This window comes from Carcharodon carcharias, chromosome 2 (assembly GCF_017639515.1).
Source record: "Carcharodon carcharias isolate sCarCar2 chromosome 2, sCarCar2.pri, whole genome shotgun sequence".
Taxonomy (NCBI): Eukaryota; Metazoa; Chordata; class Chondrichthyes; order Lamniformes; family Lamnidae; genus Carcharodon; species Carcharodon carcharias.
Window position 1 is genome coordinate 161,398,457 of NC_054468.1, and position 144,179 is coordinate 161,542,635.

Consider the following 144,179-nt stretch of genomic DNA (forward strand, 5'->3'; position numbering starts at 1 on the left):
TGTATCACTGCCAGGGCTCTGCTCCCTGCAGAGTTGCTGCATTATAATGTGCTGCCAACTATTTTTTAAAAGTGGCTCTAATATTAACAAGCCAGACAGTATATTTTTCACAAAAATATAATTTAACAAAAATTATGAAAAGAATAATGTGTTTCTTTTTCTTTCCTACATTCCAATTTTCAATGAACCTATCTAGTTTCTTTCTCTATCTGTCTCCTTCCATTTCTGTTACCTTGACTCTGCTCTCTCATCATCTCTGACTGTGCCAGACCTGAACTTTAACTTTTGCTACTAACTCCACTTAATGGTTGAGGCAGTGACATTGAATGAGTTGCCTTCATCATAGACCGTCTCTTTACTCTGCTGGTGGATTCTGTAATACCAGAAAACTTTCAGCTTCTTTGTGATTGTCATTTTCTTTCTGATTTTCTCTTGAGCTGTAGAAGGAATTTGGACCATAGGAGGTTTCTCATGCTCTCCCTTTATCAAATTTCCTCTTTCAAGCACATGATACTGACCAAGTTTCTGTCCAATCTTCACTAGATATGTGAATGTCTCTGTACAACAACTCTAATCACACACTTCTCCTTAATGCCTCGGCTGGTTTTCACCATGGCCTTTTGACCAGCCTTGAACTCTAAGTTTCATGCCTGGTGTATCATGACTCATCTTCACTTTGTCTTGTTTTTCTCTTAAATTGCTATTGACGTCAGTCTTAGGCAAAGTAAACCTTGTTCTAGGAGCGTGTTTAAACACTAACTTGTAAGGTGAGCGACCTGTTGTAGGCTGTAGGGTTATTCTGTAAGAGAACAGAAAATTGTCTAGTCTGTGTTGAAGAGAAACAGTGTTGTGAGTGATGGCCGAGTTGTTACAATTGATAGAGTTGATCAACAGACACTACTCAGGTGGAAACTTATAGCTTATTTACAAAGGTACTCAGCAACAACTACATGTGTGCTTTTGCTTCAAACTCTATCCCTACACTACTGCTGAGGTAGCCAATGCTACTTTCCTATTGATCACTACAGATCATGTGATCTTCCTTAACAAGTATTATTCTTAAAGGTACATTACACAAAATAAAACCATAATTACTATATTCCACCCCCCCCCCTTTAACTTAGCTTTACATATATTTATAAGTACACATTTTTCAAGACAACATAATATTTACACTGGGTAAGGAGTTTACAAGTTCAGTCTTTCAGGTGGTTTACTAGTACGTGTGGAACGTCACAGCTCCACAACTTCAGGTTCTTTGTCAGGACCTCCCTTTTCCGGAGTTGCCTGAACATCAGGTGCTTCGTGGGTACCTGCAGTTCTGTATCATTAACTTCTATAGGAACATCAGACATGTCAGTCCTGGGTTGAGTATCCGCAACAGGAAAAGCAGACCCGGTTTGGGAGGAACCAACTCTTGGTGATTTGTCTCTCTCTTCCTTAAATGGTCCACATGTTTACAAATGATCCGGCCTTCCACCTCCACATAGTAAGATAGGGGTCCAGTCACTGCACTTATTTCAAATAGTAACCACTTTGGTCCTTCTTCCAAATTCTTCACATATACCGGCTCTCCCACGGTAAGTTTTCTCTGATGACTATGCCAGTTGTGTCTAGTTGTCTGGCTTCCCTGACTCCTTTCCACTTTCCCCTCTAAATTCAGCATTATTGAGCTTAATCTTATCCTGAGATGGCATTTTAACAATAACTCCGCAGGTATGGCACCTGTTGTTGTATGAGGGGTGGTCCTGTAATGAAAAAGAAAACATGCTAGCTTGGTTGCCAAGGAATCGCCAGTTAGCTTTTTCTTGCCAGCCTTGAATGTTTGAACTGCCCTTTTGGCCAGTCCGTTTGAGGAAGGGTGGTACTGTGCAGTTTTTACAAGTGATGCCGTTGAGGGTGAAAAACCATTGAAATTCAGCACCCATAAATGCTGTGCTGTTATTGGAAACGACTACTTCTGGTAATCCATTAATAGTAAAACTTTGACGTAGCTTCTCAATTGTAGCAGCCGATGTTGGTGACTTCTCCTCATACACATCCAACATTTTGAATGGGCATTGACAATGAGCAGAAACATTCTTCCCAGGAAAGTTCCAAGGTAGTCAACATGTTATCGCACCCAGGGTCCACCTGGCCACTCCTGTGGGTGTAATGGAGCTGTCACTGGCAACTTTTGCAGTTGCTGACATTGCACACAGTGCTTTCCTAAACTCCCTATTTTGCCATCCATTCCAGGCCACCACAGCTGCAAGCTATGGCCTTCATTCGGGAAATTCCTGGATGGGCACTGTGTAGTTCAATTAAAAGTGGCTCACTTCCCTTTGGAGGTGGTATCGCTCGTGCTCCCCACAATAAGATGCCATCCTGGTGGGTTGTTTCATGTCTTCTGTTAAAGTACAGTTTCATTTCATCAGATACAGGATCTTGTGGCCAACCATGAAGTACTTGTTCTCGTACTTGAGATAGGACTGGGTCCTGACTTGTCCAGCCTCTGATCTGTCGAGCACATACCAGCGAGGAATCTAAGAAATTTAACAATAAAACAAGGTCTTGTGGAAATAGGATGTCCTCATCATTTTCTTGTAAAGGCAAATGGCTAAGGGCATCAGCATTCGTGATTTGATTTCCAGGTCTATGTATGAAAGTGTAAGCATGGGCTGCCAGAATTAAAGTCTTATTTGTGTTTCTGTGTCTTCTTTCTACATGCCTTCTTCTTTCTAGCACTGACTTTAATATTGGCCAGACTACTCTCAGATGCAAGCTCTACTTGAGTGAGCTCAGTGGTTGAGTCTCCCAAAATTTCTTTATCTGCCTGCTTCTTGGAAAGTTCTGTGACTTTTGCCTCCAAAGCCTCCTTGGCTTCATGCAGCTGATTTTTCATCTCTTCCATCTCGTCTTTGTATTTGTTTGCTGCCTCCTGGAAAATTGAGCATTGTGGTGTTTTCTCTGCCAACTCATCCTTCAGTTTATTCAGAGAGGTGCTGAATTCTTTCTGTTTCTCTTTGTACTTTTCCAAAGATACAAACTTTGACCTGAGGGAATCTTGCATTGTGTGAAGGTCTTTCAACAAGTTTTCTTTTTCCCTGCAAAGGTTGCTCGTCTTGAAATCTGTCATCAAGCAGGGTCTTTTTGAGTTTCTCCTGCTTTTCTTCCAGGTTTTGGCTTAAGACAGCCTGCATTTCCTCAGGTTGTTGAGTCCTTATACACTTTTTTCAAAACAGGAGTGCTTGTAGCTTCCTTTTGAAATCTCAGTGGCTACTCAAGGTTGATTTCCCTTAGCCAATGTTGCCGTAGGAGGCTGGGTCCTCTGCCTTTCAATACCAACACTGATAACTTTACTGATTGGCTTCCATAATGGACAGTTACCCTACTTATGCCTCTGACTTGAATGTCTTCATCCATATATGTTTTTAACTGGTCCATTGTTTCAACTGATGTTCCCCTAAATTCAGATATCTGTTCCCCAATTACTGTAGTGGAAGCTCCCATGTCCGCTTCTATTCTAACAGGCCTGCCATTTACTTTCACTGTTACAAATATTGGTTCTATCTTTCCAACTTTCATATTAAACAATGAGTAACTGTCTGAATTTGTTGTTTCAGGCTCTTCTACATTGTAGTTCTCACTGGGTTGTTTCTTTTGTTTAAAAACCTGCTTGAATCTTTCCTTGCATTGTCTCATTATATGTCCATTTCTGTGACAATAATAACATTCGATTTTTTAAAACTGCCAATCGTTAGACGACTGCTTCTCTTCACCTCTGTTGAAATTATTTTTTGTTTGCACTGCTAAATAATTTTAAAAAATTTTCCAGCTAGCTGCCAGCTAGCTGATTCCCACTTCTCGGTAGAATCTTGCATTTTTATGCCCTTTTTGGTTGGGGTTTCCTTCCTGATGTGGGGGACGGCACCATTTAGCGTGCTCTTTATGGCTTTTGAATTTCTTACTGTGCTTTCCACGGCCAGTGCTACCTCTAGTGCCTTCATGAAATCCAAATTCACTTCGGACAATAATCTCTTCTGAATCGTGTCTTCATTCACACCATACACTGAACGATCTCTGAGCATGTTGTTTAGAGATGTACCAAACTCGCAATGTTCCATTAACTGCTTCACACTTGCCACATGGATTACAACTGTCTCCCCTGGAGCTTTATTTCTCGAGATAAACTTGAACCTTTACATCGTTACTGAGGGCTTTGGTTGATAATGACCCTTTATGAAGTCCACCAATTCATCAAGGTTTTTTGAACCTGGGGCACTGGGTACTGTCAAACTTCAGATCAAGCCAGAGGTTCTATTCTCACATGTACTTAAGAGGATCGCTTGCCTCTTCTCTTCCCCTGTAATCTCGTTTGCTTGGAAAAAGAACACATGTAATGAGACCAATCGTCTGTGGCTGGATTGAAAGGATCAATTCTTCTGAATTGTGGCATTGTGAGAGGGAATTACTTCTTCAATTTGAATGGAGCTTCTACTTACAGTTACTTGGCAAGGTACAGTGCTGATTAGGTTTCACTTGATTTCTCCTGTTAAACTTGTTTTATCCTCACTGCCAGTTTGTTGTGAATGGTGGCCAAGTTGGTACAAGTGTTAGAGTTGATCAGCAGACATTTCTTAGGTAGAAACTTTTAGTTTATTTACAAAGGTACTCAGCAGCACCTACATGTGCTTTCATTCAAACTCTATCCCGACACTACTGCTGAGGTAGCCTGCACTACTATCCTATTGGCTACTACAGATCATGTGATCTTCTGGAACAAGTATTATTCTTAAAGGTAGTTTACATATGAAATAAAACGATAATTACTACACGTAGAAATTACTGCTAGCTTGTCACAAAGCAAATACTTCTGCAAAGACATCTTCACTAGTACACTTCTTTCTGCAGCACTATTCAATTATGGGTGATATGGTAGCATTAGAGTCTGTTTGATTGCATTCTTACTCAAATATTTCAAACCCTCCTGATGTAAACTGTGGAGAATCATTTGACACCAACAACTCTTAAATTACAAACCAACTTTTTTTTAATATATTCATTCATTCATGGGATCTCGGCTTCGCTGACTGAGCCAGCATTTATTGCCCTACCCTAATTGCCCTTGAGAAGGTAGTGGTGAGCTGCCTTTTTAAATTGCAGCAGTCCATGTGGTGTAGGTATACCCACAGTGCTGTTAGGGAGGGAGTTCCAGGATTTTGACACAGCGACAGTGAAGGAATGGCGATATATTTCCAAGTCAGGATGGTGAGTGACTTCGAGGGGAACTTCCAGGTGATGGCGTTTCCATATCTCTGTTGCCCTTGTCCTTCTAGATGGTAGTTGTTTTGGGCTTGGAAGGTGCTGTTGAAGGAGCCTTGGTGAATTCCCGCAGTGCATCTTTTAGATGGTACACACTGCTGCTACTGTACGTCAGTGGTGGAGGGAGTAAATTTTTGTGGATCTGGTGCCAATCAAGCAGGCTGCTTTGTTCTGGACGGTGTCCAGCTTCTTCAGTTTTGTGGGAGCTGCACTCAACTAGGTAAGTGGGGAGTATTCCATCACACTCCTGACTTGTGCCTTGTAGGTGCTGGACAGGCTTTGGGGAGTCGGGAGGTGAGTTACTTGTCACACTATTCCCAGCCTCTGACCTGCTTTTGTAGCCACAGTATTTATATGGCTAATCCAGTTCAGTTTCTGGTCAATGGTAACCCCCAGAATCTTGATAATGGGGGATTCAGTAATGGTAATGCCATTGAAGGGGTGATGGTTGGATTCTCTCTTGTTGGAGATGGCCATTGCCTGACACTTATGTGGCACCAAGCCTGGACATTGTCCAGGTCTTGCTGCATTTGGACATGGACTGCTTCAGTATCTAAGGAATTGTGAATGATGCTGAACATTGCGCAATCATCAGCAAACAGCCCCACTTCTGACCTTATGATGGAAGGAAGGTCATTGATGAAGCAGCTGAAGATGGTTGGGCCTAGGACACTACCCTGAGGAACTCCTGCAGTGATGTCCTGGAACTGGGATGACTGACCTTCATCAACCACAACCATCTTCCTTTGTGTTAGGTATGACTCCAACCAGCAGAAAGTTTTCCCCCTGTTTCCCATTGACTCCAGTTTGACTAGGGCTTCTTGATGCCACACTCGGTCAAATGCTGCCTTGATGTCAAGAGCAGTCACTATCACCTCACCTTGGGAGTTCAGCTCTTTTGTCCATGTTTGAACCAAGGCTGTAATGAGGTCAGGAGCTCAGTGGCCCTGGTGGAGCCCAAACTGAGTGTCAGTGAGCAGATTACTACTAAAGAAGTGCTTCTTGATCGCACTGTTGATGACCCCTTCCATCACTTTACTGGTGATCAAAAGTAGACTGATGGGGTGATAATTGGCTGCATTGGATTTGACCTGCTTTTTGTGTACAGGACATACCTGGGCAATTTCCCACATAGCCTGGTAGATGCCATTGTTGTAGCTGTACTGGAACAGCTTGGCGAGGGGTGGGGCATGTTCTGGAGCACAAGTCTTCAGTACTATTGCTGGAATATTGTCAGGCCGCATAGCCTTTGCAGTATCCAGTGCCTTCAGCTGTTTCTTGATAGCACGTGGAGTGAATCGAATTGGCTGAAGACTGGCATCTGTGATGCTGGGGATCTCTGGAGGGGACCGAGATAGATCATCCACTCAGCATTTCTGGCTGAAGATTGTAGCAAATGCTTCAGCCTTATCTTTTGCACTGATATGCTGGGCTCCTCCATTATTGAGGATGGGGATATTTGTGGAGCCTCCTCCTCCAGTGAGTTATTTAATTGTCCACCACCATCGACGATGTGGCAGGACTGCAGATCTTAGATCTGATCCGTTGGTTGTGGGATCGCTTAGCTCTGTCTATCACTTGCTGTTTAGCACGCAAATAGTCCTGTGCTGTAGGTTAACCAGGTTGACACCTCATTTTTAGGTATGCCTGCTGCTGTTCCTGGCATGCCTTCCTGCACTCTTCATTGAACCAGGGTTGATCCCTTGGCTCGATGGTAATGGTAGAGTGGGGGATATGCTAGGCCATGAGGTTACAGACTGTGTTGGAGAGATGCAAGCATTATAGAATAATTATAAAAGGGGGAGGGGTTTACTTATCTGGATATAGACTGAGATAGTAGTAGTCTAAAGGGCAGAGAGAGGCAAGAGTTCCTAGAGGTGCGTTCAGGACAATTTTCTTTTCTGGTCTACAGTCTACAGCTTCCCTCCTCATACTTAGTATTGCAAATCATTCACTGTCATAGATATACATGAACCAGTCCTTGACCCAAATATAGTTCATCAATGACCATCCCTCTGTGCCAAAGTGCCCTCAGAATCTTACATGTTTCAATAAGATCACCTCTCATTTTTCTAAGTTCCAATGAGTATAGGCCCAATCTTTCTTCATAAAACAACCCCTTCATCCCAGAATCAATCTAGTAAACATTCTCTGAGCAGCTTCCAATGTAAGTATATCCTTCCTTAATTAAGGTGACCAAACTGCACACGGTATTCTAGATGTGGTCTCACTAATGTCCTGTAGAATGTCAGCAAGACTTCCCAACTTTTATACTCCATCCTTCTTGCAAGAAGGCAAATATTCTGGCTGTATCTGCATGCTGAAATTTTATGACTGATATACGAGGACATCCAGATCTCTCTGCACCACAGCATTCTGGAGTCCCTCTCCATTTAAATAATATTCTGCTTTTCTGTTCTTACTGTCAAAGTGAACAACCTCACATTTTCCCACGTTACACTCCATCAGCCAAGTTTTTGCCCACTAACTTAACCTATCTATATCCTTTTGAAGACTCTTTGTATCCTGCTCACGACTTGTTTTCCTGCCTATGTATCATCAGCAAGTTGGCCACAATACAGTCAGTCCCTTCATCCAAGTCATTAATATAGATCATAAATTGTAACCCTAGTGCTGACCCCTGTGGCACTGCTCTAGTTACAGTTTGCCATCCTGAAAATGAACCATTTATTTTGTTTCCCTGTTTCCTGCTGATTTATCAGTCCTCTATGATAATGTATTTCCCACTCATAAAACCATGTTGACTCTGCCTGATTGTATGATGATTTTCTACATGTCCTGCTACCTCTTTAACAGACATTAGATAGGGCTTGCCCACTAGGCAGCCAACAGGCCAGAATTCCATCTATGTTGGCTGTGTACACAGCCCACCAAGCATTCTCCGAGATAGAGCGAAGAATGGTTAAGTAGATCTAAAGATGCTGTTGAGGTGATCACCCAATCACAGACTGTCTTCTCCCTGCATTTGCTGCTCTTAGGCTCAAGTGAGCCTATCAGCAGAAAATGCAAGGAGAAAGCAGTCTGTGATTGGATGAGCAGCAAGCAGCGGTGATCAGTTCTCAGTTTCCAGAGCGCTGAAGCATAGTGGTAGGTTTACAGGTGACTCAGGGGTGAAGGGTGGTGGCAGAGCAATGCCCAATGGAGAAATCTGTGGGTGGTGGGAGGAAGGGCAGAGAGACCCAGAGGCTAGAGGAACATGGGAGGGGGTGAAGGGGTTAGGGGGGGAGGGGCAGTGAGTGAGGGAAAAAATTGAGACATGGTCCGTCCTGTGAAAAAGCTGGACAAAATCAAGATCACTCCTGCCACACAGGTGATCTGTCCTGAATACTCCGCAGCACCACATCAAATATAAGGGCAGGCATTGACTTCTTTTGCAAGTAAAAAAAAAAATGCTCGACATGATGCAGAGAAGCTAAGGCACTAAGTTAGTCTTTACATTTGGGGCTTGTTCATAAAGATGCAGATTTTTGTTTTTTGAATTCATAATGAGATAAATTTCTATTCCTCTGATTTGGCTTCCTTTTCTTCCCAAAGTTTGCACAGCAGCTCCCAGAGTGAGAAAAAAATTGAAATGTGGACCTTCACGTGAAAATGTTGGATAAGCCTGTGTTAGACTGATTGGCCTATAGTTTCCTGCTTTCTGTCTCCACACTTTCATGAACAGAGAGTAAATGTATAAATATATGAATTAGGAGCAGGAGGAGGCCATTCAGCCTCTCAAGCCTGCTCCGCCATTCAATAATAGTTGATCTGATTGTAACCTCAACTCCATATTCCGTCTACCTCTGATAACCTTTGACCCTTGTTAGTCAAGATCTATCTCCCGCTGCCTTAAAAATATTCAATGGCCCTGCCTTCACCACTCTCGATGAAAATGAGTTCCAAAAATTGAACAGAGATGTTAGATTTGCCATTTTTCCAATCCACTAGGACCTTTCCAGGATCTAGGGAGTTCTGGAAGATTATAACCAATTCATCCATGGTCTCTGCAGCCACTTCTTTTAACAGCCTAGAATGCAGACCATCAGGCCCAGGGGACCTGTCAGCCTTTAGTCCCGTTATTTTTGCATTAGTTTTTCTTTAGTGATAGTGATCATTCTAAGTTCCTCCCTCCCCTTTGCCTTTTGATTTTTGCCTATTCTTGGGATACTTTTTGTGTCTTCTAATATGAAGACAGATATAAAATACTTGTTCAAAACCTCTATTTCCTCATTCCCATTATTAATCACCCTGTCTCAGGGTTGATAGAGCTGATATGTACAGGATTGATTCATAGGCTGTCCACAGAGAGATGCAGGGAGTGATTATCCCTGGAAACTTGAGACTAAAGAGCCTCCAAGGTGCTCAGGATGTTTTAAGATGCAATACTGGCTCAACTTATGTTTAGTGCAAGACACCATCTTGATACAGGAGTTGAAGAGCCAAGGACAACCCTTCATCCAAGGGGCTGACAACTGAATTGCTTGCAAGTTCACATTAAACTGGGCACAGGCATTTTGGTGGGCAGCGCTTCAATTAATGACCTCTCCTAAAAGTGACCAGCTGAAGAGGAGTAAACAAGTCCTTGTTCAGGAGTTTGAGTGCTATTTTAAACCATGCTCAACTTTTTTGTTCACTAGCTGATTGAGATCAACTGACTACACAACGTTTGAAAGGGATTTCTGAGACATGTCAGGAGGCTTTCTTGGGACGCTTTGTCTAGTCTTCACCAATACAGCGTCGGCATCATTCCTGAAAATCCTCTCATGTTTTCACCTTTTGAGAAGGGTTCTCATCAGGAAGATCTATCCACCCAGGCTATTCAGAAAGTATGACTCCTACATTCCCATGAGCCAAGGCCAGTTCACAAGAAGGCTGTGCTTTACCATGGAGATTGTCACAGAGATCTGTGGCCTTATGGAACAGAGCCTCAGACATCACAGCACAGCCAGGAGTGCAGTGCCTCTGGTGGTCAAGGTGAAAGCAGTACTTTTTTATGTCACTGAAACCGTCCAAATATGTGACCTTGCAAGCCCCTAAATGAGAGGTGTTCAAGAGTAGAAAGAATTCCATTACCTCAATGTGTAGCCCATATGTGAGTAGTAGCAACACATAATGCAGGTGAGTGCTTGCTATCCAGGGAGCTGCCAAGATACATTAATAATGAGACACTCATCCGACCCACAGATGTGTGAGCTCCCATGCACTGTGCATGACTGGCTACTAGATAAGAAGGGATGCTCACCGACATCATACAGCAAGAAATCCCCAGAGACAAGCTGAGCACTAACACACTGACAGAAACTCAGCTGGACCATTTATGTCTTCAACCAGATCAGTCAGTAGGTATCCTGTAGGAAACAAAAACAGAATTACCTGGAAAAACTCAGCAGGTCTGGCAGCATCGGCGGAGAAGAAAAGAGCTGACGTTTCGAGTCCTCATGACCCTTCGACAGAACTTGAGTTCGAGTCCAAGAAAGCTCTGGCCGAGAACATCTCTAGATTCGTGGTGATTTACTGCATTCCTTCTGTCCAGAAAATGCGATCATTTGATTGTGACTTCCTCAGGCTTGTATTGCACTGTTTTAACTATTTGATTCAAGCTCTTACTGGACTTATTGTTTTGACACTGCATTTGGTTGAATATATTAAGTGTCAAGTCAACAAATGCTGCATTGATCACTCTGACAAAGTTCTGACACAGGATCCTGAAGCAATAACCCTGTTTCTTGCTCTGTTGCCAAACTTGCTGAGTGCTTCCAGCAATTTTTGTGTTTTATATTTCCAGTGTCCAATTATTTTGCTCTTGCTCAATCAGTCCTGAACCTGGGGCCCTTTATCGAGTTCCATCCTTAGCTTTTACATTATTCATGGAGTATTTAAGAATATACAAATAAGCAAACACCTTTACAAGATAACACCAGCTGGTCCATCTAGCCTGCTCTGTATAATTGTGATGCCTTTTGCATCTGGCCAAGAGACTGCTTACCCAATAGATGCCTAATAGTTTCCTAGGGAAAGTGAAAAACCAGTCCAAAAGCCATTAGTTAATTAGGGAGGAAAGAAATCTGGAAAATCTTCTCCAATCCTTCTGAATGTTTAAAACTAGTCCAGGAGATTACATTGACTGTAATTTATCCTCTTTGGTACCTAGCTGTTGCATGATGCGATCTCCATCCCAATCAGGAGTCAATCTAACTTTCCCCTCATACAGCAAACATCTGCTCAATCTAACTCGCATTTCTGATGTTATGCTGCTCGATTCACTGTGCAGACATTATAATACACATATTCCTCCTGCTGCTGAAATTAACATTATCAGGGCTTAAACAACAGGTCTAAACTCACTCATAAACCCACCATCAACCCTTTAATAGCATACGGCTGATTGCTAGACCTTATTGTGTATATGCTTACGACAATACTGAGAATTGCTTCCTTATTAAAACCAATGAGAATTGCAAAGGGACAATCCTTACCAAAACCGATCCACCACATCTGACCAATAATAAATAATCAAATGGAAATGCTAAATTTAGCATAAGACCAGTTTATTAAGTAAGCAACGGTTTCACATACCAATGATTAGGTACCTTGAAGATGTGGTTAAACATTCACCCTGTCACATGTATGATGTAATTTTATGAATACAGTTATTAGTGTAAGCATCAGAGATTATCTACTTATAACAGAGGTCATTTTCACATTTGGAGCAGTAAGTATGGAACAGAAATTAAATCACAGTGGTCACCCGTTGTTAAAAAGTATTGTTTAGGCCAGGTTCACCCTTTGTTGAGCATTCCAATAAATTATGCACAAACTTAGTCCATTTTAAAATGTGTACCACAGATCGGTTAGCTATTCATTCAGTAAATTAATCCTAAAAGCAAAACCCACAAAAAGAGCATATATAAAATTAAATCCACTGTTTCTAAAATGCACTAATTGTCTCCAAAAATTCAATGGACATTAGTCCATTAGCGGAATATTAGAAAAGGTTAATCAGGAACATCTCATCATGGCAGGATTCTGTGTTTTTGTTTGGATCAGGAAATCTGTAAACTGGAGAGAATAAGAAATGGTTGATGCTTTAAAATTCTGCAGAGTGAGAAAGGAATGATCTGATACACGGGAGTTCTACATTTGAATCAGAATTCTGTGTACATGAAGCATGCTTGTCTTATAATGTGAAAAGTGCACAGACGAAACTTAACACAATTGCACTTTAAATGTAAATAAGTAACAGGTCACATTTGATAGATGATACATTTAATAAGTAACTTCATTATTTCATAAATTAACATTCATATTTGCATTAAACATTTTGCATCTTCAAGATTATTGTAAACAGAGACTAGAACAACTGATCATTTTGTGCAAAGGCATGGTTTGTGAATTCATGATCAATTGTAAAGTATCATAATTGCACATTAATAATTCCTTATGTTTAGCATGATGCATATAACGTGTGGGTCTTGTGCACATGCATTTGTATGCAAAATTATCTTCATCTTTCACGTTTATATTTTAGATGTATCAGTTGATGGTCATTGCACACGCAAGCGAGTATATAATCTCTTTCTATATCCAATGGTCATCTTTAGATCTTGGCTATTTGCAAATTTTGGCCATTTTAAGAACTTGGGTAAAGCTGATTAGCATATGGGAAAAATAAGGTCTATTGCAAGGTCCTGTCCTCACCACACATATCCAGTACGGAACAAGTGGGCCAGATGTTAACCAAAAGAGAATCAGTACAGGAGGAATGAAGGCTTACTGCTGCATCTCTGTATGACTCTTAGGGAAAAGATTTCCTTTGTGGTCAATGTGTAATAAAATTGGAAAAGTTTAATAAATAATATAGTTAAGAGTTTTGCAATATATGGCACATGGAGGAAATTATCTTCCTAATTCATCAATTTAGTGAGTGTCAAAAGTAGATTATGTCATAATTTGGCATGTGTAACAGTAATTACTTACAATCCCGAGGCTGATCAAAACTTATTTGTCCCTGAGTTATTCGGTCAATCTAATTTTTGGCGATGTTTATCTTATTACAGTTATTCTCTCCATATTGAGATTAGTTCAGATGTAGGGCGCATTAACCAGATGTCATAACATAGGCCCAACAATATTTCAGAAAAGTCTACTTATTTTTAAAAATGTTTATACTTATTTTATAGCCTAATAATTTGGTGGCTTCCAAATCGGGCTGTAATCCTAGTGCAGCACAAATTGTTCATGCCAGTTGTGGCTAATGGCAGAACTATGCAGAATAGGCCCAATGGCCTCATTCGTCTGAGTCGATGTCCAAGACATCCAATCATCATTCTTCCTGAAACCAGCGAGCTGTGAACACCAGTCACAGCATCAAGACAGCGCGTTGGTCCCAGGATATACAAGGAATGGCTGGTTTAGATGCCGTTTCAGGTGATGAGCAGAGGCCAGGATGAGAGGAGAGGCAAGAAGAGTTGTACCAAATGGAATGTACTTGCATTTGCCTCCAGCCATTATGGCACTTAGGTGCCTATTTACAAAGGGATGCAGCACCAACAAATCTCTCAGCCTATTTGCATAAGGTATTGTTAATATATTGAAAAATAACTCTCTCATTGTATATATTTCTGATTTGTAACATGAACCACAGAACTTTGCTGTAATATCCCTGAGAAGTTGTTAGTTGTGTTTCACACAGACGGTAATGGTAGCATTAGTGTGAAGCTGGTGAGATGCAGTTTGATTCTTCTCAAGCTCTGCTGGTTTTTCTCCGGTATAATATCAAACCTCATGATCTTTATACTAAAAAAAGGAGAAAGTTAAATAGCATTCAATTTTCATTCAGGGTTTTGTGCTTGAAAAGCAAAATTGTTTTCACTTATATTAGAAATAAAACTCAAATTACATTGAGGCAAAATTTGCTGTAGGAGTGAATCTAACAGTGTCTGCTTTAGTTAAACTTGTCCTTGCCATTTTAACTTTGACAAGTTGTTGAAAATGTGAGGCTATAACTGGGATCTGAGTGAACAGGACAAGCAACTATGTATTTCCTTGACTAATTAGATTAAAGAATTGTAAGATTATCAGTGCAAGGACTGGGAAGCAAATATAGAGTGGTTGCATTCAATGCCAAATCAGATACAGAAAGAGAAATGTAGATGATGGAGAGAAATAAAATTGGATTAAGAGAGAGGGAAAAGAAATACAAAGGAAAGGTTTAAATAAATTTAAAATTGTACTTTTTAAAAATGTTTAACGACAATTAAAACTGGAAGGAATGAGACTCCAGATTTGTAATAGCTACTTTTTAGTGTCAAAGAGTTCCTTGATGTTAATTAACAATTAGAATATCATGAAAGCAATCTCTGACAGTTAATCTAGATATAAGTAATTTTGCAGGGGCTTTAAATGACTTTAAACAGGTTCCTTGCATCTCTTCAGACGACTTCTAACTTTAGCATGCAAATTCAGGAACTTCACATCTCTCAATGTGTTTTAATGGTGAGGCACACAGAGGCAGGCAAAGAGACACATTTCAGAATGTACCTTTTGGATATTTGTGTTTAGCCATGCAACTGCTCTGACCTGAAGTTACTTTGCCATTTTCACATTAATAAGTGAGTACTATTAAACACACTTTTAATTTGACAGGAAATTATGGAAAAGTAACTCTCACTATGCCAGTGTCCTTGCAGAATAAATCTGCTGTGGTGTAAATAGTCAATAATGATTTACTCAGAACCACTGCTTCATCTCAGTCCTACAATATCATAAAGATCAAAGAGGGTTTTAAATCCTTTAGGTATAATGGGAGATTTTCTTACATCTGTATTTTCCATCTATTGGTAGTAGAACCAAGGAATCAGGCCTTAAATTATGTAAGTAAAACTTGCACCTGGCCAGCCACAGCATGTGTTAACTAAATCTACAATTAAATACTAACCAGTACATATTCCACGTGCCACTCATGGTGCATTTGAAGACATAAAGTTTAAGACAGTCCAGATTTCCCCAGAATAGGGCATTTAGAGGTGACCCCATTACTTAGGCATTTTTTCATCATCATTTAGCTCCAAAAGTTCTTGCCCTGTAAATTACTGAAAGTATGAGCTGAGAACAGAGCATCTGGGATCTTGGTAGATTATGGGACCAATTTTCTCTCTCCTTAACCAAGGCATTTTAAAGATTGAGAAGAAAACTGAGACATGTTGGAAATATGCTGAATTAAAGTCAAATCAGGAACAGAAAGAGAAATAAAAAGAGTGAAAGAATGATTGCAATAAGAGTGAAAAACAGAAAAGTGAGAAAAAAATCATTAGGCCAATTGAAATTAAACTCTACAGTTTTAATTTTTGTGTTTCAGGGCCAAAGAAGTTGCATATTTGGTATTCAGTCTCATCATTAAAAAGGTCCTTATGCTGTTAGGTACTACTCTGAATATTATGTGGCGAGTTTAATTGGCAATGAATGTGATGTAGCAATTTCTTGAAACTCAAAGGAATGTTGAAGGAGAATTGCTGACCCGAATTTCTGCTCAGACAAAAATGGTCTCTGTCTTTGCAAAAATGGTGCTGGAAGCCTAAATCTGAAAGTCCTGCCCCTGAACCCAGCCCCCAATATTTTTGCAAGGGGGAAAATGGGAGAGGTTAGAAGTTGTGGCATCTGTGAGTCAGGGAGTCAACTGCACATGTTAAAGTGAAACTGCCTTCAGTCTGATCTGACTGTCACAAAGAGGAAGTGGGAAGTACGACTTATGCACATTAGGCCTGGTCGTAGAAGGTCTAACTTACAGGAATTCTTTGGAAAGGTAGGGTACCCTTTTGGATTGGTCGAGGGACACCTTTGGGAGAGTTCAGGTGTCCTTTGGGGGAGGTGAAGTGTCCTTTGGAATTGTTGAAAGTAGACATGAATATGCAGAAAAAGTGGATAAACTCATTAAAACTCTCAAGCTTATCAGAACTGACAAGGGAACTGTTAAGCTGTTAAGCCATTAAATCTCCTGCCCTTTAAATATTTGAAAAACACTGTCAGCTGTGTAAAAAAAACAGCGCTTGCTACTTCACTCTGTCTGTTGACATAAACCGGGGGATTGCTATTACGGGATTAGTGCAGCATAACTGATTTCACAACCTACCATTGTCACATGGGATACCTGTGAGTTCACAGTTTGATTGACAGCCTCAAGTGTTTATAGAATCTTTGAAGTGGGACAATGAATACAAATGCTAGTCTTTGTAAGGGATTAAAAGAAGTTAACTGTAGTGAATGGTTATTATCAATGAGAGTATTTTTTAAATAATATATTCAACAATAAACACTTCAGAACTTTATTCAATCTTAGCATGGAGCCTGAGGTCTTCTCGTGGTATATATTGGGTGAGTCGACATGGGGGTTGTAAAGGAAAATGGTGATGGGTGGAGGGGCATGGGTAGGCATAAATTGGGTATAGGGACCATAAAAGACCATGAGGAGGGGAGTGTTTGCAGGAGCATAGGTTGGCATAGAGAGTATAAAGGGCCAAGGATGGTGAGTAGAGGGGCATACATTGGCATGGATGATATGCAGGGCCATTGGCGATGTGTGGCTAGCATTAGATAGCATGGGTTAGCATGGATGCATCATGGGGTGTATGTGATGGAGAGAGGGAATGCTGGAGGGCCATTCTTTTGTTTCATGCTTTTCTTCATAGCTGGGACAAAGTGCTGGAGCACCAAGGTGGACCCTTCTCACAGCCCACCTAAACATCCAAAAGCCCCTGTGGCTGCCTGCAAACTCTTCCTGGGGTAGACGCAGGATGAAAATCCAAACTTCCAGGGTGCTTTTTCAAGAGTTGGGCACGTGGAGCCAGGAATTCTCCCAACTCTGCACACCTGACGGGAGTGTGAAAATTTAGGTCACTCCATTTACAAGGCTGAGAGCAGGATATTTCTTAATTGTGACAAGCTGATGGACAATTTGCACATTAATAAATGTGTACGCAGTAAACTTACAATGATTTTGGCAGCTATTTCTGGGCTAACATTTGGGGTGTCATGCCATGTGAGGCATGATGGACCAAAAGGACTAATGGATCCTCTAGAAGCTTTCCTGCATCTTCAATTCTGATTTGCTGCTGGTTTACTTTGAGCCAAGTAAAAATATAAAATGTCTCAAGTACGACATGAGGGCAGTGTAACAGAAAGTGCAAAGATTACAGGAAGTTGGCATCAAATACAAGACTTTTAATTCATTATAGATAACTTGATTCCTTTCAATAAAACGCATGGTGAGATTTGTCGGTCTTACCATTTGGTGATACTTTCCAACACTCTGTTGCGGTTTCATTTCAGTTCCTTTGTATGCTATAAAGTGAATGAGTGTGTTAATCCTGAAAAAAAGTAAATAAAATTGTTATCACTTCCAATAACATTGTATTACTTCTTTGTAAATCAAAATACAGTTTCATTAATACCTGTGGTACAACATGGTGAGGAACTGAATTCCCAATAACCCAGCGAACGATACCAAGAACATGAAACTGAGTGGTTCGATGTTTAGAATTTCATCTTCTGAAAAGATACCATTTGGGAGGATTTTTGGGATCTTGATGTTTATCTCTGGACCAATTGCTTGTAGGAAAAATGTTGAAACGATCCACAAAGCATTAATAATGAAATACAGAAAAGTGGCCTGAAAAAAATGGAAGGGTTTATTCCTAAAATTAATATTCTCATTGAGTACAATGTGAGCGAACACGCATTTCCCAGCAATATGGTTTTCTTGTAACCCTTGCCATGCAAGAACACAAGTAAACTGAATTAATCATTACAGGTGTTCAATAGGAGCTCCTGATTTACTTTCATCACTGAGAAAACAGGAACTGTACCTATTGGGTGTGCTAACCCGCACCAACACTGAATCTCCAATTCTCAGTCTTACTGAGCCAGGTTGCACTCGGAGAATAAAGCCTCACAAAGTTTATCTTTTAGCCCATTATCACATGCATTTTGCTTTCTTTAAACTGGAAGGCATTTTGCACAATGGCCAAGCATTGGCAAGTTTATGCAGATGTAATGGCTGGTATGTTATGCTCGAAAAGCTGAACAGATCGCAAGAAAGTTTGGCAATCTATTTCTAATGCTGAATCCTGAAATCTGCTGACTTCTCTGTGCCTTCTGTACCTCCTTTGTTTCCTCCTTCCACACCCAAACTCGGTTCCCCCTTTAGCATTGAACAAGGTGACCAGATTCAGAACAGATAGCTGTACATAGTATTTTTTACCTTGTTTCTGAGAGACTTCAGTTGCTTTGCTATTTCTGCCTGTCTCTCTTTGTCTTCCTCAATTGGTTTAAGATACAGATTGATGAGGTCATTCCAGAATGGCTTTTCTGTCTGCAGATGAGAAATAAGGTGAATAAAAATGTTATATTCCAATCGTCTTTCTGAATGGCATATTTTGCTTTATAGTACAGGTGAATTGCTACATACAACAAACAGATTTCATACTAGACATTGAAATGAATACACAAGGAAATGAAAAATGTCATTAGCAACAACTTACTTCATTAAGCTCTTCTTCAACAAGCAGTATATGTAGTGACTGCACTTGCAAGTTACTTATCCAATCTACACAATGAAAGCATAAGTGAGATCATTCTCAAAAGCATTGCAATCGAGTCAGTTGAACAACAAAATATCTTTCATTTTGACCTTCAAACTGCAAATGACCCAAAGCTCCATTTGAATATACAGAAGAAAGCATGTTATCAGTCTCTGTGGTGGCATCTTTCTAACAGTTCAAAAAACATGGAGACAAGTTGCATCTTTCATGATCTCAGGGTGTTCTGATGTGGAGCAAAGTCAACAAAGAATTTTTTTTTTGTACAGTTGCAATGAAGGAGAAACAGCTGCCAATGTATGTGCACAGTAAAATCTCACAAACAGCTATGAGGTAAGTAGTGAAATAAACTGATTTTTGTGAAGATGGTGATAGGCTTGGATATCAGAGGGCACTCCCCAGTTTTTCTTAGAGCAGTAGCATGGGATCTTTTATATCAACCTGAAGTCACAGATGGAGCCGAAGTTTATCATCCAATCTGAACAATGGCACCTTCGAAAATGTAGCACACCGTCAGTACTGCAATGGAGTTTCATTCTGGATTAGATGACCACATGTTTAGATATGAGCTCAAAACCACAAGTCTTGATGCAGTGCTGCCGCTGAACCTTGTGTAACATCAATATTTTGCATTTGATCCCAGTATCTTTTGCACCCCACACCCCACCATCACTATGCAGCATTACAAACCCCAAATATAACTCGATAATTACACTGATAAACTAACAAGTTATGTGATCTTTTCAGCCTGCAGAAAGAAGATTCACTCGAATGATACCTCGGATGGGAGGGTTATGTTACAAGGAAAGGTTGGACAAGCTGGACCTGCATCCACTGGAGTTCAGAAGATTAAGAGGTGATCTTATTGAAACATATAAGATCCTGAAGGGACTTGACAGGGTGGATGCTGAAAGGATGTTTCTCCTTGTGTGAGACTAGAACGAGGGGACACAGTTTAAAAATAAGGGGTCTCCCATGTAAGACAGAGATGAGAAGAAATTCTTTTCTCTCAGCCTGCCCGACTTCCCGATCCCTCACCCCAGCCCACCCTACCCCCGCAGTCACTTACCTTACACACTTCACTTCTCTGCCTAGCTTTACAAAGTGGCTTTGGGACATTTAAAGTTTGTGGTAGCTAGTGTCTTAATAAGGGGGTATGGCTTGTCCTCCCACCCATCATCCTACACTCTGAGGGAGGGACTCCACAACTGGTACACTGCACATTTCTCACGAGGCCTGGCTCGGAGGTACAGCTGAGAAGTGTGGAGCTCCAGTGTAGGGTAGGTAAATACGAACGAGTAGTAATCCAATGGTAATTGCCACTCCATGGATGATTCTACCCATGGTCTCACCAATACCCCATATATCTATAGCAAAACATCCCTACTTTTATATTCTATTCCCCTTGAAATAAACAACAATATTCCATTTGTCTACGAACTTTTTGTGATTCATGTACCAAATTCATGTACCCAAATCCCTCTGTATTTCATAGTTCATCAATCTCTCTCCAGTTAAATAATGTTCAGCACCATGCATGGACTTTTTAGATGCTGAGGCACTCCATGTCTAAATACAGCAAGACCTGGACAGTATCCAGGCTTGGGCTGAGAACTGGCGAGTAACATTCGTGCCACACAAGTGTCAGGCAATGACCATCTCCAGCAAGAGAGAATCTAACCATTACCCCTTGGCAATCAATGGCATTACCATTGCTGAAATCCCCACGATTAACATCCTGGGGGTTACCATTGACCAGAATCTGAACAGCACTAGCCATATAATTACTGCAGCTACAAGAGCAGATCAGAAGCTTGGAATCCTGTGGCAAGTAACTCACCTCCTGACCCCCCAAAGCCTGTCCACCATCTACAAGGCACAAGTCAGGAGTGTGATGGAATATGCCCCACTTACCTGGATGAGTGCAGCTCCAACAACACTCAAGCAGCTCAATGCCATCCAGGACAAAGCAGCCCACTTGATTGGCACCCCATGCACAAACATTCACTCCCTCCACCACCGATGCACAGTGGCAGCAGTGTATGCCATCTACAAAATGCGCTGCAGGAATTCACTAAGGCTCCTTCAACAGCACCTTCCAAACATACGACTGCTACCATCTAGAAGGACAAGGGTAGCAGACACATGGAAATGCCACCACCTGGAAGTTTCTTTCCAAGCCACTCACTGTCCTGACTTGGAAAAATATCATCGTTCCATCACTGTCGCTGGGCTAAAATCCTGGAAGTCCCTCCCTAACGGCACTGTAGGTGTACCTACACCATATGGACGGCAAAAATTCTAGAAGGCAGCTCACCACCATCTTCTCAAGGATAATTAATGCTGGCCTTGCCAGCGACATCCACATGCCATGAGTGAATTTTTTTTAAAAAATTGATCCTTTTCTATTCTTCCCGACAAAGTGGAAATGTTCATATTTCCCACATTATATTCATCTGCCATATTTTGCCCATTCACTTCTTTTCTTATTTGCAGGATGTGGGCTTCACTGGCTAGGCCAGTATTCATGGCCCATCCCTAATTGGCCTTGAGAAGGTGGTGGTGAGCTGCCATCTCGAACCGCTGCAGTCCATGTGGTGTAGGTACACCGACAGCGCTGTTAGGGAGGAAGCTCCAAGATTTTGACCCAGCAACAGTGAAGGAATAGCGATATATTTCCAAGTCCAGATGGTGAGTGTCTTGGGAGGGGAACTTCCAGGTGGTGGTGTTCCCATGTGTCTGCTAGATGTGGGTTTGGAAGGAGCTGCCCAAGAAACCCTGGTGAGTTTCTGCAGTAGATCTTGTAGATGGTACACAATACTGCCATTGTACATCAGTGGTGGAGGGAGTGAATGCTTGTGGAAGGGGTGCCAATCAAGTGTGTTGCTTTGTCCTGGATGGTGTAAAGCTTCTTGAGTGTTGTTGGAGCTACACTCATCCAGGCAAGTGGGGAGTATTCCATCACACTCCTGAAATAACCTATCTATATCCCTTTGAGAACCCCTTACTTCCACTCCACAATTTACTTTCCTCCCTATCTTTATATCATCAGCAAATTAGCAGCTATATATTCAATCCCTTCATCCAAACCATTGATGTAGATTGCAAATCGTTAAGGCCCCGACACTGGTCCCTGTCGCACTCTACTCATTACATTTTGCAAACCCAAAAATGACCAATTCATGCCTACTACGTTCTGTTTCTTCTTCACTAACCAACCCTCTGTCCAAGCTAATATGTTACCCCCTACATCATGAACTTTTACTTTGTGTAGCAACCTTTGATGTGGCACCTTGTCAAATGCCTTCTGGAAATCTAAGTACACTACACCACAGGCTCCCCTTTATCAACTTTGATCAATACTTCCTCAAAGAACTATAATAGATTAGTCAAACACAATTTCCCTTTCACAAAACTATGTTCACTCTGCCTGATTGCACTAAGGTTTTCTAAGTGCCCAGCTATAACCTCCTTGATAATAGATTCCAGCATTTTCCCTATGAAAGATTTTAGGCTAACTGGCCTGTAGTTTCCTGCTTTCTGTCTCTCCCCTTTCTTGAATAGAGGAATTATATTGACTATTTTCCAATCTGATGGGACAGTTCCAGAATCTGTGGAATATTTTTGGAAAATTAAAACCAATGCAGTAGTCATTTCTTTTAAGACCCCAGGATGAAATCCATCATGACCTGGGGACTTTTCAACTTTTAGTTCTAATCATTTTCTCTGTACTCATTCCCCGGTGATTGTAATTGTTTTAAGTTCCTCCATCCCTTCCACCTCTCGATGCACATTTATTTCCGGGATTATATTTGTATCCTCTACAGTAAAGAAAGATGCAAAATATCTGTTCAATTCATCCGCCATTTACTTATTTTCCATTATTAAATCCCCATTCTCACTCTCTGGAGAGCCAACACTTACTTTATTTACTTTTTTCCAGTTTTAATGCATGTAGTAATTCAAAATATTTGTTTTTATATATCTAGCTAGCTTTCTCTTGTACTCTAATTTCTCCCTCCATATTATTCTTTTAGCCACCCTTTGCTGTATTTATATTCTGTCTAATCTTCTGACCTGCCACTAATCTTCACGGAATTGTATGCTTTTTCTTTCAATTTGATAACTTCTATAGATAGACACAGCTGGTGTGTCCTTCCCCTAGAGTCTTTCTTTTTCACTGGAATGTATCTTTGCTGAGTATTATGAAATATCGCCTTAAATGTCTGCCACTGCATCTCTGCTGACCTATCCCTTCATCTAATTTCCCAGTTCACTTTAGACTGCTCTATTTTCATGCCCTCATGATTGCCCTAATTAAAGTGTAAAACACTAATCTTAGACCCACTCTATTGTCCCTCAAACTGAATATAAAACTTAATCATAGTTTGATCACTGCTACCTAGGGATCCTTTACTGCAAGGTCATTTATAAATCCTGTCTCATTGTATACTATTAGATCTAGAATACCCTGCTCTCTACTTGGGTGTACAATGTGCTGCTGCAAGAAACTATCACGAAAACACTTTTACCTCATCTTCCAGGCTACCCCTGCCAAACTGATGCATCCAACCTACATGTAGATTAAAATTACCCATGATTATCACTGTACCTTTGTCACAAACTTCCAAAATTTATTCCTGTATACCCCACCCTACAGTGTGGTTACTGTTACGAGGCATATAAACTACTCCCCTATGTGATTTCTTACCTTTACTGTTTCTTATCTCTGCCAAAACTACATCTTGATCTTTAGGTCATCCCTCTCGAATGTGCTAATGCTATCCTCAATTAACAGAGCTACCTCTTCACCTTTTCCTAGTTTCATGTCCTTCCGAAATGTCTTGCACCCTTGAATATTCAGGTCCCAGACGTTGTCATTCTGGAGCCAACATTGTCATCCTGCAGCCATGTCTCTGTAATGCCTCTCAGATCATATATATTTATTTCTACTTGTGATCTTAATTCATCCATCTTGTTATGAATGCTGTGTGCATTTAGGTACAGAGGCCAGAATTTTCCAGCCCTTCACACCGGTGGGGATCTGCTGGTTCCCCCGAGGTGAACGGAGGTTTCAATGGCTCACTGGCATCACCATGGAGGAACCAACCATGGCGGGGAAAGGGGGGAGGTGGGAGGAACGTGGCTGGAAGTTTCTGGTTAGAGCCTTTGGTTATGTCCTTTTACTATTTTTGCAACCTCTGCAGGAAGAAAACCCTGCAATACCAACAACAGTTCTGCTTGTGTTGGAGGTTTTATCTATTTATTTCTGGAAGGCCCATCAATTAATCACAAGTCAGGATTTTCTATAACCTTATCAATACTCACTATCTTCAACTCTGGGCTTGATTTCTTCCTCTTCATCAGTTATACTGAAGGAAAAAATCAATGAATACCTGAATAATTTTTCAAAGATTTGAAATAGTTTGAATTTAGAGCATCAAGCAATATGATGATACTAGGAAATATAAAATATAAATAGGGAAAAAGTCACAAGTGAACACTGTCAATTTTTAGATTTCAAAGCAATGACCTAATTAAAAAGATAAAAAGGATGCCCTCCAGGGACAAAATATTTCAAAGATATACCCAGAACTCTCAAGAACATAGCACAGAATAGAATGGAGAAGTCAGGACAATGGAAAGAAGGGACTTGATTTTAACTCCCTGCAAGTGGATGGATTTAAATGGGTTAACATTGGGCTCTATATTTCTGAATGTGGTAAGAAGACTGATGTGAATGATTGGAAGAAATATTGGACAGAATTTTCTACCTGCCAAGCGGGTGGACCCGACCCAATCTCCGGTGGGTGGGGAGCCAATCCCCGCCAGAGAAGCGGGCCTCACTGCCATTTTACGTGGGCAGGCCAAGTGAGGCCCACCCAGCATGACGTCCGCCAGGAAGTGCTATGTGCTCCCTGTGCAGGCGGGGGGGATTCCCCATAAGCGAGAGTGTGCTCTTTCGCACATGTGCATGAAAGAGCACACATCTCCCTGAGGCTAAGTGCTGCCCCAGGGAGATCGCTGACACTTTTAATAATGTTAAAAATAGAAAAAAAAAATCCTTAACCTGTCCGCTTCATGACAATGTCACATGAGCTGGGACATGTTCATAAATTACACTAAAATATTATTAAACTTTTTAAATCCCTACATGAAACCTCATCCCGCCGGTGGATGAGGTTTCATGTATTTTCTAATTCACGCCGGGGCTCCTGGCCTCCCACCAGCCTTAAGGTTGGATGGGCAGGTCCTTTAATTGTTTCAATGATCCTGTCAATGGCCTCAATTGGCCATTGAGAGGTCGGCGGGTCCGCAGCTGATTTTGCTGTGCCCCCGCCTTCCTGAAAATTTAAATGGGGCGGGATGATGTCGGGGGTTCTCCCTGACATTATGCCGCGTCATTTTAGGTGTCGGCGAGCGGGCCCCGCCTCCTACCTGCCGACAGCAAAATTCAGCCCATTAAGTTTCCCAATATCAATATTAATTGGAACAACGTCAAGAAGAATCTGCCGCTTGAACCGTGAAACGTTTTATGAGTTTGCTTGGACACCTGTCATTTTAGTTCAGGGAAAATATGTAGCTAATCTTTCTCATGCTTAAAAATAGGAAACAGTCAGGATTTCCCTTTGAAAACAGAATTTTCTTTCTCTTTCTCACCTCCACCCCAGTCAAAAGAAATCCCATTGCCTCAAGCAGTGGGATGAGGGGCTTGTAAGGGGCTTGTGAGTTTGAAAAGGGCAATTTGAGAGGCCAATTTAATCCAAAGAGAATGTATCAATCAAAAATCAATAACTAAACCTTCAGAGCAAAGGGATCCCAAACACAGAGAACTGGGAGATTGGACTGTTAACTCTTTAAGAGTTTTCTATGAAGACTACAGCAACTTATACTGCCTTTTAACATTGTAATTACTTTGAAAGCAAGTTACCTGTCTGTATGTTGAGTTAGTTCCTTTTTATCCTCTTTGACTACAAATTCAATATCCCAACAGATGCATTTGCATTTCTTTTCATATCGCAGAACATGCTGAGGTTTCTTTTTGTCCTGTACCTTTGGACTGACTGTTTCACGTGTGCCCCATGAAACGTTATTCATGTTTACCATGGAGTAAATTGGCAACAGCAAGTATCCACTGGGGATACAAATTATGTATAGCAGCCCATAAAACACAAGGGGGAATTCCTGAGGATGGAGCATTGCAGTTGAAATGTAAAGGATCATCATGGAGATAAAGAACAAGCCTGTTGGAGTAATAAAGGTATTTTCTCTGACCATTTCACCTAAAAACACAGAACATGGTGTTAGCATTAAGGAACGAGCTTATGACTCATTTTTCCCACCTACACAGTCAAGTGAACGTGAATGTACAGGGCTTATGTTAGCATGAAGACCCTTGTCTGGTTTAAGAGTGGCTTCTGAAGTCATGCCCTACCCATTTGCACCAGAATTTTCCAATCAGACTCTGACAAACAATCTAGGATCCCAATTTGCATATTGGAAGGTTCTTGTGCCCTTTTAGGCAGACAGATTGCTCGCTCATTTACAGGTCTGCCTAAAGCAGGCAGGGTGTGAAAGGGGTATCCAAAGTATTCATCCTCTTTAAGCCTCCCACAACTTTTAACAGCTGACTGTACATTTTTCAAGCATCAGGTGGGCAATCGTGAGTTTAATTTCTCCCCTCACATATTCTTATCTTTGTAAGTCAATGCTTCTCTTGCTGAAATGCTACTTGTTTGGTCTCCTACATAAACATAGTGAGCACTTTGTTCGATTTAATTGAAAGCTCCCTTGACATATAGGGTAATAATTTTAAGACAGTCACACCCATCAGTTTGGTAATTAAATACTGATAAGGTTACACCCTCCAGTAAAGGCAAGCAAAGGTTGCAGAACATAAGTAACTGGCAACACATTTGAAACATGGCAGTGGCAAAAAAAATGTAATGCAGCTGGTCTGTATATTGGGAGGATATACAATGCTAACATATATCGGAAGATGTAAAAAAATCTATTTGATAAAACTCTCACCAAAGAGATAGCTTGAGTCCTCAATCCCAAGTTCATTCTATAACTCAAACCCCAAAAGATCCCTTTGATTCAGTCTACCTTTTTCATCCCCCTGGATGGGGGCAGGAGGAGGGAAGTGGATCTTGAAAGAGGAAATTGGGAACATAACTCCTCCCAGTTTCAGCCTTCTATTGGCTGCACCTGACCCTGTTTGAATAGTATGAAGCAATGTCAATTACATGTACATCAATATCTGAGGCTCTATATGGTAAACAGCCAGGTGTGTATGGGAGCAGTCTGCCACATTTAAACCTGACACTAACAGCGTTTCCTTTGCTGCCCTCTCTGACTTAAATGGATTGGCTGGTATTGTCAAAAAAAAAGAGGACTAATGAAATCATTGGGAAAGCTGGAATTGTATTTCACCTGTCTCAAAAATGCAGCAGCAGCTACAACATAATTCCTGGTTCCAGAATGGCACAAAACTCCAGATTTCCAGCAGCCATGGCTTCAATGCTGCTCCTTCTCCTGCAGCAGCCCTTTTAATGCTGCTGCTTCACATGATATCTGTGGTTTTTCACCAACAAAGCTAACAATTTAGTTGAGTAAAGCCTAATTCTCAAATTGTACACAAATGTTTCACTTACTACAGCAGGAAAGGTAACTTGTTAAGATTGCAGTGCCACCAACAGAACATTAGAGTAGGTTGTAACTGGGCTAATAAAATCTGTGTAAAAAGGTTCAAACCATTCAGTGAATCTCCGCTTTGTCTTGACACTGCCAAATAATTCTGTGCTTATTGTCTTATTTTCGCTTCCAAGCTTTTTAAAAAAATATATAAATGACAATCATAAAAATTGGTAAAGATGTGAGATTTATGAATGTAATAACAATGTGCAAGTGCCTAGATGGCCTTATGACAACAATTTGTTAAATACACTGGTCAGACCCCCATAGTTTTAACTCTTTGGGCAGAATTTTCGTGATCGGCGGGCCTGGGAGCAACCGGGGAATGGACCGGCGACCATGATCGGCCCCCGACTGTGATTTCATGCTGGCTTGCCAATTAATGTCCAGCCAGCGTGAAAGGTGCATTGAAAGGCTCAGCGCTGCCGGGGTGGGGGCGGGAGGAGGGCGAGCGCTGAAGTCAGCGCGGGCGTTGGTGAGCGTGGAAGGAAAGCTTCCTGAAGGCAGAGAGCTGCCTGTGGGAGCTGATGAATTTACAATCAAAAAAAACAGAATGTAAAATCGGGAAATTATGTCCACACGTCAGAATAAGACATCTTAACATACGGGTGATGAAAATTTTTTTGATATTTTAATTTTTTTTTAAATTAATCACAGAATCCTCATCCCACCCTTGGATAAGTTTTCCTCAAAAATTCAAAGGCCGCCTGGCCGATTCACTCACCTGCCAAGGGTAACATTAGACCGGCAGTGAATAATCGCAGTCAATTGCTAATTTAATGGCCTTAATAGATCAACATATCGCGCTATTTACGCTCAAGCATGTCAGGCACGTGCCTGCACACCGAGCAGAAAATTCTACCCCTTGTGTGAGATTCTAACTATCATCTTCCTGTGAATCAAGGAATAGGAATAGTTAGAGGGCAATGGTTAATTAGACTAAACCATACCGGAATAATTCAGCTCCCCAGTTTCATGTCACTTTCTGTAGTGCTTTCATTGGCTACAACTCTACATGGGCAGTTTCTACTAATACCTTGGAAACAGGAATTTATAATGATCAAGATACCAAAAGTGTGCAAAAAGGTTTGCAATATATTATTGATTTATTATTGTCCAAAAATGACTTCATGTTCAAAACAGGAAAGAGGGATATTTGGACCACTATTAAGTAAGCACAACAGTTTGGAACCAAGGCAGGTGAATGCAGTTAGGATACAAAATATTAAGAATTAAAATGTTAGCCGTGATCTAACTGAATGTCGAATGGAATTGAAGCTGAATGCCCTCTCCATGTTCCTATGTTCTTCAGCCCTATGTATTGCATTTTTTAATTACATTTCACTTTCTTATCTGACAACTTCAGATGGCAAAAGAGAGCTTTGATTGCCACTACACATCTTTAACATAGTGATTCATAATTAAATGCAGTATTAATGAATAAATTAATAAACATGAAAAGATAATCCATATTACAAAGTTTTAAGATGAATAGTTTCAAAGGTTTGGGTGATAAAGTTAATTCCTGTACAATATAAAATTTAATTTGAAATCTAGAAGTGTAGTCAATGAAACACTCACCAATAATGGACACTATCGTTGCAATCATGAGAAAGGCATAAAAGATGCTCAGAACAGCAGCAATATTGATCTGGGTATCTGATTTGACTTTGTAACAGATCAGTATGTAGATGGCAGGAGGCAAGATCCCAAGTGCCAGAGCAACATTTCCATTCCAGTTAAACACAAAGGTAAATGCTCCTGTAAAAGTTATTGTGTAGCATAAAGTCATCTACATTGTATTAGAAAGAACATTTATCCTATTAAGATTGGGTAAAACAAAGAACAAAGTTATCCTATAAGCTTTCCTGTACTAACGTTATGAATTCAATATTAATCAATATATAAGATATCCTATTAGACTTTTCTGTTTCTCATTCACTGATACCAAGCACAACCTCCTCAAGATTCACTTGTTAGACCACAGTCAGGAACATACTCAAAGTTACTCCTGCTGAACCACCATAATTTCAGAGTCAACAAGTTTTTCACTGCACTTCCAGTCAAGTTAAGATAGCAGAGTGGGAGCATTTCTAAGGAAGTTCCTGACCCATGTATTTGACTACCATTCTTGACTTTCCTACTATTGTTGCTTGGTGTCCATTTTTACATCCTCTCTTCAAAACTTCTTGAGGAGTTTTTCTATATTAAAGCTGTTGTATAAGTGAAACTTGTTAATATTGTTGTAGACCTGAATCGCATTGCTCTAGCAATGTGCATCGGCTGTTACCTTCTGAAGGCCCACTCCATACTGCATTGATGGCATGACATCATGATACATGACATTGGGTGTGAGCGGAATTGTTGAGCAAGTATTCGGTGGGCTTGACAGCTTGAAAAGGTATTTGGTAAACTTATTTTGTTTGGTTAGTGAGGATGAAAAGTTATGATGATGACAGGTGCAAATCATACCATTAGGTGTTTCAGTCTGATGTATGTCAACACACCACACAGTAAACCAGGTGATCTTACACTCCCGGCCGTGAACCTTGCTTAATGGGAATGGAGGGCTGAGGAATCAGTGCAACAGGTTTGTAGACAATCCACACTCCGAGCAAATAATATTTCATGTTGGGAGCACAGGATTGCTGAACTTACTCTCATGTGTTTGTAAGCAACTGTAACAAGGTTTTCCAAATAATTTTTTTTAATGAAAACTCTGACCTTTTGTGAGATTGCTGGACCATTTGGGGTGTACATCCCACTACAAGGCTGTGCAGTAATGTCAGAAACCTGTCATGGATTCATTTCTGTAGCTGAATCCTAAGGCCTGACTGGCGTCTAAGATACTTTATAATTATTTTGGCAGATCCTGATGAGACACATCAGTAGATGACTGTGTGTCAGCACACCCTTCATATTGATGCAGAAGCCTGTACTCCCACTCTTGGGGGCAAAAAAGCCTGTGTCCTTTCATCTGTATGTAGCTAAATACAATCACTCATGCATTTGTGGCACTGATACTATTTTATGATAATGCTGTAGAAATGAAATATTGCCAATAGTTGGGGTATTTTATCCCAAGTTACAGGCAAGAAAATATCACAATGTGGTAGAAAAGCTTGGTACCTGCTATCATCAAAACCACAGTGGCAGGACCCAGAATCGATGCTGCTGTTCCAATAATCTGGTACAGAATGTAGAGTTTTGAAATTGAGGGGTTTCTCCTGGAGGTTGGTGCTCCGCTGTTCAAAAGGTCAATTGTATTTGCCAAAGTCGATGGCACCCAACGGCGTCGTTGATTGTAGAATTCTCTGAACTCCTGTGGTGCTTTTGTGTAGGCATCTGAAGCTGCATTGTATTCTACACGCCAGCCCTGCTGTAGTAATAATGTACATAGCCAACGGTCTTCTCCTGTTAGAGTTGATGAATGCACATTACTGTTAAAAGTGCTTACTAGCCCATCATAGTATGACTGATCGTTTAAATCATCCAAAAATATGAGATTCTCTTGATTCAAGGAATATCCCTGCCTTCAGTAAAATATGCATCCTGAATGATTCATCACTAAATGATTAGTGCGTGGTTAAACCAATTGTACAAATTTACATATGGTTATAATTGGTCCCTTTGACTGACTGTTCTTGATTGTAGCCCATTATTACAATATGACATAATGGTAGTGAGGGAAATGTGTTGTAGTTGCCTCTCAGTTAATATCAGCTTTTCCTATTGAAAGGAGCTGACTGGTGTGACAGGAAGGGACAGAGTGTACAAACATAAGTGTGCACTAGCAAATAAGGTCAGAGTAGCAAAAAATGATAAGACAGAGTTAAACACTCTTTATCTGAATGCATGCAGAATTCGTAACAAGATGGAGAATTGATAGCAAAATTAGAAATAAATGAGTATGATATGAACACCATTATAGAGACATGGTTGCAAAATGACGGCAGCCGGGACCTGCATATTCAAAGGCCTTTGACATTTTGGAAAGGCAGGAGGAAAGGAAAAGGAGGTGGGGTGGCTCTGTTAATAAAGGATAAGATCAGTATTGTAGTGATAAATGATCTTGGTTCAGATGATCAAAATGGAGAATCAGTTTGGATCCACTAGCAAAGGAACGAAGTCATTGAAAGGAGTGGTTTAGAGGTTCCCGACAGTGGCTATGCTGTAAGGGCAGAGTTTAAAATCAAGAAATAAGGCTGGCTTGTAAAAAAGGTACTTCAATACTGTGGGGGATTTTAATATTCATATAGATTGGATGAATCATCTTGGCAAAAGTAGCCTGTAAGATGAGTTCAGGAGTGTATTTGGAACAGTTTCATAGAAATAAGCATTCTGGAACCAACCAAGGAACAGGATATTTTAGAGCTGGTAATGTGTAATGAGCCAGGATTAATTAATGACCTCTTACTAAAAGATCCTCTAGGTAAGAGCGATTATAACATGATAGAATTTCTCATTCAGTTTGAGGGTGAGAAATTTGGGCCTGAAACTACTGGGCCTTTACATAAAGGCAATTCCAGTATATGACAACAGAGTTGACTAAAGTGGGCTGGGAAAGGAGATTGAAAGGTAAGATGGTAGAAAAGCAGTGGTAGACAATTAAGGAGATATTTCATAACTCAGAACAAGGATAGATTCCATTGAGAAGGAAAGATGCAATAAGAAGGATGCACCATCCATGGCTAACTAATAAAGTTAAGGATGGTATCAAATTGAAATGCAAGATGTACAATGCTACAAATATTTGTGATAACCAAGAATGTTGGGAAAATTTTAGGAACCAGCAAAGGATGACTAAAAAAAATGAGAAATGGGAGCATGAGAGAAAACTAGCTAGAAATATAAAAACAGACAGTAAAATCTTCTATAAAAAGTAGAAGACACAGAAAGCGCCCATGAGGGGTCACAAGTTTAAAAATAAGGGCTCTTCCATTAAAGATGAAGATAAATTTCTTCTCTCAGAGGGTTGTTAGTGGGAATCTCTTCCACAGAAAACTGTAGAGACTGCTTTATTGAATATTTTCAAGACTCGGTTAGACAGATTTTTGGATCAACAAAGATAATAAGTTAAGTGTTATGGGGGTCAGGCAGGAAAGTGGAGTTAAGACAATAATCAGAACAGCCACGATCTTATTCAATGGTGGAGCAGACTTGATGAGCCGAATGGCCTACTGATGCTCGTGTTTCTAATGACCTTATGATCTGAATGTTCTTTCCAGCTAAAGCTTTCCCATTCACATTGAGATTAATCGTTTATGCACAGTGGGGTAGAATTACGACAGGAGTTTGCCCAATCTCCCAATGGCCCTTTGATGGAAGAATCTCAGAACGTTTTCCACACATCCTAAATAGTCATTTACACCATTCCCAGGGTTATGGAGGGAGATTTATGGAAATTCTAGCCAAATGTAAAAGTGAATGTTGGTTACATACCTTGATCGTACTGGACAAAATGCTGTCCTTCAGTGGCTTTGGTGGTATATTTTTTAACCACGTTATTATCCATTAGGGCTGCAGCCCTGTACAAACTGAAGCATCCTGGACTGCACAGTACGCAGCCTAACACGTGTTCAGCCGTCTTCTGTAACCAGTGACCAACAGCATATTCAAACTTCTGGTACCATACCATAGGACCTTTGAGAGGAAGGAGCGGGGGTGAAATGTACACTTTACTGGTCCGCACAGACTTACTGAGTATCAAAGTTTGATGACTTAACATGAGGAGATATGCAACTAGGTATGAACATTTGGTTGATCAAGCCTGCTTGTTCCATTATGTACAATTAACATTACCATGGACTGTACCCTGCCTGAGGAGAAACTCTGGGATGAAATTTACCAGCCCACTGGAGAAAGGTTGAGGAGCAGAAGGCTTCAAACTTGTAGCAGAAGGTGCTGAAAGAGGAGCCTGACATCCTGCTGTATATTCTCAGGGGCAGAGAAGGCAGTGGTGCATCACCCCACCAACCCTCTTTCCCCCGCCCGCCGACTGGAAGCAGGTGTTAAATTAAAACAATTAATCAATTTACAGTAAATTACCATCCCGCTTCCCCCCACTGGCATTTTACTGTATGTGGAGACCACCAGATAAACTTTGGCAGCTTCCAAGTGGGTTTGTGAGGGGGCTGTCCCTCAATGTCTGATCCATGGCCCATGGAGGGGCTCCCCCAAGGCAATGACTACGCTCATTACCCCAACACTGCCACTGGAGGGTTTACCCCTCCAATTGCTGGCCCCTACATGCCTCACATGAAACAAATTCCTATCTGGTCTTCAAGGGTGCCTTAACATGGAGACATCCTCTTCATCCCACAGTCACAGTGGCGGTCACCTCAATGTATGGCCCTACCAAAGCTGCTGGGCTGCCAATTCTCTGAATGAACCAGCAGCTGTCAGAGGATGGCTGCTGCTCTCAACTGGACAGCAGTCCTAGCGGTGGCCTCTTAATTGGGCACTGCCAGTGAGCTTATGCCCAGGTATTGCCATGCACCCATGCTTTTGCTCCCAGGTTGGGACTTCCCAACTTGTGGTGGAATTCTGGCCTCTATGTCATTCTCTGACTTTCAAAGTTAGTCTTGTGTCATTGCTTATCATCTGACCCTGTATTAGCACTATTCAACTTCAACTAAGCAGCTTCCACAGACAACATTATCATCCCTCAGAACTAATATTAGCAAGCCAGCAAATAATGGCATATTTTCATCAAGGCACTAATTTTCATTTATGGTTAAAAAAGAACATAAATTACAGGGGGGGTGGGGGGAAGGAGATTTTAATTATTATTAATCGCAATAAACCTGATGGCCTGGGTTTTGTGAGAGGAATAATGACGAGTTTATTAGAACTCATTTATTATGAGGTTCATTAGGCAGCAACTTGCAGTAAACACAATGCATAGTTATATGCACAGTGGAAACTGGGAAACTGTCATCTGATTTTCCCTACTCCTCTACAAGCTGCACTGCACCTGTACATCGTTGAATGACTCAGCATTAGAATGCGTGAAGGATGTGAAGTTGCAGTACTTAGCCATTAGATAACCACCATACACACCAGAAAAAATTAGGGCTGGTGAATTCAGCTGGAATGGCTGAATTTTCAACTGTTTAATAAGTATTAATTACTGCAAAAGAACTCTTAAAAATAATTTTAAAAGTGTGGAGTCTTGTTCATTCAGAAATTATTTTTTGTTTGAGATTTGTTAGATACATGAAATATGCATTTTCAAAATTTCGCTGTCTCTTTTTTCTCTCTCTCTCTTAATCCCATCTTTCCTTCTATCTTTTTATTTTGTTTTCTTTACACGATTTTACATTGAATTGAATATTCTAATTCATACTTCCTGGTTAAGACCCGTGGGTCAATTTTGATTCTGTAGAGGTGGATGGGTTTTGAATGGGTTGAAATAGCATCCTGCCTGTCTCAGTGAGGATTATTTAATTTAATTGGTTAAAGAGACACACTTGCTCTGCTCACACATGCTACAAATATCCTATAGAAGGTGCCACATTGAAAAGGGTTTAAAGACCATAACTTGGCACATAAAGCCCACACAAAGTTTTTGGCATCTATAAGTGTAATGAATGGCGAGTGCTGTTCTTTCAACACTGGCTGAAAAACCTGAGCCATTGGCCTGAATTTCATGCTTGGTGTGCAAGCCAGGTTAGCTGGAGCAGAAACGGAATATGGAATCCATTCCTGGCTGTGGCCACGTTGCAAACACAATTTCACGCTGGATAGCCAACTAAGGTCTGCCCAGTGTGAAACCCATCTTCTAGTAGGCAAAATTAAAGCACATGGGATTGGGGGTAATACACTGGCATGGAATGAGACCGGAAACAGAGTGGGAATAAATGGGTCTCTTTCCGGATGGCAGGCAGTGACTAGTGGTGTGCCGCAGGGATCAGTGCTTGGGCCTGAGCTATTCACAATATAAATATTTCCAAGTCTGCTGATGACATAAAACTGGGCATGGTTGTGAGTTGTGAGGAGGATGCAAGGAAGCTTCAAGGTGATTTAGACAAGTTGCATGTGTGGGCAAACACATGGCAGATACAGTCTAACGTGGATAAATGTGAAGTTATACACTTCGGTGTGAAAAACAGAAAGGCAGAGTATTATTTAAATGCTGATATTTTGGGAAATGTGGGTGTACAAAAGGATCTGGGTGTCCTTATACACCAGTCAATGAAAGTAAATAGGTAGATGCAGCAAGCAACTAGGAAGGCAAATGGTATGTTGGCCTTCATTGCTAGAGGATTTGAGATCAGAAGTAAGGATATCTTACTGCAGTTATACAGGGCCTGGGTGAGACCACACCTGGAATATTGCGTGCAGTTTTGGTCTCCCTACCTGAGAAAGGATATACTTGCCATAGACGGAGTGCAGCGAAGGTTCGCTAGGCTGATTCCGGGGATGGCAGGACTGTTGTATGAGGAGAGATTGTTTTAACTGGGCCTGTATTCACAAGAGTTTAGAAGAATGAGAGGGGATCTGATTGAAATATATAAAATTCCAACAGGGCTAGACAGAGAGCATGCAGGGAGGATGTTTCCCCTGGTTGGGGAGTCTGGAATCAGGGGCCACGTAATCTCAGGATATGGGGCAGGCCATTTAGGACTGAGATTAGGAAAAATGTCTTCACTCAAGAGGGTGGTTAACCTGTGGAATTCTCTATCACAGAAAGCTATTGAGGCCGGGTCACTGAGAATATTCAAGAAAGAAATTGATAATTTTTTGGAAATTAGGGGCATCAAGGGGTATGAAGAGAAAGCGGGAGTATGGCGTTGAGATAGAGGATCAGCCATGATCATATTGAATGGCGGAGCAGGCTCAAAGGGCCGAATGGCCTACTCCTGCTCCTAGTTTCTATGTTTATGTTTCTGAATGGTCAGGAAGAGCCAGGCAGACACGGGAGCTGTCGGGCGCCAGGTCCAATGGCGACCAGGCAGATGCTTTAAAACTAGCAAATGCAGCTCCCTGAAGGCTGCCAGGGAAGAATCTGGAAGTCTGTCCAGAAGACTGGAACAATAGCCTCACCAGCGGCTGGAGACATGAGGCAGGAGCACAAGTCGGGTGGGCATTCGGCCCCCCATTTCTTGGATGAGTGCCTTGTGGTCCTCGTGGAGAGGCTGGTGTCAGGCTCTTGTATGCAGGGATGGCAGGAGGAGGCCACCACAACTGACCAAAAAAGACTGGGAGCTGGTGGCAGCCGAGGTCATCAGCCATGGTGTTATTTGGCACACGTGGATTAGGTGTCACAAAAGGTCAATGACCTGCTGTGCTTGGCAAGGGTGAGTACCGAATTGGCATGAATCAGTGTGTTGAAGTGTTACGGTCTGGCTGTCCCCCTACCATGGAACTCAGGGGTGTTAGAGTCTGAGTGCCAACTGCCACTGACACCAGAAATGGCCAAGGGGTGAGCACTGGCTGCTTGGCCTGAGTGCCTTGCAGGTCAAGGGTCACAACTCAGGTGTGTCCTGTAAGTGCTTCTCACATGGGGTAGGCCGGGCTGCAATGGCACTGTAAGTAGGGAGTGGACTAACCAATGTTCCCCTTCCCTTTCAGAAGAGTAGTCATAACACCATCGAGTGGTCAAGGACAGGCTGAGGCCTCCCAAACCTAATTTTGACGAGGTACAAAACGGATGCCTTGAACTAGAGTCCCGCCACCCACCTTGGTCAGCCGGTTGTGGAGAGGCAGGGGTCTCTGAGGAAGGTAAGAGTGCAGTGAGAGTGTCAGATTGTGTAAACATTTTTGTGTAGTCTCTTCACTGATGGGAGCCTCAAAACTGGAGTCCCCATTGATCATTAAAAGATGATGGCATCATGATGCAGATCTCCACTGTCTCACCAGGGAGCCTGGCATGCACAGTGACAGTGTGATGACTTAAACTAATGATATGTCATTGTTCTCCCTTTGATTCGCCAGCTTGCACTCGAGCGCAGGACCCTGAAGAGCCACCCTTGATGCCAGAGGACCACGGGACTTAAAATGCACCTGCGTCACATCCACTCTCTGAACCAGGCGCCAGTGCAGATACCAGCACCTCAGTGAGCATTAGATCATTGGCTAGAATGTTGCTGCACCGCAGTGAGGCACATTTGCTTGAGGAGCAGTCGGAGGCAGAAAGTGCCCAGGGTGCCAGCAGTCAGTGGACTGCTGGAGACCAGGACAAAACCTGTCAAAGACAGGTGAGCCTCTGGAGTCGTCCATTAGGCGGCAGCTGCTGGATGTCCAGTGGGATGTGCGAGAGGATCTGGCGGAGATTCATGAGGGTATACATGCCATGGTCTCCATTGTGGAGGAGTCAATGCAGAGCATAAGTACTGTGTTGACCCTCATTGCAGAGCGCACTGCCTCCTTCTTTGAGAGAGGCAGCTCCATGGACAGAGCAGGGGTTTCTAGGGTTGCACTCGGACCTGCAAGCCTTCACAAAGGCAATGACCTCAGGTGGTGAGTGCCAGTGTGGGAGATGGATGAGGCACCCAGTGTCCCAGCTAGGTGCCCACATATCAATGGCAAGTAGGGAGGTCCAGAGCAACCTCATGTTGGTACACAATCTGTTGTACTCTCTGCGGGCTTCTCTCAGAGCACTCTGGGTGACGACAGTAGCTCCGTCTCCACTCTGCCAGTGACCATGGCATCTGATGAGGCTGTGATGACTGGGGAGATGCCAGCCGTGGCACTGGCCACTCCATCCCGGTCGGGGCCAGCACAGGCTCCACTGGCCAGAGGACGGGGGCCAAGGTCACCAAGGCCAACATGACAGCAGAGTCAGCAGGCTGTCTCTAATCCTGCTGCCAGCGAGCAGGGTAGGTTGGGGACAAAAAGATGCAGCACTCGCAAACATAAGTTTTAAGGCACTATGAGCACAAGAGGCCATGTTTTGTTTAGATGTTTACTGGTGTGACCACTAACACCATATATAGTTATGTTCATTTCATGTGAGTGTCAGCATGATATAAATTTTGCTTTTTGTCTTTATGGCCTGAGTAGGCTTCACTTGTTTTGCATGTGCAGGATATGCCAGTATGTAATGCTGGAGGTGAACGGCCCTAAACTTTATTGCCCAGGCACTGAGTGGACTTTGTGTTCAAATGAGAGGTTCATTTCAAACATCCTGGCTGGAGTCAGCAGCCCTGACATGAGGTGGAAGCAGATCTTTGGCAGTCTAGCTGAAGGAGCGTTGGATCAAGGTGTCCCTGCCTCCCTGAAGGATCCAGAGGTCTGCCTCCATGTGTTCAGCATTCTCCTCACCATGCTCCTCTTCTGACTCACCACTGGAGTCATCCTCTGTGTCCTGTGGAGCTGCCTCAAGATCCTCTTCCTCCAGTGGGTCCCCGCTTGCCAGAACCAGATTGTGGAGAGTGCAGCATGCAACCACTATCAGTGCCACCCACTCTGGAGGGTATTGCAGTGCTCCCCCCATATGGTCCAGGCATCAGAAGCGCATCTTCAGAATAACTATGGTCCTCTCTATCACCGCACTTGTGGAGGCATGGCTCTGCTTGGGTGGTGGAGAGACATCTTCAGCCACCTTTTCAAGGGATAGCCCTTGTCACCCAGCAGCCATCCACCCAGTCAGGCTGGAGCACTGAATAGCCTCGGCACCTAGGACTGTCTGAGGATACAAGTGTCATGGGAGGTGTCAGGGTACCTTGCATAGACTTGCAGAATCTGCACCTTGTGGTGACAAGCTATCTGCACGTTCATGGAGTTATAACCCTTCCTGTTGATGAAGGCACCTGGCTGACCTGCTGATGCCCTGATGGCCACATGTGTGCAGTCGATTATACCCTGGCCAAGAGGGAAGCCAGCAATCGCTGCGTACGGAAATGAATAAATGTCATTACCCGCCTGAATGGAGCATCAGTCACCAGCTTGACGCAACTGTGCTCAGCTGATTGGGAGACTCCACAAAGATCCCCCACTGGCTCCTGGAATGAGCCAGAGGCATGGAAGTTTAGGGCCACTGTGACCTTCACAGCAACTGGCATGGGGTGTCCACCCACACAGTTGGACCTGATCTCAGGGCCAATCATATGACAAATGGAGGTCACGGTCTCCCTGGAGAGGCGGAGCCTCCTTCAGCACTGCACTTCAGATGTTTTGAGGCAGCTGCATCGCTGCCTGTAAATCCTGGCAGCAGAATAGTGGTGGCATCTCCAACCCGTTCCACCTTGCACTACCTGCTGGCCCTGAGCTCGTTGTTCCTGCGCCTCTCCCCTGGAAGCTGCATTGGGATACCTGGCCTCCTCTCCTTTCTGCCCCCCTCTTTGACCTTAGAGGAGATGCCAACAGTGGAGACCACAATCCCCCTTGCCAGGGTAACAGAAGGCTGTCTGGTACCTGGAAGAGCCTACATGGTCAAAACCCTCTTTGGAGACACCAATGAGTCCTGAGATGAAGCCTAGAAATGCTAAAAGTGAAGTTCAAAATAGAGATGAAGCTATCAAGTTCAAATAACATTCAGCAGCAAACTTTTTCCTAAACTTCTCACTCCTCACGATGGCAATGCTATTGACCTCTTTTATCCCATCCTTGATGAAGTTTCCTTAAAGGTTGGCTGCCTGCCTGCCCATGCAACAATTGCAAAATTTCATGGGCAACGTAAAATTGTGAACAATTGCTTTTTTAATGGCCTTAAGTGGCTTTTTAATTGTTGGCAGGTGTGGCTCCAATGCCCGCATGTGCCCGCCAACCTGAAGATTGCTTGTGTGCAGGGATGATGTAAGCACGCTCGCCCGGCATCACCTCACGCTATTTTATGTCTGTTCGGGTCAGGTACGTGTCCGCCTGTGAGGCATAAAATTCTGCCCATTGTCTTTTTTTAAAATACTCAGGACAAATAAAATTCACCTGCTTTATTTTGAACAAACTGCATGCCCAATTATCACCATCATAATGTTAAAATATAAAGGAAAAGGGAGAGGACTTGCATTTATAGACAACATTTCACAACTTCAGCACTTCTGACACTGCAGCATTGGAGTGTCGGTCCAGATTTTGTGCCTCAGTCTCTGGAATACATCCCACAACCTGCTGACTCAGAAGTGAGAGTGCTACCACTGAGCGCATGCGTGAAAGAGTGTTGGACCCGACTCATCTTCCTCCCCCCACCCACACAGGTAGAGCTCAGTGCTACCGATCACGTATTACACTGGGTGGGACTTAATTGACCCGCCTGCCTAAAATGGCGATGCGGAGCCGACCACGGGCGGCGGGCGGCTCCACGACTGCCCCTGCCCGCTCCTGCCCAGCCTACCCAGCGCGGGAAAAATTCAGGCCCTAGAAAAGATTGTAAGGGGGAAATGAGGTCGAGGGTGTTAAAGAGATTGCATAGTGGTGGGGGGGGGGGGGTGAGATTAGAGGTGATGAGATTGCTGGGAGAGGATTTACAGAAGGGAAGTAATCACTGGTCAGCATTAAATTGCAGCAGGTGCTTTAAATCCTGCTGCACAATGACAGCGCTGTGTACCATCTATAAAATGCAATGCAACAGTCTGCCAAGGCATCTGCAATGGTCCATTCCAAATCTACGATTTCTATCACCTAGATGGCTCTGTTTGTGTGATTTAATTACTTTTGGAGTCAGGTAGACTGCAAGCTTGTAATCATCAATAGAAGCTATATGTAGAAATGTACTTGAAATGCTAATGAGTAAACATGAATGCTGTCTTAGCATATAAGATGCGAAGGGAATTTGCATCCTTTAGATAGGTGAAGGGATTGTTTGAATTTCAAAGGGGTGTTTGTCTGTTTACAACTAGTCAGATAAGCAAGGCTAGGGAGTGTGTTTATATTTTCCCCAAAGGTTACTGACAATATTAGCAGCATGAAAATTTTTATATTATAGGAACACTAGAATTCCAAAGATATATGGAGCAATAGAATTTACATATTAACGAGAGAGAAACATATATAAAGGAGGATGAAAGGCTATGTTGGAGGGCATGTAAGATTTAACAGAAGTAGGTAAAACAGCCTTGAAGAATCCTCCAGCCATTTGTGCATATGTCTGTTATGTCCAGTAAAATTCATTTGGAATTCCATTGTCAAGTGGGTTCTGTGTTAACTTTCTGGGTTTTTAAAAAAAAATCTAAAATCTGCTTTGGACTGTTGCCTTAAAGGGGGTGTGTAACAGGGAATCAGTTTAATTAGGAATTTTAGGAGTTGTTTTAGTATTAAATATTAGCACTCATATGTATGTGCTTGAAATTTATTTTGTTAATAAATGTTTTAATTTAATTTTTTAAAATCTCTAAAGCTCCTAGTGAACTCATTACTTCTGAATTCAGTGCACACATCTTCTTGTAATAAATACAAACTGCAAAACCATTGTGACAGGGTGACCAAGTTTCCCTTGTGGATTCGGCCTGCCTGGCACACATTGTCTGCCACATCATAACATCATCTATCCTATCAATTCCCCTTAATGTCATGATAAATTCAATAAAATCAGTCCTTAATTTTCTGAATTCCAGATTATACAACCCAAATCTGTGGCTTGCCTCATAACTTAACCCTTGGAGTCCAGGCATCATTCCAGTAAATCTATGCTGTACTCCCTCCAAGCCAATATATCCTCCCCAATTCCCCAAGGGGCTGGATGTCAGGGTGGCCAAATAAATTTCCTAGCCAATTCCTGCTGGCCGCCATCTTGACTGGCACAGATAATGTGGTGGGTTGTGACCCGGCACGCACTCAAAGTAACATTGGGTTTATCTTTTTAAATAAAGAGATAAAAACAAAAAACTGTGGATGCTGGAAATCCAAAACAAAAACAGAATTACCTGGAAAAACTCAGCAGGTCTGGCAGCATCGGCGGAGAAGAAAAGAGTTGACGTTTTGAGTCCTCATGACCCTTCAACAGAACTGGGTGAATCCAAGGAAAGGGGTGAAATATAAACTGGTTTAAGGTGGGGTGGGGGGGGTTTGGTTGGGGGGGGTGTTGGGTGGGGGGAGAGAAGTGGAGGCGGGTGGTGTGGTTGTAGGGACAAGCGAGCAGTGATAGGAGCAGATAATCAAAAGATGTCACAGACAAAAGAACAAAAGAACACAGGTGTTGAAGTTGGTGATATTATCTAAACAAATGTGCTCATTAAGAATGGATGGTAGGACACTCAAGGTATAGCTCTAGTGGGGGTGGGGGGGGGCATAAAAGATTTAAAAATAATGGAAATAGGTGGGAAAAGAAAAATCTATATAAATTATTGGAAAAAACAAAAGGAAGGGGGAAGAAACAGAAAGGGGGTGGGGATGGAGGAGGGAGCTCAAGATCTAAAGTTGTTAAATTCAATATTCAGTCCAGAAGGCTGTAAGGTGCCTAGTCGGAAGATGAGGTGCTGTTCCTCCAGTTTGCGTTGGGCTTCACTGGAACAATGCAGCAAGCCAAGGACAGACATGTGGACAAGAGAGCTGGGTGGAGTGTTAAAATGGCAAGCGACAGGGAGGTTTGGGTCATTATTGCGGACAGACCGCAGGTGTTCTGCAAAGCGGTCGCCCAGTTTACGTTTGGTCTCTCCAATGTAGAGGAGACCGCATTGGGAGCAACAAATGCAGTAGACTAGGTTGGGGGAAATACAAGTGAAATGCTGCTTCACTTGAAAGGAGTGTTTGGGCCCTTGGACGGTGAGGAGAGAGGAATTGAAGGGGCAGGTGTTGCATCTTTTTCGTGGACATGGGGAGGTGCCATAGGTGGGGGTTGAGGAGTAGGGGGTGATGGAGGAGTGGACCAGGGTGTCCCGGAGGGAACGATCCCTACAGAATCCCGCCGGGGGGTGAAGGGAAGATGTGTATGGTGGTGGCATCATGCTGGAGTTGGCGGAAATGGTGGAGGATGATCCTTTGAATGCGGAGGCTGGTGGGGTGATAAGTGAGGACAAGGGGGACCCTATCATGTTTCTGGGAGGGAGGAGACAGGGCCCTCAACTGTGTCCGGCCCATCTCCCGCGCATCCACCCTCACGCCTTCTCCTGGTCTGTCCTTGGCTTGCTGCATTGTTCCAGTGAAGCCCAACGCAAACTGGAGGAACAGCACCTCATCTTCCGACTAGGCACTTTACAGCCTTCCAGACTGAATATTGAATTCAACAACTTTAGATCTTGACCTCCCTCTTCCATCCCCACCCCCTTTCTGTTTCTTCCTCCTTCCTTTTGTTTTTACCAATAATTTATATAGATTTTTCTTTTCCCACCTATTTCCATTATTGTTAAATCTTTTATGCCCCCCCCACCCCCACTAGAGCTATATCTTGAGTGCCCTACCATCCATTCTTAATTAGCACATTTGTTTAGATAATATCACCAACTTCAACACCTCTGTGTTCTTTTGTCTGTGACATCTTTTGATTATCTGCTCCTATCACTGCTTGCTTGTCCCTACAACCACACCACCCCCCCTCCACTTCTCTCCCCCTACCCAACACCGCCCCCCCCCCCCTCCCCGCCACCCCACCTTAAACCAGTTTATATTTCACCCCTCTCCTTGGATTCACCCAGTTCTGCTGAACGGTCATGAGGATTCGAAACGTCAACTCTTTTCTTCTCCGCCGATGCTGCCAGACCTGCTGGGTTTTTCCAGGTAATTCTGTTTTTGTTTTTATCTTTTTAAATGCCTGCCTCAATTTGAGTTTCCCTGAGTTTGAGAGCTTCAGCGAGGTGGGTGGGTTCTTGAAGCCTGAGTGAAACAAGTCAGATCAGTCAATTCATGAACCTTGCTGTGGAGCCTGTTGTGCAGTCAACAACCTTTCGACAGAAATGTTTAAAAGGTGTTGTCAACTTCAAATGTCCTAGTTAGATTCCATATGACAAGTTAGGTATGCTTTAATTCAGTAACTGATCATAGGATTCTGTCCTTAAAAAGTAAGTGGCTATTAAATTGATCAGTATTGTCTAAGTGTTCGTATGCATTTGATAAATTTCTCCAGTAGCTAAAGGGTTCTTATGCATTTTCCCCTATTGAGAATCAGATATTAATGTGTCAACTAGATCCTGTGCTTTGATTTTTACATTGATTTAAAGTCCAGATATCTGTTAAGCCTTTGAGAAAACTGAACAGATGCCTGACTTCTTTGATTGAAAGCGCATGGTTAGACATCTGTTCAGTCAATTTCAAAGGCTCTATTGTATTTAGCTCTGGAAGCTTTATATATAAAACTGTGCAATGAAATCTCATTATAAATGCCTGGCTAAGTTCCAAATCTTACTCATGGATTTAGCTGAGCAGGGGCTGATTGCAAAGCTTTTAAGGGGACTATGAACTTTGTTTCAATGACAGTTTTAATACTTATTTAATGTTTCTTTGAAGCTGTTTTCCATAGCTATTTGTTTGTTTTGACAGACATATGAGTACTTAAGAGAAAGTTTATTTTACAAGTGGAGTTTGAATGAACAACTGTTCACTTTGATGGTTTCATGAGCATTCTATGGTGTTATTATAGGGCTCATGAGTTCTGTCCATATTGAGTGAGTGGGTACAGTGAATGATGAGCAGGCATGAAGGAGGAATGAGAGCATGGAGAGCTATGAGGAGGAATGGAGGGGGCATGGGATTGGATAATGGGGGTGATAGGTAAGGTGCCTAATAATCATGAATTGAAGTAGGCTGATGTCCCAGAAAATTGATGTGAGTCTTCTAACCTGCCAGCCTTGACACCTGCTCTCCTCCAATCCCACCTCCTCCACTCCCACCTTGGTCGTGCTTCGGGAAGCAGCATCCTTGACTCCAGCCCGACCATGAATCCCCAGGGGAAAATAATGTGTGCATGTGTGTTTATACAAGAGGCAGGAACATGATGTCAGGGAAATGACCCGACTTGAGATTCACACTCTGGCCCATGGTTACGGAACTGAATATGGTGCTCCAGGTATGGTCTAACCAGGGTTTTGTGTGAGTGGAATATAACTTAAACCCCCTTGAATTCTAATCCTCCAGATGAAAATGTCACTATTCCGTTTGCATTTTTTGAATATTTTCTGTACCTGTTCATGGCATTTTAATGACTATGTACCGGACCCCCAAGTCTCTTTGGGCCTCCACTGTTTCTAACTTTTCAATAGTTAGAAAGCAACTTGTTCTATTTTTTAAGGTCCAAAGTGGATTTTTTTTGTCGCAGTTTTCCCCATTCACTTACTCCAATAATGGCCCAGATCTTCCGGTCTTGGATTGTCAGTGACCAGACATGTCTCCAAAGATGCACTTCGGGACACTGCAGAGATCCCAATGCAACGACACTGTGAGAACTGCCCGGGAAACTTAAATTTCCAATAGGAAATTTCCCTACTCTCTGGGACCCTCTGAATTAGAGTCAGAGACTTTAGACAATTCTGACTTACTTACCTGGATAGTTACCCAGGAAACATCAGACAGAAAAGTCCAAGTCTAAGTACACAACTGACCACCCCCCCCCCCCCCGACACATGACTCTCCTCTCGACCCATCCCCCGACTACCTCCCTGACCCCCTCTCTGACCTGACCTGACTCGTCTCCACCACCTGACTCGCCCCCAGCCCAACCAGACTAGCCCCCACCATCTGATGCCCCAACCCCCTGACTCCCGCCCAACCTGAAACCCCTCCTGACCTGACTGACTACACCCATGGCTCAACTACCCGCTCACCCACCCACCATCCTACCCAGCTACCACCCTACCCACTTGCCACATACCCAGCTGACAGCCTACTCAGTTCCACACTTACACATTCACCCAGTCATTCACCCATTCGCTCACCCATTCGCTCATGCACTCATTCACTAACACACTGAGAAGCTGCTTAAGTACTGCAGCTAGTGCTGTAAAAAGGAGGCATGGCTTATCTTCCCAGCAATGATCCAGCGTTTCCCCCAATGGTTTAAATACCCAGGGTTTAAATACTGTGATATTAAACAAATTCTAATCTTTTTGCCAATGGAATTTTTTTTTGTAACTAAATGCAAAACTGGAATTTTTAAATGTAATAACTTGTGATGGAACTTAGAATTTCAGAAGCTCTTAATCAATGGGTTTGCTCATTTACTGTTCTTTGTTGTACAGATGGAAAGGTGAGTGATTGCTTTGGTTCACAACACAGTTTAAATATTTTACTTAAAATGCAAATAACTGTGGAAACACCATTTTTTTTTTATTCCTATAAACACATGTAGCAATCTATAAGTCATGACTTATATTTTTTCTTCTGTGTTATGTACTTTGCAAGTAAGTAAAGATATTGAATAAGGTTGCGTAGAAAGCTAAATATAACTTCATACCAGTTCCAGTTGGATGTATTCTACCACATGCAGCCCCGACATGGGGATATCGTCTCAGCCTGTCAACTAACAAGATTAAAGCTGAGGGTTGGAAGTCAGTGTCGCCATCCAAGGCCAGAATGTATGTGTTCTCCTTCTCAATCTTTTCAACAAAATGAATATAAAAAAACATGAGATTTATTATGCTTTTGAATAGAAAGGTCTGAAAATTACTGTATGATAGAAGCATGCAAATAGCTTGTTTACATAACATTTCTATTTACCAGAGACATAAAAATCCCAATACTGACACGGTGAGTTTGGCAAGCAGGGGACAGAGGATGCAGGGTTTTGGACAGGATAAACAGAATTCCTGTTCTCTTTGAGAGGATCACCTCCCGGAAGTCAGCTTGAATGCAAGGTGTGACTTCCAATTGGATGGAGAGCTCTCCAGCGTAGGTATGAAGCATGCAGCTGCTACTGAAAGGGCAGGATTTTACGGCCCCAGCGGATGTGGCGAGCCATTTAAATCTCCATTCAGTTCAGCAGGACTGTAATATCCAGCCAGGCGGGAGGGGCCGTAAAATCCTGGCCAGAGAGTTTAAGAGGGAGGTGGGGGATGCTCAGTCTGATCCCAACCCCAGCAAGGGATGAAATCCAAGGTAGGGTTCAATCTTTGGGACGAGGAGAGTCTCATTCCTGATCAAAGGAAGGGGTCTGGTCCCAGTTAAATTTGATCCCCAACACTGCATGGGGGAATTTGTCCAGCGGGGCCAGGTGCAGATGGTAGGGGCAACTGACCCAAGGGAAGTAAGCAAGCTTGAGAGCTAGGAGAAATATACCTGCTCCAAATGCAGGTATACTTCCACATTCTCTCCAAAGATGTCATCACCTAACCTTGAGCTATCAGGTTTCCTGAGGCCTGAGAAACCTGTCCGGCCAGGGTTTAACAACTGCCAGCCTCATTAAAATGTCTAAGTTATCAACCCATATTCTGGGAGCAAGCAGGCAGCCTGTTCCTTGTCTCATCTCTGTTCAACCCAAAATGGGAAGGGGATAGGAGTCAAGCTTGAGATTTTTTACATTTTATCATCACTTGACTCAAGCCCATCTGTTGTTTGGAGTTTACAATTCACCCCTTCCTGTTTAATACAAACAGATCAAGGCATCAGCTAAAATGCTAACTGGAGAGAGAAACACACCCTATAAATTGCTATTGCACATCATAATTTGAGGCATTAGAATGTGAATCTCATTTTTTTTTACCTTTAAGGCATTTGCAGTGGACATTTCATCTTCAAATTTTTCTGATAGGGTAATATACTTTCTATTTAACTTCCATCCCAGCAGATAATACATGTACATGATCTGAAAAGAAGCATACAAGATACAAGCAAAAAATGCTAGCATGCACAGAGGCATGCTTTGTTGCTTTGGAGGTGATTATTTTCCAGTTCTCGACCAAGTTACTAACAATGTTCAGGAGTCAAATATATCTGATTAGGCTTCAAATTTATATCTCCGTACCTTATGTGCCTCAGACCTTGAGAAGATTTCAAAAGAACTTTACTACTAACATCAACATTGACAGTCAAAGACAACTTTGATCTCACATGCCTTTGGGGAACCATTTGAAGGCTTCTAAGTCTATTTCTGCAACTCACTTGACAATTTTGGATCAAGCACAGACCATCTCATTTGAATGCAGCTGCCCTAAACACCTCAAACCTTCCAAATCACCAAACAGCATGTCCAATAAACCTCCTGGAAATCAGATCTGATACTAAGGCACCGTTAATTGAGCGCTGTCCCACAAAATGAGCAGAAGGTTAAAGGGATAATTGGTGAACAAACAGAGGAAAGATGGAAAACTTTTCTCTGCAGCAAGTTGTTGTGACCTGGTGGATAGAAGCAGATTCGAAACAGTAAGACCTTGTTTTAAGTTGCCCCAATTTAAGTTGATTCATTAGAATGCAGTATTTGTTTTAGGTCCTGTTTCCCTGATATAAGTCCTGATTTCCAGTATAAAGGTTCTTCTCACATCATCACACAATCAGCTGCCGTCATGCAACATCAGGTCCTGTCGGGTCAGCGTCATTGAGTAGTGTGGTATTCAAGGCAACATTGATCCCTTTTTGAAAAAAAGGCATCCAAAGGCAGAGTTTATTAAATTCTGGAGTTTTGCTGTGGGAGAGTCTTTTAAATCAGCAGTGAAATTTGATGTTTTAAAACATCTTGAGGCTGGGGAATAAGCAATCGATATTGCTAGAGTGCTTGGGCTATCCCTTACAGTGCAACAGCCAGGTTATCCCACTTGCCAACATGCCCAGCATCGAGGTTCTAAATCAGTCAAAGCCACCTCCACTGAAACGCTTCAGAGATGTCCTCAAAGCATCCATGAAGAAGTCAAACACCTGCCCAACCCATCAAGCCAGAGTGGAAGCACATCTTCCCCAAACCCAAGGGACTGCCTATAAGAGACAGAGACTGGGAAGTGTTACCTAATTTGATTTTTTTTACAGGATTTATTTTATATTTAGTGATTTATTTTATTTTGCAAGTTATTCCAGCTTAGAATGCACAGTGCTGCACATGTGGTACAGTATTTCAACTTGTACATTGTTTTTTTCAGATGAGAAATGTCTGACGGAAGCTAGCCTCAATTTAAACATTGATTCCTATGGGAAACCATAATTCACATAAACTTGATTCATTTAGAGTAGTGATTTTCAGGAATGCAACCATAAGTTATGGTGTGGATTTACTGTAGTAACTTTCAAGGTGGAATTGTATACGAGCAAAGGAAAATTTGTATGGCTATGGGGAAGGAGCAGGCAAGTACCAGTAGATCTAATGGATAGCTCTTTCAGAAGGTCAGCACAAGCGCAATGGGCTCCTTCTGTGCTGTGGGCTTCTACTACTTTATATAATGGCATCTATTGTTATAACTCTGTAGCCTGCTGGAAGATATTTTTCATGATTCATCACAGTATTGAAAGCAGCAGCATCCACAGACAAATGGACACTAAGAATGTACAACACAAATAAAGATAACATGCCAAATAAAGTCTAATGCTTTTTAAGTTGGCAAAATGTGAGTCTTATCATTTGAACCTTAAATGCTTTAGTTACTTGAGGTTATGATTTTGATTTAAACCATATCTAAAACTATTCTGATCTTACACATTTTTATTGTTTACTTCTCAGTGAGCCATGATACCTACTAAATGCATTAGCTGAACAGCTAAGTACTTAAACCGAACTGCTCGGAAAACACTGTCAGCAGTATTATATAGCAGAAGTCTTATTATTACCAGAGGGTATTTCCTTAGAAGTAGTAACACACTCCTGAATGAAAAGCTTAGTATGCTTTTTCTTTGCTTACAAAGTGACAGCCACACCCTGAAATTCAGAACTCCCTTAAAATTCGTTACAACACTGTCATGGTATTGTATTATTGTAATAAGATTGTATTAAAGAGGAAGTGGTTTGTCAATATAATTATAAACATTGAGAATTACAGATTCTGACCATCGTGTTATTGGGTCAGGTTACAGTGAAAAATATATTTTAGATTTTGTGTTATGTTTATTTTAGTGTTGGATATATTTCAGTGAAAAATTTTCTTTGACATATCTCTCCGTTACATTAAAAATGTCAGGCTTTATTTTCTGCAAAAAAGAATACCTCATCCTTTCCTAAAGTAGAATAACAGGTTCAATAATGTGAATAGGAGAGCAGAAAACACATGAGGGGAACCTGGTACACAGTCTCAGAGCAGCAGGTGAAATTCTGATTTAAAGCCCCAGACTATCATATATTTAACATCTTGCTGTATGAGTTTTCAGGTTTAGTAGGAATGATTTCTGCTCCACATTTCTAAATGTATGACTTGCTTTAATTTTATACTCTATTCATTATTTAAACGTACTTGAGACCATCTCTTCTTGTGCCGAATTTTCTGCTTGTCTTTCAGATGAACATATAGTGTGTTTCCATATGGAAGGGTGTAGGTGATTCTTCCACCATAAGGCGTCTCCATTATGGTTTGCTTTACCAATTCCTCATCTTCTTCATCCTTCAAAGTCTGCTTTTCACGTGAAAATATCCTGCATAATAAGGAGTTTAATTTCAAAAAATTAATTACAAGTTCCTCAGGAGTGTGACAGATACATGTTACATACAGCCATGGTGCTGCAGCAGTCTTACTGTTACAACTGTATGTTCGCATAGCTCCTTAAAACTAACACCCTCTGAAATGTTCCCCCTCCCATTGATGATATTACCTGCTTAAACAAAAACAGACTTCAAAATTAAATTGGCACAGTTGTGAGGAACAAACAAAAGGATAAATTACATTCTATTAATCCCATTCTTTTAGTTTTTAAAAGGTGTAATGATGATTATACTTTAAGTGGATACTTATGTAAGGTTAGACAAGGCTCACTGTTCTTATTTCTATCATGTCATATTTGTTTGTTCCAATATTTAGATAAGATATTGCTACAGTTAACAGCCATTATTAAAATACTGTCAGAAAGTAATGGATAATAAAGTTAGTCAAATATTTTTATGTGTTCTATTAACTGAACAATTACTAACTTAAATGCATTTGGATTAAATGTATCCATTTTGTAATTCTGGGCTATACTAACCTATAATTGCAATAAGTATTGTCCATGTTTTATGAATCTGTACATTTATAGAATAAACATTTTGCTTTGGTTCAGACATTTCACACCTTGAATCAATTTTTTAATTCTTTCATGGGATGTGGGCATCACTGGCAAGGCCCGTTCACATTTCCCCTTGACTGGCTTGGTAGGCCATTTGAAAGTCAACCACATTGCTGTGGTTCTGGAATCACATGTAGATTGGACTAAGAAAGGATGGTAGATTGCCTTTCCCTATAGGACATTAGCAAATCAGTTGGGCCTTTATAACAATCAGTGGTAACGGTCATGGTCAAAATTGCAGAGACCAGCTTTATATCCCAGATTTATTAATTGAATTTAAATTCCATCAGCTGTTATTGGGGAATAAGAACCCATATCCTCAAGGCATCAGCCTAGGCTTCTGGATTGCTAACTCAGTGACATTACCGCTACTCCCCAATCCTGGTGAATTATGGTATCAAGTAAATACAGGTACCAGACCATGTATCCGGGAAGCTTCGGACTGGACGTGTGCTGGATTTGGGGATTTTATGGATTTTGGATCCTAGGCCTAGCATGTACAAAAGTATGAAAAAAATAAAGAAAAATCTATTTAAATTGCTACTCGTGGTGCCAGCTATGAATGTAGCCGGTTTTCAGGCCATTTCGAATTTTGGGACGCCAAATAAGGGGTCTGATATCTATAGTTTTTTTCTCTTACTGAGTGGATTTGAGTTTGAGTTATTTTTAAATGTGTTTTCAAGCAAAGTAAATTTTAACAGATTTAAAAATGACTCAGGCTGCAAGCATTGAAGGTGTGTAATAAAGCTAAAGAAACCTGTCTGTGGAATGTCATGGCTCATTTTCTATTTGAAACAGATGCTTAAGCCCATTAGTCAGGATAGTCTCTTTCCCTTTTCTTTAACCTCATATCCTAATGGGAGAAGGGGTAAGTAACCAATGTTATTGGCAGGCTTACTGGTGAATTACTGAATGGGGAGGAACTTAGAATCACTGGCCAGGTCATAGAGGAAAAAGACAAAGGGACATGGAGACAGTTAGACTGCAAATGGCAATTTATATAGCTGGGGTTGGAAACTAAAATTCAGGTCAACTTTTGCAGTTCAAAGTTGTTCTGAAAGAAATGGATTCTAAAGACAGATAGTCAGCTTATGAAAGTGATTAGGGCTCACAGTTAAATTTTTCCTATTTTACAAAGAAAGAATTGAAATTGATTGAAATAAGTGGAATTTGCTGTTCTGTATGTTATTCTGTATGTTCACATAAGGTTAAGCAGATCAATGATTCTCAAAATCTTTCAGTCCACCTTCAGGAAATGCAGAAGTGTACATGTGAAAAACTCAGTATAGGCAGATTACTAGGGAGTCCTATTGGTTCACCCTGGGATAACCTCTCACATAGTTAGACATTAGGCAGCATGAGGACAAACATGAGCATAAAGCACTCGATCATGTACTTAGGGTCACTAGCGTCATTGTATCCAAAAGAATGCCGAAGGCAGTCCTGAAACTTGTCACAAATTGATATCTAGTTTCCAAGCTCATTTCCTAACATAAAATGCAGCTGGTGGTCAGGGGCTTGTCGACATTATTATGAGTTTTATTTATATAAACAGGAATTCATACTGAATGTAAGATAGTTCCAGTACTTGTAAATGTCCTCCATTATGCAAATGAGGTTCTTCACATATTGATTCACAACTCTTTCCTGCACATTGTTATCTGGACTGGTGAGATGAAAAGAATCATCAAAATAAACGTGTGCTTCAAAGTCAAAATTGTCTTTGTGGGATTTTGAAGAGTTTGGTTTGTATTTGTCCAATCTGCAAAATAAGATAACATTGGCTCAATGAGCTTTGGATATACCAAAGCAGGCACAGTAATAATTGTTAAAGTTGAATCTCTTATTTCATAATCTTATGACTAATAACGTTTATATCAAGCACTTTCTTCATGAACATTTAGTTACGACAATAAGACTGTCCAGAAGAAAGTCAGTACAAAGTCAAGCACTCAATTTCCAATTCGAAAGTCACTGGTTTTGACTTCAGTGCGGCATTCACTGTGATTCTAACTGATTAGGTTTTCTGAGATTTGTCTCTACTTTGCTAGGTCATCATATCGGGTACCATATAGAAATGAGAAGTCCTTTCTTCAGGAAATTAATGAAGAGGTTAGCAACAACTGGGCCCCTGCTTTGGAATATACCGCTTCTGCTTGCTAACCATAGGATAGAATGGTAACAGCAGGGGAGGCCATTCAGCCTGTAGTGTCCCTACTGTTCCTCTTTTAAGAGCAACTCAACCAGTCCCATTATCCTGTTCTTTCCCTATAGCTTTGCAAAATTTCTCACTTCACGTGCTTATCTAATTCTCTTTTGAAAGCCCCAATTGTACCGGTCTCCACCTCACCTGCAGGTAGTGCATTCCAGATCTGAACCACTCAAAAAGTATTTTTCTCATGTTGTCGTTAGTTCTTTTGCCAATGACCTTAAATCAGTGTTTTCTGGTTATTGAACCTTCCTCTAATGGGAAAAAGTTTCTCCCTATCTACTCTGCCTATGCACTTCATGATCGTGAACAGTTCTATCAAAGCTCATTTCAGCCTTCTCTTACCTGAGGAGAACAACCCCAGCCATCCATATTATTGAAGTCCCTCATCCCTGGAACCATTCCCTAAATCTTTTCTACACCCTCTCTAAGGCCTTCATGTCCTTCCTAAAGTGCTCATATTTTGACACAGAGGCCAAAATGTTTCACCATAACTTCCTTTTTTGTTCTTTATCCCTCCAAAGCCCAGAATTTTGTTTGCCTTTTTAACCACTTTCTTGGGTCGCTCTGTTTCTACACCCTTTTTAAAACTGTGTCCTTTATTTTACATTATCTCTTCTCATTCTTCCTACTAAAATATATTACATTACACTCTCTGCATTGAATTCAATTTGCTAAAGAAACATAGAAAATAGGAGCAGCAGTAGGCCATTCAGCCCTTCAAGCCTACTCCGCCATTCATTATGATCATGGCTCATCATCCAACTCGATAGCCTGCTCCCGCTTTCTCCCCATATCCTTTGATCCCTTTCGCCCCAAGATCTATATCTAACTCCTTCTTGAAAACATACAATGTTTTGGCCTCAACTACTTTCTGTGGTAGTGAATTCCACAGGCTCACCACTCTTTGGGTTAAGAAATTTCTCCTCATCTCAGTCCTAGATGGTCTACCCCGTATCCTCAGACTGTGACCCTTGGTTCTGGAATCCCCAACCATTGGGAACATCCTTCCTGCATCTACCCTGTCTAGTCCTGTTAGAACTTTATAGGTTTTTATGAGATCCCCCCTCATTCTTCAGAACTCTAGCGAATATAATCCTAACTGACTCAATCTCTTCTCATATGTCAGTCCCGCCATCCCAGGAATCAGTCTCGTAAATCTTCGCTGCACTCCCTCTAAAGCAAGAATATCCTTCCTCAGATTAGGAGACCAAAACTGCACACAATATTCCAGGTATGATCTTACCAAAACCCTGTATAATTGTAGCCAGACATCCCTGCTCCTGTACTCAAATCCTCTCTCTATGAAGGCTAACAAAACATTTGCCTTCTTTACCACCTGCTGCACCTGCATGCTTACCTTCAGTGACTGGTGTACAAGGACACCCAGGTCTCATTGCACATTCCCCTCAATTTATAACCACTCAGATAATAATCGGCCTTCCTGTATTTGCTACCCAAGTGGATAACCTCACATTTATCCACATTATACTGTATCTGCATTTGCCCATTCACTCAGCTAGTCCAAATCACACTGAAGCATCTCTGCATCCTCCTCACAGCTCACCCTCCTATCCAGCTTTATGTCATCTGCAAATTTGGAGATATTACATTTAGTTCCCTCATCTAAATCATTAATATATATTGCGAATAGCTGGGGTGCCAGCACCAATCTCTGCGGTACCCCACTAGTCACTGTCTGCCATTTGGAAAAAGACCCATTTATTCTTACTCTTTGTTTCCTGTCTGCCAACCAGTTTTCTGTCCATCTCAATACACTACCCCCAATTCCATGTGCTTCAGGTTTACACACTAATCTCTTATGTGGGACTTTGTCAAAAGCCTTCTGAAAGTCCAAATAAACCACATCTACTGGCTCCTCCTCATCAACTCTACTGGTTACATTTGCAAAAAGTTCCAGTAGATTTGTCAAGCATGATTTCCCTTTCATAAATCCATGCTGACTCTGTCTGATTCTGCAACTGTTTTCCAAGTGCTCAGCTTTTAATCTTTTATAATGGACTCTAGAATTTTCCCCACTACCGATGTCAGGCTGACTGGTCTATAATTCCCTGTTTTCTCTCTACCTTCCCTTTTAAATAGTGGGGTTACATTAGCTACCCTCCAATCTGTAGGAACTGTTCCAGAATCTATAGAATCTCGGAAGATGAACACCAATGCATCCACTATTTCTAGGGCCACTTCCTTAAGTACTCTGGGATGTAGATTAACAGGCTCTGGGGATTTATCAGCATTCAATCCCAGCAATTTCCCCAACACCATTTCCCTACTAATACTGATTTCTTTCAGTTCCTCCCCCTCACTAAATCCTGTGTTCCCCAACATTTCTGGTATGTTATTTGTGTCCTCCTTTGTGAAGACAGGACCAAAGTGTGTATTTAGCTGGTCCGCCATTTCTTTGTTCCCCATTATAAATTCCCCTCTTTCTGACTGTAAGGGACCTACATTTGTCTTCACCAATCTTTTTCTCTTCACATAACAATAGAAACTTTTACCGTCAGTTTTTATGTTCCCTGCAAGCTTACTCTTGTACTCTATTTTCCCCTTCTTAATCAATCCCTTGATCCTCCTTTGCTGAATTCAAAAATGCTCCCTATCCTCAGGTCTGATGTTTTCACTGGCCAATTTGTATTCCTCTTCTTTGGATCTAATATTATCTCTAATTTTCCTGGTAAACCATGGTTTGGCCACCTTCCCTATTTTACTTTTGCGCCAGACAGGAATAAACAATTGTTGCAGTTCACCCATGCGCTCCTTGAATGTTGGCCATTGCGTATCCACTGTCATCCCTTTAAGTAACGTTTCCCAATCCATCATAGCTAACTCGCACCTCGTACCATCGTAGTTTCCTTTATTAAGATTCAACACCATAGTCTCAGAATCAACTACGTCATTCTCCATCTTGATGAAGAATTCTATTGTATTATGGTCGCTCTTCCCCAATCTAGCACAACTAGATTGCCAATTATTCCTTTCTCATTACACAAAACCCAGTCTAGGATGGCCAGTTTTCTCGTTGGTTCCTCAACGTATTGATCCAGAAAACCATCCCATATACACTCCAGGAATTCCTCCTCTACAGTATTGTTACTAATTTGATTTGACCAATCTATATGCAGATTAAAGACACCCATAATTACCAACGTTTCTTTATTGCATGCATCTCTAATTTCCAGTTTAATGCCATTCCCAACATCACCACTACAGTTTGCGGGTCTATATACAATGCCCACTAATGTTTTTTGCCCCTTCGTGTTTTTCAGCTGTACCCATACAGATTCCACATCGTCGGAGCTAATATCTTTCCTCACTATTGCGTTAATTTTCTCTTTAACCAGCAATGCAACACCACCACCTTTGCCTTTTTGCCTGTTGTTCCTAAATACTGAATACCCCTGAATGTTCAGTTCCCATCCCTGATCACCCTGCAGCCATGTCTCTGTAATTCTGGCTATATCATACCTGTTTACATCTATTTGCGTGGTTAATTCATCCACTTTATTGCGAATGCTCCTCACATTAAGGCATAAAGCCTTAAGGCTTGTCTTTTTAACATTACTTGTCCCGTTCCCACTATTTTTCACTCAGGCCCTGTTTGATTCTTGCCCTCGATTTTTCTGCCTATCACTTTACTTATTCCCCTTTCTGTCTTTTGTTCTTGTCCTTGATTCCCCCTCCTCTGACTCCTTGCATAGGTTCCCTTCCCCCTGCCATTTTAGTTTAAACCCTCCCCAACCACTCTAGCAAATATTCCCCCTGGGACATCAGTCCCGGTCCTGCCCAGGTGTAACCCGTCCAGTTTGTACTGGTCCCACCTCCCCCGGAACCAGTCCCAATGTCCCTGCAATCTGAAACCCTCCCCCTCACACCGTCTCTTCAGCCACGTACTCATCCGATATACCCTGCGATTTCTACTCTGGCTAGTACGTGGCACTGGTAGTAATCCTAAGATCACTACCTTTGAGGTCCTACTTTTCAACTTACTCCCTAACTCCCTATATTCTGCTTTTAGGACCTCATCCCTTTTTTTACCTATGTTGTTTGTACCAATATGTACCACCACCACTGGCTGTTCACCCTCCCCTTTCAGAATGTCCTGTAGCCACTCTGAGACATCCTTGACCCTAGCACCAGGGAGGCAACATACCACCCTGGAGTCTTGTTTGTGGCTACAAAAACACCTATCTATTCCCCTTACAATTGAATCCCCGATAACTATTGCATTCCCACACTTTTTACTCCTCCCCTGTGCAGCAGAGCCAAGCATGGTGCATTGAATTTGGCTATTGCTGCCTTCCCCTAAGAGGCCCTTCCCCCCCACCAGTATCCAAAGCGGTATATCTGTTTTGCAGGGGAATAGCCACAGGAGATTCCTGCACTGCCTGCCTAGTCCTCTTACTCTGCCTGGTGGTCACCGGTTCCCTCCCTGCCTTTGGACTCTTAGCCACCTCTCTATATATGATATCCACGATACTCTCCACCTCACGGGTTCTCCACAGTGACCCCAGCCGCCGATCCAGCTCTGAAACCTGGGCTTCCAGGAGCTGTAGCTGGAGACACTTCCCACACACATGCTGGCCCCGGACACTGGAAATGTTCCCGGCTTCCCACATAGAGCAGGAGGAGCACACCATGGCTTTGAGCTCTCCTGCCATGACTTAACCCTTCAAAAGGTTTAATTTAATTTAAAGATACTTTATATTAAATAATATCAATAACTCTAGGGCCCTTCTTCCTTGCTCCTTGTTGTTACAGAATATAGCCCGTACAAACGATGAACCACGAAATAAGAACTTAAAAACTATAAGTGATAAAAGTAGTAAATACTTACCCGACCGTACTCACAGTACTCAAATGATCACCTCGTTCCCAGCTCACTGAACTCCCTCAGTCACCTCTGCTCTCCCAGCTCCTTTTGAACTCCCGGCTCCTCTCGCGCTCCTTTTCAACTCCCGGCTCCACTCAGGCTCCTTTTCAACTCCCGGTTCCTCTCGCACTTCTCTTCAACTCTCAGCTCCTCTCGTGCTTCACTTCAACTCCCAGCTCCTCTCACACTTCTCTTCAACTCCCGGCTCCTCTCGCTCTTCACTTCAACTCCCAGCTCCTCTCACGCTTCTCTTCAACTCCCAGCTCCTCTCGCTCTTCTTTTCAACTCCTGACTCCTCTCGTGCTTCTCTTGTTTGTCCATTCCACCAGCCTGTCCATTTCATCTTCAATTCTATCACTATCCTGACAGTTCACAATACTTCTAAACTTTGGGCAGAATCGTCCGTGCCCACTGGAGTCGGGCATGTTTGGCTGCGTGCGCGGACAATATGGCGAGAAGACCAAAAATTGGCTTCTCATTCGCTCAGCCCGTCAATGGCGGGCCGCGTTTCCCGCCATGGTACATTGGCAACCTCATTGTAATACATCTGCATATCATTATAAGGCCAGCCCACTGGAATCATCCCCCTGGCTGGATCATCCACCACATTGGCATGATTTCATGCCAACATGTTTCACAACAGCATATATAAGGTGTGCGCTTGGAAGGCTGCACTTTGAGGGGAACTTGGAAGTGAGTGCACAGTAACACTGCGCAGCGCTTGCCTGGGTCGCCAGTTGGACTTCAAGGTTGAGACGCATTGAAAGCATTGGAGCAAGAGCTGCCCTGAGGTTGAAGGTAGTGTAGCTGTGGGATGGGGGTGGGAGGAATAAAGTGGCCTCGCAGTAGGCAAACCTTGTAAAACATGACCATTCCTCTGCAGCTGAGACATTTCAGATGCAGTCACATTGACATGCTTGGAGTCGGGCCTCTAACTTATCAGCTCACGCAAGAAATGCAGAGGCCATTCAAGTGCCACCAAGTGCCTCAGAGCTTGTCATCCCTCAGGCACAGACTGTAAACTAATGAGCATTTTAGTGGACTGCAGAGCAGTTGGACGACCAGGCACATTGTCCAATCTCCTCACTAAAGCTGGCCATGGAGCAGTCACTGGTGGAGGTGCTCACAGCTCCTTGCAATGTCATCATCTTGGTCTGGACCAGTCTCCCCATGGATCAAGCTAACAGTGCAGCCTTGCAGTGCGGGTTAGGAGAATGGCTGCCCTGAACTGAGAATACAGCATGCAGTCCAATGGGCGAAGCTGCCGCCAACCAGTCAGGTGGAGGAGGATGGGGTTTTCGGTTGCCATGCAGCAGACTTAACTCTGGCCATCCAAGTGGTGACCAGCACTCTCCAGGATGTGTTAAGGGGCCTTCAGACTTAATCATCTTAGCATACCCAAGCTAACCCAGGTACCTCTCTCTTTCATCCTGCAGGAGGACTAACTGTATGCCTCACAATGTACAAAGAGCAAAGACGATGGAGGGGAAAGTGACAGAGGCACCTCTGGCTGTGCAGAGGCAGGAGCAGCGCCCTCAGGAAGAATGGGTGGCTGGTGCTCCCACACACATTGCTGAAGGGCCACAGTGAGCCATCATTGATCGGCACCCAGGCAGATCCAGCATCTATAGACACTGCCTTTCATTCCTGCAGATGGCCAAGAATCAGTGTTGCCGAAGACTGTACATGTCTAGGGAACTGGTCGGTCACATCCGCCAGCTGCTGCAGGATTTGGTGCCAGGGGGACATGGGGAGCATCCACTGCCTGTGGCCATGAAAGTGACCGCAGCACACAATTTTTACACCAATGGCTCCTGTGAGGGTTCCACAGGTGACCTCTGAGGGATATCACAAGCCTCTACCCACAAATGCGTCCATGAGGTCACAGATGCCATCTTCATGAGGGAACACAACTTTGTGCATTTCGCGTGGGATCAAGAGAGCCAGGATGCAAGAGCAATTGGATTTGCCCAGATCTCGGGTTTCTTACAGGTTCAGGGTGCAATCGAATGCACTCACATGGTGCTCAGATCTCCATCGCAACATACGGTCAACTATGTCAACCGCAAGGGCTTCCATTCACTGAATGTGCAGCTGGTGTGTGACCAGCAGAAGCTCATCCTGCAGGTCTGTGCACAGTTTCCAGGGAGTGTCCATAGCTCTTACATTCTCAGTCTCATGTCTTCCAGGGTCCACAGAGACTGCAGGGATGGCTATTTGGGGACAAGGGCTATGGGCAGAAGACTGATGGCACCCCATGCTGTGGCCTCAGACTGCAGCACAGCGAAGGTATAATGAGACTCATGCTGCAACTCACAACTTGGTGGAGCAGACCCGTGGGATGCTGAAAATAAGGTCCTGGTGCCTGGACCAGTCTGGTGCAGCCCTGCAATACAGGCCACAGAGAGTGTCATGCATCGTCATCGTCTGCCATGCCCTGGCACTGCAATGGTGAGAGCAGTTGGCTGAGGAGGAGATGGAGAAGCTGGACGTCTCCTCCGATGAAGAGGATGTCAACAGGGATGAGGGTGAGGAGGTCCTTGCTTGTAGGAGGGCAGCTTGTTGTGCTCTGTGATCAGGGTCATGTCATGGAGATGCAGCCATGAAACTTTAAAAGCATCTCATCCTTTGTCTGCCTTCTGCACCTGACCCCTTCAGGAGCACAGTGTCTCTGGTCACAGATGCTGAAGAGATAGGGGACAGATCCACCTTAAAAATGCTCAGAGCACACAGAGAGAATGATGTAACTCAGTGACGCCTGCCCATGACATTCTGGCAGCAATGACAAGCACAGTCAAGGTGCAGACATCAGTAATGTGTCCAGTGAGTGTGAGGCTGGACCATCACTTTGGTCTGAAGTCTGCACAAAGCACAGGGAAGAGGCCCTGGACTGAGGCATCTGCCTTTTATCTTGTGCAGAAAGGTTTCACATCTGAGTGACACAAACACTGCTCATCAGAACAAGGAGCCACAGGCAGGGAGACATCCTTGGTAGTTTATTTGTATTAGTGAACATTATGTACAAGTGATCAACGCCCATGCTTAGGCAGTACAGCTGCATCTTTTTAACTTTCCTAACCCTGCCACTACTTCTCGGTGTTTGCCGAACATACAGCGGATCTGGAGGCAGCTTGCTGACTGCTACGCCATGTCTGGGATGACCTTGGCGGGTGTTGTCTGGAGGGCCGAGACCTGGAGGGCCCCGGCCTGCTTTCAGAGCCCTGCTGTGTTGCAGTGGCACCCTCGGCCTGTGGAGCTGCGGAGGTCACAGAAAAAGGGGAGTCGGATGGGTCGGACACTCCCAGAGTCACCTGGGTGGATGGCCCCAGGGGGTGCACCTGCTGATCTTCCTCCCCATGGGAAGGGGTAGCTGGAGTGAGATCAGGCTGCACCACATCCTTCTCACATACGCACTGTTGAAGGCCAACTGTGGCATCAGCGATGGAGTTCAGCCCACAGAGCAACGCAGGAGCAACATCCTGGACCAAGGCCTCCATGGCGGCCACCATCCTACCAGTGTTGCCCTCAGTGCATTGCAATGCTGGCGCTATCACCTCAGCCTGAAGGTGGACAGACTCATCCATCATGCCTTGCAATCTGAGGAGTGCAGCAGACATCCTTTCCTAATGTTCCTGAGTTTGCCTTTGCAGCATCAGCAACTGTGACATAACTGAGTCCAGAGGCTTGTCATCTGACTCAGACTCAGGAAATGTCTAGCCTCTAGCAGCCATCCAAGTGCAGGACACCTGGGAAGTCTCTGCTGCGGCCTGCTGTGATCAGAAAGTAGGATATGCTCACCAGATTGTGATCCTGAGGCTACTCTAAAGCTAGGTCCCACTGAGGTGTGTGGCTCTGTGCTGTTGCAGGGTGTTGGTGAGCGCTGTGATGGGTCTTCAGGGAGGGTTTCAGTGGTTTCATCTTCTGAATTTCCCTCAGGGCTTGATTGGAGACCCTGGGTCATGGTCTCTGTTGGCTTTTTCCCAGGTGTGCCTGCGAAATCAAGGAGAGGTCATAGGTGCGAGGCAAGGGGCTGCGGAACAAGACACATCACTCACAACATAGTCGTCTGATGGATTTTGCACTCCTGTATCCTCACTTGGTGGAGCACCACTGACCTCACCATCAGCACAAGAATGGTCCAGATCCTCACTATCCAGCTGGGTTTGTCTGTTTTCAAAGTCCGTGAGGTCCTTGATTTCAGGCATTTATCCACTATTCTGCAACCTCTCCCTCTTGTTGTGTGCCAGCTTGTCCTGAATGAATAGAGATGGATGGAGTGTAAGCAGGATGCCTGCCAGGCCAGATGATAAGTATGCCTGGCATGTGTGGGTGGTGAGTGGTCCCATGGATGGGATGAGGACAATGATGGTGTGTGTGAGAGAGTGAATGGTGATTTCCCTTGAACTGGCAGTGAGTGAGGGCCCTGTGGATGTATGATGGGCTTATGAGTGTGAGAGCTGAGAGTGATGAGAAGAGTGACTTACCTTGGTGGAACAGAGATCATTCATCCTCTTGCAGCACTGGGTGGATGTCCCCTTTTGCAGGGCATTGATACTGACCACCCCTGCCCCCGCCTCCCAAGCCGGATAAGCGATATTGCTGCCCATCCTGTAGCCAGAGTAGGGTACAGGACACCACCGGGGATTTCCACTACATCCAAAAGGCGCTTGAGCCCCTATTGAACCTGGGGGCTGCAGTCCTCTTGCCTTTCGGAACCATGTCATCCATGCAGCAGTCCAGGACTGGAAGCATCTAGTGATATACGCGTGGCTGCACTTTAAATATGGCACCTGGCATGAAGAAGCCGCGAGGTGGTGGTATGGAGAGCGAATGAGAGCCCGCCCACCATCGAGATGGCGTATTTCCCAGGAACTTATAATTAATGTGGTGGGTTTGGGATGATACAGCGTAAAATGTCGCTTTACCAACCCCCCACCTCCTGCCCCCACGACCACACCTAATGAAAATCTGGGATGATTCTGCCCTTTGTGTTATCTGAAAACATTGAAATTGTGCCCTGTACACCCACGTCCAGGTCATTAGTAGAAATCAGGAAAGTTCTGATCTCTGGGGAACCCACTTTATCCCTTTCTCCAGTCTGAAAAACAACCATTCACCACTACTCTCTGGCCAGAATCTGCGGATCAGGGTGCGGGAGCGGGTCTCGCTCACCGATGCGTAAAATGATATCACCGCGTGTCATTCTAATTTTCAGTTCAGCATGCACGCACCGGTGTTGGCTGCGCTCCCACCAAATTGTCAAAGGTCTGTTAAGGCCAAAAACACTTAATGGAGCTGCCCGTCCAACCTTAAGGCCGAGGCAGCCTTCGCATTTATCATGAAACCTCACCCATGGGCGGGATAAGGTTTCATGAAGTGTTTATCAATGGAGTAAAAAATTTTATTAAAGTTCATTGACATGTCCCAGCTCATGTAACACTGTCACATGAGGGGACATGTCTTAAAAATGTTTTTTTTTGTTTATTAAAATTTTTGACCAAACTTATCTCCCTGGGGCAGCTCCGTGCCTTGGAGATTTCTGCACTCTTATGCGCACATGCGCCTACTCTCCCCGCCCACACAGGGAGAGCTCAGCACTTCCGGGTGTGCGTGACGCCTTAATTGACTCACCCATGTAAAATGGCGGCGCACAGCCAATTGCAGGCAGCGATTGGCTGCACACCCACCTGCGCCTGCTCCTGCTCACCCCCCTGACGGGAAGAAAATTCTCCCCTCTGTTTCCTGTCAGTCAGTGAACTTTGTATCCATGTTTCCCGTGTTTTCCATGGGCTTCAACAGAATCGGCACTTTATCAAAGTGGTGCTTTATTATTATTAAATGTCTTTTGGAAGTCCATAAACACAACATCAACCGAATTATCCTCACCAACAATCGCTATTATCTCTGAGAAATGGATTTTATTTTTAAAATATTTTTGTGGAATATTGTGTTATTCTGTAAAGAAGGCTGCATGCGTTCATATAAATTATTTAATTAAGCTGGGCAAAGGTCACTAGGAGATAGGTTGTCTGGGGGTTTTAAAACATGAAAAGGGATAGGGGTGTTAGGTCTGAGGTACAAGTGAATAGGTTAGATCTAACATTTGCATTTTTAGATAAGTTGAGAGTTTGTTTGAATATCAAAGCGAAGTCAGAGATATCAAGAAACATGTTTGCATCTTGCAGGAGTTCCATAGATAAATAGAAAAGGTATATTACATTTTATTGACCCGAAAGCAGAGGAAAAAAATAGAAACATGGAAGATTTTATATTTGAAAGGATTTGAGTTTCAAAGAGGTGTGAGGACAATGGAATCTGAGATGAAAGAGGGAAAAGGATATTTTAGAGTTACAATGGAAAGCTTAAGGTAGCTGTGAGGTGTAGCACTGGAGCTGGGTTGGGAGCTATTAGCTATAGATCTAGGCTGGGGAAAGAGGCAGTTTGCCTCAGCCATCCAGTCAAGCCAGAGAAGTCTTGGGATGCAACAAACAGTCCGGCTCTGAAGTCTTAGATTTCCACAGCAGAATGGGAGGCCATTAAGAGATCATGTGGTATGCCTTCATTATAGCTACAGCAGTTTGCCTTGGGTAATATTATTGGATTTTTATAGTTAAGTTATAAGGGAGTATGAAAAACAAAATACTGCGGATGCAGGAAATCTGAAACAAACACAGAAAATGCTGGAAAAACTCAGGAGATCTGACAGCATCTGTGAAGAGAGAATCAGAGTTGATGTTTTGAGTCCATATGACCCTTCTTCAGAGCTACAGAGAAGTAAAAATGCATTGAAATTTATACTGTTTTAGGGAGGAGGAGCAGGTGAAACTGGATAGAAGGCCAGCGATAGGTGGGGGCAAAGTAGAGATTGACATTGATGTCATGAACAAAAGGACAAAGGGAGTGTTAATGGTAGTGGTAAGGGCTAAAAAAAGGTGCTCATAGTGGCATTAAGGTAAGAAAGCAGAATATGATAATAGCAGAACAAGGGTAAGTACTCTGAAAAGAACAACATGAAAGTAACAGATAGCCCTTGTGGTGGTGGGGTGGAGGGAGGGGTGGTGATGGGGGAAAAATGATTTCCTTTGCCCCCACCTATTGCCCCCACCCTTCTATCCAGCTTCACCTGCTCCACCCACCTTAAATAGTATAAATTTCATCACATTTATACTTCTCTGTAGCTCTGAAGAAGGGTCATATGGCCTCAAAATGTCAACTCTGTTTCTTTCTCCACAGATGCTGTCAGACCTGCTGGGTTTTTCTCATTTTCAGAATACAAAGAAAAAATTATGGCCCATTAGCCAAGTTTCCCTCTAGGATTTGGTTTGTGCAGCAATTAACATAAGCTGTGGTCATAAAACCTCATCAAAAAACTCAACAAGTTACACAGACATATTTTGCATTTAACAAATCCCTGCTGACTTTTCATAATTAATCTGCACTTGTCCAAGTGACTGCTAATTTTGTCCCAGATTATTGTTTCTAAAAGCTTTCCCAGCACCATGTTCAAACTGACTAGACTGTAGTTGCTGGGCTTATCCTTACTCCATTTATTGGACATTTGCATTCTCCAGTCCACTGGCACCCCCACCATCTGAGAATTGGAAAATTATGGCCAGTACCTCCACACTTTCCTTCTCTCAGCATCCTTGGATGCATCACAGTTGATCCTGGTGACTTACCAACTTTAAGAATAGCCAGCCTTTCTAATATTTCCTGTATATCAATTTTTAATCACATCCAGAATTTCAACTACCTCCTCTTTCAAAATGAATTTGGCAGTACCTTCTTCCTTATGAACAGGTGCAAAGCTCTCATTTAGTACCTTAGCATGCCCTCTGCCTCCATATGTAAATCCACTTTTTAAGATCCTAATTGCCCTTACCCCTCCTTTTGTTAACTCAGAAGGCTTTTGGATTCACTTTTATGTTAGCTGCCGGTCTCTACTCATATTCTCCATTTGCTTCTCTTCCCCTCTGAACTTTCTATATTCATCGTCTACCTGAAGTTCCCAGCATCACTGATGCCAGTCTTTAGCCAATTCAATTCACTCCACATGATAGCAAGAAATGGCTGGAGGCACTGAATAGAGCAAAATCTATGAGCTCCGACAACACCCCATAAATGTACTGAAGACATGAGCTCCAGAATGAGTCGCATACCTAACCAAGCTGCAACTCTGGCATCTACCTGATAATTTGGAAAATTGCCTAGGTATGCCTTGCCTATAAAAAGCAGGACAAATCCAATCCAGCCAATTAGCACCCCATCAGTCCACTCTCGATTATCAGCAAAATGATGGAAGGTACCATCGACAATGCTATCAAGTGGCATTTACACAGACATAGCCTGCTCATTGAAGTTCAGTTTGGATTCCACCAGGGCCACTCAGCTATGGACCTCATTACAGCCTTGGTCCAATCATGGACAAAAGAGTTGAATTCCAGAGGAGAGTCAATACCTTTGGCATCAATGCAGGATTTGACCAAGTGTGGCATCAAAGCCTTGGCAAAATTGAAATCAATAGGAATAAGGGGTACAACTTTCCTCTGGCTGGAGTCATTCCTAGCACAAATGATGATGATTGTGGCTATTGAAAACCAATCATGTCACCCTCAGGATATCACTGCAGGTGTTACGCAGGGTAGTGCCCTAGGCCTAACCAGCTACAGTTGCTTCATTAATGGCCTTTCTTCCATCATAAGGTCAGAAGTGGGAATATTCGCTGATAATTGCACAGTTTTCAGTATCATTCTTGACCCCCCCCAAGTTACTGAAACAGTCTGTGCCCACATTCAAAAAGACCTGGAGCACACATTCAGGTGGCCTCATAACTAGCAAGTAACATTCAGGCCACGTAAGTGTCAGCCAATATAACAAGACAGAATCTAATCATCTCCCCTTGACATTCAAAACATTGCCATTACTAAATCCCACAACATCAACATCCTGTGGGGGTTTCCATTGACCAGAAACTTAACTACACCCACCATATAAATACTGTGGCTACAAGAACAAGTTAGAGTCAAGGATTTCTGCAGTAAGTCACCTGCTGACTCCCAAAGCTCATCACCACCTTCTCAATTAGGGATAGATAACAAATGCCGGCTTTGGCAGTGACACTCTCACCTCATTATTGAGCACAAAAAAATGGCCGCTTTGCATGTGTTCCCCGAAGCTCTGCACCTCGGCCTTGCTGAACACAATTGTGTCTGAGGTGTTTCTCCACTGGTGGAGGATGCACTTGATGGCTATGATGGTGCAGCCTTGGATGTACCTTCCTCCTCTGAAGCTGCAGGCACAGCATGCTTGAATGCTGGGGCACCCCCTCCACAACTGACCCAGGGGTAGACATAAGACTTTAGTTAGGAAAGTTCTTTTCTGCCAGTAACTGCTTCAGCAGAGCTACAGCAGCCCAGTTTATGCTTCACGTGCAGTAAACAAATGACGACATAGCTTCATCCCTTCACGTGCAAAAGATAAGATCCTTTCAACCTGTCTCAGATGGACACCCATCTTGCCCTCAACAACTCCCTGCTGAGCTCCACCCTGGCAATTTCAAGGGCTTCCGCCTTCATGGACACTAATGTAGCAAGCTGTGTCGCCCCAATAGCAGAGTGACCTCGTCTCTCACATTGCAGGGAAAAAAAGAGCAAACAAAAACTCAAAAGGGTGAGAATTCAAATCATGGTACCCTCCGTCACCAGAACCAATGACTTACTCTTCTATGTTCATATGACGGTGAATGAAAATTCAGCCCAGTCCCTAACTTCCACTGACTCCTCACTTTTACCTTTTTGTCTCTGGCACTGTTTCCCCTCAAGTTCACTTCCTCTGTCTCAAAGAATCACAGGGCAGAATTGATGTGGAACTCGGTGACATGGCTCCTTCCTCACAGAAGAAGGATAATGAACAACCCACAATAGAAATGTGCTCAAAAATGAGTAGAAATACTCAAAGTCACAGAATGAAGAACAGGTTTGAACGATGGTAAATGGGGTGAGAAAAATATCAAAGGAGTCATATCTGAGCACTCTCTAGCACTTTAGTTGGACAAGTACAGGGCACTGGAAGGAGCCTTCAAACTGGAAATTCATCTGACCAAAAGGCAGACCAGCAATCATGGTCAGGCAGACTGGAGGTGGGAAGAATTTCCCAGAGAGGAAAAAATAGCTCAGCCACTTGATTACTATTTTAGCTTTATTTTGTTTCCCCACTATAGAGCTTAGATATCTCCCCTCACTCTCAATATTCTGGCAGATGGCAAAGGTGCAAAACCTGTTCAAGTCAATGTTCAAGAATTCAATGTTCCCTTCCTTTTTTGCAGGATGTATTCCCCAAAAGCACAGCAAAATTGTAAGGAAAATATCAAAGGCTATGAACCCTCATTCTACTGTTAACTGACATTGTAAAGACAATCCATTCCACGTTATTTGAACAAGCAGGAAAAAAACAAAGGCTGGGGATTTACACTTGCAAGCAGAGTTGCCAATGTAGCAGTAGAGTGGAAGAAGGTCCAGTGAAATTGTTGGAAACCCTCACAATGTGATTGGATGTTGCATAAACATACACTATCCAAGATGAAAACATTCAGCTGTATAAACAACTTCAGTGATGACAACTAATTGTTATTATTGCTTTGTTATACAGAATGTACTATGTCATAACAATAATTTGTGGTTGGATGCCTTGAAGGTAAACTCCCATTTTGGCTTTGATGTCCAATTGATGTCCCCTGGATTTACCTGAATATTGAAGTAAGGATCTTTGCCATTTCATCCACTGTTTCATGCCACATTGTTGCACACAGATATATCATGACATGGTCCGATTTCCTGTTCAGAAAATTTGTTTCATTTGTTACTAATATCAAAAATTTGTTTTAAATAATGTACAATGCTCGGAATTCATAGTAACTGTGATTGCTAATTATACTTGGGTCAGTTAAACATTAAGGAAATTATTTTAAATCCCAATTACTTGGGAGACATTTTAGGGAGACAGATTTCCTAAACTTGGCCCAGGGGATGCCTGCTCTGCGGTTGCATAGGTAGGAAAAAAGCTGGGGAGACCTAATACAGCAATAATTCCCTACTCTTCTCCCCACTTTTACAAAATTGCCCCAAGATTTCTGGGCTTTGTGTTAGCTGGGTCTGTGTCTGCAGTAGGCACAGATTTATCACTCAGGTGTTAAAGCTAGTGCTTAAGTCAGGATGCTCCTCGTATCAGAAGGTAAGGAAGATATGGCAGTAAGCCAAAGAAGAATCCAGATCAGGAGCATTTTATTTTCAAGTACCTGCCACATCTTTCAGTGTCAGGGTTGTAAACTCTAGCTAAGTGTAGCCTGGTGGGTACATCACATGACCTCCTAGCTCCAACCACCTTAACCCTACCCTCCCTCCATTGGCAACCTGGCCTATTGATCTTCATGCCATCCTGCCTTCAATTGGAATGTGAACAGACCCCATTACCTGATTAGTTGTCAGTTAATCAAAGAGTCTTTTTACTATCACCAATATTGCTATAAAACTGTTCAAAGAAAACCAATTTTTTTAGTGCCCTTATGACTTTTCTCCTGGGTTTCTTGCAGAAGGGATTAAACTTTAATTTCTGGAGACTTGAGGACAGTCCTTGAGAAATGGCAACCCTATTTGGTATCAGGGCCTTTTGCTGCTAACAATAGCCAGAAGGCCTTCTGCCTAGCAACCAGGCCCACAGCCACAGACATCTGTATCTACCCACTTTTCTCCAGGTTGACCAACTCTTATGAAATAAGAGATATTTCAACCACGGGACTGGGACTAAGTGGGGAGGGGGGTAGGGGGAGAGGGAAGGTGTGTGGGGAGGGGGAAGGTATCCAGGGGTGGGTGGTGGGTAGTGGGTAGTGATGCTTGTGACCAATTGAGCAGGGCTGAGGAAGCCTGAGAGTGGGGGAAGGGCATCAGGGGTGGGTGGGGGGGGGTGGTGGGGATGGTGATGGTGATGGTTTCTGGGTTGTTTAAAGCAACCAAAGCTTACAACATATTTTGTGGAGTCACAACATTATCATATCCCTGCTTGCTGACTCACAGAAGTCCTGCTCAAATCACTCAACTGAGACTCCCACAGGCTGTCTGAGGGATATGGGACAAAAGGCATCCCATAAGGGACTCAGAACAGCCAAAATAAGGGGCGATCCCTTAAAATATGTGACAGTTGATCACCCTGCTTTCCTCCTTAGAAATGCAAGACCCTGCACTTGTCCTGCACAGAAGGCAGGCCTGTATCATGGCTATAACTGCACCTGTCCAGCACTGGAGCAGAAAGTGGCACCAGAAAGTCATGTCTTATATGTATGAATGAACGGGAACATTGAAATGTGGTTAGTCTTCTAATTCTCACTCGAAATCACCAAAAAAATACAGTGATTGGTGTTAATATAAATTAGTTATTAATAGCTGTCCACTGGAATTTGGTTAAATGTAATTAGTTATTGCTGAGTAGGGAGAGCTTCACCCAATATCAGAATGTTTTATTGAGCAATAGCAAAAGACTGGATTTTGGACATTGCTTGCATCCAACCAGCTCCATACGTATCATAAACCCCCCACCATCAGTTCCAATGGTGCTTTTGGAGAAATGTATAAAGGGAGGTCTGTCACAATCCCAACTAAAACAGACCATGTTGTGACAGTGACCTGCTGAGGAAGACAGACATAATTTCAAAAAACATGAAACTGATCATTCCCTGCACTGCACTTTAAGCACTGCGTTGCACAGAGATCTCTGCAGACTTAACTGTGAATTGTTCAAAAGGAATGTCCCTCAGGGTAACAGAGTCAGAGAATTAAGGCTGTTTTTTTCTGCTTGACACCTATTTTTGTCATTCAATAAGGCAACCAGCTGCTGAAATGATTTCCACAATAGAATGGTAACAGTGACGTCAAGTGCCTTGCATATTGGCTCCCTTGTACTAAACAAGTTTAGAGAAAAATATCTTTCCATTAAGATATCCGTAAGAAAGTATAACGTAGAGCTGTACCTTTTAATTTTTTCCTCTCTCTTTTGCTGGACTCGTGTATTGAGCAGCATTGACTGTTCCATGAAGACTGTTTCGTACAGCCATCGAACAAACAGCTGCGATGTCCTTTCAATCCGTTGAATGTGTTGGCCCCACACGTAGAATGTTGAGAAAAATAGCCCTAGCCAAAAGCAGATAGCCAAGGAGCCCAGCAGCGCCAAGCCAATTCTGTTGGAATCTAATATTGCAGGCGCTCTGCAAAGGCTGCGAGGAATTTCTAAAAGCAGGATTTGTACAGCGTCGCTATCATTGGAGGTTTTTAAACTGTGGCAGACGGCAGTCAAGTTAAAAGCAGCCGCTTCACCATATTTAGTCGAACTATCATACAACACAATCAAAAAAGCAAAAAACACAATTGGAGTGGCTAATATGGAAGGCACAATGAAGCTGCGTCTGACCGCATGCATTTTACACACCAGAACCCCAAACCAGTGGCAAAGGGCGGAAGAAATCGCCTGTATTCCAAAGAGGCTCAAGATCATTTTTAAATCGAATTGCGAGACTGTTTTCACATCTTTCCAGTTATATCCCTTCATTGGGATCCACGTTGCCACTACGGCACCAGTGACCAGAATTCGAACTGTACTGGTAAAAATATATGTGATGTTTCTGGTGTGGCGCAAGCTTTTCCTTATATTTTCCATCACTCCAATTTTGCAGTACAATGTAAAGTTTTCCCACCAGTTGAATGAAGTGAAGATTAAGGCAACAATTGCAAGGGCCACATACCGTTGAATGTGTTGAACTTCCTCTAAATGTTTTTGAGGGTTGTGAGCTAAAATAAAAAGTACGAGGCCCAGGGAAACAAAGCCAAAGCCGACCAGTGGGAGCAACATAGAAGGTTTAAGCGGTTTCAACTGAAACATTACTTGTAGAAGAGAGGGAAGAAGGCAAACGCCATTCAAAATGTACAGATTAGTTATAATGTCAAAGTGAGGCATGCAGACCAGCACCAGGACTGAAGTACCAAAAGCAACAACTGCTTCAATCATGCAAACCTGGTAATAAAATGGAAGAAACAAAAAGAAAGTCTAAAAAGTTATATTATAATGTTGCAAAACACAAGGTTAAACATGGAAATAAAGTGTTGCATCAATAAGATTCTTCATTAGTATTCAGTTAGCTTAATCTGTCTTGATAGGTAAGTTCTCAATGAAAACTCCTCCCGCACTGGGCTAACTCCTTCAGTACAATTTTCAGCTCTTTGCTTTCGATAAATTTAAATATCAGGTGGTGCCTATAACTGTGGCCAATCAGAAACTGCCCGAGCTGAATTTCTACCCCCTGGAGCGTATAAAGTTCCATCTAGCGGTAGAAAGGAACAACTGCAGGCTTGACCCCGTGTCATAGAATGTTAGTTTTAAATATAGAGTGTAACTAGTCATTTTTAATAGATCATTAATTAAATATTCAATTTATCATTTTCTTTCTGTCTCTTTGCTTCCAGTGTGCTTTGAGAAATAACTTTGGAACTGTTTTTAATTAACTTTTCAAAGTAACGAGTAAGTTACCCCCATGAAAGGATCACATGTGGATAAGTGAACTCAATGCACTGAGATTGAACCTTCTCAGGTTTTGCTGATTTACGCCCAGTTAAAGCAGATTTGTCAACATTGATTATTTCCTAAAATTTCCTGCTTTGTCTTAACACCTTGTCAACAGATATCAAAAATTACAATAATATTTGTAAAACTTGAAGAGACATTTAAATTAGATCTTTTTAAGCCACTGCAGAGGGTGCTGGAAGATTCCCTCAAAATTGTACTGTGGGATATGTGTCGAATTCACCTGTCTAAGATACTTCTCTCTGTCATTTAGTGGGGGTGTTAATCCCTTTAAAAAAATTTAAATTCTGTTTCTTATTCATTACTTTGTAATTCCAGGTTAAAAACTATGCAAAGTAATTGATGAGGTTCTGCCCCTAAACTTTCACCGGAAAATTAACATTGGCTTCTCGTCTAGTTTTTTTTAAGAAGACCCGAAAGTTTCTAACGATTTGTTAGCTAAAGGACAGGAGGTTCATCTTACCATTCCTAGAATACTCGGTGGGGGAGCGATGGATGATCCAAATGCTGTTTTCCATAAGGCCTTTGCAAATGCCAGAACATTAGGCACCAATAATACACAAGCTAAGACAAGGTGATTGAAAGGTTTGTTTTCAAAGGGTGAGTGAGTGTTTGAAGTGCTGATCAATAAGAGAAGACTGGTCTGCAAAATATAAAAGTGTACGTTCTTCAGTAATAACATCACTCACTCCAGCATGTCAAAAGGTACAACATGCTGACTAATCACAAGGTATTAACATACAGCATCAAAAATAATTGCTCCCTTAAAGGATTAATCAGGAAATGGTATTGGAACAATTTCTGGCATTTTCCATGCCTGGTCTCCAAGTGGTGGGCTCCACTGCTCCCCTTAGCTGACCTGTACACCAAGTTCATTCCAGCATCAGGTCTCTTAGTGGAAGAGAGACTGATGTTGAGGAAGTTCCTAGTCTGGAAACCCTTCCACTCAGCTCCGCATTATTCATTGCCATAAGTCAGGTTTGGATAGGACATGGTGCCGGTCCAGACTGAGGCCCGGCATGTCTGGGTCCTGCTCAAAATCCCTAGTTTGTGCTGTACCTGGGAACAACTTACACCAGGAACTGCTGGCCAGAAGGAATTTCGGGGCTAGGGTATTTCCATGGGTTACTTAATTGAATCACAGCACAGCCTATCCCTCTCTTCAACTAATATTCACTTTCAAACACAGATTACTGAATTACAAACAGTAACAAGAACTCCAACCTCCTGTTACTCTCCCAAGATAGCTCAGGAACTTTGAAAGCTATTGGAGCAATTGCATTATTAGTTCTTATTCCTTAGCATTTGAGATTAGCATGAAAATGGAAATGAACTTGAAGATCATAATGAACAAAAAGATTTTACCCATGGATGCTATCAGCTGGTTGTGGGGGAGTTCAATTCACTTTTCCTTGGATGTCAGTTCGTAGCAGACTCAGTTTCTAGCACTCTTACCTGTGATTCAGGCTGTGGATTCAAGCCAATCTCTGCAGTACAAAATCTAGGCTGACACTCCAATGCCATACTGGAAGAGCGCTGCACTGTTGGAGTTGCTGTCTTTCAGATGAGACTAAGATGTTTGTTTTCTCCAGGTGGATGTAAACAATCCTGCAGTTATATTCCCAGGAAGTTCAGAGTAGCTTTCTCTGGGATAATAAAACAAAGAAAACGCTGGAAACTCAGAGCGGTTCTGGCAGGAGGGGGAAATTAACATTTCAGGTCGTGACTTTTCATCAGAACAGTTCTGATGAAAGATCATGACCTGAAATGTTAACTCTGTTTTTCTCTCCACCAATCCTGCATTCCCTGCCATGTATTTTCAGAATTTGCTGTGTTGAGTGCAGATTTTCAGCATCCGCAGTATTTTACTTTCGTGCAAAGTTCCCTGGTGTCCTAGCCAGTCTTAATCCTTCAGCCAGTGTCACAAGAAACATGTTATGTGGTTAGTTTCACATTGCTATATCTGGGTCCTGGATCTGCACAATTAGACTGCTACATTTCCTACATTATAACAGCAACTACAACTCAAAGGTACGAAAGTGATGGGAAAGAGCTTTGGGGTGAATTGAAGTTGTGAAGTACATTATATGGATACAAATTCTTTTTTTATCTTTGAGATTTATTTTTATCTCAGTTCAGGCACATATGGTTTTGCTGCTCAGCTTCATTGAGATTTCATTATGTTATGGTCATTCCTTTAGAATATCATATTTAATTATGCAATGAAAATCTTCAAAAGAACATCAGAAAGTTCAATGGCAAACTTTGGACAATTGTTTGTAACACAATATGCTGGAATTCACTCTAACCGAAGAACTGATTGCCTTTGTCCATTTAATTGATTTTGTACAATAAATTGCTATTAGTGGGAGATGGTAACAGTGCAGTGTCCTCTACAGGCAAGCTGAGAACTATATGAACAGGCAAGCCACTATGCAAACCCTTAACCAATCAGATTAAAGAAATGGTAATGAACTGCGTGGATGGTGCACCAGGAAATGCAGGTTAGAATACTGAAAGCAATGTCAAATTAGATACAGAAAACAAAAGTGAGGCAAAGAAAGATAGGATAAAAAGATAGCAAGGAAAAATTTAAAAATCTAATTTTAAACTTGACATTTTAAATCTCAAGCAATAATTTAAAGCTGAGGAAATGAGCCTCCACATTTTGACAAGTTATTCTTCAGTGACAGAGAGGTTGTTTGGCAATAATTAAGGCCAGGATGTTTAGGTCGGTGAGTGGGGGAGTGGGGCCTGCTCACCGACGCGTAAAATGATGCGGGATGTCGGGCGGAACTCCCAACGTCACCCCTGTGTCATTTCAATTTTCAGGTCCGCGGCGGCGCAGTCGAATCAGTTATGCACCCACCAACCTGTCAACAGCCTAGTGAGGCCATTTAAAAAATAATTAAGTTCATTAATGGACCTGCCCGTCCAACCTTAAGGTTGGTGGGCAGGCCAGGAGCCCTGGCGGGCTTCAGAAAAAGCATGAAACCTCATTTACGGGCGGGATGACGTTTCATGAAGCTTTTTAAAAAGTTAATAAATATTTGATTAAAAGTGATGGACATGTCCCAACTCATGTGACAGTATCACATGAGAGGACATGTCAGGGAAATTTTATTTTTGCCCCTTCACCATTTTTAAATTTGGCGCTGATCTCCCTGAGGCAGCACTTAGCCTCAGAGAGATGAGTGCGCTCTTTCGTGCGCATGCGCAAAAGAGTGCACTCTTGGCTGAGGGATTCCCCCCCTCGCCCGCACAAGGAGCGCTTAGCTCTCCTTGGCTGATGTCAGGCTGAGCCAGCCTTAGTTGGCCTGCCAACATAAAATGGCAGCGTGCCCCCAATCAGGTCCACTGATCGGACGCACGTCTGCACGCGCCCACTCCTGCACTTCCCCCCTGACAGGGGGGATATTCTCTCCTAAGACTTGCCACATTTAAAATACTACTTAAGTTAAAATGGGCAAGTCATAACTTTCTGTGGTGAGTTTAGTTCATATCTATAATATCTGTAGAGGAACTCCATGTTGTTTAATACCTTGGAATGGAGAGTCAGATGCTGAGATTCTGTTTTCCTGCAACTTTTGGCAGAGCAGTACATTCCAAACAGCAACTTCTGGATTTTTGCATCTAAACTGTGCATCTACGTGCACCTAAAGCTTCAGTTCAATTTGTTTATAAATAATGGTGAGTCTAGTTAGCTTTATCATTATTTTTACAGTAAATTTTGGCCAATTGACACTTTTTGTTTCACAATACTGTTATTTGAGTGGAATAACATTTCATTACAAAAATATCATCCTGTTGCTGATGCAATTGCATTAAAAATGACATAGGCTGAGATTTTCCAGCCCCACCATGGCAGGGCCTGCCACGGGGGTTGTGACAGCACAGCCAAAATTTCATTGACTTTCAGTGAGACCGAACAATCTCGGTGGTGGGTGGGGCTAGAAAATCCTGCCCTCAGTCTTTCTGAGCTCAGAAAGTACCAGCTACCCTTCCCAAGGTCCACTAAAATTCACCGAGCACCAATTACTCTTCAGAAAGTACCTGCTACTCTTCAGAAAGTGCCAGCTACCCTTCAGAAAGTACCTGCTATTCTTCAGAAAGCACCAGCTACCCGTCCCAAAGTCCACTAAAATTCCCCGAGCACCAACTACTCTTCAGAAAGTACCAGCTACCCTTCCCATAGTCCACTGAATTTCCATGACCATCAACTACTCTTCAAAAATTACCAGCTACCCGTCCTAAAGTCCACTAAAATTCCCTGAGCACCACCTACTCTTCAAAAAGTACCAGCTGCCTGTCCCAAAGCCCACTACAATTCCCTGAGCACCAACTACCCTTCAGAAAGTACCACCTACTCTTCCTGAAGCTGACCTACTTTTATGCAAATCAAAATATTAGATTGATGAAGAAGGAAAACACTGGAAATATTTGGCAGGTCAGGCAGCGCCTGTGGAGATAGAGTTAGCATTTCAGCTTGAGGATCTTTCATCAAATTCATTCTGCTTCAACAATCTTATCCTTTGTATTCCATCAACCTGATGGATATGTGTCAGCTATGGCTCAGTGGTTGCACTCTTCTCACTGAGATTGGATGCTCTGAGTTCAAACCCCAATCGAGAGATCTGAGAACAAAATCTAGGTGGACATTGCAATGGTGTGCTACACTGTCACAGGTACATATCTTTAATCATTGAACTGAATCATTAAACTGAAGTCCCTGTCTGCACTCTCAGGTAGGTGTGAAATATTCAATGGTACTACTCAAAGAGAAGTTATCCGAAGTCCCTGGTCAACATTTATATCTCAATCAACATTCAAAACAAATCTAGCCATTTATTTCATTGCTATCTCCTTGGCTGTAAAAGTGCTTTGGGACATTCTAAGATCATAAAATGTGCTTATGTAATGTGATCCATAGGTCTTAAGTAAAAATTGCACTATAGTACTGTTGTTTAACAAACATTATAAAAGGCTTACAATATAACAAAAGATGTGAAGCAAATTTAAGTTTTTTTTTAAATTTCCAGCACTATTTCTTCAAGTAATTACTAACCTTGCTAAGAAAGATAAATCCCAGAACACAAACTCCAAAGATAAAGCAGATTATGTACTGCAAGAGCAACACAAATTTCCCAGTGATTTCTTCTTCATCGTTTACCGTTTTCAACATAAAGGGATCCCAGGTTTTCCTGAAACTAAATGAAAAAAAAATACAATAAAGCATCTGCTGTACAGTGGACTTAGTAGATTGTTCATTGTAAATTTAAAATGTAGTAATTTTTGCTTAAGGTAAAATTGCCCAAATGTTTACATAATATTTCAAGTATAGCACAGTTATGATGATTATTAACAGCTGAAGCAAAGGAGGTATGGAGATGAACAGCACATGTCAGAAGTTCTTTACACTGCAGCATCTATTACACATTCTCAAAAACTACGGTATTCAACTTGTCAAAATTCATTGCAATTAATTTGATTTGTAATGAAAACTAATCACCAGATGACCAAATATTAGAGTTTTTAGTTACTTTGCTATTGTAAATTAATATTGCTTTGCAGCATTTTAAATCCTTTGCTCTTTCAGAGGTTCCCCCCGCACCCCTCCCCCCACCCCCCCACCCACCCACACACACACAATGCATCCAAACCTTTCAACTGTATATGATTACAGAGTGTATTGCTTTAAATAAACATGGTGCTCTAAGTTTTACAATTACTCTTTTAATTTACCAAACCAGCTATAAAACCTGATACTTAATATTAGGTAGCTAGTGGCCAAATGCCAAATATTCATTTTTCAAATATTTTACAGAAATATTTATATGTCTATCTATGCATCGTTTTAGAAATAATAAATTCATATCACATTAAGAGAACTTTTAAAACGTTTTACCTGCTTCTGTACAGTCTTTTCACCTCATTGATATCTTGATCCTTACTCTCCATTTTTATTCAATAGTTAGCAAAGAAATGTTATTTACAAGAGCATTCGGCTACAGTAAGCCAAATACACTGAATACTATCTATATATATGCTTTCAAGTAGTCCTTATAGGTGTGGTGTTCATTTTACATATTCAGCCACACCTATCTTCTCAGCTATGTCAAAGATGGTTTTATTTTGAAAACCATTTTGAATAATCAGCCACAGACAGAGAATATATTTATTACCATTTCCTTAAATAATAGAATTTGTTTTAATTCTTAGAATAATTTTAATGGTTGTATGCAATTACTATAACTAAGCACTCAATGATTAGAATTAAAAAAATCAATCAGCATTTTACTGGCCATTATGCAACCTAAGATGAAAAGTATATATGCACTGGAACAGCACAGATCTTTATGGTAGCAGTTTCATTAAGTAGTCACCCAATTCTATCCATCTTACTGCTAATCTGAAATCCAGAGCTTGGGTTTTAGGGGTGCATGTTTGTTAAATTCACCTGTCATGGCTGAGTGGGTCAAAAAGCTTTAGCCAGGTTGCTATGCAATGCCTTTTTACCAGTTTCTTTGTATAAATTAAATAACTGATGTGTAACAGTTATTGGCTCAGCCACAAGAATACATTCATAGCACTGGCCTGTTTGTTAACCTGCAGATCCAAACTGTACACTTAAATAAAGGGCAATTACAGAATTGATTCTGAGCAAGAAAGATCAGACGTCTCATTCCTAATGGAAATAGATACTGTTTTACACAATCCTCCATTACGTATTGCTCTTAGACCACGAGTTTAAAATTACAATTAAAAATAATGTTTGCATTTTGTTTTAACTAGTCTTGTTAAATTCAGGGGGAACCATACGAACATGTCGAGAATGTAAAAGCAGCTCATACTCTTGAAATGCCTTTCATCTGTCTTTGCTTTGATTAGATTGCTAAAAATCCTTGAAGCATAGGTGAGGTTACACAACATGAGCTGCTGCACCCGCCTAGTGGAAGGAAACATCTCATTCTGCAATTAAATAATGCTTATACCATCTAAATATTTGTTCTAAAATTAGTTCATTTATTCTGTTCTTGATTTTAGAGCAAAATATGGACAATTAGGACATAAGCATAGATTTATATTCTCCTGAAATGTAAGAATTAGTTTTAAAGTTTTTATTTGTTTCATATGTTTTTGACTTCATGTGCTGCTCCATCTTTAACACATTGAAGCAAGCAAGGGACCTCCTCCAAAACCTGTGCCAAGGTAACTGTGACCAGAGAGTGCAGAGGAGTGCCTGAAACATAAGAACAGGAGTAGGCTGATTCAGCCCCTCGAGACTTTTTTGACATTCAGTGATACCATCTCCATTAACCCAACTTGGATCCATCTCATTTGATGCCCTTGCCTAACAACAATCTATTGATCTCAGTGCTGAGAATTTGATTTGATTCTGAATTGCATTACAGACTTCTATACTCTTTATGTGAAGATATACTTACTGATTCCAAAAAGATTTAGCTCTATATATGTAAGATTGTACCCCCTTATAAGACCATAAGAAATAGTAACAGGAGTAGTCCATTCAGCCCCTTGAGCCTGCTCCAGTATTCAGTAAGATCATGGCTGATCTTCTTGTGTTCCAATTTCCATGTTCCCATCTAACCCCGATTCCCTTGCCTAACAAGAATCCATCTACCTCTGTCTTAAAACTATTCAATGACCCCACCTCCACTACCTTCTGAGGCAGAAAATTCCAATGTTGCACAAGCATCGGAGTGAAATGATTTCTCCTCATCTCTGTCCTAAAAGGGTGGCCCCCATTTTTAAAACATTGCCCCCTAGTTCTGGACTCACCCACAAGAAAAGACATCCTTTCGACATCCACCTTGTCAAGGCCGTTTAGGATCTTGTATACTTCAATCAAATCATGCCTCATCTTCTAAACTCCAGTGGAAACAAGCCCAGCCTGTCCAACCTTCCCTCATAAGACAACCCACTCATTCCAGGTATCAATCTAGTAAACTTCCTTTGAACTGCCTCCAATGCATTTACATCCTTCCTTAAATAAGGAAACCAAAACTGCACATATATTCAAGTTGTGGGCTCACCAATGCCCTGTATAATGGAAGCATAACATCCTTATTTTTATGTTCAGTCCATCTCATAATAAAGGATAGTATCCATTAGCCTTCTTAACTCCTTGCTGTACCTGCATACTAACTTTTTGTGACTAGACTAGACATGTACTAGAACACCTAGATCCTCTGCACCTCAGAATTATGCAGCCGTTCTCCATTTAAGTAATACTCTGCTTTTTTGTTCTTCCTACCAAAGTGAACAACTTCACATTTTCCCACATTAAACTCCATTTGCCAGATCTTTGCCCACTCACTCATCTATCTATAACCTATCTATCTGTAACCTCCTCACGTCCTCTTCACAACATACTTTGTTACCTACCTTTGTGTCATCTTCAAATTTCACTACCGTGACTTCACTCCCCTCATCTAAGTCATTGTTGTAAATTGTAAAATGTTGAGGTCTGGATTTCTCCCAAAAAGGGAACGGTGTCTCTGTTCAAATCCCTTTATAGTTCTTAACTGACTTGGCTCCAACCCCCTACAGAAGTACCTTCCCACTGCTCAACATTCCCCAATCGGCCTGTCCTTGTGTCATCAAACTTTTTTGAAATCAATGCATTAGACAATACACAGTCAATACACATCAAGGAGAAGTCATGTCATGAGCAAATAGACCTGATTATGTGACAGAACACACAGGTAGCAAACTTTGGGCGAGTTGGAGTTTATGGAAATTGAAACTTGGGATGGTGACAATTTTGGCAATAAAGTAATCAAATTGGGAGTTGACAAAAGCTTGGATTACAGCTTGTGTTGTGGAGGAAGGTGCTGCAGAGGTAGAAGGAAGTTGTATTGAACATAACACAAGAACATTACACTATAAGAAATAGGAGCAGGAGTATACCACACTGACCGTCGAGCCAGGTCTGTTATTCAATAAGAACATGGCTGATCTTCTGCCTCAACTCCACTTTCCCACCCATTCCTCATGTTCCTAGATTCCATGAGAGGTCAAAAATCTCATGCCTTGAATGTGCTCAACTAGGGCGAATTCACAACCCTTTGGGGTAGAGACTTCCTAAGATTCACAACACTCTGTTCTCACGGGAAAAATTTTCCCCCTGTCGGGGGGATGTGCAGGAACAGGCACAGGCAGGCACGCCTCTGATCGGTGCCCCCAATTGGGAGCGGGCCGCCATTTTATGTGGGCGGGCCAATTAAGGCCCGCCCAGCATGACATCTGCCTGGAAGCGCTATGCACTCCCTGCGCGGGCAGTGGGGGATTCCCTCAGCCGGGAGTGCGCTCTTCCACGCATGTGCGCAAAAGGGTGCACTGATCTCCCTGCAGCTAAGTGCTGCCTCAGGGAGATCACGCCGGAATTAAAACTTTTAAGACAAATGTTAAAAAAATTTCCCTGACACATCCTCTCATGTAACACTGTCACATGAGTTGGGACATGTCCATCACTTTTACTCAAATCTTTATTAAATATTTAAAAACCCTCATGAAACCTCATCCCGCCTATGGATGAGGTTTCATGCTTTTTCTTAAGCCCGCCAGCTCCAGCCTGCACCGCCAACCCTAAGGTTGGACGGGCAGCCCTGTCAATTACCTAAATTGGTTTATTAATGGCCTCAATAGGCCGTTGACAGGTCGGCGGGCACACAGCTGACTTGGCTGCGCCCCTGCCAACCTGAAAATGGAAATGACATGGGGTGATGTCGAGAGTTTCACCCAACGTCATCCTGCATCATTTTAAGCATCGGTGAGCGGCTGCTCACCAACCGGAAGATCATCCCCATCTCAGTACAGACCAGTAACTTTTAAAAAGGAATTCAAACTACCCATCATTAATTGAAAGAACTATGCCACAAGATTTCACATTTTAACCAAAAAACATTTACTATACAAAAGTTAAACAAAACAAGTACTACTAACTTAATACCATTGTAAACATTTATACTTTAAACCCAACATTCTCAACAGACCTCTTCCTGTTCCATTTTAATTTCTACCCAAGAACTTCCTTGTACTTTTTAGCGTCTTAAGGGTTCCTTCACTTCTCCTAAAACCAAATTAAGGTGTGCCACATCTCTCAAGAATTCACTTACTTTTCCTGCATGTTCTCCCTATTCTCCAAGGTATGAGATTCATGGGGTTCTTCCACTAGTATCCAGCTAAGGAAACATTCCAACTCTCCTTCAATTCCACACAATTGTGGACTCCCCAGCTCAAGCATGGGCCTCCCTGCATTCTTGCTTAGCGACTGCTGATCAGAAACATTCCTGATAATCCTCTGCTCCTAATCCATAGCTGCTTTTCAGCTCCTGGCAGAATCTCTGTCTGCCTTTATAAATCTGCTTCAGGCTGACTGCCTGTTTCTGTGAGAGATCACACACCTAAACCCCCAAACCAAAAAAAAAACCTCGCTGCTATCCCATGGAAACATGGCACATTTGGGATGTCCCAGATAGAGATTTAAACTAATTAACATTATCTTCAAAACAACCCTTTAATTCTGGGACCCACATGAGTATTTTATCTCTAATGTGGACAACTGCAATCTTACCAGACTCACTAACTCCATCACGAAGCTAAGAGAGGACCACTTGTTTTTTTATTGTTTTCACACCCCCAGCTCCAACCCCTTTAATTAAACATGGACCATCCTTTGAATTGTAATTATCTTATGGGTATTTACCAGTTTCTCAAACCCAGGGTTTTTTTCATTTACATTTAAAAATTAAATTCCCACTAAAAGTTATACTCTTAAAGCATATACATCATAAAATTAGGCATTCGCAACACCTCTGAATGCCCAGAATGCCAAGACAGTAATCTTTCTGATGGAGCCTGAATAAACTGCTTGGGAGTGAGAGAAGGCCAGTAACAAGTGTGTGTAATTTGGGTGGGGACTGTATAAAATAGCTTTGGATTTCCCAATGTTTGACTCATAATTTTCTTCAATCTTTCATGACAGGTAGTATGACAAAAAAGAGAAGTAGGGAGGGTGTCATCAACCAACTGCCAAAAAGCAATGGAAGGGGAAATGCTCAATTATACTTTGTTAGAAATTGAGGAGTAAATGCACATAGCAGCCCCACAATAAATAGCACAAAGGCAGAAACAGTAAAGTATAAATTAAGCAGAAATATTCAAAAATAAATTAAATCACAAAATAAAAGAAGGGAATTATAACCTCCACAGGTTGGGCAGGAGAGGGACGAGGGGATGTCCAAAAATTCAAAACTAAGAAATCCAACACCAACAAACCTGCTTTTGTTAAAACTGGAATCAAATGGCAAACCTACTCACAAGAGGTGTGTCCTTGACTGCAACACTTTAATGAGGTTGCATCCCCTTGATTTTAGCTGTCTTTTAAATTTAATGGCTATGGGTCAGGTTTCCCACATCATGGTAAACCTGGCAGCTGAGGGAGGAGAGGAAAGCCAGATCCAGCAGATAAGTGCCATTTCAGCACTGTTTGGGCCAGGAAGAGTAAAATGCTTCCCCACAGCCCATCATGGTTTCTACAGCGTGGGATCAACCATCTGCAATTAGAATGCACCCGCCCTGCAAAAGGACACAACCCCACAATTAGATGCCTTTTCCTGCAACTGGACCACCTTGACCTGTTCACAGCATACCCCCAATCTTTCAGGCCCCAAACAAACTGCCCAACATGCAATCAATCTCTCTGCAACTCTCTTGATCTCTCTGGCCATTCCCAATCACTCCACACTCCTTACAAATGTTGTCATCCATGACCCACAATCCCTGTCTCCCTCCGCCATCTCCACTTCCCTGCTGAGGTCTGGAGTCTCTCAATCTGGTGTCACCTGAGAAATATAGCCCAAAAATTTAAATCAGTTCCTGCCATTAAATTTGGCTGGACCTCCAGGAAACCCATAGATCCTATTTCCTGTACTCTACTCTTACAACCAGGGTTGGGAGTACAAAAGACTCCTTGGGGAGGGTTGCTCCCACTGACACACATAGTAAATCTTTAGAATGGTTTAACAAAGAGACCAAACTTGGTCTCTTGTAGCTACTCAGTTGACAGCCATCAACTAAAACATCTTAATGTTGCAAATAATGTCATCAGGCCTTGTCTTTTGAATGTAGAGTATGCCTCTGTCAGCCTACCTGATTTGAGGTTAGTTAAGAGGTAGATAGTGCCAACACCCCACTTGCCATCTTAACAATCTACCCACCCAATTTGTGGCAGGCAGGCTGGGTTAAATTCATTCCTATATTTCAGCCCTAAGCTCACAAACACTTACACAGCAAACCAGGCCAATTGTTTAAACCAGGGGCAGAATTTACCCCCTATTGGGGGGGATGTTTAAGTGCGGGCATGCGGAGGCGCACCACCATTTTACATGGTGGGCCAATTAAGGCCCGCCCAGCGTGACATCCATGCGGAAGCGCTATGCGCTCCCTGTGTGGGCAGGGGGCGGGGGGATTCCCTGAGCCAAGAGTGCACTATTTTGCACATGCACACGAAAGACTGCACTCATCTCCCTGGGGCTAAGTGCTGCCTCAGGGAGATCGGCTGTACAATAATAAATGTGAAAAATAGAGAAAAAAATTTCCCTGACATGTCCCCTCATGTGACACTGTCACATTAGTTGGGAGATGTCCATCACTTTTAAATACACTTTAATAACATTTATTAAAACCTACATGAAACCCCATCCCGCCATGGATGAGGTTTCATGCTTTATCTAATTCCCGCCAGGGCTCCTGGCCTGCCTGCCAACCTTAAGGTTGAACGAGCAGGTCCATTAATTAGTTTAATGACTCCGTCAATGGCTTCAATTGGCCATTGACAGGTCGCCGGGCGCACAGCTGATTCTGCTGAGCACCCACCAACCTGAAAATTTAAATGCGGCGTGATGACGTCTGGAGTTCTACCCAACATCATCCCACATCATTTTACGTGTCAGTGAGTGGGCCCTGTCCCCCTCGCCAACCGGGAAATCCTGGCCCAGCAGTTTTCACTACTCTGGCTGGTAGCTGGGCAAGGTAGGGGTACCTCCTTTATGGGCCCCCTGTGCCCATCGTAGGCCCTGCCCCAAGGTTTTCCCACCCTACATTTTCCCTTCCCTGCTGCCCTGTTTATCCCAGCACCCCCACCACCTCCTCGCCCCATTTCCTGGGCCAATCAACCTGGCTTGGCAATGCCCTCCCCAAAACCTATCTTCATATCGGCTCCATTAACAATCACCACTGGGGACTGGATGCAGCCCCAGCTCCCCGTGGCGCTCCTGCGACAAAAGAACTTCTGGCCACCTAATTGGCTGGCAGCTCTCGGAAGCAGGATTTCCTTACCAATGAGGTACAAGTCCAGCCTACAGCTAATTAACCACCTGACCGGTCGAGCTGACAAAGCAGGGGTAAATTCATTCCTGACTTTCACTCTGGGGCAAGGTTACCACCCCCCACCCCCTGTACAATCCAGCCCTATGTGGCAATGGGATCAGTGGGAAGCAGGCATTAAGTCCCTTATGTGAAGGATCTTTATTATATCTGATTTAAGCATGGACAGGAGATGCCTCTTGTTTGTTATTAGTCAATGTGGTGGGTGGTGCACTCAATCTTCTACAACCTCTGAAGAATGCTTCCACTTGCTGCCAGCATTTTGAGGCCTTAGGAGGCCATGTAGCACCTGAGAAATGAACAACTTAAAACACAATTTCTTGGGCAAGACGCCCATGAAGGCTCCTTCAACCAATGGCATTGTGTTCTTGAACAGGAAAAGATTTCATTCAATATCTATGCAAGTTGTCTGTAACCACCATTGCTCCATCAAGCAGATAGATACTTGGTACCTGGAGGCTGATATGATTTATTCATCTGTCACACAATTTTGAGGAATAAGTTTAATAAGTAGAAAAGCTATGTTTAATAGCTTGGTCGCGTGCTCCATCGTGTTGTGTGGCATTATCACCGTGCTAAATGGGATAGATTTCGAACAGATCAAGCAACTCAAGACTGGGCATCCATGAGGCATGTGGGCCATCAGCAGCAGTGGAATTGTACTCGAACACAATCTGTAACCTCATGGCCCGGCATATCCCCCACTCTACCATTACCATCAAGCCAGGGGATCAATCCCGGTTCAATAAAGAGTCAGGAGGGCATGTCAGGAGCAGCACCAGGCAAACCTAAAAATTAGGTGTCAACCTGGTGAAGCTATAACACAGGACTACTTGCGTGCCAACCAGCATAAGCAGCTAGTGATAGACAGAGATAAGCGATTCCATAAGCAAAGGATCAGATCTAATCTCTGCAGTCCTTCCACATTTAGTCTTGAATGGACAATTAAACAACTCCCTGGAGGAGGAGGCTCAACAAATATCCCCATTCTCAATGCTGGAGGAGCCCTGCACATCAGTGCAAAAGATAAGGCTGAAGCATTTGCTACAAATTTCAGCCAGAAGTGCAGAGTGGCTGATCCATCTTGACCTCCTACGGAGGTCCCCAGCATCACAGATGCTAGTCTTCAGCTGATTCAATTCACCCCATGTGATATCAAGAAATGGCTGAAGGCACTGGATAGTGGAAAGACTGTGAGGCCTGACAATATTCCGGCAATAGTACTGAAGACTTGTGCTCCAGGATTTGCTGCACTCCTAGCCAAGCTGTTTCAGTAGAGCTACAACACTGGCATCTACCAGGCTATGTGGAAAATTGCCCAGGGAAGTCCTGTACACAAAAAGCAGGACTAATCCAACCCGGCCAATTACCGCCTCATCAGTCTACTCTCGATCATCACTAAAGTGATGGAAGGGGCCATCAACAGTGCTATCAAACATCACTTGCTTAGTAATAACCTGCTCACTGACGGCCAGTGTGGGTTCCGCCAGGGCCACTCAGCCCCTGACCTCACTACAGACGAGGTGAGGTGAGAGTGATTGCCCTTGACATCAAGGCCGCATTTGACTGAGTGTGGCATCAAGGAGCCCTAGCAAAACTGGAGTCATTGGGAATCTAGGGGAAAAGTCTCCACCGGTTGGAGTCACACCTGGCACAAAGGAAGCTGGTTGTGGTTTTTGGAGGTCAGTCATCTCAGCTCCAAGACATCACTGCAGGAGTTCCTTAGGGTAGTGTCCTCAGCCCAACTATCTTCAACTGCTTCATCAATGACCTTCCTTCCATCATAAGGTCACAAGTGGGGATGTTTGCTGATGATTGCGCAATGTTCAGCACCATTCATGACTCCTCAGATACTGAAGCAGTCCATGTCCAAATGCAGAAAGACCTGGAAAATATTGAGGCTTGGGCTGACAAACAGCAAGTAACATCTGCACCACAAAAGTGTCAGGCAATGACCATCTCCAACAAGGGACAATCTAACCATCGTCCCTTGATATTCAATGGCATTATCATCGCTGAATCCCCCACTATCAACATCCTGGGGGTTATCATTGACCAGGAACTGAACTAGACTAGCCATATAAATACTGCGACTACAAGAGCAGATCAGAGGCTAGAAATCCTGTGACGAGTAACTCACTTCCTGACTCCCCAAAGCCTGCCCATCATTTACAAGGCACAGGTCAGGAGTGTGATGGAATACTCCTCATTTGCCTGGATGAGTGCAGCTCCAACAACACTCAAGAAGCTTGGCACTGTCCAACACATGGCAGCCCACTTGATTGGTAGCACATCCACAAACATTCACTCCTTCCACCACTGATGCACAGTAGCAGCCGTGTGTACCATCTACAAGATGCAGGAATTCACCAAGACTTCTTAGACAGCACCTTCCAAATCCACGACCACTACCAACTTCAAGGACAAGAGCAGCTGATAGATGGGAACACCACCACCTGGAAGTTCCCTTCCAAGTCACTCTCATTGGAAATATATCACTGTTCCTTTACTATCGCTGCGTCAAAATCCTGGAACTTGCTTCCTAACAGCGTTGTGGGTGTACCTACACCACATTGGCTGCAGCAGTTCAAGAAAGCAGCTCACCACCACCTTCTGAAGGGCAACTAGGGATAGACAATAAATGCTGGCCCAGCCAGCAAAGTCCACATCCCAGAATGAATTTTAAAAAATGATCCTCATCAGGATGTAATTTAAAAAGCTGACCTCAAGTAGGATAATGAACAGGGGAGCTGGTAACCACCTTGACAGTTTAGATTCCTGTCCTGTGTCCATTGATCAGAGTAATTTGAATAGGTGATTGACACTAGGTAAGCTACCAGCCCCCAGAAAAAGGATATATTAACAAGTGCTCATTCACAGGGGCCAGGTCCTGCTGGGGTCATATATAAGCGGGGTCCTGGTGAGGTGTCTTGGCGAGGTTCCAGTGCCTGTCGGCAGTTGTCTTCCTCAGGTTGGGCAAGGAGGAGGAGGAAGATAAGATCAGTACACTTCATGCCAAACATTTGTCTGCCATCTGGGACCAGTAAACTGCAACTGTTAGAATTTGTACGCATCTTCTGACCAATTAGTTAATGTATCATATCTAAACTGCTGTTTCTTAATAAATTTAATAAACTGTTTAAAATGACTTATGACTAGTCAACTGCCTATTTAGGTATCTGTGGCCCCCGAATCCCAGAAAATCTTACTACACACACACTCAACTGCAGCGTATTGGCTCTCGCACCTATTCCTCTCAGTCAACCTCCACAAATGGCATCCTTCCCTCCTCCCCGCAAGCCACTACAAATAATCACTCATCTCTGCTTTCTCTCCTTGCAGAGAACACCCAACTTGGCAAGAGGCAGAGACCCAGAGGGATTGGCCTTCCAATGACAGGCACCTTGTTGGGAATGCATGCCCACTTGCTCTGCTGGTAAGGAGGCTACAGATGTCAGCAAGACCTGCCATGAAATCCTGAGCTTCCTGAAGGGACCTTGTGTTGGGGGTCTTTCACCCTTCCAATTGGATCTTGGGCCCGAACTTCCGAGCCCCTGACACCTGCATGACCTTCCGGAGATTTGAATGGCTCTCCAGCCCCACTGTGGGGGGAGTCACTGTGGGAATGCTAGCAAATTTCAGCCTTGATGTCCCCTCTGCCCTGTGGATCAGCTTGTAACTGAGGAGAAGACAGCAGGTACTGCTGCTGGTGTTGCTGCCGATGATGTTGGTGCTTAAGTTGCTACTCCTTTTGCCCCTCATCAGAGGTGCAAGGCTGAGTTGCATAGCATAAAAACATAAGAACATAAGAAATAGGGACAGGACAAGGACATTTAGCCTCTCAAGCCTGCTCCACCATTCAATAAGATCATAGGTGATCTGATTGTTCCCTTAACTTCACTCTCTTGCCAGACTCCCATAACCTTTGATTTTTGTTTCTTGCTTTTTGCATTTTGCTCCCATTCTGTGGTGAAGGCTTGCAACAGGGCCATGCAACTGAGGGTGAGTGAAGTCCAAGGCAGATGAACTGACTTCCAAAAAATTGGCAATCTACTATCAAGTGGTGAAAGTGCACTGTCAGAAGGAGTGCTATGAGCAGCAGTCCCTCAGCTGGCCATGGCTGTAGCTCTTCAGTTTCACTGTTTAAAGCCTTCCCAGTCTGACACTTTCACTGAAGAAACTCTTCCAGTTGTGCACCTGCCTCGGTGACCCTGGCAAATTGCTGCCAGCTCAAGAAATACATACACTGGCTTTTAAAACCAGAATTCTTGATTATAATCAAGAATTAATCAGCTGTTTGCATATTACAATTAATTACCCAACAGCTCCAAAGGAGTTCACACCTCCATGCCTGCACCTGCTTAATAAAACCCAGAAGTGGATCCCGATCTGACTTCACTTTTATAGGACTTGCCTTGCCTGCACCCAAACCTCTCTCGGCAGTTAAGATTCTGCACAATAATTTGGTTTTGATAATGCAGTCATTTTCTGCTGCTGCTTGTCTGCCTTGCGCCATTCTCACACATCCACTATCGCTTGTCCGCAGCCCTTATATGACATCTGTCATCCAAATCCACCTAGGTCGAAACCTCTTTTTGCCACCCTCCACCTTACCCTTTAGAAGAGATTTCTGTAGTTTTTCAGCTCTGATCAAATGGCCAAAGAACAGACATTTTTTTTTTGTACATCACTTTTTAAGAGTTCTTTTTGCTCTTACAAATTCAATAACCTCTTCGCTTGCCTTATGGTCTGTATGTGGAATTTTTAGCATAGATCTTTGGATCGACATTTCAAAGGCCTCTGTTTTCTTCCACGGATCTTTACTTATTGTCCAGGTTTCTGATGCAAACAGGAAATTGGATGGAATGTAGCATTTTATGAGTTTTTTCCTTGTTACAAGCTTGAGTTTTCTTGTTGTTACCACATTCTTCATCTTCACAAAATTACATCTGGCTCTCCCTATCCTTCCTCTAACTTCTGCATCACAGCTGCCATCTTCTGTTATCATTTACTGTAAGCAAACAAACTTATCTTCTTCTTCTAGTGTGACACCATCCACTGCAATCTTCACTCTAGTTTCTTCTAATTTTTCCTTCTAACTACCATTGTTTTCATCAGTTTGATGTTCATACTCAATCCATATTCTAAACTTCTACATTTTATTCCATCTGCGATATTTTCTGGGGCCTCTTATGATTCTGCAATTAGCTCTGTTTGGTCATCGTACCGCAAGTTTGTTATGTTCTTGCCTCCGATGTTTACCCTGCAAAAACATCTAGTTCTCTGAATATTCGTTCAATGTACAGATTGAATAATCTTGGCAATAATACACAGTCTTGTTGTACTCCTCTCTTCACTTGAAACATGTCCAATTGTCCACCTTCAAGCCTGATACTCGTTATGGGGTCCGGATAAATCTCACATCTTTACTGTCAATGTCACATTTCAGCAAATCATCAAATAGCCTTTGGCTACAGGTGCTGCTCTGCCCCTCTGCCAGTGACAGTATTGTCTGAAGAATCCATGACAACTGAGGAGTGTCCTACCACTGTGAAGGACTCTCCTGCCCAGGTGTGCACTCAGGGCCTCCGCCAACCACAGGACAACTGCTAAGGTCATTCAGACTAATGGGGCATCTGAGTCAGTAGCCTGCCTCCAGTGCAGCTACTAGTGGTGGGGAAGTACAAAGATGAAGCACTTGTAAACAGTAAACACAGAAGGGCAGTCATAGGTGAATATTCAGCTGTATGACTTGTGTTTTGTTGTTCCACATCAGTTTAATACATTAATAATTCATATCACATGTTCTTCTTGCACTATGAGTGGTATGAAGTTTGGAGCCTGCAATGCAATCCCAAAAGCAATTGAGGGTAATTGCTCTTTTTTGGAAGAGGCATAGTCCAAAGAGTCAGGAGGGATTCATGTGGTCTGAGCAATTATGTAACTGCTACTTTTCAAGGATATGGAATGAAGACTTTGGCAGACTATTGGAAGCTCCCTTGAATGAGAGCTTCCCTGGCTCCCAAAAGCTGCTGCCCTGCTGGCTCTTCAGCTTGGCCCTGTGGCTGCAAAAGTTCATCCTCAGAGTCAGTGCTGGATTCATCCTCAAATGTCTATTGTTATCCATCCCAGTCATCTTCCTCCATCTGATCTCCCAGAGAGAGAGTCAAATTGTGCAGAGCACAGTACAAAACAACAATTAATGACACACAGTCTCATGCATATTGAAGTGGTTCACCCAGACCAGTCCAGGCCATGGAACCTCATTCTGAACAGGCTGATTGTCCTCTTGATCATGACACTCATGTAGGCATGTCTTCTCTTGTACCCCTCTTCAGCAGGGATTTGAGGATGGCTTATTGATGTCATTAACCATCTTTTCAGAGGGTATCCTTTATCCCCCACCAGCCAGCCATCTAATCATGCAAGGGGACTGAAAAGCCTTGGAATCAGGGAGTGCTGGAGAGTTATGGCAACTCCCAGGATATCTTGCACATACCTGGAGGGTCTGCTGCTGCTGATTGCACAGTAGCTGGATGTTGAGCAAGTGGTAGCCGTTATGATTCACAAAGGATGCCGGTTCTCCTGCAGGTGTTTTGATCAGTATATGGGTGCAATTAATGTAGCCCTGAATCTTTGGGAACACATTAATAGCTGCAAATCCTCTTGCACACTCTGCCTTGCTATCTTGACCCCTTTTGAAAAGTATAAAAGTATGTACACTCCTGAAGAGTACATCCGTGATATGTTTTATGCAGTTGCATGCTGTGGACTGTGACACCCTGCAGAGATCACCTACAGCGCCCTGGAAGGAGCCTTAAGGTTAAATTTAATTTTATTTATTCATGGGATGTGGGAGTCGCTGGCTAGGCCAGCATTTATTGCCAATCACTAATTGCCCTTGTCCAGAGGGCATTTAAGAGCCAGCCAGATTGCTATGGTCTGGAGTTGCCTGTAGACCAAACCAGGTAAGGACAGCAGATTTCCTTCCCTAAAGGATATTAGTGAACCAGGTGGCTTTTTACTACAACTGGCAATGGTTTTGTGGTCATCATCAGAATTTCAATTCAAATTTCACCATCTGTCATGGTGGGATTCGAACCCAGGTTCCCAGAGCATTACCCTGGGTCTCTGGAATACCTCTATGTCATTGCCTCCCCCTACAACAGTCACTTTCAGTGCCACAAGCATAGGATGCACCCCCAGCAAAGTTGGATGCAACCTCAGGGCCAATCATTTCGCAGACAGAAGATACAGTCTCCCTTGAAAGGCAGATCCTTCTTCTGCACTGCACCTCCATTACAGTCAGATTGTTGGATCTTACTCGGTATACTCTGCCAGCAGGGTACTGGCGCCTCCATTGGCCCCTCCTCCTTAGCAAGCCTTGCTGGCCATCAACCCTTTAGGGTCTGCTGCTTGCTCTTGTGGGCGGACACGTTGATGCTGTCTCCAGCCAGCTGGCCTCCTCTACCTTCTTCTCCTCTCTTCATCTGAAGAAGAACCCTCACCTGATATAACAATCCCCATTTGTAAGCAATTTGATTGCTGAGGTGCTGATCACTGGTGTTATGGTCAGTCTGTTAGTGTTTCTTTAAGAACAGAAGGCTCCTTACCCCTGGAAAATTTTGAACAATATGGTTCAGAAAACAACCCAGACAGTCAAAGCTTAACCAATAAATATTAAATCCTTGCTCCACATTCTTTGCTCCATCTTCTGCCTTACATTCCATCTTGGATTGAGAAACTGCTCATTGTGAGTTCCCTGCCTGTCCGTGCAGCCCATACACCAGCTGTTAAAATGCATGGGCTGCTTAAAATTGCAGTACATTGCCTCTTTAATTACTTGAATTTCCCATTTAATTGATGTCGGGTGGACTGTCAACATTTGGATCTGCCTACCTCCTGAAATATCGCAATGCATCGTGATGATGTCAGAAATCCCCCTGATGTCATCACAATCTATTTTATGGCGTATCAGGAGTACCGTGCAACCGCCCTGTGCCATCAAATTCAGCCTCAGGTCTAAATCCAGACCGTGTTTTGCCAATTTCTTCTTCAAGTGTGTTATTATTTCTTTCTATTATGATTTGCAAGATCACTTCAATGGGATAATTCGTTAAACTTACAGTTCTAAAATGATTGCACTCCATTGCATTAGGTTTCACAGGTAACCTAACGAATAATGAATGTCTCAAGCCACTTGGAATGTATCCTTTGGTATATATTTGAACACAAATTTCTGTTAGCACTTCTAATTCTGTTTTGCTGATGTCTTTTAGATGTTCTGTTGAAACCATTGTTGATTGTTGTAAAAACCCATCTGGTTCACTATTGTCCGTTAGGGAAGAATGGTCTGTTAAAAGCCCTGTGAACAAGGACAATTAGAGATGAGCAATAAATGTCCACATCCTGTGAATGGATAAAAAAAAACCTCATCCATAGCTATTCCTTGTTCTTTACTCATCAATTTGAAAGTGCTCTTTACCTCTGATATCATAATGTTTGTTCATTCATTTGCCCCTATAACTTGAGGACTCCCTCAATTTGGATCATCATACAACTCACTTATATATTCTGTCCACCATTTTGTTAATTCAACACTTTCAAACAATGTTTTACCATCTTTGTCTTTTGTGCATCCAATATCTGTTGTTATCCCTTTCATACAAACATATGAATTAGGAACTGTAGTAGACCATTCGGCCCCACAAGCCTGCTCCGCCATTCAGTAAGATCATGCCGGATCTGATTGTGGCCTCAGCGCCATTTTCCTGCCTACCCTCGATACCCTTTGATCCTCTTGTTAGTCAAAAATCTATCTACCTCTGCCTTAAAAATATTCAATGACCCTGCCTCTACCACTCTCCTGGGAACAGACTTAGGAACATCTGAAAGAAAAATTTCTCCTCATCTCCTTAAATGAGAGATCCCTTATTTTAAACTGTGTTTCCTAGATCTAGTCTCCCCCAATAGGAGAAACATCCTTTCATCCTGTCAAGTCCCATCAGGATCTTATATGTTTCAATAAGATCACCTCTCATTCTCTAAACTCCAACCTGTCCAACCTTTCCTCATAACATAACCTACTCATCCCAGGGATTAGTCGAGACAACTTTCCCTGAACTGCTTCTAATGCAGGTATGTCCTTTCTTAAATAAAGAGACCAAACCTATACACAATACTCTACTTGTGATCTCACCAACACCGTGTACAACAGTAGCAAAACATCCCTACTTTTATATTCCATTCTCCTTGCAATAAATGACAACATTCCATTCACCTTCCTAATCACTTGCTGTACCTGCATATTAACATTTTGTGATTCATGTGCAAAGACACCCAGATCCTTCTGTACCTCAGTCACAATTTACAACAGAATCAGTTACATCTGCTGTATCTCCCATTCTTCGACAATAAATATAGATGGCTAACAATGGGGCTTCTACTGTGTGAGGTCCCAGACTCTTCATAGGTGCTGCCCAGATTGTCTTACAAAAGGCAGAATCATCCCAGATTTGCACTAAATTCAGCAGTGGGCAGGAAAAGGATTTTACCTGCCAGCCACAATAGCAGCTTCTCATGCTATGTCGTCCCAAACCTGCCTCATTAATCATGCATTCCTGAGAAACGCTCTCTTTTGATGGCAGGCAGGCTTTGATTTATCCACCATTACCATTACCATTACCTCGCTGCTTCCTTACGCCAGGCACCATATTTAAAGTGTAGCCATGCGCACACCTCTCAGTGCTTCAAGGCAAGGACTGCTGCATGGAAGACAGGGCCCAGAAAGGCAAGAAGACTGCAGCCCCCTGAGCCAGTGACACATCAGTGACGAATGCTTTTTGGATGCTGTGGTGGCCCGCTGTGATGTCCTCTGCCCCCGCTCAGGCTGCAGGAGGGGCAGCAACATCACCAATCCAGGTTGGGAGGCAGTGGCAGGGATAGGTAGTGCCAATGCCCTTCAAAAGAAGACAGACACACAGTGCCAAAAGAGGATGAATGATCTCCTCTGCTCTGCCAAGGTAAGTCACTCTTCTCATTACTCTCAACTCACACACTCACAAACCCATCACACATCCACAGGGATCTCACTCACACACATACACCTTCATTGGCCTCATCCACCCACACATGTCAGGCATACTTATCACCTGGCCTGGCAGGCGTCCTGCTTACACCCTCTCCATCTATCTCATGCAGGGCAAGCAGGTACACAACAAAAGGGAGAGGTCGCAGACTGTTGAAAGAATCAAGTCCTCATGGACTCTGAAAATAGAGCCATACAGCTGGCTGGTGAGAATTTGGACTGTTCCTGTGCTGATAGTGTGCTCAGGGGTGCTCTTCCAAGTGAGGATCCAGCAGTGCAACATCTATCAGACAACCATGCTGTGAGTGATGTGTCCTCTTTCACAGGCCACTGCCATGTACTGATTATCTCTCTTTGCTTTTGCAGGCACATTTGGGAAACAACCAAGGGAGTCCATGACCCAGGTCCTCAACTCAAGCCCCGAAGGCACCTCACAATAGGAATCTGATGAAACCTCAATTGAAGGCCCATCACAGCGCTCACCCACACCCTCCACAAGCACAGAGACACACACCTCGGTGGGAACTAGTTCTACAGTAGCCTTGAGATCACAATCTGGTGAGCAAATCGCACTGTCTGATCTGCAACAGGTGGAAACAGGGGTTCCCCAGGTGTCCAGCACTCAGTGGACTGCTGGAGATCAGAAATCTGCTGAGTCCAAGTCAGATGACGAGCCTCTGGACTCAGTCATACCTCAGTTGCTACAGTTGCAAAAGCAAGTCCAGGAACAAGAGGGAGGGATGCTCGCTGCACTCCTCAGATTGCAAGGCACGATGGAGGAATCTGTCTGCCTTCAAGCTGAGGTGATAGCATGCCAACACACCAAGGTCATCACAGGTAGCAGTCAGCAGGCTGCCCGCAACACCGGTGTGGATGTTGGAGTGCACCAAGAAGTAGTGGCAGGGCTAGGAAGGTTAAGACGATGTAGTTGCACAGCCTGGGACAGGTGTTAATCACTAGTACATAAAGTTCACTATTGTAAATAAACTCCCAAGAATGTCTCCTTGTATATGGCTCCTTGTTATGATGAGCAGTGTTCATGTCACTTAGATGTGAAATCTTGTTTCCTGCACAAGATAAAGGCAGGTGTCTCAGTCCAGGGCCTCTTCCCTGTGCTTTGTGTAACCTTAGGACCAAAGTGATTGTCTGGCTTCACACTCACTGGGCACATTACTGATGCCTGCACCTCAATGGTGCTTGTCATTGCTGCCAGAATGTCGTGGACAGGCATCACAGAGTTCCGTTATTCTTTCTGAGCGCTCTCAGCACATTTGAGGTAGGGCTGGCCCCCATCTCGTCAGCATCTGTGCTTCTGCAGAGGTCAGGTGCTGAAGGCTGACAAAGCAGCAGGTGTATTTAAAGTTTCATGGCTGTATCTCCATGAAGTGACCCTGATCACAGAGCACGAGCGATCTGCCCCCAGACAGACAGGAGTCAGACATTCACAGAGGCTATGTGAAGATCTATGGAGTGTCCTCACTACATGTCATTATCATCCTCCTGCAATCGAGCGACTAATAGGACCTCCACTGTGTCTCCATGACAGGAGCCTTATCACAGGGGGCATGTGGGCTGTCATCAGCCAGACTGGAGTCAAATGTTCACAGATGCAATGTGAGGATCTATGGTGTCTCCTCACTGCATGTCGTCATCATCCTCCACAAATTTAGCAGCTATGAGGGCCTTCTGAGAACACCTGCCTGATCTATCAGTGCAATGACTTCATCTCCAGCATTCTTACCTTCGAGGACCTCCTCACCCTCATCTCCATTGATGTCCTCCTCAGCGGAGGAGATGTACAGCTCCTCTCCCCATTGCATCTCCAGGTTGTAAAGGGCGCAGCAAGTGATGACAATGCATGACACCCTCTGTGGACTATACTGCAAGGCTCCACCAGACTATCTAAGCACCGGAACTTCATTTTCAGCATCCCGATGGTTTGCTCCAGTAAGGTGCGAGCTGCAGCATGAGCCTCATTTTACCTTTGCTCTGCTGCAGTCTGAAGCTGCCGCACATCAACCACCTCCTCTGCGAGTAACCCTTGTCCCTGAGGAGCTAACCCTGTGGTCTCTGTGAACCATGAAAGACACCAGGAACCTGAGACCTACGGAGAATGTAAAAGTCATGGACACTCCCTGGGAACCATGCGCAGGCCTGCAGGATGTATTTGTCATGGTCACACACCAGTTGCATGTTGAGCAAATGGTTGGCATAGTTGACCACTTGTTGCGATGGAGATCTGTGTGCTACATAAGTGCAGTTGATGGCACCTGTACCTGTGAGAAACATAAGATCTGGGTAAATCCCAGGGCTCTTGCATCCTGGCTTCCCTGGTCCCTGGCAAAATGCACAAAGTTGTGTTCCTTTGCAAAGATGGTGTCCATGATCTAATAGCTGCATTTGTGGGTAGAGGCTTGTGATATTCCACAAGGGTCACCTGTGGAGCCCTGAAAGAAGCCACAGTCATAGAAATTGAGCACTGTGGATGACCTCCATGTCCCCGTGGCACCAAATCCTGCAGTAAATGCCAGATGTGACCAACCAGTCCCCTAGAAATGCACAGTCTTCGGCAACACTGGTTCTTGATCACCGGCAGGAATGAAAGGTGGCTTCTATAGGCCCTGGGTCTAGCTAGGTGCCAACCAATGATGGCTCGCTGTGGCTCTTCAGTAGCGTGTGCGGGCACCCCAGCTGCCCCTTCTGCCTGAGGATGCAGCTCCTCCCTCTGCGCAGCAAGGCGCCTCCATCGCTCCCTTCTCCTTTATCTCTGCTCCCTGTAAGTCATGAGGCATACAGCAAGGTCACTAGGCTCCATGCTCCTGATGTACTCCTCCTGCAGAATGAAAGGGAGAGGCATGTGGGTTAGCTTGGATATGCTATGAACCTCTCTTGGTTAAGTCTGAAGGCCTCTTAACGCCTCCTGGAGACTGCTGGCCACCACTTGGATGGTCAGACTTTAGTGCTCTGCATGGCTGGCTGAAACCCCAACCACATCTGCCCCACTCCACCTGACCGATTGGCAGCAGCTTCAGCCATTGGACTGCATGCTGTGCTCTCAGCTCAGGCACAGGCATTCTCCTAACCCACACTGCAAGACTGCACTATTAGCTTGAACCATGGGGGAGACCGGTCTAAACCGAGTTGATGACATTGCAAGGGGCTGTGAGCGCCTCCACCAGTGACTGCTCCATGGCCAACTTTAGCAAGGAGATTGTACAAAGTGCCCAGTCGTCCAACTCTTCTGCAGTCCACAATAACATTCATTAGTTTGCAGTCTGTGCCCATGAGGTGAAGAGCTCTGGAGCACTTAGTGGCACTTTCAGGCCCCTGTGTTGCTTGAGTGGGCAGATAAGCTAGATGTTCAACTCCAAGCATGACAATGTTTGAATGTCTGAACTGTCTCAGCTGCTGAGGAATGGTGACTTTATATAAGGTTTCCCTAATGCATGGTTACTTCCCTATCCACCCCCACCCCACTGCATGTGCTTGTACACGGCCTGTAACCACAGTGCAACTGTTTCCCTCTTGCCCAACTCACCTCAACTGCAGGGCAGTCAGCCAGCTGGGAAAAAGTGACTTGCCTGTGCCCTCGCATGAATACCTGGCATCTCAACCTTGAGGTCCAACAAGCAACCTCGTAAGCACTGTGCAACATTACTGTGTACTCACCCCCTAGTTCCCCTCAAAGTGCAGCTCACCAGCTGCATTCTTGATAAATGCTGTTGTGAAACATGTCGATGTGCAACCGCAGCTCCGTGCTTGGATGATCCAGCATTGGGGGTTAATTCCAGTGAGCTGGGCTTATAATGATTTGCAGATGTATTACAATGAAGTTCCTGATCGGAAACGCATCCCCCCCCATTGACGGGTTGGTTGCAAATGTGTTTCATAACGGCCTGAAACCACTTTTTGGCCTTCCCGCCATATTGTCTGTTTACGCCAGCGGGCATGGAAAGTTACGCCCCCAAGTATCATTACTGTGCTCCCGGGCATATCCCACACCTGGCTGGTCTCTGCTTTTTGTGCCATTGTCCTACTAGCTGGTTAGCATATTCTGCCTGCTCCGCCATTCCCAAACATCGTGTACATTGGAAGGGCCACGCACATCACACCAGCTGGAATCTGATGGGCCCCTCACTTAGTTTTGCGCAACTGATGACTCAAGATCCTGGGATATGACTGCTTGCGTGCAAAACCAGCTACTTGGAGTCGTAACTGAGAGTTGGAGAGTTGTGGGACACTGTTCTCCCCTATTCATACCCTTTTTGACATGGGAGCACGGCTTGCTAGGGGATCAAAGGTATTGGGGTACTAGCCCTTACAAACATATCCCATGTTGAATCATAGAATCATAGGTTTTTTAAAATTAATTTGAGGGATGTCAGACCAGCATTTATTGCCCATCCCTAATTGCCCTTGAGAATGTGAAGGTGAGCTGCTTTCTTGAATCACTGCAGTTCCTGTGGTGTCAGTGCACCCACAGTGTTGTTAGGGAGGGAGTTTCAGGATTTTGACCCAGGCACAATGAAGGAACGGCGATATATTAACATGTCAGGAAGGTGAGTGGCTTGAAGGGGAACTTCCAGCTGACAGTGCTCTCATGTGTCTGCTGCCCTTGTCCTGGATGGTAGCGGTCATGGGTTTGAAAGGTGCTGTTTAAGGAGCCTTGGTGAGCTCCTGCTGTGCGTCTTGTAGACGGTACACACTGCTGCCACTGTTCATCCATAGTGGAGGGAGTGAGTGTTTGTGGATGGGATGCCAATGAAATGAGCTTCTTTGTCCTGGATGGTGCCAAGATTCTTGGAGCTGCACTCATCCAGACAAGTGGAGAGTATTCCATCACGCCCCTGAGTTGTGCCTTGTAGATGGTGGACAGGCTTTGGGGAGTCAGGGGATAGGTTACTCACCATAGCATTCCTAGCCTTTGACTTGCTCTTGTTGACACAGTATTTATATGGCTAGTCCAGTTCAGTCCTGGTTAATGGTAACCCCCAGGATTTTGATAGCGGGATTCAGAAATGGTGATGCTATCAAGGGGTGATGGTTGGATTCTCTCTTGTGGGAGATGATCATTGCCTGGCACTTGTGTAGCAGGAATGTTACTTTCCCACTTATCAGCCCAAACCTGAATATTGTCCAGTCTTGTTGCATTTGGACATGGACTGCTTCAGTATCTGAGGAGTCGCAAATGTTGCTGAACATTGTGCAATCATCAGCGAACATCCCCACATCTGACCTTATGATGGAATGAAGATCATTGATGAAGCAGCTGAAGATGGTAGGGCCTAGCACACTACCCTGAGGAACTCCTGCTGTGACGTTTTGGAACCGAGATGATTGACCTCCGACAACCACAACCATCTCCCTTTGTACTAGGTATGACTCCAACCAGCGGAGAGTTTCCCCATGATTCCCATTGGCTCCAGTTTTGCTAGGGCTCCTTGATGCTACACTCGGTCAAATGCTTCCTTGATGTCAAGGGCAGTCACTCTCACCTCACCTCTATATTTCAGCTCTTTTGTCCATGTTTGAACCAAGGCTGAAATGAGGTCAGGAACTGAGTGACCCTGGTGGAACCCAAACTGAGCATCAATGAGCATGTTATTGCTAAGCAAGTGATGCTTGATAGCACTATTGATTTTGCCTTCCATCTCTTTACTTAACAGCACAGAAGGAGGCCATTCAGCCCATCATGTCCACCCTGGTTAATAGTGAGCCATCCAATCTAATCTCACTTTCAGCTCTTGGCTTTTGGGCCTTGTAGGTTGTACCCCATACCCACTTTCAAAGGTAAGGATATCAGGACAAAGTGTTGAGTTTGGAATTCAGAGGTGATATTAGAATGAGGTTACAGTTAAAGTCTTTACTGTAGGCAAAACATTGGCATCAGAAAGGAGAAGGTAAGCGGGAACTGATAAAATGTTCAGTGAACAGAGGTCCAAACAGGTATGAGATTTTATAGACCATACAGTTAGGCTCTTTTCACCATCAGCTTTAAAAAATAAAACAAGCAAGCTTGCATTCCTATCGTGCCTTTCATGAGCACAGTACATTCCAAATTACTTTACAGCCAATTAAGTACTCTTGTCACATTGTTACTGCGGTAACACATGAGTAGATAGCATAGTAGCAATATCACTGGACTAGTAATCCAGAGACCCAGAGTCATGCTCAGGGGGATATGGGCTCAAATCTCACTACAGCAGCTGATGGAATTTACATTAAATTAAATAAATCTGTAATTGAAATCTTGTCTCAGTAATGGTGACCATGAAACTATCCTTAGCTGTCATAAAAACCCAGGGCTGATTATTTCAGGTGGTGGGGTTTCTGGGCTGGGTTCACAAATCTGACTGCCCCGCAGCCATTTCACACTGCAGGCACAGGCCTTCTGCCCTTCACTCAGGAGGAAAAGAGCTGCTGGTCTATCTGATTGGTTGGCAGCTCTCTAGTCCCTGCAGTGACAAGAGGAAGATGCCTGGGACCAAGCAGCAGGGTAAGTTTATGGGATCGCAGGGCCAGAGGGGAGGAAGGCTTGTGGCAGGGTGTCAGGGTGGAGGGGGAGGTAGAGAGGTCCACTAGCCACTGAACCCTAAGGGAAGGGTGCCCTAAGTCAACAGAAGGCTTCTGATGGAGGCACACTTGGTGCCCGAGGCCTACACTCACTCATTTTCAGGCTTCGCTCATGCCAGGTAAATCACCCTGCCAGCCTAAAAATTGAGGCTGGGTGGCAAATGACATTTAAGTGGCCAATAAGAGCCTCAACTGGGGTAAGGGCAGGCAACCCTTCTGAGGCCTTCCTGCCCCAGAGTAAAATCATTGCGAGTTTGGGGCTGGGGGGAACCCAGAGGGGATACCCCTTCCTTCAATTTCACCCTCCCCTCTCCTCCACTTTTTATTTCCACCTGAGAGGACTGACAGGGCTTTGGTTCATCGTCCCTGTTGTAATATGCCTTTAAGAGATTGTAACATGACATCACTAGAAAGGAAGTATGTCATGTGATCTAGTTTTCTTTTCACTTTTTCTTTTAAGCAGAGCACACACAGATGGCTCTGCTGCTGGTGTCTTTAAGATTTATACCCACATATATCTGTTATCAAGTACCTAGTCTCAATGATCGAACCCACAACATGTTTACCCAATCCCTTATGAATGATTGGTGCTTTTGATGTCATTATAAAAACACGACAATGTGTGCAGCATTAGTTCCTTCCAAACAACATGGTGCTCAGTCTGGCAGCAAGATTAAGTACAGGTACAATATGGTGAACCGTCTTAGATCATGCTACATGGCATGAGATGACCCTCAATATATTGGTGAGACCACAATGAAGCCACAGCATCGGACAGTGCTGAAAACGCAGCGTGCTGACTGTGCAGGAAAGCTTTAAAGAAACAGTGCCTAGATTGCTCAAACGAAGAACTGGTAAGCAGACGGATCCCTTGTGGTGAGATTGCAGTGCATACCCTGTCAGTTCTATGAGTGGGACAGTATGTTAAAAGGGCCAGCACCAGGTTTGCTCGGTTAGGAAAGGCAAGTGACCTGGGTATAGCTGGGATCAAAAACGAGCGAGGGAGAATCAAACAAAAAAAATTCAGAACAATCAGGCCAGAGAAGACTGTGATCATAACAGGCAGAGCTTCAGAAAAGTGTGCAAAAGCAGCTATAGCAACACTCATCCCATGTACAACAGGAGAAGGAAGGTCAAAGGGATATTTCAAAACATAGACAAAGTTTCGCACTTTGAATTGGGATGCAGCTGACCCACTATCTGAATTCAAATCATTTAAACAGACAAGCAAGTCATAAAAATTCACCTAGCAATTGGGAATGACGTTTTACACAGGCTGAACACATTAGGTTTAACAAAAGAGTTCAAGGATCCCCTAAAAATATGGACTACATTGGAAGACTGGTTTAGAATCAGGTTAAACTTCCGTATTCGTCGACTACAGTTCATGTCATTCGACAACGGCCAACAGACTCCACAGACCACTTCATCAGCAGATGCAAAGAAAAGGGTACGTACTGTGATTTTTCAAATGCAGAGCTAGCAGGTAGAATTGTTGAGTTGGTAAGCACATCCACTCCCATGGAAGCATTCCAGAAAGATCTAATAGACAAGCCCAAAACATATGGCATTGAAGAACTACTCAATGATGGATGTTAAGTACGAAACGATCCTTGCAGGCCAACAAGGTTTACAGATCCTAAGTACAATCCCGATTGTTGACACACTCACTGGAACACCCAAACCTAGCACAACATGTGGCCTTCTGCATGCACCAAGGAAATGCCCAGCTTTCCAGCAATTCTGCAAGGCATGTGCCAGAAAGTGCAATTAGTGGCAGCAGTGCACAAAAGTGAAGACTGATGCAGCTACAAAGGGCAATGCTCTGATCCAAATAGATTGTACACAATGGGTACCTTCGAGCAATAAGGATGACCATCTGGTATCCCATCAGAACCATATACATGAGGCGATTGACAAGCAAGAAAATGATGATGTTGTGCATGACAAGACGAAGAGCAGTGAACACATGTTTCAATCTCATGAACAATATAGGTGCCGTCACACCGTCCGAAGTGTGTGCCAAGATTCAAATTATTTGCCTGAAGAAAGTTGACAAATATTCATTATTGGTAAAGAATGACTAAAGGGCAAGTGCAAACACACTACTCCTATTTCTGAAAGACATATATCTACAGGCATGGACAACCGTGGCAAAACCTACTACCGTGAAACTTTCAGTGTACGACGGTTCACTAATTCCATGTGATGTGAAGGATCCATATTACTGGAGTATAAATACAATCAATCTGCCCAGCTGTCACAGAAGTTCTATATCGTGGAGACTAAAGGCCCAGCAATCATGGGTCTACCAGCATGCTATGAGCTCACACTAGTGACAATCCATGGAATTGGTCAGACCTCATACAGTAGATCAACCTCAGAAACTACTTCTATCACCTCAGTTCATGACCTAACATCGAAATACCCAGAATGTTTCAACAGCATTGGCAGTTCCAAGGGAACTGGAACATTGCACTTGCAGGGGAATGCAAGTCCTTCAAATGATCTGGTACTTTTTGCGCATATCAAATGCCAGCAACTACAAGAAGTGATGGCGAAAGATTCTACACTACAGAAACTTTGGAAAACCATCATCGAAGGATAGCCTGATTCAATTCAGCATGTCCAAGATCACGTGAGTCCATTTTGGCCTTATCAGGACGAGCAGGCATCTCCTGGGGAGCCATTTTTAAAGGTAGGCAGGTCATCATACCAGAATCTTTGCAACCTGATATTCTTCAACAACTTCATGATTCACTCATGAGTCCTGTTATGAACAGGATAGGGGTCAGTTCAAACAGCAGTTTTCCTCTTACTGCCTGTCTGTAAACAAGCGTTTTGAATTAGTTTGTTTTGAAGAGTAACAATGACATATTTTTTCCAACCTCTTGACTTTCATGCGATCCAATTTTATTAATAATCCACAGCAAACTCAAGTTAGGAGGATTAGCTCAGAATGTTAGATTATTCCTCACATTCAAAATCTGTGAAAGGAGTGTCTGCAACATCCCACTCTGCATTCACACAGTAAAGGGAGGGATAGACAAAAGGAGGTTTACAGTACAAGGACCACAGCAAAAACTGAATATTGGCTCATTCGAGCTCCAGAGTCCCAAAGTCAGAGTCCAATGAGGAATTCTTTCACATAGGCATTTCAAGTCGATTGGCTGGAGACCAGTGTTATAAGATTTACTTTTCAAGTGACGTTGATGTCACAAGATGAAGTGGGCATGCAGAGATTGAGTCAGTTTTGTAGGCGATGGTACAAAATAGAGTCATAGGGCTGCATCTTACCTATGTCGGGCGGGCTGTGTGGGTGGGAGCGGGTGGGGGCGGCTGCGGAGCTGGTCGACGCCTGCAATCGGCTGCGCGCTGCCACTTTACATGGATGGGCCAATTAAGGCTAGTCCTCCCAAAATGCATCACCCCACACTTCTCAGTATTAAGTTCCTTTTGCCATGCTCTGCCCATCTTACCAGCCCATCTATATCGTCCTGTAATCTATGGCTTTCCACCTCACTATTTACAACACCACCAATTTCCATGTCTTCTGCGAAGTTATTGACCATACCTCCTTTATTCATGTCAAAACCATTAATGTACACTACAAACAGCAAGGGTCCCAGCACCAATTCCTGTGGTACACCACTCATCACAGGCTTCCAATCACAAAAACAACCTTCGACCATAACACTCTACCTCCTGCTACTAAGCCAGTTTTGGATCCAATTTGCTAGATTGCCCTGGATCCCATGGGCTCTTATCTTCTTAACCATTCTTCCAAGAGGGACCTTGTCAAAAGCCTTACTGAAGTCCATGTGGACTACATCAATTGCACTAACCTCATCTACACAACTAGTCACCTCCTCGAAAAATTCAGTCAAATTTGTCAGACATGATCTCCCCCTGACAAAGCCATGCTGAATATCCCTGATTAATCCCTGCCTCTCCAAGTGGAGATTAATCTAGTCCCTCAGAATTTTTCCAATAATTTCCCTACCACTGATGTTAGACTTATGGGCCTGTAATTATTTGGTTTATCCCTACTACCCTTCTTGAATAATGGTATCAAATTTGCTGTCCTCCAGTCTCTGGCACCTCTTCTGTGGCCAGAGAGGATTTGAAAATTAGTGTCAGAGCCCCTGCAATCTCCTCCCTTGCCTCACACAGCAGCCTGGGATACATCTCATCTGGGCCTGGGGATTTATCCATTTTTAAGCCTGCTAAAACCACTAACACCTCCTCCCTTTCAATGCTAATTTGTTCAAGTATATTACAGTTCCCCATGCTTGATGTCTACACCACCATCATCCTTCTCCATAGTGAACACAGATGAAAATTAATCATTTAAAACCTCAACTACATCCTCTGGCTCCACGCACAGATTACCACTTTGGCCCCTATTGGGCCACACTCTTTCCCTGGTTATCCTCTTGCCCTTAATATATTCATAAAATGCCTTGGGATTTTACTTTATCCTACCGGCAGTGTTTTTCATGCCCCCTCTTCTCTCTCCAAATTATTTTTTAAAGTACCCCCCTACACTTTCTATATTCCTCTAGGGCTTCCACTGGTTTCAGCCCTCTGTATCTTCCATAAGCTTCCTTTCTTTTTTCCTTTTCCATTCCTATATATCCCTTAACATCCAGAGTTCCCTGGACTTGTTGGTCCTACCCTTCATCTTTATAGGAACATGTTGGACCTGAACTCTTACTATTTCCTTTTTGAATGACTCCCACTAGTCTGATGTAGACTTTCCTACAGGTAGCTGCTCCCAGTCCACTTTGGCCAGGTCCTGTCTTATTATGTTGAAATTGGCCTTACCCCAACTTAGGACCTTTATTTCTGGCCCATCTTTGTCCCTTTCCATAACTACTTTAAATCTTACAGAGTTATGGTCACTATACCGGAAATGCTCCCCCACTGACACTTCTACCACTTGCCCGGCTTCATTCCCTAAGATTAGATCCAGTACCGCCCCTTCTCTAGTAGGACTTTCTACATGCTGGTTCAAAAAGCTCTCTTGGATGCACTTTAAGAATTCTGCCCCTCTAAGCTTTTCACACTAAGACTATCCCAGTTAATATTGGGGACGTTGAAAGCCCTTATTATCCTATTATTTTTACACTTCTCTGAGATTTGCCTACATACCTACTCCTCTACCTCCCCCTGACTGTTTAGACTGCCAGCAAAGTGATTACCCACTTTTTGTTTTGAAGTTCTGCCCATATGGCCTCATTTGAGGATCCTTCCCTCCTTGAGAATACCAACCCTCCTTACTGTGGTAATTGACTCATTGATCAATAGTGCAATGCCACCTCCTCTTTTATACCACCCAGCCCCCCCGCCCCATCACACCTGAAGAATCTATACCCTGGAATATGGAGCTGCCAGTCCTGCCCTTCCCTTAACCATGTCTCTGTGATAGAACAATATCATATTCCCATGTGTTAATCAATGCCCTCAATTCATCTGCCTTACTTGTAAGACTCCTTATGTTAAAATAGATGCAACCAGCTTTGCATTATTCCCTTGTGCCTTAGAAGGCTTATATTTGCTCTGCCTTCCAGACTGACTTAGCTTCTCTTCCATATTTAGCTGTGCATCACCCCCTACTGTACCTCCACTCTATATCCCATACCCTGCCAAATTAGTTTAAACCCCCCAACAAAAGCACTAACAAACCTCCCCACAAGGATGTTGGTCCTGTTCCAGTTCAGGTGCAACCCGTCCAACTCATACACCTTCACCAGAAACAAACCCATTGATCCAGGAAACTAAAGCCCTCACTCCTGAACCATCTTTTCAGCCACGCATTTATCCTCTCTATCCTCCTATTCCTGTACTCACTAGCACATGGCACAGGGAGTAATCCAGAGATTGCAATCTTTGCTGTCCTGCTTTTTAATCTGCTGCCTAGCTCCCTAAATTCTTGTTGCAGAACCACATCCCTCTTTCTACCCATGCCATTGGTACCAATATGAACCACGGCCTCTGACTGTTCGCCCTCCCCCTTCAGAATGCCTTGTAGCCCTTCAGTGACATCTTTGACCCTGGCAGAGGGAGGCAACACATCATCCTGGAGTCACGTTTACAGCCTCAGAAGCGCCTGTCTGCACCCATCATTATTGAGTTTCCTACCACTATTATTCTTGCACTCTTACTCCTCCCCACTTGTGCAGCTGAGTCACTCACAGTGCCGTGAACTTGGCTCTGGCTACATAGGTAGAAAGAAGGATGAGGTCCTGCAATAACGATTTAGGGAGCTAGGTAGCAGATTAGCAGATGAGGCTTCATCCTCACCGTTTTGCAACACAGAAGAATGGTTCTTGAGTGAGATGCACTCTGGGGCTTTCCTGGCTACCTGCCTCCCTCCCTTCTTCTGACTGGTGGTCACCCATTCCCTCTCTGATTGCACTTCCTTAAGCTCCGGAGTGACCACATCTAAAAACGTGCTATCCACGTAACCCTCAGCCTCGCGGATGCACCGCTGTGTCTCCAGCTGATGCTCAAGCTCCGAAACCCATTGCTCAAGCTGGTCAAGCCAGTGACCCTGTTCTTCCAGCAGAGTCAGAATAGATGGCCCAATTGTCCTGCCTGGTCAGAGCCGGCTTCTTTGTGGCTTGCCAGGAGGATGGTAAAACAGCAAACTGCCTTTGCAGCCCAGGAATGTGATATTGAAATGTTCCAAGGGCCAGAGTCTTGGGTTATGTGACCTTCCTTCTCCACAATAACTTTAAAAGTGATATTTATCCATGTCTGGAATTAGTTTTGTTTTCAGGACTGATGATGTCTCAGTCATTATGAGTTGAAAGGGGTCCCATTTATGTTGAGGGTCTAGCATTTGGGAAGCCATTGTCTCGGCAGGCCCACTGATTCCACTAGCAAGATTGGCTTATCAAATGTAAATGGAATTCCTGTAGCTTCCTTTGAAATTGGCCTGAACAGTCCTAGGTTGTCTGTTAGTAGCTCCCTAGGCATAATAAGTTGTGACATTCCAGAAACTTAGAAGTGAATATTTTTTGTTCTTGAGAAAAAGCCCAGTTTAAAAATAAAAAATAGCAATAAGGATAAAGTTTTTTAATATATACAGTGTTGGGTTTATTTTCGGTGTTGGAGGAACCCAACAGATTGAGCGAGGAGACTCCCAAGAGAGACAATCTATTGGCCAGGTACGAACAATGGCATTTAAGTCATTGTCAAGAAGTGTGAGGCATGTCGAGAGCATATGACAAGTCAGCACAAAGAACCATAAAGTCCACATGAAGTTGCTACTCATCCTTGGTCCAAAATTGTGTCCGACCTCTTTCATGTCCATGGCACTGACTTCATCCTCATCATTGACTACTTTATCAAATACCCCATTATTTAACAATTGCACAATAAGTCAAGTACAACTGTCGGCACACTCTAAGCGCTATTTTAAGTTTATTTGATGTGCCTAGAGAGATCATTATAGAAAATGGTCCGCAATTTATTCATAAGCCTTTTCAGGACGTGTAAAAAGTGAAATATTGATCACGCTACTTTTTCTCCTCATTACTCTGGATCTAATGGCCTAGCTGAATGAATGATTCAAACTGTGAAATCCTTAATTCTCAAATGTAGACAGACCAAACAAGATCTACACATTGCAATGTTACATCTGAGAGACACACCTTTAAGGGCAGCGATACCTTCACTGGCAGAGCTCATGTTGGGCAGACCAGTGCGTACCTACTTACCTACTCTTACCCATTCTACTCTCTCAAAAACTAGAGAGCAACTTCTGAAACCACAAAAGAAGATGACCAATGTGCATGTTAAAAATGCAGGTACAGAATTGCCAAGTTTATCATTGGGACTACAAGTTCACACCCAGGATCCCACAGAAGGCAGGAGCCAACCAGCTGAGGTGACCAAGATTTGTTAGGAACCAAGGTCCTATGAAGTCATTACACATGAACGCACAATGGTGAGGCATAACCAAGGACAAATCAGATCCATTCCAGCTCTTCAACCACAATGCAGTCCTATTGCAACTGGGACAAGATCACAAGTGCAATCAGAACAACATCCAAGAATGACAATCCCACTGATCACTGTGAGCAACTAAAGATACCTCCAGACAAGGTTTCTATCACAAGATCCAGGCACATCAACAGATGGTCTTTAAGCTTTAGTGACACATAGATTCACTAGTCAGGCTGCTGCCACTCACTTTGTTGACTGACATGAAAGATGAAATGAGATTGGGATGCCACTGGGATACATATAGGCTGAAGCTGGCAACATCTCTAACATCTTCAGTTCATTGCTGTATCAGAGACGTCACAGTGCCAGGAGAGTGGAATTCATTCTTACTGGAGAAAAGCAAGTGGACTGAACAAAGAACAAAGAAAAGAAAAGGAACCTGCGCTGATCATATTGCCCATCAACTAAAATATTTTGCACTTCTGGGGTCCGTATCCTTCTATTCCCATCCTATTCATGTATTTGTCAAGCTGCCTCTTAAACACCACTATCGTACCTGCTTCCACCACCTCCTCTGGCAACAAATTCCAGACACTCACTACCCTCTGCGTAAAAAACTTGCCCTGCACATCTCCTCTATAGTTTTCTCCTCTCATCTTAAATCTATGTCCCCTAGTAATTGACTCTTCCACCCTAGGAAAAAGCTTCTGACTATCTACTCTGTCCATGCCACTCATAATTTTGTAAACTTCTATCAAGTTGCCCCTCAATCTCTGTCACTCTAGTGAGAACAATCTGAGTTTCTCCAACCTCTCCTCATAGCTAATAACCTCCAGACCAGGCAGCATCCTGGTAAACCTCCTCTGCACCCTCTCCAATGCCTCCATATCCTTCTGGTAATGTGGCAACCAGAATTGCATGCAATATTCCAAGTGTGGCCTAACCAAGGTTTTATACAGCTGCAGCATGACTTCCCAGCTTTTATATTCAATACCCCTGCCAATGAAGGCTGCATATGGTTTTGTCAGGATAGCAGGCTTACACTTGTTGCAGAGTACCGTCGACTGCACACAGACGGCTTTGTAGGCTTACATTTCAATGCTGAGATGTGGAGGCAGCTGAAGCAGTCAGAAGGGAATTAGACTGTTATCTGAAAAGAAAGAATGTGCAGGGTTCCAGGGTGAAGGCAGGAGAATGGCACTGAGGGAACTGCTCCATCGGGCCCCACGACAGCAGTTTCTCAACTCGTTGCCCATCCATCCATGGTGAGCAGGGAGGTCTGAAGTGACCTCACGTCAGTGCAGCAGCTTCCTGTTGTATCTGCGGTCTCCTCTCAGGGCACTCCGGATGAGGGCGGTAGCTCCTCTGCCAGTGACCGTTGCATCTGATGAGGCTGCAATGACTGGGGAGATGCCAGCTATAGAACTGGTAATTCCCTCCCAGGCGGGGCCAGCACAGACTCCAAGGGCCAGAGGACGACCGCCAAGGTCATCGAGGACACCAGGATAGTAGCGTCAGCAGGCTGTCTCAGATGCCACTCCCAGCAAGGGGCAGCACCAAGACGTAGCACCCAGAAATGTAAATGTAAGGCACCTTAGGTATAATAGGCTTTTGTGTTGGCCTGCAATGAGGTCTTCATGAGTTGGTGTTATTTTTAACACCTTTGTCATTTTGTTTTCTTAAGTTCCTTTGGTTGTAATATTAAATTCAGACATGTCACCATGTCTGAGGTTGCCTCTTTTCTTCTGCAGGTGGATGGTTTCCAATAATGTTATGAGTGATTTGTGGAACAGTCAGCTTTATTAACAAGGCCCTTAGTTAATGTTCCTTTCAAGGCAGGTTTTGCACTTAGGTATCGAGTATGGAGCCTGCAGCCCAGGCTTGTCCTGGAGGTCCATATGTGGTGTGCTAGCTGAAGGTTAGTTGCATTAAAGCCTCCCGGGTGTCCCTGCCTCCCTGGAGTACGCCCGGGTCAGCGTCTACCCCCTCAGCATTTCCCTGTGCGTGCTCATCCTCGGACTCACTGCTGGACTCATCGTGTACAGCCGCAGCCACTGCGTCGACATCTTCATCATCCACTGTATTCCTTTGCAGCGCAAGATTGTGGGGAGCGCAGCACACAACCACTATCACCGAGACATGATCTGGGGGGTACCGGAGTGCGCCCCCTGAGCGGTCCAGGCATCGGAAGCGCATCTTGAGAAGACCAACAGCTCTCTCCACCACAGGCCTTGTGGAGGCGTGGCTCCTAATGTACCGCTGCTCAGCTTCTGTTCTTGGATGGCAGAGAGGCATCATGAGCCACCTTCTGAGGGGATAGCCCTTGTCTCCCAGCAGCCATCCATCCAGCCGGGCTGGAGCACTGAAGAGCCCCGGCACCTGGGAGTGTCTGAGGATGTAGGGGCCGTGGGAGCTGCCTGGGTACCTTGAACAGACTTGTAGAAACAGCATCCTGTGATCACACACTATCTGCACGTTCATGGAGTGGAAGCCCTTCCTGTTGACGAAGGCACCGGGCTCACCCGCTGGCACCTTGATGGCCACATGTGTACAGTCTATTGCATCCTGGGCACAGGGGAAGCCAACAATGACCGTGAAGCCTCTGGCTCATTCTGTCTGGCTGGCCTGATCCCAATGGTGAATGAAACTCAATGCACGCCTGAACAGAGCATCTGTAACCTGCTTGACACATATGTTGACAGCTGTTTGGGAGACACCACAAAGATCACCCTCTGACCCGTGGAAGGAGCCAGAAGCATGGAACTTGAGGGCAGCTGTGACCTTTAGAGCCACTGGCATGGGGTGTCCACTCACACAGTTCACAGAGATCTCAGGGCCAATCATCTGATAGATATAGTTAACTGCCTCCCTTGAGACACAGAGCCTCCTTCGGCACTGCATCTCAGAAGTATTGAGGTAGCTACTTTGCCACCTGTATACACTGGCAGCAGAGTAGTGGTGTCTTCTGCAGCCCCTTCCACCTTGGACTACCTCTTGGCCATGAGCCTCTTGTGCCTGTGCCTGTCCTCCCAAAGTTGGCTCCCCTGGAGGCTGAGTGTGCACTCCTGGCCTCCTCCCCCTTCTAGCCCTCCCTTCCTCGTCAGAGGAGGTGCCTCCAGTGGAGAATTCAGCTCCCATTCCCAGGCTAAGGGAAGGCTTCCTGAAACCTGCAGGTCCCAAAAAAGATTCCTCACTGCAGAGTGCTGACCTGAAGGTTGTGAGTCCAGTCCAAGCAGCTGGTTTGAGTTTTGAAGTATTGCAGATCACACGGGAAAGCATCAGTAACTTTGAAACATCATGTACAGTTCATACCATTAAAAATGTAGTCTTTGAGGAGATTTTCGGATTCAGGTAGAGTGACATAGCTCAACAACTTCCATTGGATCGCCCTGAAGAGGAAATGCAGCTTCAGGGAAATCCCGAGGCAATGGTATTTCAGAATTATTTACTTCAATGGAGACATCCAGTATGTCTGTTCTTTATCAATCTAGCACCTCAGGGAAGATGGTTCCACTTTGATTTCAGGTGGATTGACTGGCTGTTGGAGGATTTCTCAACTTCTGAGATAATCCACGTGTTTCCTAACAATCCTGTTTTCCACTTTTACCTGATAAGATAAAGGTCCTGTTTCTGAGACGATTGTACCAGGAACCCATCTCGGTCCAGTTGCAAAATTTCATACAAAAACTGTCTCTCCCACAGTAAACTCTTGACCTTTACATGATTCACTTTCCGACTACCCTGGTTTCTCTCCACAGTCCCCTCTAAATTAGGGAATACTAGATCTTGTCTGAAGTCAGCGCTTCATTAACAATTCTGAAGGTGTTAAGCCAGTGGCCTCATGAGGAGTTGTACGATAGCTGAACAGGAATCTTGAAATTCATGTTTCTAATGCCCTCTGATAGTTTCTTCATGCCTGTTTTAAAGGTTTGTACTGCTCTTTCTGCTAACTTATTCGAAGAGGGATGATACAGTACTATTCAGATGTGTTTAGTCCCATTTAGGTTCACGAATATTTGAAATTCAGTGCTAGTGAAAGCAGTACCATTATCTGACACAATGACTTCAGGTAAACCATGAACACTGAAACTCCAGTGCAGCTTTTCAGTGGTTGTAGACAATGTAGGCAATCTCACTTCAAGCAAGTCCATCCATTTGGAATCCTGCATCGATAGCCACCAGGAACATGGTACCTAGAAATGGACCTACATAGTCTATATGTAGTCTAACCCAGGGTCAACCAGGCCACTCCCATAGATGCAGTGTAGCTGAAACCGGTAACTTCTACTGTTGCTGACATTGGAGATAGTGTTTCACCATTTTTTCTATTTCATTGTCTATATCTGGCCATCAGATATAACTTAGTGTGAGCATCTTCATTTTTGAAACACCAGGATGTGAACTATGAAGTTCTTCCAATAATGGTTCTTTTCCTTGCAAAGGGATAATGACTCTTGCTCCCCATAACAAAATACCATCTTGACAACTCAATTCGGATCTACGTACAAAGAATGATTTAATTCTTCAGGGACTTATGCATTTGACCATCCTTGTAATACTTGCTCACAGACTCTTGCTAAAATTGGATCCCGATTTGTCCAATTCTTTATCTGTCTTGCGCAGACTGGTGAGGACTCCAGGAAATTCAACACAAATACTACCTCTTGAGTTAGTGGAACATGTGTAACACTATTGGGCAAAGGGAGACGACTGAGGGCATCCGCATTTGCAATATGAACACCCGGATGGTGCATAAAAGTGTACTCGTATGCCGACAAAATTAAAGCCCATCTTTGAATTCGAGCAGAGGCTATCGGTGGGATTGCCTTATCTTCACCAAACAACCCTGTTTTGTGATCTGACACTATGGTGAAGTGTCGATCATGCAAATATTGATGGAACTTCTTTACTCCAAATACGATAGATAAGCCCTCTCTTTCAATTTGACAGTAACCTTTCTCGGCTGCAGAAAGGGTTCTGGATACATTATCCTATCAGTCTTTCAGATCCATCCTCCATCTTGTGTGACAATACTGCTCCTAATCCGTAGGGAGAGGCATCACAAATGAGTATCAATTCCTTAGGTCATAGTGCACCAGCAGACACGATGAGTGTAAAAGCTTCTTGACTCTTGTGAAGGCTTCCTCTTGCTGTGCCTTCCAGGCCCATCTGTGGTCCTTTTTCAATAATAAGTGTAAAGGGGTAATTAGATTAGACAAGAATTGACCATAATAGTTTACCCTGCCCAAAAGAGACGAGCTCTGTGGTGTTAGTAGGAGAGGGTGCTTCCTTGATTGCCCTGAGTTTCTCTTTTAATGGATGCAACCCTTGGGTATCCACTCAATGACCCAGATACGTAACTTCCTTAGCTTGGAAGATGCACTTTTCCTTTTTTAAATGAATGCCAGCCTCCAAAAATCTCTTCAGGACCTCTTCCAGGTTTGCCACATGTCCTGTTTTTTGGACCCTGTGATTAGGACAACGTCCAGGTACACTATAACTCAGGGAAGTCCTTGTAGCAAGTTTTCCATGGTCCTTTGGAAAATCATGCAGGCAGAAGGCACATCGAAGGGTAGGTGTGTAAATTGGTACAGGTCCTTGTGCATGTTTATGGCGACATAACTTCTTGATGTGTTGTCCAGCTCAGGCTGTTGATACGCATGACTCATGTCCAGTTTAGTATAGGATCTTCCTCCTGCAAGTTTAGCGTACAGATCTTCAATCCTTGAGATTGACCATTTGTCTAATTTTACAGCCTTGTTCACTGTTAATTTATAATCCCCACAGATGTGAATGGTTTAGCCTAGTTTCAACACAAGGATTATGGGTGCTGCCCATTCTGAAAATTAGACTGGCTATATTATTCCTAACTTCTTCAAATGTCATAATTCCACATCTACCTTTTTTTTTAAGCGTAAGACACAGGTCTTGCCTTAAAAAACGGGTGTTGCTTCAGGCTCCACATATGTTTTAGCTTGTAGACCTTTGATTTTCCCCAACTCATCTCGGAATGTTCTGTCATACTTTTTCAGCAACTCTGGAATTCCTCCTGTCCTGAAAAATTTCTGACCAGTTTAGTTTGATTTCCTTCAACCACTCACAGCCCAGAATGCTAAGTCCATCTCCTGTAACAACAATTATTGGCAGCTGATCTGTTGTTGCCTGTAGGATACGGGTACAGAGGTGATGTCTTTCAGCTGTATTTCTTCTCCTGTATATATTTTTAACTGAGAAGTGGTTTTCTCCAAACTCAATGGCTGGATCCCTTACCTGAGGTACTTAAAGGTGGGTTCTCCCACCATTGTGGTCGATGCTCCTGTGTCAGCCTCCATGAGCAGAGGTTTTCCATTTACTTGAAGGGTAACAGAGATTGGTTCAGTTTTCCTGGCCTTCAGATTGTCTAGGGAATAAATGTCAGCCTCAGTAATTTCTGGCTCACCTTGTGCACTTGATTTAACTTGACTTGCTGTCTGAATGCTGCCTTGATTGAGTTCTGCACTGTTTAACAACATGCCCTTTTTTGTGGCATTCTGCCTCTTCAAATCTACAGACTTTGCTGCATAATTTCCCCCACAACTGTTACACTTTAACTTCTGGGTTACTGCTGAGCTGCTTCCAGTATTTCTTTTTATTTTTCTAGCTGTAGAGACCGTGTCCCGCTTCGCGGTCGCCTCCCTGGTCTTCTCACCACGCCCGGCGGCAGGTTCCCGCCCTAGCTGCAGAACGGCTCCATGTTGCACACTCTGCAAAGCCTGTATGTCCCTTTCAGCACTCTCCATTGCTAGTGCTATCTCCATGGCGTGCTTCAGGTCTATCTCAACTTCTGCAAGCAAACAGCGCTGAATAGCATTGTCATTTATGCTGCAACCCAAACGATCTCACAACATGTCACTTAAAATATCACCGACGTCACAGTGCTCCATTAATTGTTTTAACTCCACAATGTACGTTGCGATCGACTCATCGGGAGCCCTTACTCCAGAATTAAACTTGAATCTTTGGATGATCACTGAGGGTTTAGACTGAAAATGTCCTTTCACAAGGTCGACTAGGTGAAGGACCTGGAATTTGGCATGATCAGAGCTATAAAGCTATAGATTAGGTTTATCTTTTGTTCCCGCAGACACTTAGAAGAATTGCCTTCTGCTTTCCCTCTGCTGTTATTTCATTAGCCACAAAGTAGAAACCTAATCGCTCAACGTATCGACTCCAGTCCTCAACGGGTGTGTCATACTGGTCAATTCTGCCGAAGAGAGGCATTGCTGGAGAGTATGCTTCTTTTCTTCCTTCCCTTAAAACGTTGGAATTCTCATGGTCGCGAGGCGAGGTGTGTTGGTGCTATTTATCCTCATTGCCAGTTGTAATAAACTCGGAGTGCAGGACTAGTTTCCTATTAGAAACAGGAAACTTTATTTACAGACTCCAGATGAGACTATATGCTTGATCCAAGACCAAGGCTAAAAAACTCCTCCCCTAAGATTCCCCCTGCTTAGGACTGATTTGTCTATACAGTCACATGATTCCCCAGAACAGTAAGAAATGGGTTAATTTACAATCATTACAATGACGGAGAACGATTTTAAAAGGCAAACAGCTACCATGTTGTGGCTTTTCATTACCTGAGGGAACAGAACAGCAAGGTGTGCAATGGGCCAGCACTGGCCTGGACAGGCATGCCTAGAGGGCCTGTATTTTTCTGAAGCTGCCCTTGACACGTTGACAGATGCTATGTCCAAGAGGAGAGTTGTGCTCTTCCCTCCTTTCAGAGGAAGAAATCCTTCCAGAGCAAGAAGGCATGGTTAGAGGTGGCTGCAGAGGTCAGCATTCAGGGATCCAAGCAGAGTGAGTGTCCATAGTTCTCCTAACGTCATCAGATCAAGTGGTCAGTTGCAGTTATGAGAGTTCAGCAATCTTCAAAAAGAAAAGAAGAAAAGGAAAAGAGTAAGTAAAGTGAGCATTGGCCCTCTAGAGAGTGAGAATGGGGAATTAATAATGGAAAATAAGGAATAGGCAGATGAACTGAATAGATATTTTGCATCTGTCTTCACTGTAGAGAATATAAATAACATCCCAGGCATAATTGTGAAACAGGAGGTGAAAGGGAGGGAGGAACTTAAAACAGTTACAATCACCAGGGAAAGGATACAGAGAAAATTGTTAGAACTAAAAGCTGACAAGTCCCCAGGACCTGATGGATTTTATCTTCGTGCATTAAAAGAAATGGCTACTGAAATAGTAAGGCATTGGTTTTAATTTTGCAAAATTTCTGAGATTCTGGAAAGGTCTCATCAGATTGGATAATAGCAAATAACTCCTCTATTCAAGGAAGGAAAGAGACAGAAAACAGGAAACTAAAGGCCAGTTGGCTTAACATCTGTTGTAGAGAAATTGCTGGATTTTATTATTAAGGAGGTTATAGCAGGGCACTTAGAAAATCTCAAACCAACCAAGCAGAGTCAGCATGGTTTTGTGAAAGGGAAATCATATTTGACTTTATTTCAGGAAGCAATGAGCAACACGGATAAAGGGAAACCTGTGGATGTGCTGTACTTAGATTACCCGAAGGCATTTAACAAGGCGCCACATCAAAAGTTACTACGCAAAGTAAGAGCTCAGTGTAGGGGGTAACATATAAGCATGGACAGAGGATTGGTTAGCTAACAGGAAACATTGAATACGGATAAATCGGCCTTTTTTTGGATTGGCAAGACGAGGCAAGCTGGGGCCTCAACTATTTACAATTTATATCAATGCCTTGCATGAAGGGGCCAAATGTATGATTGCGAAATTTGCCGATGACACAATGATAGGTAGGAAAGTGAGTTGTGAAGAGGAAATAAGGAGTCTGCAAAGAGACATAGATAGGTTGTGAGTGGGCAAAAGTTTGACAGATGGAGTATAATGTGGGAAAATGTGGACTTGTCCACTTTAGTTGGAACAATAGAAAAACAGCTTATTATTTAAATGGAGTGAGATTGCAGATGTCTGAGGCACAGAGGGTACTGGGTGTCCTGATACATGAATCAGGAAAAGTTAAAATTCAGTTACAGCAATTCATTAGGAGGGCAAATGGAATGTTGTTATTTATTGCAAGGAAAATTGAATATAAAAGAAGCGATGTTTTGCTACAGAAATGTTGTACAGGGTGTTAGTGAGACCACATCTGGAGTGCTGTGTACAGTTTTGGTCTTCTTATTTAAGAAAGGCTGTAAATGTGTTAGAAGCAGTTCAGAGAAGGTTCACTCGACTGATACCCAGATTGAAGGGTTTATTTTATGATGAAAGGTGAAGAGGTTGGGCCTGTATCCATTGGAGTTTAGAAAATTGAGAGGTGATCTTATGAAACATATAAGATCCTGAGGGGACTTGACAGGGTGGAAAGGTTGTTTCCCCTAGAGGGAGAGACTAGAATTAGGGGACACAGTTTAAAAATAAGGGATCTCTCATTTAAGACGGAGACGAGGAGAAGGTTTTTCCCTCAGAGCCTCAGAGGGTTGTAAATCTTTGGGATTCTCTTCCTTGGAGGGTGATGGAGACAGGGTCAATGAATATTTTTAAGGCAGAAGTAGATAGATTCTTGACTAACAAGGGAGTCAAAGGTTATCGGGGGTAGGCGGAAGGTGGAGTTGAGGTCACAATCAGATCAGCCATGATCTTACTGAATAGTGGAGCAGGCTGAATGACCTATTCCTGCTCTTAATTCAATGTTTGTATGTTCACATATGGTTTACAGTTGTGCACAGAGTGCCACTGAGATTTGCAACATCTCATGTGCATGCAAAACTTGAATTGATGAGAGAGGGCAGCTTACTCAAAAAGCTGTTTCTCTTCTTCCTGTAGGAGAAGAAGAATGCATAATTAACAAGTGATATCTTGGATTGGTGGTGGTTTGCTGCAGCTCCACACACTGATCCCCTCTGGACGCAGCCCTGAAGATAGCAAGAGTGCCATCGTGCCAAGTCAATGGCAATGGTTAGATGGCAGGTCGTCAAGAAGAGGGTCATTTGATAGTTCAATCTACAGGTGAAGGAAATGGAGGTCAGTCCTGCCCATTGGCCACTGTGGCTAGATAACCACTTCATCTATTGGATTAGTTGTGCTGAGGTATCTACTCAGTTGCCTGAGTTCTTACTACCATCTCCTTGCTTTCCACTACTTTCCTGCTTTCCACAGGACCAGTTATAGAAATTAAGGAAGAAGCAGAAGCTCAGTCGTCGCCAGCTTCCTTGGCAGGGAGCAAAGTATCTGAGGCCGTACTATCACATCATTCCTCTACACCCTCCGCTAACACACGCGTTCACTTCAGTTGGGCCTCAGCCTTTCTTAGAACAAGGTGCATTGGGTAAACCGCACATTATGAGTTATCAACAACAGGAGGGTGCAGCAGAGTTAGCTGTGGACAGTCATCTTTAGAGGATGGAGGACAGACACAGGCAGCACTGTCTGTATCAGAGTGCCTCAGTTGGAGATTGGTGAGAGAGAAAGTTTGCTGGAGAAGGGAAGAGGTGACCCTTCCATTTTCTATCATTCCTCAGTAAGAAGTGCCATGGCCTTGGTAAGTAGGACCTGGTAAGTATTTATTTTGTCCTTAATATTCTTTAAACTAGAGGAAGTAAAGGTAAAGGGTGTAATTTAAGGGTGAACATGTGTGCTGGAAATGTCTTCAGCTGCAGTTACTCGAAGTCTATGTTTCTGAGCTGGAGCTGCGCCTGGAGTCACTGCGGAGCATCCACAAGGATGAGATCTTTGTGAATAGCATGTATAGTGAGGTGGTCACACCACAGATAAAGAGTGCACAGGCAGAAAGGGAATGGTGACCACCAGACAGAGTAAAAGCAGCAGGCAGGTAGTGCAGGAGTCCCCTGGATCCATCTCCCTCTCCAACAGATTTTCCATTTAGGATACTGCTGGGGGAGATGGTTTTTCAGGGGGATGCAGCAAGAACCAAGTTTGTAGCACCACAAGTGGCTCAGTTGCACAGAGTGGGGGAAGAAAGAGTGGGAGAGCAATAGTAATAGAGGATTCTATTGTAACAGATAGATATTTCTGCAGCTGCAGATGTGACACCAGGATGGTATGTTGCCTCCCTGGTGCTATGGTTGAGGATATCACTGAGCGGCTACAGGACATTCTGAAGTGAACAGCCAGAGGTTGTGGTTCATATCGATACCAATAACATAGTTAAAAAGAGGGATGAGGTACTGAAAGCAGAATATAGGGTGCTAGGAAATAAATTAAAAAGCAGGACATCAAAGGTAATAATCTCAGGATTGCTCCCAGTGCCATTGAGATCAGGAATAGGAGAATAGATCAGATGAATGTGTGGCTGGAGAGATGATGTAGGAGGGAGGGATTTAGAATCCTGAGATATTGGGACCCATTCTGGGGAAGATCAGGCCTGTTCAAGATGGATGAGTTGTACCCCAGCAGGACCGGGACCAATATCCTCACAGGGGTATTTACTAATACTGTTTTGGTGAGGGGGGTAGGTTAAACCAGATTGGCAGGGGGATAAGAACCTGAGCAGGGACACAAGAGAGGGAAACAAAGATAGGGATGAATGACAGAAAAGTGGAAAGCAAAAGTGGAAGACAGAGAAAACAAGGTCTGGAAGCAAATAGGCCATAGTACAAAAAAAGTGTAAAAATGGTAAAAAGACAAGTCTAAAGGCACTGTATCTGAATTCAAGGAGCATTCACAATAAGGTAGATGAAATAACAGTGCAAATGGATGTAAACGGATATGATATGATTATGAATACAGAGACATGGCTGCAGGGTGACCAAGGTTGGGAACTGAATATCCAAGGGTATTCAATATTTAGGACGGGTAGGCAAAAAGGAAAAGGAGGTGGCATTGCATGGTTAGTTAAGGATGACTTCAGTGCAATAGGGAGAGAGGATATTGGCTCAGAAAATCTAGAGATATAATCAGTGTGGATGGAGCTAAGTAGCCACAAGTGGTGGAAAACATTAGTGGGAGTTGTCCATATGCCTCCAAATAGTAGCGATAAGGTAGGGGATGGCATTAAAGAGGAAATTAGAGCTAAATGTAACAAGGGTGCTACGGTAATCATGGGTGACTTTAATCTACATATAGACTGAGCAAACCAAATTAGTAATAATACTGTGGCGGACGAATTTCTGGAGTATGTACGAAATGGCTTTTTTAGACCAATATGTCGAGGAACCGATTAGGGAACAGTCTATCCTAGATTTGATATTAGACCGTAAGACATAGGAGCAAAAAGTAGGCCATTTGGCCCATCGAGTCTACTCCGCCATTCAATCATGGTCGATAAGTTTCTCAACCCCATTCTCCCGCCTTCTCCCCATAACCGTTGAACCCCTTATCAATCAAGAATATTGTGCAAAGGGAAGGGTTTAATTAATAATCTTGTTGAGTGGGGTCCTTTAGGGAACAGTGACCATTAGGTGATCGAATTCTTCATTAGGATGGAAAGTGATGGATCTGAAAGTAGGATCTTAAATCTTAACAAAGGAAACTACGAAGGTATGAGGCGTGAGTTGGCAAAGATAGATTGGGGAACTTACAATGGATAAACAATGGCTAATATTTAAGGAATGAATGTATGCATTGCAACAGTTATACATTCCTTTCCGGCGCAAAAACACAACAGGAAAAGCAGCCCAACCATGACTAACAAAAGAAATTAGGGATAGTATTAGATCCAAAGAGGAGACATATAAAGTTACTAGAAAAAGTAGCAAGCCTGAGGATCGGAAGAAGTTTAAATTCAGCAAAGGAGGACCAAGAGATTGATTAAGAGGGGAAAAATAGAGAATGAGAGTAAACTTGCAAGGAGTATAAAAGCGGACTGTAAAAGCTTTTATAAGTATGTAAAAAGAAAAAGATTAGTGAAGACAAATGTAGGTTCCTTCCAGTCTGAAATGGGAGAATTTGTAATAAAGAACAAGGAAATGGCAGAGCAACTAAGCAACTGCTTTAGTTCTGTCCTCACAGAGGAAGACGCAAATAATTTCTCAGAAATACTAAGGAACCAAGGGTAGAGGGAGAAGGAGGGATTTAAGGAAATTAGCATTACTAAAACAATAGTGCTGGAGAAATTAATGGGACTGAAAGCCTATAAATCCCCAGGGCTCGATAATCGACATCCCAGTGTACTAAAGGAGGTGGCCTTGGATGTGCTGGTTGTCATCTTTCAAAATTCCATAAATTTTGGAATAGTCCCAGCAGATTGGAGGGTGGCAAATGTAACCCCACTGTTTAAAAAAAGAGGGAGGGAGAAAACAATGAATTACAGACCAGTTAGCCTAACATCAGTAGTAGAGAAAATGGTAGGATTTGATAACAGGATATTTAGAAAATATCAACAGGATTAGACAAAGTCAACATGGATTTATGAAAGGGAAATCATGTTTAACAAACCTACTGGAGTTTTTTAAGGATGTAACTAGCAGAATAGATAAGGGGGGTGGGCAATGGATGTAGTGTCTTTGGATTTTCAGAAAGCTTTTGATAAAGTCCCACAGAAGAGATTAGTGTGTAAAATTAAAGCACATGGGATTGGGAGTAATACATTGGCATGGATTGAGAATTGTTTAGATGACAGGAAACAGAGATAGGAATAAATGGGTCTTTTGCGGAACGGCAGGTAGTGACTAGTGGGGTACCGCAGGGATCAGTGCTTGGGCCCCAGCTATTCACAATATATATCAATGATTTGGAACCAACTGTAATATTTCCAAGTTTGCAGATGACATGAAACTTTGTGGGAATGTAAGCAATGAAGAGGGTGTTAAAAGGTTTCAAGGCGATTTAGACAGGTTGAGTGCGTGGGCAAATAAATGGCAGATGCAGTATAACGTGGATAAGAGTGAAGTTATCCACTTTGGTAGGAAAAATAGAATGGCAGAGTATTGTTTAAATGGTGATAGACTGGGAAATGTTGATGCACAAAGGGACCTGGGTGTCCTTGTACACCAATCACTGAAAATAATCATGCAGATGCAGCAAGCAGCTAAGAAAGCAAATGGTATGTTGGCCTTCATTGCGAGAGAACTTGAGTACAGGAGCAAATATATCTTACTGCAGCTGTACAGGGCCTTGGGGCAGGATTTTCTCTTCGTTAGGCGGGCGTGGCAGTGGGCCCAGGAGCAGCCGCGACACAGACCACTGCCCTCGATCGGGCGCTGACCACAATTGCATGCTGGCTGGTCGATTAACAACCAGCCAATGTGAAAGGTGCGCTGAAAGGCTCAGCTCTGCGGGGGTGGGGCAGGAGGGGGGCAAGCGCTGACAGCTCCCTGAGGGCACAGCGCTGCCTCAGGGAGCTGAACATTTGGACAAAGACAAATAAAGATTTAATAAATGACATAACCATGTCCCCACATGTGACTCAGTCACATGAAGAAGGACATGTTTAAAGTGAAGTGGAAAATTATTTTGTGTTTTTTACTTACCGCTGGAAACCTCATCCCTTTCAAAAATGCAAAAAATTGCAAAGGCCGCCTGGCCTATTCACCCACCGTAAGTTTGGGCAGCAAAAAATACAAATTAATTAATTGCTTCAGGGCCTTAATAGACCTGTTAATTGTCAGCAGGCGGGCTGCCCACACTCGTGCGCAACCGCCAACAAAAGATCACGAGTGTGCGATAACGTCAGGCACTTGCCCAACATCATCATGTGTGATTTTATGCTTGAGCGGTTCAGGAACAGGCCCACCCTACAAAGGTAAAACACTTCCCCTGAAGCATTATGTGCAGCTTTGGTCTCCTTAACTGAGAAAGGATGTACTTACTATAGAGGGAGTGCAGCAAAGTTTCACCAGTCTGATTCCTGAGATGGCAGGATTGTGGTATGAGGAGAGGTTGGACCGATTCACTAAAATTTAGAAGAGTCAGAGGAGATCTCATTGAAACATATAAAATTCTGACAGGGCCGGGCAGACTAGATGCAGGGATGATATTTCCTCTGGCTGGGGATCTAGAACAAGGAGTCACAGTCTCAGGATATGGGGTAGACCATTTAGGGCTGAGATGAAGAGAAACTGCTCCACTCAGAGGATGATGAACCTACAGAATTCTCTACCACAGATGTGGAGGCCAAGTCACTGAATACCTTCAAGCAGGAAATAAATAGATTACTGGACTTTAAAGACGCCAAGGGGAGAGTGCAGGAGCACAGCATTGAGATAGAGGATCAGCCATGAGCAGGCTCAAAGGGCTGAATGAACTACTCCTGCTCCTATTTTCTATATTTCTATGCTCCACTGGTGGAGCACACAAGGCGGGAATTCCTGGCACATCAGAGGCAGATGAGTTTCTGAATGTCGGAGATTCCTGAGGCATTGTGGAACAATGGGTAGTCAATGGAAGAGTTCATGCAGCACAATGTGCATCATTATGACTAAGGAATTTAAGCACATGAACTCTTTGATTGAGACGATGGCCAATCTCATGGAGGGCCATATGCAGCACCACTCAGAGTGGAAGAAGCAGGATGACATGCACATATAGAGTGAGAGTCTCTGTAGCATTGACACTCGGTGTTGCCGATGGCACAGCATGTGAGGAGTGGATGCCAGCTGTATCCCAACTAATAGCCTAAGCCAGCATACCGTCCCTGCTGCAAGATTCCGTGACACAGGCTGCCCCTGCAATGATGAAGGCGCAGCAGCCACTGGAGGAGCTCCCATGGGCACCTCCATGACTAGGACAGAAATCACCAGCGTATCAGCTGCGAGTTTTATAAGGTGCCAAGGCCTTTTGAGGGAGAATGGTGGCGATGGAGAGCCGAGTTTTAGTCAGTGTGAATGACAATGCAGTTTATTCAGACTTATGTGCTTACTGGATAATTTCTCTCTCTGACGAAAGGTCAGTGCCAGAGTCATCTGGCAGCTGCTCAAGTGAAACATTGTTGAATTGACATGGCCTTTGCAGCCATGCTAGCCGGCTGATCATCGTGAGACCTGGGACAGCCTCGGCAGACTTCGAACAATGCCTGCACACCGGGCTCCTTGGCAGCACCCTTTCATCCTTCTCTTTCTCCTCCTCTCCATCCTCCTTTGTGGAAGCATGGTGCTCCTCTTCTCTATCCAGCTCCAGACCTCTTTGCATAGTCACGTTACGCAGCACGCAGCATATGACCAGAAAACAAAATCCCCTGGCTAGCTCATACTGGAGGACACCACCTTGTTTGGGGAACGTGCTAGGCCTGAGCTCTAGTGAAGAGGTATTTACATAAACCTAGTTTATTTACACTATTTACAATATGTACATGGTGGGTTACTGAAATGGCACATCTCCTTCAAGAACTGCCTGTCTGCTGTAAAGATAAGCTAGCACAAGACTGACTGACTGATGTCTGTGCTACATCATCATCTGCATCATTTTAAAATTCATTTTTGGGATGTGGGCTTCACTTGCTAGGCCAGTATTTATTGCCCATCGCTACTTGAGAAGCTGGTAATGAGTTGCCTTCTTGAACTGCTGCAGTCCATATGGTGTAGGTACACCCACAGCGCTGTTGGAGTGGGAGTTTCGGGATTTGACCCAACAGTAAAGGAACGGCAATATATTTCCAAATCAGGATAGTGAGTGGTCTGGAGAGGAACTCCGAGGTGGTGGTGTTCCCATGTATCTGTTGCCCTTGCCCTTTTAAATGATAGTGGTCATCTGGTGCTATCTAAGGAGCCTTGTTAAGTTTCTGCAGTGCATCTTGTAGATGGTACACACTGCTGCTACTATGGACTAGTTTGTGAGACAGCTCACGCAATTTTGGCACAAGTCCTCAGATGTTAATAAGGACTTTGCAGGGTCAACAGGGCTGAGTTTGTCATTGTCATTTCCGGTGCCTAAGTCGATGCTGGGTGGTCCATTCAGTTTCATTCCTTTTAGGCTTTTTAGCTCATTGATATGACTTGAGTGCCTTGCTAGACCATTTCAGAATCAACCACATTGCTGTGGGTCAGGAGTCACATGTAGGCCAGACCAGGTAAGGATGGCAGATTTCCTTCCCTAAAGGGCATTAGTGAACCAGGTAGGTTTTTCTTAACAATTGCCAATGGTTTCATGGTCATCATCAGACTTTTACTTCCAGGTTTATATTGAATTCAAATTCCACTATCTGCCATGGTAGGATTTGAACCCATGTCCCCAGAGCATTACCCTGGGTATCTGGATTACTAAACTGGTGACAATACCATGACACCACTACACCACTGCTTCCCCTAGATTAGCATATATATGGGCAGCTGCTGGGAATAACCTTTTATCTCCAGCAGTCACCCACGGAGTCTGGGTGTTAGCCTGAAAAGGTGTGGCAACTGGGGCTCTCACAAGATGAAGGAAACATGGCAATTGCCTGGGAACAAAATGCAGACCTGCAGGATGTGCTACCTTTGGTCACAGACCAGCTGTAGTCCAAATGCCAAAAGTCACATCTTAACAGCTTGTCCATGTCCAATTTTTAAAAGTATTAAAGTTATTACCGGAGTCAGAGTCATTTAACTGTGATATGTAAATGTCTCCACCATTTACAGTGCAACTAGAACCAGGAGGGAGGGACTTCACTTAAATGCCTTATAAATACACAGAGCAGGCTCACAGGGCTCTGAGCAGTAAATATTTTTTTTTAAATACAGTTTTTCATCTTCCCTGCTGCTTTGGGAAATGGAATCAATCTCTTTCCTAATTATATATCCGCAATAATTTTGAATGTTTAAATGACACCCCCCACCCCTCAAAAATGTAGATCAGAAACTCACACTTGTCCTTGGTAACCAACAATGCTAAGGGTGTAAATAAGAACATTTTATCACAACATATTTCCCTTATTTGCATTACTTTTTTTGGAAGTTTTTCAGGCATCCAAGGCAGTTGAGTAAAACATTTGAACAAAAAAATTAGGAGCTTGAGTAGGCCATTGGACCCATTAAGCCTCCTCCACCATTCAATAGGATCATGGCTGATCTTCTACTTTAGCCTTTCTACACTAGCTCCATATCCCTTAATACTCTTAGCATCCAAAAATCTATCCACATCTGTCTTGAACATAGTCAACAACCGAGCCTCCACAACTCTCTGGTGTAGAGACTACAAAGATTCAGAACCTTTTGAAAGAGAAAAATTCTCCTAATCTGAGTCCTAAATGGCTGACCCCTTATTCTGAGTCTGTGACCCTAGTTCTAGACTCCTCAGTCAGGAGAAACGTCCTTCCAGCATCTATTCGGTTAAGCTCCCAAAGAACTTTATATGATTCAATGAGATCATCTCTCATTCTTCTAAACTCTAGGGTTCTATAAACCTCATCTCTCAATCTCTCCTCATAAATCAATCCTTTTATTGCAGGAAGCAGTCTAGTGAACTTTTGGTACTACTGAATACCAACACTTCCCAGTCTCCTATCATTTAAAAAATATTCTCCTTTTCTATTTTTCCTACCAAAGTCAACAACTTCACGTTTCTCCATATTGCATTCCATCTGCCACATCATTCTTGCCCACTCACTTGACCTGTCTTTAACCTTTTTCAGCGTCTTCTCCTCAAAATTCATCTTTCCATTTAGCTTTGTATCATTAGAAAACTTGGATACATTACTCTGTGCCCTCAGTTAAATAAATAATTCATATAAATTGTAAGTAACTGAGGCCCAATCACTGATCCTTGGGGTACCCCAATAGTTACAGCCTGCCAACCGAAAAATTACTTTATTCCTACTCTCTGTTTTATGGGCATTGACCAATCCTTTATACATGCTAATATATCACCGTCAATCCATAAACCCTAACTTTATGTGATAATCTCTTGTGTGGCAGTTTTTGAATGTTTTGTTGAAATTCCAAATTCGCTACATCCACTGTTGTCTAATTATCTACCCTGTTAGTTACAACCTCGAAAGCTTCCCTTTCTAATCTGTGTGAACTCTGCACAATGATATTAAGATTCTCTAGCTGCCCGTTGCCACACCCCCAATAATAGATTCCAGCATCTTCTCTCGTATTGATCTCAGGCCTATGGTTCCCTATTTTATCTCTCTATCCTTTCTTGAATGGTGGGGTTATATTTTCTATTTACCAATCCATGATAACCATTCTAGAATCTAGGGAATTCTGGAAGATCAAAACCAAAGCATCCACTATCACTGTAGCCACCTTTTTAAAACTCTTTGCTGTTCCTGGGCAGGGTGGAGAGGGCAGGACAGCAATCCTACCCAATCCCCAATTAAAGGCAACTAAGGTGCTAAGGAGCTCATTAAGAGCTTGTTTATGGGCTGTGTTGAGATTTTCTCAAGGTTCACAAGCTGTATGCGCTGTCTGAGGCAAAAGCAGATGGGTACAAAATGGGAAGCCAATCATAGTCATCCCAGGGGATTACCTCTGTGTTACAAACCTTTCAACAGCACAGTGTGGAGGTACCCAGGCATTGCTAAACAGGTGTCCTTGGTACTGCACAGATATTGGGGAGAGTGGGCAGTTAGTACTCAAACAGTACAGAACACCATCATCCTCCTACCATCACAGGGCAAAAAGAGTCAGGATCCAAGCAACCAAGGACACTGGGCTACCAGCTGAGCACAAGGAAAGCAACAGCTGGCAATGTTAGCATGAGTCTTAGATTTTGGATCCAGTGCAATGAGAAGCAATGCTCTGCACAGGAAGGGCGGAGCCCTGGGTATCAAGAGGCCAGGCACAAGGAGCAGGAAGGACACATAGGCCATACCCTCCCTTAAGGTCTACAGGTGAAAGTGGAGCTACCAGAGATGACCAAAACCCAGTGCCACAGGAGATTGCGTTCTGCAAGCAGATAGTCACAGATGTCTGTGCCCTTGTCCCTGGAGATTTCATATCTTACTGCACTGGTCACTATGTCCCTCCAGTAGCCATGTAAGTCTCTGTGGCCTTGAGCTTCGTTGTCTCTGATTCCTTCAAAGAATCAGCTATGGACTTCAGTGGCATCTTGCAAACGGCTGCACACCTCAGCATCTCACAGATCATTGATGCCCTATTTCTGAGAGCCGGTCAGTATACTCAATTCCAAACAGATGGGGCCTCGCAGTGAGAGTGGGAAGTGGGTTTTGCTGCTTTTGCTGGTTCCCCCCAAGTACAGGGCATCATCAGTTGCACCCATTAAGGCACCAAGTGACTGGCGAGTGAGAGCCATCGACAGGAAGGGCTTCCACTCCTTCATTGTTCAGTTGGTCTTCGACCACAGTAAGAGCTCCCTCCATGTATGCACTCACTTTCCTGGCAGCTGCCAAGATCCCTTCATCCTTTGGTAGTTCAGACTGCCTCAGATCTTCACTGAAAACCTGAAGAGGCTACTGGCAGGACATAGTGACCAGTGCAGTGAGATGTGAAGTTTACAGAGACCAGGGCACAGAGGTCTGTGACTATCTGCTTGCAGAATGCAGTCTCCTGTGGCGTTGGGTCTTGGTCGCCTCCTTTGGTAGTTCAGGCTGCCTCAAATCTTCAATACAATCCCTAAAGACCATGGATGGATCCTAGGAAACATAGGATACTCCTTGAAGAGATGGTTACTCACCCCAAGAGAAACCCAGGCAGAAGCACAGAGGCCATCTTCCCTGTAGGACAAGCATTGACCAGGCCATCAGGCTTCTAATTATGTGATTCAGGTGCCTCGGGAAGTCAGATGGCACCCTCCAATGGTCTCCTGCACATCCTCAGTCATTGTAGTTGTCTGCTACACTCTCCATGACACAGCCCTCCATTGAGGTATATACCATGAGGATGATGAGGCCCTGGTACGAGAACGAGGAAGAACAGGAGGTGGAAGAGGAGGAGAAAGCAGAGGGAGTAGATGCAGAATACTGAGGTGCCCCTGCTGCACGAGGAAGTGTTGGTGACTGGCATGGGTCTCAAAGGTCTTGTCAGGATGCCATAAATATCAGGTATCATTTGATTCATGAACATTTAAACTGAGTACCTCTGAACCAGAATGAACGGCATGATATGGAACTCACTGCAGCTCCTGTGCTAACACATCGATTGAAGACACAGTCTGGAACATTTAAACTCTTACCGCCAATGGAGGAAGCACATCTGGTCACAGGCTTTGCCCTCACCATAGGCAAAACCTTGAAATCCTCAAACCAATTTTCATGTCACACCAGCAATAAAAGATGTCTCAAACATGTGGCTTGATGTCATTAATTTTACAGTGATAAGAAAGGGAAACAGTGCATAGAGACAGTGAGAAAACGCCCTGCTGGCCCACTCTGTGCTTTTCGCAATGCAGTGGCCTTCACATTTGTCCAGTCCTATGCGGTGCTCCCGCTGGGCCTTCAGAGAAGATGGTGGCCGCCTGGCCACTTGTCTTTGCCTGCGGTTAAAGTGTAAGTGTTAGTTGTCCTCGTCCTGGAGGTGCCTAATGCTGCTGCACTTGCATCATTGTAGAGGCAGCCTCTATCACTTGGCCCTGCTGCACAGATGCTCCTTCTGTAAGAGGGGCCAAGGAGGCCAAGGATGATAAAGGTGTTCTGTGGGAGCTGGCACCCTCATCCTCCTCCGTAACATCTTCAGGCCTTGGCAGGCACACTGGATGGCTGGAGGAAGTCACCAGCTAGGACACAATTGGCATCCACTCCAAACGGCTCTGCACCAGTAGAGCCATTGACCTCTCCATTCTACACAGTGTGTCTTGCACAGATCGTTGAAGGTGACAAGACAGATTGAGAGTGTAGCAAAGCATATGGGATCTTGGGCCAGATAAATATAGGTATGGGGTACAAGTCAGAAACTCATCACTGTATAGCCCATACACATCCCTGCAGATTTGCTCACCTATATCCCACTATTTGGATGTCTTTAGAATACCCCCTGTAAATTATTAGGTTACAAACAAGAATATGAATTGTTAAAATCTAATTTTGTTATAAGAAACTAACAACTAACCTTGTAGTTAGCTAACATTTGACTTAATTAGATACCCTTCTGTGTGGGATAGAGAAGTGGGAACACATAGAAGTAGGGCACAGTATAGAAAAGATGCCAAGTAAAGGGATTCTGGGAGCTTGTGTCAAGTTTTAAAAGAGCTTATTCATAGCAAAACGGACAAGACCTTGAAAGCTGTCTGTGAAAAACTACATGTCTTTCTTTACCAGCTAAAGAACCATGGCATATAAAAACATTGAGATACAAAGGACCTTACATACGTAAATATATAAGTTTGGCAACAGTCACTTAAACTATTCCTGACTAGCCAAGGAAAGTGTCCTTCCACACAGGGCTGAAGAGGATTGAGGTGACGGAGTGGTTAATTGGATAACAACCAGAATAAATAACACCCCGAATTTGCCTTCTTCATGGCAGAGGGAAAGGCTATCTAGAGACAAGATCAAAACAAGAGACAAGGGACAGAGAGAGAGAGAGAGCAAGAGAGACTTGAAGACCAGAAGACCAATGCTGTGAGAAAAACCATTTTTTGCACTCTGCTGCCTAGATCCTGTCAAGGGAACATATTCCGCATTAAACTGTAAATCACTGCTCAATTTTGTTGACAAAGTTCATCTGAGAACTTAATAAATTTGTCTTTACTTTGTCTCAATAAAGTTGATTCATACCAAAGTTTTGCTGCCAAGTCTGTTCCTGCCTTAAAGGGGTGCAAAGAACACAAAATCTCACACTGACGACCGTGCTGCAGGACTTGGTGCATCGTGAACACTCTTTGAGAGAAGGGCAGAATCTCAACTTCTTGAGTCTGGGCAGCACATGTCTCAGGAGGGAAAACCCTTTGGGTGAGTGTGGAGACCTTGAACGATCAATGATCAATGACACTTACATAAGAATAAGAATAAACAACAGATAAAGAGTAGACAAAATATTATTTAAAAAGAAGTGTTAAACAAGTCTTTGAACAGAAATTAGAGTTCATCCAGTAAGCGAGGAGTTACAAAGTGGGAGGGTGAGACACCAAATTATTTTCAGCGCTCACTTTTGCGCTCAGAAAGATAAGATTATTGACCAGAAAAATCAGGAAACAGAGTGACTAAACCAGGGAGTTCGAGATTTGGAGCTGTGCAAGAAAGTGTATGAACACTTTGTTGTTGCAGCGACATGTCTCTAATCTGGCTGTTAGTGCAGTTGTGTTTGAAGCTAGAAACCAGGAGGAGGATGAATGTTTAAAAAAAAATACTATGCCCAAACAAACTGTTGAGAGGACAGTTTAAAAAGTAAAAAAAGACAAGGGCCAGAACTTTTCTCATGTCGGGTGGGCTCAGCAGGAGCAGGTAGAGGCGGTCGGGAACCCGCACATCGCCATTTCAAGCAGGCGGGCCAATTAAGGCCCGCCCAGCGTAATGCGCATCTCCCGAGATCAGCTGGAAGGGGCAGGAGGGGGTGGGAGGCCAATGTCCGCCCAGTCCAATGGTCACCCAGCGGCCGTGCTAAGGCTGCCATTGACTTCACAGATCAGCAAGGATGCAGAACGTTGTTGGAGAACAGGGCAGGCAGGAGGGCAGGTCAGCGGGACAGTCGGCCCTGAGGCTTTCAGACGAGTGCCTCGCTGCTCTCCTGGAGGAGGTGGCAACACGCCTTGATATCTTTGTCCCAAGAGATGGGAAGAGGAGGCCCCACCACCTAACCAAACATGCCTGGGAGGATGTGGCATCAGGGGTCAGCTCCCATGACGTGATGAAGCATTTTACTGACCTTCTGTGATCGGGAAGGGTGAGTACCATGTTGGCATAGGTCACTTAACATAGCAGCTAGGTGCACCCACACCCCCAATCCCTTCCCCGCCTGGACCTCAGAGTTCTTCAAGTGTGAATGGCAAATGTCATGGAGGCAGCATCTGGACAAGGGGTTGAACCCTGGCTGCTTGGAATGAGTGCTTTGCGGCTCCAGGGTGACGAATTGGCTGGGCCCTGTGAGGTGTTCCTCAGGTGGGGGTGGCCAGGCGGCAATGGCAGTGCAGGTACAGGGTGGATGAATCAATGCTCCTCTATTCTTTCAGGAGAAGACAGCCCACAATAACACAGAGAGGCTGCGGACTGGCGGAGGACCGCCCCATCTTCTAATCCTTACCAGATACAAGCAGGAGGCACTGGAGCTGGAGAGGCACTATGCACCTAGATCAACCGGCCACAGTGAGGTTGGGGTGCCACCAGGAGGTAAGAATGCACTGAGGTCAGAACCTGTCATTGCAACCATTCCACTGTTGACTATATATTGATTTCAGCCTTCAACATAGAGTTCCCATTGATAAGGAAAGACGAGGGCACCCTGATCCTGGTGCCTGGCATGCACAGTAACAGCATAACTTCAACTAATCACATGTCCTTGTTCTTCCTTTCAGGATCACCAGAAGACCATCGGGGTCAGGAGCCTGAAGGACTGCTGCTCACCCCTGAGGACACGGAGGATCTAAACGCACCAGCGTCACACCCTTTCAGCCAGGCAGGCACCAGCGCAGATAGCAGCACCTTGGCAGGAACAAGATCGTCAGCTAGTGTCTCGGTGCACAGCGGTGAGGCCACTTCACACTCATTTGAGGTGCGGGTGGAGACAGAGAGTGCCCATGGCGCCAGCAGATGGAGGACTGCTGGGGACCAGGAACATGCTCAGTCAGTGGCTGATGATATGCCTCTGGAGTTGTCACTGAGGCAGCAGATGTTGGAAGTCCAGCAGGGTGTAGGGGAGGATCTGGCGGAGATACATGAGGGAATGCGTGCCATGGTGTCCATGATGGAGGAGTCCATGCGGAGCATGAACAATGCAATGACCCTCATGGTCGAGCGTACAGTCTCTTCCATATAGAGAGTGGCGACTCTCATAGAGAGGCTCGTCCAGCAGCTCAATCAGGGCTTCCTGGGGATGCACTCAGACCTGCAAGCCCTCACAGCAGCATTGACTCGGGTAGTCACTGTCAATGTGGGAGATGGATTAGGCACTCAGTATCCCAGCTAGGTGCCCATCCATCAATGGTGAGCAGGGAGGTCCAGGGCAACCTGACATTGGTGCACGAGCTGCTTGTTGTCTCTGCGGGCTCCTCTCAGGGCGCTCTGGATGAGGGCAGCAGCTCCTCCGCCCCTCTGCCAGTGACCATGGCATCAGATGAGGCTGCGGCGACTGGGGAGATGCCAGCCATGGCACTGGCTGCTCCCTCCCAGGCGAGGCCAGCACAGGCTCCACGGGCCAGAGGACGCCCATCAAGGTCATCAAGGCCAACAGGACAGCAGAATGAGCAGGCTGTCTCCAATTCTGGGGCCAGCAAGAGGGGAGCACCTAGACGTAGCACCCGCAAACATAAATGCAAATCACCTTTGGCAATACACAGCTGAAGGAGCATTGGATCAAAGCCTTCCCAGTGTCCCTGCCTCCCTGGAGGTTGCCCAGGTTGGTATCCATCTCCTCAGTGTTCTCCTGAGCGTACTCATCCTCGGACTCACTATTGTCTGCTGCCAGAGCAGCTGTGTCAACATCATCTTCCTCCACTGCGTCGCCACTTTCCAGCTTCAGATTGTGGAGAGCACAACATGCAATCACTATCAGTGACACACAACCTGGGTGGTTTTGCAGTGCACCCCCTGAACGGTCCAGGCATCGGAAGCGCATCTTGAGAAGACCAATGGTTCTCTCCACCATATGGAGGCGTGGCTCCTATTGTACCGCTGCTCGACCTCTGTTCTTGGATGGCAGAGAGGCATCATGAGCCACCTTCTGAGGGGATAGCCCTTGTCACCCAGCAGCCATCCATCCAGCCGGGCTGGAGCACTGAAGAGCCTCGGCACCTGGGAGTGTCTCAGAATGTAAGCGTCATGGAAGCTGCCTGGGTACCTTGCATAGACTTGTAAAATCAGTATCCTGTGATCACACACTATCTGCTTATGGAGTGGAAGCCCTTCATGTTGACGAAGGCACCAGGCTTACGTGCTGCCACATGTGTGCACCCTGCACGCGGGGGAAGCCAGCATTTGCTGTGAAGCCTCTGGCTTACTCTGCCTGGCTGGCCTTGTCCCAGTGATAGTGAATGAAAGTCAATGCATGCCTGAACAGAGTGCCTGTCACCAGCTTGACACAACTGTGGACAGCTGACTGGGAGACTTCGCAAAGATCACCCAGCAACCCCTGGAAATAGCTGGAGGCATAGAAATTGAGGGCCACCATGACCTTCAGCGCCACTGGCATGAGGTGTCCATCCACACAGTTGGAGCTGATCTCAGGGCCAATCATCTGACAGATGGTGGTCATTGTTTCCCTTGAGAGGCGGAGCCTCCTTCGGCATTGCATCTCAGACATATTGAGGTAGCTGCATTGCTGCCTGTAAACCCTGGCAGCAGGATAGTAGCATCTTCTGTGGCCCCATCTGCCTTGGACTTCCTGTTGGCCCTGTGCCCTTTGTGCCTGAGCCTGTCCTTCCACAGGTAGCTCCCATGGAGGCTGAAAAGGGACACCTGGCCTCCTCCCCCTTCTGGCCCTCTCTCCCTCCTCAGAGGAGGTGCCTCCAGCAGAGACAATCCCCATTCCCAGGGTAAGGGAGAGCTGTCTGATACCTGAAAGACCCCAAGTGTTATGACTCCTCCGGAGTCCTGAACTGAAGCCTGTTATTTCTGTCAAAGCAGCTCTGAAGCGGAATGAAGTTGTCCTGTTCATACAAGCAAGTAATCTAAAGTTCTAACAACTCACATTAGCAAGCCCACTCACCCCCCTTATCCCGCCCATGGATGAGGTTTTTGAAAATGTGGCCTACCCGCCTGTCCATGCGACACCCTGAAAATCACATGGGCTGCGCAAAATGGAAATCAGTTGCTGCCTTGAGGACCTTAACTGGCCCATTAATTAATGGCTGGGCGCCTCCAAACTCATAACGCACCCGCCTTCTGAAATATCACGATGCTGTGCACTGACGTCGGGACACATGTCCGACATCATTGCATGTCAGTTTACACAGATGCATGTCGGGCTTGCACCACACGCCAGCTGTAAAATCCTGGCCTAGGAATTGAAACCATAACTTAGATGTTCAGCCTCTGTGCCAAGAAAATGCTTTAAAGATTGTTCAGGAGGGAAAATGGCTAGGAGAAGGAGATGCATGTTAAAGAGCCCATAGCAATAGTTAAAACCACTATGAGAACGGATTCTGTGCTATTTCTGTTTTACAAGAATGATAACTGGATTCTGTTATCATTGTGAGAGAGTTTTGGAAGCTTCCACAAATTAATGTCTGTCCTTAGGTCTCTTTTCAGTAGAACTGAAAGTCATTAGCTCTTTGCCTTCTGACCTTTAATGTTGACAGAATAATTTCTTAATTGTCCTAATTATTTTTGTGGGAAATTTGTGTCACATGTTTTGGTTATGAACTAGATGAAAGCTGTGTGTTCCTCAGACTTGGAAATGGGAACATAAAACAAATGTTGGCACTTTGAATTCATCACCCATTACAGGAATCAATATTTTGAACAAAAACAGAATTACCTGGAAAAACTCAGCAGGTCTGGCAGCATCGGCGGAGAAGAGAAGAGTTGACGTTTCGAGTCCTCATGACCCTTCGATCAATATTTTGAAGTTGCACGAAAGTATGTTTGTTTTAATTAAAGATTGTATGGCTAGAATTGGAAAGATATAAATTAACGGCCCCCAACCAGCTCTACCTGTCCCACCCACCCCCCATTAAACCAGTTTATATTTCACCAATTTTCTATTTTGCCTTAGTTCTGATGAAGAGTCATTCGGACTCGAAATGTTAACTGTGTTCCTGTCCGCAGATGCTGTCAGACCTGTTGAGTTTTTCCTGGTATTTTTGTTTTTGTTCTGGATTTCCAGCATCCGCAGTATTTTGCTTTTATATAAATTAACGTTGCTGGTTTGTGAGTTATTTTTGTTTCAATTTATTGTTGCAACTGTGGTAGAGGAAAAGCTTGTATTGTAAGAGATAAGCTCCTGCCTTGAAAATGTTTGGCAGGAAGTCAATTTGGACTATTTAAAACATTTTGCTTCTTTTAAAGGAGAAAAGGGAAAATCAAAAGATTTAACGGAAAGATTTTGTTCCTTTTCTACAGTTAGTCTGTAGTGTTGTCTTTTTAAGAAGCTGGTGTTCATCTTTAACTCTATTTGGCCTTAGAATGTTGAATGTTTTATTTACCTGTGAAAGCTAACATTTCCTGTAGTCTTTTATGTCTATAGTTTTTGCAGTCATTTGAAAAGCTGCCCAAGAAACAACTGCAGAATGACATACATATATATGAATTAGGAGCAGGAGTAGGATATTCAGCCCCTCGAGCCTGCTCTGCTATTTGATAAGATCATTGCTGATCTCACTGTGGCCTCAAAGCCACTTTCCTGTCTATTTGCTGTACACTTTGGCTCCCTTGTCAATCAATAATCTACCTAAACTAGCCTCAAAAATACTCAATGACCCGGCCTTCACTGCTCTCTGCGGAAGAGAATTTCACAGGCTATTGCAAGGGGAAACATCTTCTCAGTATCCATCAGAATCCACCCTGTCAAGTCCCCTCAGAATCTTATGTATTTCAATCAGATCATCTCTCATTCTTCTAAACTACAATGGTTATAGACCCAACCTGTCCAACCTTTCCTCATAAGATAACTCCCTCATCCCAGGAAAGTTGAGTGAACCTTTTCCAAGCTGCTTCAAGTAAGGAGATCAAAACTGTACACAGTGCTCCAGATGTGGTCTCATCTGTAGTATTGATGTGTTCAGGGTTGAAAGGGTTAATGTATGGGACTGGAGAAACAGTACCATCCACATCATGATGTAGGAGACGCAAGACCAGGAGTCAAGAGAGAGAATGCTCATGGCTTAAACTGAGTAACACCTAGTCTTGTATATCTGTATATAGTTATATATATCCAATAAACCAGTTATTGTTCAGACATACCTATGTCTCAGCAATCGTTCCTTAGCCAGTCACAACCAACATACAACATGGTGGCCACAGTGGCACCTGCTGTGAAGGACCCAGAAATCACAGAAAAACAACTTTAAAAAGGTTTACAAGTCTGACCAAAAAGGTGCCAAAACTGAAGACTTCAGTAAGCGTTGAAAATCTCCAAAAGGCTCCAAAGAAGACGTGGAGACAGAGAAAAAAAATCAACTGTTCAGCTTACTAGGGGCTGTACCACAGCACGTGGTGGTCCATGAAAAATCCCAATCCAGCAGCAGAGTCAAAGAATTTAATGGCAATCGAGGAAGGGTGAGCAAACTTTGAAAAAGACTCAAAATCTTCAATTTAATGGTGCAATTATCAGGCAGCATTGGACAAATTCCACTTTACTGAGCATGGGTTTTGATACATCCTTCAATCCGGTTCTGAGTTCGACACCATTACATTTGGTGACCTGCAAGGCAGCAATTGAAAAAATTGTTGCTTAAACACGATTCTCCAGTGGGAGGAAAGCAGTGAACAGAGCTTAATAGTAACTTCTAGTATCCATAGCAGGCATCATTGAAAGACTGATCATCATGGGAAAGCTCCAATACTGCAACAGAAATTTAAAAAATCAAGGCAAACCTCCTAAAAGCTTAAAGCAGCTATGGATTCCATATTCACATTGCCTGAGCGATTTGGGCATATGGAAGAGTCAGATTAAACATAGAATGGAACACTGTGGAGGAAGAGATTTTTAAGAATCTTCAATCCAGAAGCAATTCTGAACAAGCCTGAGGCTGAACAAATCAATATATTATTGTACTGTATTGGAGCTGATGATGTTATTGTAAGAAAAGGCATTAATGAAACATCAGACAAATTCGAAGATGTCTTAAAAGCCTTTGATTTGTGATGAAAGTGTAATAATTTTCGTAATATTTTTCTGGTTTATTGTGAATTAGGTTTATGGGGGTAAGTATAGTTGGGTGTGTCTGTGTGATTTCATTGCATTTGGAGTGCAAGCTTAAAATCATCAAAAGAAGCTAGGTGCTTGACATGCTAATAAGTAAACATGGATGCTGGCTTAGCATGTATGAAGGGAATTAGCATTTTTAAATAAATGAAGGGATTATTTGGATTTCAAAGGGATCTTAGTCTGTTTACAACTAGGCAGATAGGCAGGGCTAAGGTGTGTGTTTATTTTTCCATAATGTTACAGACAATGATGGCAGCATGAAAGTTTTTATATTATGAGGAAGGTACAGTTTCAAATATTTGTGTAGATTTTACATATTAAAATGAGAGAAAAATATATAAAGCAGAATGAAAGGCTATGTGGAATGAAGGCCATGGAAGATCTATCAGGAATGTGTGAAATAGTCTTAATTAGGCCTCCAGCCATGCGTGCATGACTGCTATGTAATGAAACTAAAGTTGGGAAAAAGCCTTTTGGAATTCCACATTCAAGTGGGTATTGGGTTGACTTGCTGGTTCTGTTTTAAATCTAAAATCTATTTTGGACTGTTGTCTTAAATGGGGTGTAACTGGGGGTCATGTTAATTAGGAATTTTAGATATTATTATAGTAGTAAGTAAGTGTAGTCATATGCAAGTGCTTGAATCCTTTATATTTTGTTAATAAATATTTTAATTTAACTTTTAAAATCTCTAAAGGTCTTTGTGGACTTATTATTCCTGAAGGCAGTGCATACATCTTCTCGTAATAAATACAAATTGCAAAACTGTTGTGAGAGCACAGAGTTTGGGGGAGTCAGACGGTGAATTAAACACTGCAGGGTTCCTAGCCTCTGACCTGCTTTTGTAGCCACAATATTTACATGGCTAGTCCAGTTCAGTTTCTGGTCAATGATAACCCCCAGGATGTTAACAATGGGGTTCAGTGATGGTAATGCCATTGAATGACAAGGGGCAGTGATTAGTTTCTTCCTTGTTGGAGATGGTCATTTCCCAGTACTTGTGTGGCGAGAATGTTACTTGCCACATGTCAGCCTATGCCTGGATATTATCTAGTTCTTGCTGCATTTGGGCATGGACTGCTTCAGTATCTGAGGAGTCGCGAATGGTGCTGAACATTATGCAAACATCAGTGAACAACCCCACTTCTGATCTTATGATGGAAGGAAGGTCATTGATGAAGCAGCTGAAGATGGTTGGGCTGAGGACTCTACCCTGAGGAGCTACTGCAGTGATGTCCTGGAGCTGAGATGATTGACCTCCAACAACTACAATCATCTTCTTTTGTGCTGGGTGTGACTCCGACCAGTGGAGAATTTTCCCTCTGATTCCCAGTGGCTTCAGTTTTGCTGGGGCTCCTTGATGCCACACTCGGTCAAATGCGGCCTTGATATCAAGGGCAGTCACTCTCATCTCACCTCAGGAGTTCAGCTCTGATTTTCGGCAATTCTATATTTTTGCGTTTTGTTTCTGCTTTGCTCTCGATTTTAAGTCTACAGTGAATATTTAAAGTTATTTTGTATTAAATCTTACTTGGAAGATATTGATCTTAGCTCAGCTATGATTGTGCTTTGATTAATGAACAATAATAATCAGTAATGATCTGATTTCCCAGACCTTGGGCGGAATTGTCTCATATTTGCTCTAAGTGCGGTAGTGGGCAGGTAAAAGGATATTTAACCCACCAGCAGGCAATGGTGACTTTTCACTCTGTATCATCCCAAACCTGCTGCATTAATTATGCATTTCTGGGAAACACACCATTTCGATGGCTGGTGGGAGCTTATTCGCTGGCCATGCCATCACCTCGCAGCTTCATCACACTGGGCATCATATTTAAAGTGCAGTCACGCAAACACCTCTCAGTGCTTCCAGCCCATGACTGCTGCATAGGAGACATGGCCCCAAAAGACAAAAAGACTGCAGCCCCCAGGTTCAATGACACGTCCCTTGAGCGCCGTTTGGAAGTAGTGGAGACTTATTGTGATGTCCTATACCCCCGCTCTGGCTGCAGGATGGGCAGCAACATCACTAGCCTGGCTTGGGAGGCAGTGCAGCAATTGGCAGTGCCAACGCCCTGCAAAAGAGGACAGCCACCCAATACCGGAAAGGGGATGAAAGATCTCCTCTGTTCCACCAGGGTAATTCACTCTTCTCCTCACTCTCAACTCACATACTCACAAACCAATCACACATCCAAGGGGCCTCACTCACTGCTAGTTCAAGGGACATCACCATTCACTGTCTCACACACACATCTTCATTGTCTTCATCCTGTCCATGGGACCACTCACCACCCACACATGTCAGGCATGCTTTTCATCTGGCCTGTCAGGCATCTTGCTTACACTCTCTCCATCCCTAATCATGCAGGACAAGCTGGCACAAAACAAGAGGGAGAGGTCACAGACCAATGGAGGAATGCCCAAGTTCAAGGTCCTCGTGACCTTTGAAAACAGAGCCATCCATCTGGCTGGTGAGGGCCTGGACCATTCCTGTGCTGAGGGAAGGTCAACATTGCTCAACCAAGTGACAATCCAGCAGTGCAACATCCATCAGACAACCATGCCGTGAGTGATGTGTCCTCTTTCACAGGCCACTGCCATGCACTAATTATCTCTCCTTGCTTTTTCGGGCACTTCTGCCAAACAGCCGAAGGAGTCCGTGACCCAGGGCCTCCAATCAACCCCGAAGAAACCTCTGAAAAGGAATCTGAAGACACCCTCCCTGAAGTCCCATCACAGTGCTCACCCACACCCTCCACCAGCACAGAGACACACACCTTGGTGGGTCCTAGCTTTAGAGTAGCCTCAGGATCACAATCTGGTGAGCACATTGCACCGTCTGATCCATAGCAGGCAGAGGCAGGGACTTCCCAGGTGTCTTACACTAGGAGGACTGCTGGAGGTCAGAAATTTGCTCAGTCCGAGTCAGATGACGAGCCTCTGGACTCAATCATGACACAATTGCTGGAGCTGCAAAGGCATGGTCAGGGCCATCAGGAAGGAATGTCCGCTGCACTCCTTGGATTGCAAGGCACAATGGAGGAATCTGTCC

At 43.7% G+C, this 144,179-nt stretch overlaps 1 protein-coding gene across 3 annotated transcripts; it reads right to left on the bottom strand.

Moving 5' to 3' along the window:
- Positions 1–11,838: 11,838 nt before the first annotated feature.
- Positions 11,839–79,301, bottom strand: LOC121289240 (chitin synthase chs-2-like). 3 transcript variants are annotated; one of them, XM_041208476.1, is made up of 19 exons: positions 79,197–79,301; positions 78,357–78,498; positions 73,755–73,934; positions 71,688–72,724; positions 69,412–69,501; positions 53,161–53,334; positions 50,768–50,945; positions 48,103–48,204; positions 46,858–46,999; positions 33,039–33,239; positions 30,726–31,010; positions 29,178–29,357; positions 25,831–26,182; positions 24,228–24,271; positions 18,843–18,907; positions 18,563–18,673; positions 17,754–17,971; positions 17,588–17,669; positions 11,839–12,366 (listed from the first exon to the last, which is right to left on the bottom strand). In XM_041208476.1, the coding sequence occupies exons 1-19, from the start codon at positions 79,247–79,249 to the stop codon at positions 12,307–12,309; spliced, it is 3,696 nt and encodes a 1,231-aa protein (XP_041064410.1). In that variant the 5' UTR covers positions 79,250–79,301; the 3' UTR covers positions 11,839–12,306. The 3 variants fall into 3 exon arrangements, with proteins under 3 accessions (XP_041064410.1, XP_041064420.1, XP_041064429.1); XM_041208486.1 differs by having other exon boundaries at positions 11,839–14,103; XM_041208495.1 differs by lacking the exon at positions 53,161–53,334.
- Between the last annotated feature and the right edge of the window lie 64,878 nt (positions 79,302–144,179).

What these genes read in the sequence shown, in the direction of transcription:
- LOC121289240 (XM_041208476.1), bottom strand. Translation starts at nt 79,249, where the DNA reads ATGGAGAGTAAGGATCAAGATATCAATGAGGTGAAAAGACTGTACAGA. An exon ending in ATAATGGAGGACATTTACAA is followed by an intron (nt 50,946 to 53,160) that starts GTACTGGAACTA and finishes CTTATTATGCAG; the next exon opens with GATATTTTCACGTGAAAAGC. An exon ending in AATACATCCAACTGGAACTG is followed by an intron (nt 33,240 to 46,857) that starts GTATGAAGTTAT and finishes TTCCTCTCAAAG; the next exon opens with GTCCTATGGTATGGTACCAG.